We start from the raw sequence: 124,110 nt of genomic DNA on the forward strand, positions 1-124,110 counted from the left end.
ACATCTGGTCTACACATCCAGTCTACACATCTGGTCTACACATCCGGTCTACACATCCAGGCTACACATCCGGTCTACACATCCAGGCTACCATCCAGGCTACACATGCGGCACTGTCTGTCTTTGTAAGAGACGAGACCGGTCTGTAGGAGAGAGTCAGCTGGTTCTCCAGGGAGGACAGGGCTAGCCTAATTTGATACACATTTTAAGATGGAGTGGGTGTCTGGCTGGCTGGCGGACTGGCTGACTGGTGTCTGGTAGACTGCAGCCCTGGGACTGCAGGTTTAGTCTGAGCAGCCAATGATGGGGCCACGGGCTGAACCGGGTTGGGGAACATGATGGAGGAACTACTGTTCAGTAGCTTTACACAGAGTTGTCCGCTCCATCAAACCAAGCTCTGACATTCAATACTATGCTGGGTCCATCATTGTCCATCAGAAGGATGCCTTGGAAGCTATAGCTGCTTTTCCACCGCTGGAACTTTCCCAGGAACTAAGGACTTTTGGAGGGATTTCGTTTTTTTTTTACGTTATTGTTGTTGTATAGTCTTCCACATTATCGCCCCCTACTGGACTGGAAGGAGCAGCTGCACGAAGTCATACATCACTGGAGAATTTGTCCAATCTTCAATTGACTTTAGACCGCAATGGAAATGCAGACAAGAAAGGTCTGGAGGAACCAAATGGTCCCTTTGAAAAAGTTCCTGGGACTAATTGTTACCGCTTAATTTTGGTGGAAACGCGGCTCGTGTTGGTAAAGAAAGAAAGTAAAGTGAAATGGTCTGAGCTACTAGTTGAGTGAGCTACTAAAAGCCAACCATTAACAAAACTATCCACCAAAAAATGGGGGTGATAGGCGCACCAGGATAACGGCAGGAAGTTATATAGTATGTACTTAAATAATGAAGAAAAGATCAGTCGTGCAGCGGATGTGAAACCCAGCCCCAGTGTGTTCACAGTGGAAGCCAACAGGCTGCTCACGTGGACTGAAAGTGAAGTGTTCTATCAAGTCTATCTCCCCGTACACTGTAACTACAACCCTTCTTGACATAAATATGACCTGAGATTCAAAGGGATTTTTTTTTCTTCTTCTCAGTCATTCTTTCTCTTTCTTTCTTTCTTTCTCTTCCTTTCTTTCTTTCTTTCTTTTTTTTCTGTGTCTCGGTTAACTTTTTGACCCTGAAATAAAAGACAGCTGCAGAACCCTCTGATCGGCACCCCCCCCCCTCCTCTGCCTAAGGTAAGTCAATGTAGGTTGGGCGGAAAGGAGAGGGTGGGCGCATCCAGACCCCATCTGGTCCTTCCTCTCCAAACTTGAGCTTGCCTCGGAGATATGGAAGTCTGCTTATGAACGTATAAGAGGAAACATCCTGTTCCTCAGCTCAGAGTAGCAAACTCCAGAATCTGTTTCTGAATTGTGAAAAGCGAAAAGGCATCGCATGCAGACGGACTTTGTGTCAGACGGGGTCAAGAATCGACATGCGTCTCGAATTGTGCTCGGTTTTACGAGCCTTTCTTCTCGAGTGAAAGGGCGGCAAGTGAGAGAAACCCGGGTGCTTTGTCGGAAAATTGAGCAAAATGCAGCCTGTGAGTTTGATGTAGCTGCTGCCGTTGGTCTTTTGTCTGCAGCATCAGGCAGGATATTCCACATGGAGGCTTTAGTACAGTGCAGTAAACTGAGCTGGCCACTCTTAGCAGGAAAAATAAACATTCGCCTGGGCCCTGGAGAAGGGCTGAGTACAGTGGAGTGTGTGTTCCTCAGATAGCTCACATAAACTGTTTGAGAAGGCCACTCGGTGCGCACGCACGCACGCACACACACACACGCTCATTCTTTCTCTCTCTGTCTCTTCCCCTCGTCTCTCACCCTCCCTTTCTTTCTCTCTAATCTCACTCCACTCTCTCGCACACACCCAAATTCTAATATCCCCAGTGTTCTCCTCTGCTATGGTATGATAACATTGTGAATGGAAATGAAATGGAATAATCCCCCCTCCACCCCCTTCTTCTTCCCTTCCTCTCGTCTCCACTCCTCTTTCGTTACCCCCGTCCCGCGCCCTGTCTCACTCCTGTCCGGAGGACTATTTTTAGCGGCCGTGCTGCTATTCTGGAATTTGGTGCTGACTGGCTGCTGCTGGATGTCTGGGCGGCGATCTCTTCAGGAATGTCTGGCCTGCTCTCAAAGCCACAACAGAGCCCCATGCAGGGCCCTCGGCTCTGGGTTCTGATTACAGTCACTCACTGGGCCAGCCTGCCCTCCCAGCCAGAGATCCAGGCCCAGAGGACCAGCACAAGCTGCACGTGTCCGTTTTCTTGGGTCCCAGTTTGTGTGCGTGTGTGGCTTGCGTGTGTGAGTGCGTGTAGGAACCATGTACATTGTCATGTGTGTGTGCGCACTAAGTGTATTTGCGCACAGGCATCTGTGTACGTGTGTGTATCTGCGTGCGAGTTTGCTCGTGTGTGTGGTCCAGGAAATAAAAATAACCAGCAATAACAAGGACGTTTTTCCTGTCTTGAGTCGGCTTTTCACTTTCAAAGCAAGCTGTTTGCAGAGGAAGGACGGACATCCAGCCCACCTGTTACTGCTGACTGAGAGCTGTTGGGGCGATGCTTGGTCCGGAGACATGCATGCCATGTAATGCATGCATTACATATACAGAAGTGTGCATACAACAATGATATCATGTGTTTTGTAATGTAAAGTGCATTTAGCAAACGCTTTTATCCAAAGCAACATACACAGGGGACTTTGATCCTGTGACCTCTTGATCTGCAGTCACGTGCTTTATCACAGAGCTATGCCCACACCGACTTAGGGAGATGTTACCCAATAGGCAACCATGCAGACATCTTTCTTGGTAGCCCAAAAGTTATGCAGCACTGGATTGTTAAAATGGTTTGACACCTGAACTTGAGGCATTTGCTTTTAAAATGTTTTGGTGCTCAGTGATTTATCCCCAAATCATTCACACGTGTCAGGGCCTCATTGAGCGTGACAGCTATGTCATTCTGTTTGTTAAACATGGTAGTTTGACTGACTGCCTCAAGCTAAATCTGAATTCAAAGGGGTGTGCACACAACATAGTTCATCATATTTACTGGAAATTAACCACCCACTTTCACGTGGCATTGAAAGTTCATCCGGTTTGGGAAGAGTCTGCCTTAGGGTGAGTGATTAGGGCATGCACAGGAGGTTTCCAAAATAACATAGTGGTACACGGCCAAAACTGTTTTACCTGCTCCTGTGTTTACTTCACCAGGAGCTAAATTGGGAACACCCTTCTTGCATTCAATAAACCCATCTTAGTGGAAACATCCATTGAATCTGTTTCAATGTATAAGATCTTCACAGATGCATCGTATACATGATCAGAGCAGACTCTCTTCTCCAAAAATCTATCTTCATTTACTGTAACATACATCCATTAGCCTACAAAAGAAAATGAGCTAACTGGGGCTTGCTTAGAGGGAGGGAATGTGGCCTAGCACTTAGCTGAGGCTAAGGATGGTGAGAAGGAGAGAGGAGAGGAGATGGGGAGTAGGTCGAGAGAAAGAGAAGAGTGGAGAGGAGGCAGAGAAGGGAGAGAATGAGAGGAGAGAATGAGAGGAGAGGAAAGGGGGAGATCATGAGAGAAGAGAAAGCCATTCAGACGCTGTGGTCTCTCCTGCTGGCCAGTCAGCTAATTAAACAGTCCTTAGCCGTCTGTTGTCCTTTCCTCCCCCCTGAGTGTCAGGACAGAGGGGAGTGCTGGGAAACGGAGTCTACTTGGCCAGGGCTCAGGGTTGTGTGGCCTACAGATCTGGGACCAAGTCCCAGCCACAGAGTTTCAGCATTGCTGGTTTTAGGTCATCCTTCAATTTGAATTTTGTTTCGGGCCCTTTACTCTCCTCCCTCCACCCCCATCCCCCATCGTCTGAAAGTGAACTCAGCCCTGCCTCGACGTTTAAGTAAAAATGCAGCAGAAAAGGCTAGATGGATCTCCCAGCTGGCTGGAATTCCACAGGTTTCCACTTGTGTCTGCCTCTCCTTTTCTGGGTCAGTGTTTCTGTGATTAAAGTTTCTTTTGCTTTTCCTCCCCCTTTGCCTCCCTCTTTCCTTCTTTCTTTCTTTCCTTCGCTCCATCCCTCTTTCTTTCCCTTTCTTTTTCCATTCACTGCTATTTTCCTCTCTTACTTAATTTTTCATATAAAGTTAAATACTCCCAACTCTGATCAGGGGGAAACACCCCAGCTACAGTCACCAAAGTCCCAAACAGAATGGGCTCCGTCAATTTGAACCTGAGGTACTGTTCATCTGAAAGTTAAAGAGCATCAACTGTAAAATGTATAGTTTTTCAATCCTATCACACGATATTCCAATACTATATTATGATACAGTATACTGTATATACATACAGCATATACACTCAGTTTATATTATACCATAATACGTCATTTAAATGTGTAATTATTCCAAGGCCACCATGTCTTAGTTCCATGTCTTACTGCAGTGACATGACTGGCCTTTGGTGGCTGATGTGACCCACTTCTCCTGCCACTGCCACCCTTTCTCAGTCTTCAGCCATGCCAGCATCATGACGCCGTCAAGTGGGCTTAGCTCCCTGGGCCACCCATCGGACATCTTTTAACTGACACCATGATGATGGATGTGACCAGGGGGCGTGTCCTCCTGGTTTCACTTCCTGCTTCTCCTCTGTTATCTGCTGGAGCTCCCTCTTAACATGGAGGGGATGGGGGTGGGGGTCTGTGTGTGTGTGTGTGTGGGGGGGGGGAGTCTGGCTCTGGCCAGAGATCAGTGGTACCCCCTTTCCACCAAAGTGAACCGTCACATTTGAATTCAGATGCTGTTTTACACGTAGCCTGGCTCTGCCCTCCTATGTACTTCCGCTCAATTTTGATTTGGCTTCTGTACTCCTTCTGGGCTTGAGGTACGTAAGTCAGATGTCTCAGTTTAACTTTAGACCTGTGCAATCAGCAAACAGAGAGAGTGGCTGAGAACGATGACGTTGATGTTGTGCGCTAGTTTGTGTTTCTAGTTCCGTAATGGCGGTGGAGAAAAATGCGAGCGAAGCCATTTGGTCCGTTGTGGCAACGGTGCCAAATATCCATAAGCTAAAGCCGGAGCAAGAACAAGTTTTGCTGGTGGCCATGATGTTGTGGCCCTCCTCCCCACGGGGTTCGTGAACAGTTCGATTTTCCAGCTACGGCAGCTAGCTCTGTTACAGTAGTGGTGAAGGAATTGGCTAAGGCGAACGCTAGCGATTGGTTATGGCAGATCAGAGTGGCTCTAGGCAGATCCAATAATTTTAAACTTCAACAGAGTACCCGCCTACAAGGAAGTCAACGCTTGTCAATGGAGTGAGCCCAGACTCTCTGTACAAATGAAATGTACAAGAGTCTGGTTAGGACCAGGCAAATTTACATGTACTGTTTAGCTGAAATATGAATTGTAAAAATTTACAGCAATGGAGGTCAAAGGATTCTGTTTGTCTGGTTGGTCACGGTAACCCCACCCCTGACGCAAGCAGTTCTTACTTGGTTCCCACTCTAGCCAAGCTCCAATGTGGTGCTACTTGCGAACCACTTTCCCTGGTTCGGAGCCGGTTCTCTGGCTGTTGAAAGAGAAAGAACTAGTTCGAGATTAAGCACCGGCTCCGAACCAGCACCCAAAACGCGTCAGTGGAAAAGGGGTAAGTACTAGATAGTACTGTATGGAAGGACAGGAGGAGGAAATACTCTATCAGAAGAGACAACAGGTAAGTAGTAAACATGTTCTGTTTGCTAACCTGCAATAGCGTTAGCTTTAGAACTGACAATGTTACCCAATTGGAACACAAACTTAGGTTTCATAGGTCTCAAATGGAAAGGCCAAACAAAAAAAAGAGATGAAAATATGAGTTGTAGTGTCACGCTTATCTTAGAGCATCCATTGTTATAACGGTTGTCTCTCTACGAAATGAACCATGCTCGTGCAGCTCTCGTGCAAGCCCACCAACTGACAGCAACACTTCTAGGAATCCACTTTTCCTGTCATCACTTTTCAGCACATTCCATTTTTCTAGGAACTACCAATCCCCCCCCCTCCCTCACCACCCCCCCTACTTCCAAGAAAACAATTCTAACCTGTCTGATAATGCTGTTCAGCTTCTGCAATGTTTGGAGAAGAAAAGGCACCATAGAACCGTCTGGGGAGAGGACTGAGTGCTGCTGATAACACCTGGATGTTACTGGGGACTTCCAGCACTATCTGACCCCAGTGACCCCCTCACACAGGCTGAGAGATGGATTGTAAACCCCCCCTGACCCCCGGTGTCCTGGTAGCCACTCCAAGGTGGTCTCCATTGTCTCTGGAAAAGCAGAGAGGTAAAAAAGGGAGTTAGTCACTGGGGTTTGACATGCAGTATCCCATTACAGCCCACCAAAGACACGGCCGCCGTTCACATAAAACAACATGAGACACAAGGTAATGAAGTGCTAACCACTGAGGTAATCTCCTTCCTCCTCTCCAAACGGTGACCCTTCCACTCCTCTTTTTTCGCCATGTTACCTTCCCTCACTCAATCCCAGCCCTCCTCTCCATCCGCCTCTCCCTTTCTCCATCTCTCCCTCTCCCTCTCTCCAACTCTCCCTCCCACCTCCACCCGAGTTCATGCCTTTTTGCTGTCAGTGCAGTCTGTCAATGACAGGGAGATTCCTCCGGACAAATGGGAATGTCCTTTTGTCCCCCCAGCAGGATTGTGGGAACTGTAGGAACGATAAGGGGGTTTGTGGTTGCTCTGATGAAGGGGGGTGGGGGTGGGGTTCAAGTCAGCCTCAGGGGAATGTGTGTACACTCTCCCTGGGCTGATTTAAACAGAAGGGACCATTCCAGACAGATATCCCCCCCCCCTCCTCAATGTAAGCCAAGTCAGGGCTGGAAGAATTGAGTTTCAAACAAAAGCAAGCACTCGATCGGCAACTTCAGGTGATTTGCGTTTGATGCTCACTTAAAGTGACGTGTTGGATGGGAGGATTGCTTCATGTCAAGGTGGTGATGGGATCTTTTCCTTGGCAGAAAGGGGGGAATATCTTAAAGGGAGCGGGTGAGATGTCCATGAAAGATTCCCTTTATGAGTGACGACCATCTGGATGGTTTCTCAGTGTGTGTGCGTGTGTCTGGGTGTGTGTCTGCGTGTGTAAGGGTGTGTTTTTCCCTTTTTTCTTCTCCATTTTTCGTCCTCATAAATAGCAGTGAAATGTTGAAGGAAAACAAATGAAAAGATAGCCGCTTTGAAATGGATCTGCCCAAGCAGCAGTCCCCCCACCCCACCATCCCCCCCTCTCATCCCTCCCTCCATCTCTTCACTCTTCCATCCATCCCTTCCCCTCTTCTCCCCTGTTCCACCCCCCACCCCCGCCCCCCCTTCTTTCACTTGTGCGGGCTTGACAAAAGACTATAGTTCTCCCCCGTCGCACGCAACGCTCCCAACCTGTCTGCGGACTGGTGGTGGGGGTTGAGTGAAAATGAAAGAAAGAATTGGCATGGAAGACGAGGGAGAGAATAGCGAGGGGGAGGGTGTCGAAGGAGGGAGGAAGATTCTTCAGGGTGAAGGTCGGAAGAATTTTCTTTTTGAGTGATCTGGAGAGGAACAGTGAAAAACAGAAGGGTTGGGGGTGTGGAGGAAGAGAGCAGGAGAGTGGTCTTTGTTGTGGCCAGCTGAAGGATATTAGGGGGTTCAAACGTTTGGAGTGCCAGGGGCTGTGGATGCTGGAGGGGGAGGCAGGCAGTGTGGAGAACACCAGAGGCTGGCTGGAGATTAAGACCAGGGAGAAGAGGATCAGTGTGGTGTCCCGACATGGGAAGAAGAGGAAGAGAGGGAGAAAGAGAGAGAGGGAGGGAGAAAGAGAGAGAGACAAAGAGAAAGTGAGAGACAGAGGGAGAAAGACAAAAGAGGTAGAGAGATAAAGACTTAGTCAGAGCAAGGGGGTGAAATGAGTGAGAGGGAAGTACCGAATGAAAGAGTCAGAAAGAGACAGAGAGACAGACGGTGTGCGCACCTCTTCCTATCCATTTCGATTGGCTGTTGTGTTGCTTTCCATCCCACCTTTGCGTTTGAAAGGAACCCATCAACGCTTGCAAAACCATTACTCTGCTCTCTAGCTGGGAGTTGACATGTCTTGTTTCTTCTACTGACTGCTGTAGCAATTAATGCAGAGGTATTCAAGACCTGCCAGCATCAAAGAGCTGTAACACACACCTCCCTCACGTCCTCCTCTCAAAACAGAAATCTTTCATACACTAATAATACGCTAAAGCCCAACTATGCTGTGCTGAGCAGGGTGAGAGAGATCAGAGCATTGACAGACATTCCTCACGGCTGATGTCAACGGTATCACGAATGCGCTCAATATGGTGCAAACCAAAATATGAACTCTCTGAACAACGTGAGACCTGAGATGTTTGGGGCGAAAACAGGGTGGTCTCCCTCAGTCTCCAGAGACAGAAACAGAACTCCTGACAGAGACATTCCTCCATTTTGGACCAAGGAGAACCCTCTCAAGGTGTGAGTCCTGACCTAACATGCCTCTTTGGCCCAATGGACTCCCTGAACTGGTCGACTGACCGACTGACCAAGGAGGAACCGACATTCCAGGCATTTCATGCCCACAGACGGTGAGGTCTTTCTGGGCTGCTGTGGACGGATGTCTGGATGTCTGCCTTACACCCCTTGAGCTCCATGAAACTGGTTCCCAGGGCAGGCCGGACGTGGGAGAGTGAGCAGGGGAACAATCGTCTGTCTGTGCTGCGACGCAGCGACTCGGCTCCTCAGGAATGGGCCTTCGCAGCATTGTTCCCCTTCCACATCAAGCTTGCTCAGATGTGGACTCACAACACTGAGCTTCTCCATGGAGGTCTGGTCTGTACAGAGACTGGTGTTGTTTCACCATAAGCCTGGAGGTTTCCCTAGCCAGGAAAAACATCTGGCTGCAGATAAATGCCGTTTTCCTGGTTAGGGGAATCTGAAGAACAAGCGGGAACGTCCTGTAGACAAACATGACACGCGTTTACATTTGACGTTTGATTCATTCAGCAGATGCTGCTATGAAAAAAGACATAAAACAGGTCAAGGATCAGAAGTGCATGGTTCTACAACCTTTCAGTAGTGAGAGTCAAGGAACTGTCTGTATTTACCAGCCATTTCGCAAAGCAGCCACATCTCAGCTACCAGACAGGGAGGCCAAAAAAGAACTACAGTGTCAGTTTAAATGACAATTACATTGACATCTCGAGCTGCATATATGTTGCTAATCTTCCTTACACGGTATGGATAAACTCAAGGTCTTCGACAGATCACCCAAATGACACGTCCTTATCTCAGTGTGTCATAGGGATGTCCGTGCTGAGTCATCGTGTCAGGGAAGTGTCAGAGCTCAGTAGCACCTGGTGCAGCTACACTGTGCAGTCCTGTGTTTACATCTCCTCCCTGTCATTGTGGAGAGAAAGTTGTTTTCTCTGGAAATCCCTCAAAATACAGTAGAACAGCTGCATAAACAGGAAGGGCAATTTGCGTGCATGTGAAGCCAAACGCAAACTCTGAATGTTTCCTCTCAAACATTTGTGCCCCTTCAGAAATGTTCGTGGCAGTTTAACTGATCTCTGTTTGGTCAGTTCCCCTCCCCCTCACCTATGGAGTTGACCCTTCAAAGACCAGGGCTGACAATAGCAACATGACCCCACTCTCTTTAACACCGGCCTGGTGCTTGTAGAGATAAGAGCCTTCATGTTGAAGCGTGGTCAGGCCCAACACTCCTGTTCTCTCTGTGTAAACACAACAGCCCTTGGCTTTCATCAGACAAGCCATTGACACACCACAAAGGGATTTCTTTTTCTGTTGTCACCATGTGTTTGGCTTCTCTTCCTGCACACAAGACTCATCTTTCAGTCAGTCATGACTGTAGCCTGGACGGGTCACATCCTGATCTGTGGAGAGCTGGGGGTGAAAGGGTTGAGAGGGTTAAAGAGACGCCGACTGACCCACATAAACACAGCCTCCACTCATTCATATATGGCCCTCTCTCTCTCTCTCCCTCTCTCCGTACTCCCTCATTACTGAAGGCTGAGTCACAGACGCTCACTACAGAGCAGTCACCCCCCCCGACACCCCCACCCCCCACACCTTGTCTACCAACCGCCCCCACACATATCATTCACACGCATATAGTCACAGTCTGCAAATACATAAACACACACTCACATGGATGCACATACACAAACAGACACACAAGCACACACACCCACAGAGACGCACACACAGGCACACACACACACAGTCACAGACACACACAAGCACACACTTCAAACGGCTGTCTGAGATGGAGAGAGGTCAACATAACTCTTCTTCCCAGAATGCAGTGGAAGTTTATATTGCCATTGGAAGGGAGAGAGGCATCTTGGGTGAGCTTGGATGAGCAATTATCCTTTTCAACAAACAAAATAGACACAAGACCTTTTTTCTAGGAATGTGCCTCCCACGAATAGCACAGCCTGGGGCGTACAGCAACATTTGGACTGAACGTCCATACTTCAGTCTGTCACGGACTAGAAAATGTGCTATTTTAACGATAACTATTTTTACCTTCGCTTCTTTTTATGGCTCTCCTTTCCCATTTTCATTTGGAAACAAGTGATGTGTTGAAAATGATTTTCTGGGTAGTTGTTATTAAATCAGAGTGTATGATTTTGTGATTGAGAGTTAGTGTGAGGACAGATGGCTAGAGGACAGATGGCTGACCGGTGAGGGAGTCGGGCTTGTAATCAGAAGGTTGCCAGATCGATTCCCCGCCGTGCCAAATGACGTTGTGTCCTTGGGCAAGGCACTTCACCCTACTTGCCTCGGGGGCGAATGTCCCTGTACTTACTGTAAGTCGCTCTGGATAAGAGCGTCTGCTAAATGTAATGTAAATGTAGTGTAGCCATGTCTTGTGGGTGCTTCATTTTGACATATGGAAAATGGTTTACGTTTAGTTTACGATTCCAAGTTAGTATCAAGGTGTGGTGAAACAATCCAACAGTGTTGTGACTCTTAAAACACCCAATAAAAAACATAATCTGTTATGATGTAAAAACAAGCATGACCATAGCAACCAAGACAGGCTTCTTCTTGCATAGTAGTATGATATTGTATTTGGTTAACTTGCCAACATGGAAGCAGACGGTTTCTGAAAAAGGTGTTTGAGTTTAAGCTTATGCTCACGTTTTGAAACACACTTCTAAAGAAAACATTTGCACTGTCTAATTACCTACAACATGAAGCATTAGATGTAAACACAGCCGTCCAGCTTATTGATGCATGCATGCTACAGATCACAGAGTTGCGGTCACAGGAGGCGTTTGTAGCCATGCAGAACACGGCCAGAGATTTGGCGACACTGTGGAACGACTGTGTCTGCAAGACAGGGTGAGCAAGAAAAAACGTTATCCGGACGAGAACGAGGATGAAATTATAGAGGATAGTAGAGACCGTTTCAGATTGGATGTCTTCTACTACATAGCCTACTTGATGTATTTGTTTCGCAGTTTGAGCATCGCTTTGCTGATTTCAGGAGAATGGCTGAGCAATTTGCTGTGATGAACCCGAAACATTGTTGTCACCCTGATGCTGCTCAGAAAGTCGGCGCTTGCGGAGTTCTATTTGGAAGATCTGTCAAAGGCCGATGATGTGGTTGACGAATTTGTTACATTTTGTCGGCCTACTATGTAGGCCTACCGTGAGCTGAGCATGGAAAATCATGAACTAAACACACACAGCAGCCTACCATTTCTAATTGACAACGGCATGGAACGTGCTTTCCCCAACCTTTCGATTCTTTATCGCATTTACTTGACAATTCCGATAAGCAGTGTTAAGACTTTCAGCCGTCAGAAATTGATCAAGAGTTTCTTGCGATCAAGCATGGGAGATCAGGAGCGGCTATCCAATTTAGCGCTGCTGTGCATCGAGAGGGACATCGAGATTGACATTGACAAAGTAATCGCCAGATTTGCTAAAGATCAGAACAGACATATGATTATTTAAATAGGGCATTTGTTGTGGTCTATGTTTTATGTCTGCAATGCTCGTTTTTTTCATGGGAGCTTGGTTCGCGTCTAGCTCGACCAAAATATTTGCTGAAATAATTGTTATAGGTTTGTTTATTACAAGTTGTCACTGTTAGGATGACTATAGGCTACTGTCTTTAACTTAATTGTGAAGAGCTTATGACCTCTTAATTGAATTTGGATTTAATGTATTTGGTAAATGGATAGATTATTAAACCCATTTTATGCATGGATTTGTGTATAGGCCTCCTGTGTGTGAGAGATTCTAATGAATGTTGAATGAGAGGTTGAATGACTGGCCTACATTTTCTTCGCACATTAGGGGCTCTGATGACTGGACACATTTATTATAGGCTAATACGTGCTGTTCACAATAGAGGGTTCCATTGGTTAGCTACTTTTTATTGTTATATTTTATTACACTGCAATATATTAATAACAGGGGGCCCTGTTGCTCCGCCCTGAATCAAATGTATTGTGCTTTGGCACTCGTGCTCTCAGAAAATAGGCCTACATCATTAGCATTAATCCCTGACCTATGCATTTCAACCTGATCGGGTTAGGGTTAGTCGACCTACTTACCACAGGCGACTTGTATAGTCGATGCATGGGGGGAGAATTTGTACCGTTCTCAACACTGAATTAAATATGGATAACTCCTTATTGAAGTGTGGTTGGCTCTTAAAAGTGCCTTTGGGTTAAGTGTCAAAACAGTAGGTCAAAATAGAAGTTTAACCGCCGAAGCCGTACAGGTTGCATCCCTGGCGCTTGAGAGCATAGACGATGTCCATGGCGGTCACGGTCTTTCTCTTAGCATGCTCGGTATAGGTAACAGCGTCACGAATGACATTCGCAAGAAACACTTTGAGAACTGTACGAGTCTCTTCGTAGATCAAACCCGCGATACGTTTCACGCCGCCACGACGAGCAAGGCGACGGATGGAGGGCTTGATGATGTCCTGGAGGTTGTCTCTCAAAACACAACGGTGACGCTTACCGCCTACCATGCCGACCACATTTCCTCCTTTGCCTTTTCTTGACATGATTACAAATATAACTGTTACAAACAATAATGTCTTTCACCCCGACTCACAGGCTTTATGTCTTGACGGTACGGACGTGAAGGAAAACTACAAGCGCCATTCTTTTGTAATTACCGTCTCCCAACATCGCCTCCTGTAGCCTACACTTATGCTGACACTATTTTGTCACTTGTTAACATTTACATTTATTCATTTAGCGGACGCTTTTATCCAAATCGACTTCCAAGAGAGAGCTTTACAAAGTGCATGTCACTGATAATAACAACAAGATAGCCCCAAGCATTGTGGGTAGCCAAAACAAGAAGTACACATTGTGAACAACCAAAAAATAAGTGCTAAAGGGAAGAAACCATAAGAGCATGAAGTTAAGCAAGTTACAATTACACAACATGAATCTCTAAGTGTAAGTGTACCTGTAGGAAAGCAATAAAAATAGGATTAACTAAAATAGAATACAACAGTTTAAATCAGCTACCACTAACCAACAAGAGCAACAGTCTAAGCAAGAGTCATTGTGATCCTTGAGGAAACTAGCGTTGGGTTCAGCAAAGGGGAGAGCGGGGGCGAAAAGTACAATTTTTCAGAAAAACTTAATTTTAAAAGTCAATGTTTTAGACATATATATATTTTTGCTTGGGTCTATAACTTATAAGTGTGGTCTATCAATACCAGATGGTAATTTGTACAAATGTCAAACAACTTCATTATGATTTCATTTTGAACACAAGTTGCACATTGTTACTTTCGACCCCATCAGTTGGGACGAAAGTAACACAGGGGTGGGTCAAAAGTAACACAACGATACAAGCTAGATTTTTTGTGTTACTCTGGTTTTTATTACATATACCTGACTATGACCTTGTTAATATGTAACTGCAAAGATATTTTGTCCATTAGTCTTGCAAAAAAACTATGAATTTTACATTTCAGTTGCATCAAATATTTATTATACACACAGACCTCTAAGGCACCACCCGCACCTTTTCACTCAGCTCGACAGCTGGATGAATGCTTGCATCTTCCCCTTCCCCCCCCCTCCCCTCCCCTCGCATCCTCTTCCCTTTCCCTCTCCTTTCCTCTCCTCTCATCTCCTCTTCTTCCCTCTACTCTGTTTCCCTCCCTTCCTTTATCTGAATGTTTTGCATGTGCTCTGTGTGCCCCTCCAGCAAAGATGAATTGAATTGTTTTATGGCATCTCCACATTCAACGTGAAGAAATGGGAAGTATGCTAGTGTTTACTCTTCATTTCTCCAGTTGGCAACTTAAACAGTCTCTGTTTTGCTTTGCCTTTGCAGCCCTGGTTGGAAAACAAAGGAGCAGACATGGCAGTCTAGGAGCTATGAAAAGCTCCTTCATAACAAATAAATCAGAGAGTCCCAAACTCTCACACTTGTGGCATTGGCAGTCTGCAGTGTATGTCAGCTGAAAAGCGTGTGAACATGGTAACCTACTTCCTGAGGTGACGACTACCCTCAATGTACACACACATTTTTACATGTCCATTTTTTCTCCCCGTCGCAGATGTTACTATACAAATAGACGTACAAATGGTGCATGCAGAATGTCCAGGAGAAGATCAAGGACCTGGGTTCGAATACGGCCTGGGCGCTTTGCTGATAATATTACGCTCTCTCTCTCCCATTTTCTGTATTTCTTTATCACTGCCAAAATAAAACCAAATGGCTTAACAAAAGGTTATAAAAAAGTAAAGTACATCATTCTAACAGTATTTGGTGGTCAGAATCGAGAAAGGGTTTGCATTTACGAACCACTGTGCAAGGTATCATCATCTCAGCTGCAAGGCACGGTGGTCCAAAAAAAATCCTACAAGCACAATGTTTGAGAGGAAGACAGAGAAACATAAACCAGCTAGAGATGTAGTGACCCTAACCCTCGCTCACTGGGTTGGGATTTGAATGTTTTATTATTGTAAAACATGATTAGATTCTTATCAGCGGTTGACAGTACACCTACAGCAGTGGCGTCTACTTTTGTGTGTCCTTCTTCCCAAGATGCTTTGCAGAAGCATGACGAGCCTGCTCATTAAGACAGGGATGCCTTATTTTGGTGCAGATAAGGATTGTGTTGGAGGCATGCTGGCACACCAGGCTGGTTTTCGGGAAGCCTCCTGGATGAGGCCTGATAAGGACATCATGTGGGAGGGATTTCATCTCTATTAAACTGGCTGGGTGCTCAGAGCCCCTGTGAGCTCTGTGGTTTCAGTGATACTGGATGAAAGTGATACACAGTTTTCAAGTTTATTTGCTATTTGGAACAAGTACATGTACAGCATGTTCTTTGGTCCTGGTCCTCCCGCGGGTTTCCTAGCAACCTATCTAAGCCTGTAATAAACAGTCTAAACCAAAGTCCTGATCCTGTATGAGCTATTCTAAAATCACAACATCAAGAATAATTTCACTGCTCAGTGTGTGTATGCTGTTGCTGTGGACAGATCAGCACATGCTGGTATCATACACTTGGATTGCTTCCACTGAACATATTTTTGTGTTTTCTTTTTTTTAAGCACGGCATAGTACAGACATGCAACACCAAATATACTTAAACTCTCTCTCTCTCACACACACACACACACACAAACACACAAACACACGCACACAAACTCACACACAAGACACCAAGTCCACACACAAACGCACGCAGGATCCTTATAAAAACATGCTCTTTATTCTTTCAAGGGGGGAGTGGAGGAATGCATTTTTTTCAGTGTGGCGTGTCTACGCCAGCCCTTGGAGGTGAGATGGGGCGTTAAGTGTGTCAGATGAGAATTACAGTGCTGTGTCATCAGTGTGATTATAGAGTGGGGAGTAGCCTGCACTGTACTCATCGCTCCCCAACACTTCACATTTGTCTCCCAAGGTTAACACAGATACGGCTTTCGGTGTGTTGTGTGTCGGTGTGTGTTGGTGAGTGCTCAAAATCCCAGTCCTCAAGCAGAGTGTCAGACAAACACACTTCTCTCCATGAACTTGCACAAGTCAGTTCAGCGTCTTTCTGAAAACCCTCTTGCCTGACAGGCACCGAAGCGCAAAGGTGTTTGACATCCTCAAGCGAACCATTGTCAATCTTGATCCTTCTTCCCATCCCGTCCTCCAATCTGATCCCCCTGGGAGATACCGGCTCTTGGAGATCCAGGCATGACTGACTCCCGGAATGTTCCGTTCGCTACGCCTATTCCCATTGGTTCACTCTCATCCTCCCTGCGCCGATGCCCACTTGCGTCTACTGCGGACATCCTTTAGCTGCAATGCATGTTGGGTCAGAACTCAGGGAGAGAACGGGGGTGAAAACGAGCCTTCAAGCGTTCACAAACATCCTGGCTTAGCCCTGCTCTACAGAAAGACCCAGCCCCTCACTTATCTGTGTGTGGACAGATGTGATGGGAGGGAGGTTGGAGACACCTGCACTGGGAGTGTCCTCAAGGCTTTACCAGTGCTTTCACCATTTGCCGGGAGCTAGAATGTTCTCGGAATTTGAGAAGGTGAAGGTAGAAAAAAAAATCATTTGTCTGTTGAAAGGGTGAGCATAAAATTTGAGTTCAAATAAAATGCATTTGAAGGTAGTTCATTCTCAATTAATTTACAAAATGTTTGTTGAATTTACCCCAAAAACGATGTCACGAACAAAATACAACAACCTGCATTGACAAACATCACAAAACAGTTTTGAAGCCAAGTGAACCACAGGTCTAGAAACAATACTACACGTGCTGCTAATTAAACTGAGGTAATCCTGCTAGCCTGGCATCCTCTCTGCTCCAGGATCTGTGACATAACAGCACACACCACATAATGCTTTATCTGGACACATTTGCAGGTGCATGTTGGGGAAACTGGCCTTACGTAACAGTTTTGCAGTCTTGTTTACCCTCTTGTTTGTGCAGGAGGATGTTACAGTTACTCACCGGATCTCCTTGTCACACGATAATAACTTACACCATTCACATCTTTGAAGTCTGTGTCCCGGAGTATCAATCCTCAGCCTGTTTTGGAAGTGTGTTTGTCAGAACTCGTTTCAAAATAGCAGCTTTGCTTGAATGACACGTTTATCATCCGACACAATTTTCCTCAAAACAATTTAAGTTGTTATAGCCTTCCCCCATCAAATTATGCGTGTGATTATGATTTTAACGGGCTGCATAAGATGAAGGAATGTCCAAAGGCATCATTTCAGATAATAGGCTACTCAGTGTGGATCTCTGTAATCAAACGATTCAATTCATTATAGGGGGACAGATGTTCATCTAGCTGACACTGTAAATTACTAGTCTCACTCACGCTCAAGTGTGTGTGTGTTCACGAGTGTGTGTTTGTTCACAGACATATACACACAAGCATAAACCCCCAAAAAGCCCTTCCTGATACAATTGAACTCCAGCCCATCTGGATCTGCCACCACCAGAGATGATACAGTACTGTCAGCAGGCAGAAAGGATTTCTCCGTTTGTGATCAAGGGGGACGGGGGGGACGGGGACGGGGGGGACGACGTTCTTCTTCTCCCACAAACACATGTGACCCTCCTAAACGCTGTCTTCCTCCCCTCTCTGACTGGTCTGTTTCATCTCCGTCCAAACTCACCAGTTCCTCACCCATTCTTCCACTGCGGTTTTGTCTGTCAGCTGGGGTGTGCGCGTGTGCGAGTGTGCGTGTCTGTGTGTGTAAGCATGTGCTTTGTGTGTGTGTGTCTGATTCAAGCTGTCCTGGGAGGGGACGGGGGGACGACGACAATGCGTCTTATGGTAAGCAGATGGGGGTGACAGGGAACATGAGCAGGGCCCCATCCCCGAACAGGACCATGTGATGGTGTGACACCCAAGGAAACGGTGATGTCACCCCACCGACCAGAAGAAGAAGTCACCTCCCTTGTTTACGTTGCGTACGTTCGGGACAAACAAATGCTGAACTAATCACTTTGAGTTGTTCAGAGTGGAAAATCTCAACATAAGACTAACAAAAAGAGAAAGTCAAACACACACACACACACACATCCCCAGGTTTTTTTTATGGGACTGTACATAAATACCTGTGCCAGTGGTTAAGAGGGAGAGATGCATGGAGCAGCAGCTGTGTGCCAGCTGTGATAAGCAGAGTTATTAGGAGGGCTGGAGAGTAGGGATATTTTAGTGGGCTACCTGGCCTTCATACACACACACACGCATACACACGCACACACACACACACACATCCCCTGCTACCTGGCCACGGGGCAGTCTCCATCTACCCTGGCATGCTTGGAATCCCTTTGTACACAAGCACTTCATCTCATCTTCAGCCAATAAAATGGACCTATTCTATCTCTTCTCCTCTCTCTCCATTTCTGGCTGAAACTTCCTTTCCTTCAATTCCCTCTCCTCCCTATCTCCCTTTCACCTTTTTCTTTTTTCCTTTTCTGTCATTTCTCTACTTATTTCTCTGTCCTTCCTTCCTTCTTTCTTTCCTTCTTTCCTTCTTTCCTTCTTTCCTTCTTTCCTTCTTTCCTTCTTTCCTTCTTTCCTTCCTTCCTTCCTTCCTTCCTTCCTTCCTTCCTTCCTTCCTTCCTTCCTTCCTTCCTTCCTTCCTTCCTACCTTCCTTCTTTCATGGCAGCATATCTATCACAGTAGGACTCTCTCGTTTTGAGGACCTCCTCTGCGAGGTCCTGCTAGTGACAAGCAGAGCTCGTGTTGGCTAGCCCAGCGCTGTTTGTCTCTATCCCGAGCAGCCAGTGAGAATCACGGAGCGCCCTTACAAGCCCACTGGCTGCTGTTGTTGCAGCACGATCACCACCATCTGTGAGCTGAATACGCCTGCTCAAATCTAAACACACACGAGCCCAGCCCACGGCCAATCAAGGTTCACGTCGTGTGCCAATTTTCTCCGTAAAACAAGGGGCCCGACGTGAACTAAGGGCTACCAGCCTCTTTTGATTTATTATTCTGAGCGCGTTCCGGGCTTTATGTATGCACGCATACACACACACGGGCATGTACACACAAGCACACACACGCAACCATGAATCGTGCTCCCGACTGCAGCTTCTCAGACACAATGTTAAACGAGGTCTCAAATGAATTGGTCAATTGATGGTAATTATGAGATCTATATTTCCCCCAGAGCAGAGACCATCTGGCTCACATTAAGCTATCCCGAGGCGTAGTTGAGGCCTCGCGAACACGGACTGACAGCCCTCCTGGAGGAAAATGGCCGCCCTCTCTCCACGTACAGAAGGTTTGCCCGAGAGCCGTTTGGACTGCAAGACAAAGGGGCTCTCTGTTGCCATTTCCAATATGGGGCGGTTCTCGAACACCCCCAGAGTTTGAACGTTTCTGTGAGCCCTCCAGATGTTTGCGGAGACGCAGAACATTGGCACGTCCGTCACACGGTAATACTCGACCGTGGCCACTAAGTCGCTTCGGAAATAGTTGTGTTATTGAAAGCTGGGGGAAGCTGGAGGGTTATTTTTGGCTTCGCCCGATTCCCATGTCTTGGCCACAACAGAGATTGTGTGCGTGAGAGGGCAAATACAGTACTGTACATCAAAAGAACAATGAAATGGAGCCTCAGCTGGATTAACAGTGGAAGCCATCGTGAGTAAAGCAGTGTGGGTTTCACTGAGGAGAAACAATACAATATTTACATGGAAATGGACTACATAGAGCTCCCATTGTGTCCTGTGCTGTGCAAAATCCACTCATTGGAGTAGTACATGACATGGTTCTTTCTAAACCTTCTCTGTAGATGTGGTCGGGATTATGACACGAGTGACAGGATTGCGTCCAGTTCTACGTGACCCCTACTCTCCTCTGTGGCTCAGCGCTGGCTCTGTCCCAAGGGAATCCACTAGGGTCATTAATTGTGTCTAAATTAGTTTAATTGGTGTAGTGTTCAGGTTTAACGAGGCGTGTACCCAATCACCAGACAGAGGAGGGGGGCGGGAGACAGGAGAATCTCATTTACATTCTAACTTGTTTACTAAACACACTGTTATCTCACCTGCCATGGGATCTGTGGACTGGTTGTTTAGTTTAACACTTTCAACTTGAGGAAACCAATGTTACCAATAGTGGCCAATGGACAAGGTACATAAGTGGTTTGCCATGTCTTGTCATGAATTTCTGAATATTTTTGCAGATAATGTCATAATAAAAGTGTATTTGTATAGCCTTTATCCAAAGCAATGTACAGGAAAGGATTAAAACCTGTCACCTCTTGATCTTCAGTCAAATGCTCTACCACTGAACTACACCCATTCCGATCATTTCATTTAATCACTTGATATCCCTCCACATCAACCACACAGAAGTTGAGCCTGAGGTGATAGACAGGTAGGTAATGTATAAAGAATAATGCACGTGTCTTAGTTCTGTCTGAATGCTAGGAACCGATATATGTAAAGTTGCCCCCGTCTGATCTTTGATCTATCCATCCTGGGTCTCTGAAGTCTTCACCAGCATTGTGTACTAAACTTTAAATCCAAACAAATGTTAAGACTTTATTCTATTTTGACATTGAGGCTAGCCACCATGAATGGACATTAACATCATGACAGTTTTTGGGGTCGGAAATACCATTCAAAATCAATACCAATTTACCCAAAAAGTTCCTTTGACCTCACTGCATTAAACCCAGCTGTTTAGAAGCTATGGCATGGACATTTATTTATTTGACATCAAGTCTGACATGATGCATGAGCGTCGAATTAGAGCACACCCTCCTCAAAGTGGACCCGACCGTAAAGTCTTCACTCTTACTCTGTCTCCAGTCACCTCAGGCTAGATCCTCACCTCTCATCAATAGAGCCCTCCCCACAGGCCTCACCCAGCCTCCTGGTCCACACTGCCCAGCCATCACTCAGCACATATCAACTTTACCCCTCTTCAATTTGACTTTATTGCTAACTTGGAATGCCTGGTATGTCCAAAGGCACACCTTGCCATTCAGATGGTCACACACACACACACACACAAATACACAATTCAACACACATATGCATACATTCACATTCACACTCACACACACACACAAGCTCGCCCTCAGGCTTCTCTTTTTACAGGAGATGGGACGCAGGCTTGCATTCAGTCAGTTGGCAGGGCGACAGGCAGACATGGTCAGATAGGGTTGTACCAAACAACCGTCACGGCCCCAACCACAAATGGGGCCCAGCTTGTCAAGTCAAGCAGGTGGCGTAGCCTGGAGGCTAAACTCTAATCTTAGATCTCATCTATAGTCTCACAGCTTTGCCCTCCCTCACCCTCCCTGTCTCTCTCCCCTCTGGTCTCCTCACCCACATACCTCTCCCTTTGTGAAAGGTTGGCACGTCGGAATCATGTTGCCTGTTTGAAATATCAGTCCTGATGAAAAGGCACATTCTTCCTCCTCCCCACAGGAAATACTTGGGGAGGGGGCGGTGCTATCTAGCTAGCCACAGGGTGAGAACCGGAAATCTCCACATTGAGGAACCCTGTGTCAGGATCTGTCAGCCCACACCCCCACCCCCACCCCCACCCCCACCCCCACCCCCACTCCCACCTCTTCTCCTCCTATGGGAAGTCCAGCACCCTCCAACACTGCTATGCTGGCCGAGAGCTGAAATGATGGATGCTGGTCTCCGCTGAACACCTTCAACCCTGAATCATCTCATGGTGGGACCAGGCCGGGGTCCACTTACACTTTAGCTGTCCCACGGGGGAGGTAAAAGCCACCAACATGTGGTCCACATTCCGGCTCAGCCTCGGAAGTTTACTATCCTAATAACGATGCCATTCGGCCAAACAAATGAATCCAAGTCAAACAAAACCCTGTCCGTCCTCCCCCGTGTTTTCAGAAACTCTTGCTGTTCTTTGTTTATTGTCTAGCAGAGTGTGCAGACCACAGTCAGGCGGACTTCATGCCAGCAGACAAACCTCCCAGGACACGATCCTCATTTCAACCTACTTCCAGACAGACAGATTCTACATGAGATCTGGAGGGTTGTGGGTGAGGGTTCATTTATAGTCACTTGGGCTGGTCTTAAAAGTCCAGAAAAGAGGGGTTGAAATGTTCTTTCCAATAGATGTGTCATATGGAGCTAGCATCAGCGTGAAACCCCGTTCGCCTGCGAAATGAGAAGCGACAGCCATGTGAAAGTCTCCTGAGGTCTCTGGAGGCCACAACATGGTGACTGTGTTCCCTCCAGACAACAAGCTGGAGTCAATCTTCTGGATCTTGTGTCAAATAGGAGCCGATTCCAAGCTGGAAGGAGATACCCCTATCAGCACTATCACCAGATCTGTGGAGGAACTATTGAATGAAAACTGGTAAAAACAAACCCAAGTCGGTTGCTGGATTAGTGCGTGTGTGTGTGTGCGCTGCACGTGTACACGCTCTCCGCGCACTGTGTGTCTACAACATGCGAGTGTTGGAACCATGCACACACACATACTGGGCGTGTGTGTATGGGCGTACGTGACCCTCTCCAGTGTGTGTAGACTCTGTCCTCACACACCCTCTGTGCTCAGGATTAGGGTTAGCTACGAGGCCTCTTCTGTCTCCCGGCTGAATCTGAAAACTGCCATTTCAGTGGAATAACCCCAGCCTGTCATTAACTAGCATGAGCATGCTGTTTAACCATTATAGAGACGAGCCGGGGGCACTGCCAAGAGAGGAGCGGCCTGAACGCACAGACAACTGAAGGAGAGATAGAGGCCTACTTAATGCGTGTGTGTGTTTGTGTGTGTGTGCATGCGGTTAAACGTCTGTGTGTTTGCGTGACAGAGAAAAGAGTGAAGGTGGAGGGGAAGAGGAAGCAGGGAGAATGAGTCATGGGAATGCTCTCTTGATGCTGGACTCCTGATGAAAAACCATTCATTTCCTCTCAGGCATTTTCATGCATTTTCTTTAAACCACACACTTCCACTTTGAGTGACAGCCCACCGGACGGACTCTCTGTGCTGAAAACTGTCAACATGTTTCCCAGAGCTGCGGGCTGTGGCACTGGTGTGGACCGACGCAGTCGTGACGCAAGCTGGCCCGGGGAGCGGGACCGAGCGGCATCTGAATTACAGGCTAGGCTGAGAGTGTGTGTGTTGCACGCTGATCGTGTGTGTGTGTTGCAGGCTAGGCTGAGAGTGTGTGTGTGTGTTGCAGGCTGGGCTGAGGGTGTGTGTGTGTATTACAGGATAGGGCTAGCTGCTGGAGTGAAACCACCTCGTTAGATGGTGGTGACTGCATTTATCCTTCATTTCCCCCTCACACGTCCACAGTGGCCGCATCAGACCTGCTGATCAGCTCTACAGTAAACATGTCCAAATCCACTCGGTCCAAATCCACACCACAGGTATTGTGGGTAACGTAGTTTACTGTAGTGACCTCACAGAAACATCCAGGTGGCTGTTCGGTCCAGGTTCCAATCAGTGTTCAATGTGCAGTACGAGAGTTTGTTTACGTTGACTTGCCAGAAAAATGATCTAAATTCACGTTTTGAACATTGTCTTGTTGACGGCACACGTCCAAGTATGCATTCTTGAAGCACAAGGAATGTTGTTTTTGCTTTACCTTGAAAACGACGTTGGAATTTCAACAAAAACAGCAGCTGACAGCTAAGAAAACTTTCTGTAAGATGGCTTTTCTCATAAGTGTAATTTGAGTCGCTTTCCATCCTGAACATCTACACCTCGATCATCCTGAGAGTCTGGGAGGGAGAGAGGAGAGACAAGAGACAGAGACGGAAGAGGAAAGAAGCGAGTCGGGAGAAGAATTCAAGTCCTCTCATCTGAGATGGTCTTTGGCCAGCTGAGTGGTATACCATGGCAGAGAAGCGTGCAAGGGCTGGATTAATTATTGCAATATCTGCTGCAAAGCAGGACAAGATTGCCGCACACTTCATTTGACTTTATTACCCATTCTCTCGAGGGGTGTATAACCCAGTTTATCATCGTCAAGGGAAATTTTTACACATTTACTGAATGTCTGTAGTCAGTGGTTTTACTCGGGGCGATGGTTTAACTCTGCCAAGATTTCACTGTTGCTGGGTGGAGAATTCCTCTGCTTTTTGCATGTGTTTGAGTGTGTGTGCGTGTGTGTGTGTGTGTGGGAGAGAGAACCAAGAAAGGGAAAAAGAGAGAGACAGAAATGAGAGAGAGAAAGAAAGAACTGAAAGAGACAGAAAGAGAAAAAGAGAAAAAGAGAAAGAGAGATAGAGAGAGAGAGGTAGAGAGAGAGAGAGAGAGAGAGAGAGAGAGAGAGAGAGAGAGAGAGAGAGAGAGAGAGAGAGAGAGAGAGAGAGAGAAAGAAGGTTGAGAGAGGTTTCTGTACACTTCATACCACCATGTAGTGTGTGTCCAGTTCATGTAAGATTCTTCTTTTACACTTCCACATGCATTTTGCGTTTACACACTGTTAACAGCCCCACCAAAGCAGCACCTGCATGCAGCTCACCTGGCTGTGTATCCACCAGGTCCTCCATGTTAGTCATGGATAGCGTGAAGAACAGCATGGGGGGGAAGGGGGTTGTGTGAAGGTCATCCATGCTGCGCTAAGTGGAGACAGAAGTGTCGGCAGAGAAGTTCCTCCCCTTGAGGCCATGGCTGCATCTACAGAGGCGAGACCTCCCATCTGGTCAAACTGCTGATGAGATGTCCGGGAGGGGACAGAGAGAGAGAGAGACGGAGAGAGGTAGACCAAGATTGAGAGAGAGAGAGAGAGAGACAGAGAGAGAGAGAGAGAGAGAGAGAGAGAGAGAGAGAGAGAGAGAGACAGACAGACAGACAGAGAGACAGAGAGACAGAGAGACAGAGAGAGAGAGAGAGAAAACCATCTCTCCTCTGGCTCCAGAGACTGGTCTCTCTAGCCTGGAGGGGACAGAGGGCCATAAATCTTTCAGAGGTCAACCCTGGCCCACACAGGTTTGTTCAGGTGGCCATCTCCATCAACCTCCCTCCCCCTCCCCCTGCCACCTCCGCACCCTGCAGCCCTCCCGATGAAACACCCTTTCGAACGAAAACGTGTCAGACGAGAGGAAAGACACGCTTGTTTTACTGCTTCCCATCTGTCTGCAGGGGGCCCTGGGAAAGGGACATGTGCTTGGAAAGATCCGCTTGAGGAAAACAGTGGTGGGGATGGTTGTTGGAATAGTTAGGGCTTTTCATTGATGAAAGTGGGGGCCTTTTGAGTTCATGTGGGGATTTTTTGTCCAGAGACAGCATGCATGAGCCTTTTTATGGTGGCCTTCCACAGGGGCTGAGAGTCTGATTTAATGGAGAGAAGGAGAGTGAGAGAGAGAGAGGGAGAGAGGAGAGAGAGAGAGAGAGAGAGAGAGAGAGAGAGAGAGAGAGAGAGAGAGAGGGAGGGAGAGGGAGAGAGAGAGAGAGAGAGAGGGGGAGAGAGAGAGAGAGGGAGAGGGAGAGGGAGAGAGAGAGAGAGAGAGAGAGAGAGAGAGAGAGAGAGAGAGAGAGAGAGAGAGAGAGAGAGAGGGAGAGAGAGAGAGTGAGAGGGAGAGAGGAGAGAGAGAGAGAGAGAGAGAGAGAGAGAGAGAGAGAGGGAGAGAACAAGAGAGGTATGAAGGACATAGAGGGCCATGAAGGATGTAAAATGAAGGTAATGGATTAAACAGATGTTTGCTTCAACTGTACACACATGTATGTCATACAATAAGGCTCTATGTAGGATCTAGGTTACAACACACAAAGGAAATGCTAGCATACTTGTACACACACACACACACACACACAGGGAAACACTCACCTAGACACCCAGTCTCATGAAGCATACACTCACTATACAGATACATACATCAGCATGTACTCCCTCTCAAACAAACACACACACACACACTAAGACAAGCATACCGGCACAGAACATGGAACCTAACCCCAGCAGTGCTGTACACTTTTTGACCTCACCTCACGTGTTGGTGATAGAGAGCACCGAGGAGACACGCTCCATTATTCTTCCTGTGGTTGGAGTGTGTGACTGGGGATTTATTTTCGAAAACCTCCAGAGAGGGTTGGAGGGGATGAATGGGGGGAGGGGGGATGGGGGGGGGGGGGGGGGGGGGGGGGTCACTATTTCTCTGAATTTGAAACATTTGAAGTATCCGAGGCCCTTGCCTCTGTTCCGTATTAGAGAAACAGCCCATTCATATCGACCTGTCAGAATGTATAATGGCTTTCAGATCCATGTCTGTCTACTTCTTCTAAAACTAGGTCATGCAAACACACTGGCCCTTGATCTCATTATGTAATTGACCTCTTCGTCCACCAAGGTAGATGTTCACAGGCTCTCTTCAAAACTGGCCGGTGTCACTCACCTCTCCAGAAGATGCCCATTTGCAGATGTGGAATTTTAAAAAAAAGAGACACTTGCATGTGGGAATAGTTTCACTGACAAAGAAGCTTTTCTGAAATGGATTGTTCCTGTCTTGGCGGATGGACAGGACGTTACCCTGGGCTGTGGTACATGAACAGCCTTGACTTCCCATGTCTTTCTCAATCCAATCTAGATGTTTCTGAAGCCTTAAAACAAGTTTAAGTGCATACTATTGCAGCACAGAGAGAATCACAAACAGTAGCCTCTGTTCTATAGGATGTACTGCACATACACAAGCTACTTCAGGAACTTTTGACCTTCAGAAAGTGGGTAATTGACAAATGGTGATAATTTGCCATATACTGTAACATCCAACCATGGCTGTGTTGAGTTACATATATCACGTTAGCTCTTTTGTCTGTGGAAGTTTTAATCACAGTGCCACAGCGATTGAGCTCATATTACGTTTAGCTCAGTTAAATGGGTGTTTTTGTGAGCTGAAAATGGGACCAATTTGAAACAGACCCACTCATTTTCAGTCTGGTCCACTTGAGGTAATTGAATTTGACTCCAGCATTTTTCTACCATATTAGTTCCCTAGCCGCTACATCATGCCCTGTGCATTCCACCTGAGTTCGGAAATAATGTGGCCTCCTGCCTTCTGGTTTGGCCAATAAATATAGATTTAATTGCTCCTGAAATAAACACATGGAAACCACAAAAAAACATATCATACTGCTCCTATCTCTCAAGAATGCTGCTGCATTTTGTTCAGCGCATGCAAGGCTCTATACATGCATGTGAAAAGTTTAGGCTGGGAACCAAATTAATTTCTCCTTTTATTTGCCCTTGCAGATGGGTCCCCACCCCAGTCATAAATTGTATTGATTTCTTTGGTACATTTTGAGATAGTGTAGGCCACCAGCCTCACACTCCCGAACAGGGAGTGGTGGTGATGCACCTCATAAACGTTGGTTACAGTCTGCCATCAACTCAACAGAAGTAAACCAACTGACGCTCCAGAATCCAGACTTCATAAGCTAGCTACCAACAAGCCTATTTTGGTGTGTCATCCTTCTCCAATCACTTTCCAATAATGGAGAACACTATTCTTTTAAGAAGTGGCAACTCCAACAACACAAGGTACATATTGTAGACAGACACAGACCATTATCACAGCCAGCTCTCTAGATATCCATCTAATGAATGGCTCGTTGCCCTTGATAGATCTTAAGCCAATCTTGAGCCAAGTGAGTCCTCTTCCAGAGAAGAAGGTTGACACCTTCCCATCAGGCTCTCAGGCCTTGTTTATTTACTGTAGAATGTAGATCACTTGAGAAAGATGGATTGTGTGGGCGCTATTACAGCTGAAAACCCAGACATTGTCGTACATTCCTAGACACTCTCTAGCTTGATGTTTGAGAATTCCAGTCACCACATCCAGTCCTTGATTTCAAGTAGGGAGAGAAAGTTTTTTAATGGTAGGCCAAGGATTCACCCAATATTTAGTTTAGTGGTCAAACCTTACCCAAATAAAAGGTAAAGAGTTGAGTCATTTTTTAGTTCCTCCATACAAAACTCTTTTTATCAGAATTTTGGTCCATAACATCATCCCTCATTGGAAGGAGTCCATTACGGTGAGTTAACAGGGGTTTACACTTCACTTGAAAAGGAGTAATTAACAACCCACTGAGTGCATTGGCCCTTTTTATAGAGTTATGGCTAAGTGGGAACCCCTTTTACAGGAGTCAATGGTTCATCCCAAAAGCATTTGAAGAGGAACAACTGAGGGAGGCCAGTATGGCCAGACAACAAAGAGCTACTGACAATGACAAATGGAGGTTTTGCACGCAAAGCCTCTTGCATCTTGAACATAGCATCCAGGCTTGTGTACTTCTCTGTGAGGTCTCAACAGATAGGCATCTCACTATGTGTTTTAGCACCTATTCAGAGGTTATAATGGTACGGGCGATCACTGGGAGTTTGGTGGAAAGTCCATGGGGCAAGAATGCAGGTGTGCTCTTGACCTTTCAACCCTTGAAGCAAAAAACTGGCTCCATAACTGGAAAATGTGTCAGCACGTGAGCTTTCTGAGTCACCTATGTTCCTATACAGTCCTCTGTGTGTGTGTGTGTGTGCGTTTTCAGTCTGTGTGATTTTCCACCAACAGCTGGTAGTTGTCAGGCACCCAGTCCTGTGAGGCTGTTTCATGTGTCCCCTACCCGGACAAGGGCTTGTTTAACTCATTAACACAACATTACGGCACATGAAAGTCCCACTTGTCATTGCATATGTATGTTTTCATGTCCCCACATGTAAACACAGCTCTCTGACAGGCTGTAAAGAAGAAAGCCTATCTTTGCTCCCGCTCTAATGAATTCAACCCAGTCAAACAACCTGTAGGGTGGAATGGCCCATTTCATTATAGGTGGAGTCAATTCACCATAGGGGCTGTTGATAGGGGTGGTGACTGATACCCATTCAAGACATGTGGACTACAGCACACTAAGCCTCCTGACCATAAGGTGTGGTTAGCCATGAGTGACCTAGTTCAGTTAATGCAGTTAACCTGCAGGCTCCGTGGCAATGTTTGAACTAGTTGTCAGAGTTAAACGGGTAGCCACGGGGGGTCTGGCTGGCCAGCTGCAAGGGGGTAAGAGCGAGGCTAGGGGAGGGTGGAGGAGAGGGGAGGGGGAGGTAGCTACCACATAAACCCCATTCCATCAGTTACGCTTACCAGAGAAGGCCCAGGCGTGGATCAAAGAAAGCTGCAGGCAAGCCAACACCCAAGCCAACGGTCAACGGCCCCACATCAAAGACTGAGAGGAGATGCTCACATGGGCACCACCCACGCCAGAGCGGGCTGACCAGGCCAGGGCATCAAGGGTCAACAAGAGGAGGGCTGAAGGACATGAAGAGCTGGAGGGGGAGTGTTTGCTAGGTGGGTGTGGGGTGGGGGTGGACGTACATGTGTCTGTGAAGTGGGGGGTGGAGGTGGGGGGTTATTCACATGTGTGGGTTTCTGTGTGTGCGTGTGGATGCGTGTGTGTGTGTGTGCGTGCGTGTTTGTGTGTGACCTGGCATAAGATGAGAGGCCGCTGGTGTGACGATGAATCTAGCTCGCATCTGTCTCTCTGTCAGTATCTGACAGTCAACTGGCACTCCATACTCTCATTCAGGAGGGCCTTTGGCCAGAGGTAATGTCACTGTAAGTTGAACATTTTTTCTTGCTGCATACATTTTCTATTTCACATGAACATAAAAAGGCATTTAAAAGAATTGTAGTTTGCATTCCATTAGATCAATTCCAAACAATAAAGCAATGCATCATGTGTTTTATGAAAACATGAAAGCTGTAAAAATTATTTATGGTACAAATATCATTTTGGCAGTGGCAATCTGGCTAACTTTGAGTTTTTACATATTCCAAAGGAATAAGTAAATTAAGTAGATCAATTTCCCCACTACTGAATTATTTAATGAATTATTTGATTGCTGGTGTTCTGTCCTGTTCCACCTTCCTTGCGCATGCGAGAAATCATGACATTTTCTCATTTTGTGTTGCATGGTTGGTTGAGCTGAATGTGATTTATATGATCGCGTGTGTTATCTTATAGTGTACTCTACCTACTTTCCATGACCATAAGGTACATTTCTTCATGTAGGTTAGTTAATTTGCACTCAATTACAGGCTTTAAAGTATAGTATAGTAAGTTGAAATGCTCAATCGTTAGTCCCTGTTTTCAGAGTCTGTAGCTGATAGCGCTAATCTGTCTAGTAGCCTAGAGTAATGGTGCTACTGTAATTTACAGTACTACGGTATCCCAATTTGAACTGAAAATGCTTAGTTCTTTGTGAGCATTGTCGTTTGTGTCGTTTTTAACACACAACCTTAAGTTTTGTTGTAGGCACAAATAAACTATTATAGCCTAATCAAATCAAATGTATTTGTATAGCCCTTTTTAGAAGGGCTTCACATACGCCCATAGAACTGCCCGTCAACCAACCTCAACCCTCAAGGAAGACCCCCCAAGGAAAAACTCCCAGACTCCCTACTGTACAATAAGTAGGCAAGTCGGTGTTATTTTTAGGATACTCTTTCATTAATTATTTTACAGTGATCACGTGTAATACAGTGTAATACAGTGTAATACACATAAAGCAATACAGTGATGCTGGTGGTGTATCTTATTGTGATCATTATGTATAACAAGTTTCATCTATACATCAGTGTTTTACACTAAGAACACAGGGGGAACAGATTTCCATGGAGGCCTGACGAAAGTGGTTCCGCCCCTGTATATTACAGTCTGGCCATTTATAAAGAAATACGGTGATGCTGGTGGTGTATGTTACTTTTATCATTATGTATAACAAGTAAAAACACTTTTAACACATAATTTGTATAAATATTCACATTGAGTATCCTGAAAATACTCCATGTGACATTGGACAATATCCATATTCAAGCCATTGTGAAACTAGATATTTTCTGACACAAGAAAGTATATGTTTATAACAGCAACATGTGTATGATTGGATGCACTGTATTTCCTAAGTTATAACAACTACAGTACTGATATTTATGGTATAATTACAGCTGCTCTGTTATTTCCTGGACTGTTAGTACCTGTACTGCATGGTGTTAGAATCACCTCAGTTAAACAGAGCCAAGGTGGGCATTGTAACTGCGTCTGCTTGCGTGCGATAGCTTGATCCGGCTGAAACGTGAGGCCGCTGTAGCCTCTGGACCGCATGGGGAGTGAGGTGTTGTGAGGTGCGGTGTTTTGATGGAGAGACGGGCGCCTAATGCATTCCAGACTGTGGGCTGCACACCGCTTCTACCTATAGCCATCAAGCCTCTCCCCTTTCCCTACAACAATAAACCTACTGCCACTCAGGAAGAGCTCATTTCGGACGGAAAACACAACCCTTTCTCTCTCCTCCCGCTTCCTGAGGCCCAGGGAGATGGAGGGAGGCACACTCGGGAGCAGAGGCACAATGGTGGACCCCTGACGTCAACCTTCACCCTTGAACTGACCCCTCAGACCCAGACCTAGCACCCTATAGCCAAGACTGGAACGCTGGACTCACGGCTCCAGAAACAAAACCACAGGCCCAACCTCATCCCAGATTGTACCACAACATCTCCACACGCCGTGCCCTGTTCATGCACACCCTTGACAACATGCACTTCCCCCACAACTACCGGCCAATCACGGCACACGTCAACCAGTGGATAAACAACATTGAGTTCTTCCAGAGGTGAGACCCCAAAAAACGACCCCGGACAATGCTCTCTCGGCAAATTAGTATACACTCGCGACTCAACATAACACACACCTTCACCTTTAACCTTCCGCTCCTCCTACATGTTTCAAGCTTACCTAACCCAATCATTTTCAGATACCCTTCCGTTTTATGCTGAGACCATAGACTTAGTGACCCTTGACTCTGGATTCTCATCCTTCTCAGGCCTCCCCTTTTTTCTCAGGTCCCTCAGTTGCGTAACAGAGACGGTATTTGTATTTCCCAGGCCGGTGAAGCCCACATGGTAGTCATGTACTGTGCTGCAGGTATGTTTGTGAACGGGGTCCTAAGGGCCTGAGTCTCTCCCGCCCCTCCTCGTCTGTCCTCCACACCACATTAGGGAGTGCCAATCAGGTACAGGCCTAAAACAACAAAGATGGCGTTTACAAAAACATGTCTTGTCACTGCTTCAACACCCGTGGGAGGAGCAAGGCGATATATGTCCGTGAAACTCAATGAGCATGGGGGACGTCGACCATTTATTCAGCCTTCAAAAAGTGAAAGAATAATACGAAGCATATAACGTTTGGTTGTTGTGTAGTCTACACATCCCGATTCCCACAGATTGTGGGATGTACAGGAAGGTTTCCATTAGGGATGTTCGAATGTGATGCATCAGCTATTGGTTCTTGTTTTGACTCTTTTTCTTTCTCCTCGTTGTTCTCTCTCACTTTTTTTCAACGTGTAGCAGTTCTTGTTTCACTCCACTTCTCTTTCGGTCCTTCCCTCTTCTCTCCCCCCCCCCCCCCCCCCCCCCCCCCCCCCCCCCGTTGTTCAGGCTCGTTGGGGGCATTGGGTTCGGACACAGCTGAAGGGGTAACAGGAGCGGGTGGAAGGGGGGGGAATGTTCATTGAAGCAGTCCCATGTTCTGTGCTTCAAGGTGCCGTCGGAGTGACCAGATTGACGTCTCACACGTTTGAGATGGTCACCCTTTCATGACTTCATTAAATAGGAATGTATACATGTATATGTTTGAACTCAGCTCCGCAGCTCTGACCTTTGACTGGACTGGACTAGATTGGACTACATGTAGACTAGACTTGACTGGATTTCATCATGCTGCAGCCTTGACCAGACTGTGCTAGACTCCGTGGACCACATGTGACTGGGTTAGACAGGCCAACTTGAGTCAGTCCTTGCAGACCATGCTGAACGAGGCTGTAGTCGACTTGGCGAGACAAAGCTCACATGCCTTCTGAATAATGATTCTATTGGGCCTGTCTTCCAGTGTCTAAGAACCACATTTACCCACTCTCCCCGAAACGCCCCTTGAAAAAAAGAACGGTTTATTGACCTACTTTTGAGGTGGTGCATGTATGATATATGGAGGGGCCTTTTTGGCGAGGGAGCCGGGGCGAGCGAGGGCTGGGAGCTGCATACCTCTGTGTGTGTACACAGAACAGCCTTTCACCTCCTGGTCTACACAGACAGAAACCAACAGGAATAGAAGCATACGGGAACAACGATGGATGTGTGTGTGTGTGTACACGTGAACATAGTGTGCTTGTGTGTGTGTGAGTAAAGGGTGGGATGGTATGTCTGTGTGTGTGTGTGTGTGTGTGTATGTGTGTTTGAGTGAGGGGTGAGCGAGAAGGTATTGAATGTATGTCTGGGTGTGTGTGTGCTTTGAATGAGCTGCTGAATAGAGATATTCTTTCTCCCTTGCTTTTGGGGAACGTCTCAGCTCATGTTGAATAAGTGTCAAATCTGCACCATGTTTAATGTACAAGTCTTGCATGTCTGACAGAGAGAGAGAGAGTGGTTATAAGAGAGAGAGAGAGTGAGGGGAGAGAGAGGGAGTGGGAGAGAGACAGACAGACATTTTCCTTTGCTTCCCTTCTGTCAGATTAGGCTTTTTGAAGAGAAAGGAATGACAGTGAGTCCTCCACCACAGAAGAAGAAAGAACTTCCAGAAGCAGCCGTGTCGCTGTCACACACATAAGTGCCGTATGTGAGTTTGGAAAAGTCAGTCTGTCAAAAGCTTGACCTCTCACCTTTATCACCTCTGTGTTATAAATGGCGGCAGACCAGTACTCATAATTAACAGTCAGTGTGCTTGTCAACATGAAACAGGAGAGCATTGTCTGTTAACAGAGTACATGAACTGACTTGTGTTAACTGAAATGGGCTCGAGGCGATAGACTAGACAAATGCAAGCAGGATATTGTATGACAAAGGGCTCTATTCAATCAAAAGAAATGTCAAAAGGTTTGGGGTTAGATAGAATTACACCATAAAAGTGCACAATCAGTGATTCACACACTTTAAGACACTTTAGGACATTTACAAACCATAAGAGTATTACATTGTAGCCACAAGATGATAACTTCTACAAACGTGTATGATATATAAGTAAACTAAATAGGGTACAATTGCTGGGGAATTTATGAGGTGTGCTTTGCATCGGTTGCAGATGGGTCCGTTATTATTACTGACATTTTACAACTGTTATTTCTGTATATTTTATATAAAAATGCATACTTATTATTTATGAATATTGCATAGATTTAAAAGCATACATTTGTTGCTGCTCATTTACAATTCAAACAGTACCATCTGCAAACTGAAAATAGGCCTCCAAAAATTTTGGAGACCACATACCGCTGTTGTATGTATCGGGAAACAGGGCTAACACCATAATGCTAACACCTCAGCCGCAGACTACTGTGTCCGAAAGTACAGTAGATGTACTATCTATACATTACATTTCACAATTGTGTTTCATATCACAATGTTAAATGAGTAAATGCGTAAATTAACCCTGGCCTCTCTGCCTGTGACGTTTCTGCAGCTGTCTTGCCGTTTTAGGTAGAGCTAGTTAGCCTAGCTATCTCCCAGAAGTTAACGAGCTGCTAAACTGATGTTCTACTACAGGTAGTCATACATGTGTTTGTGACATTAGTGACTGTGGCTAGGTAGTTAATCACCGCTTCACTTTCACCACAAAAACGTAATTCAAGCCTAAACCGTGCAATGGAACGTAAAATTGAATACAAGCAACACAATTGCTACCAAGACTAACCTTTTGACACCGACATTGGCCGAGTTTCCCAGATTCATTAAGAAGCGCTAAGAGCATCTTTAGAACGTTCTAAGGGCGCTCTAGAATGCTCTTAGAACGTTCTTAAGAAGATCTTAGCGTTAAGAGCTTCTTAACTAATCTGGGAAACCCTCCCATTGTCTATGTAGTCCAAATATTGAGGGATCCGTAGGGGTGGGAAAACAAATAATAATAATAAATAATATACAGTATATGTGAGAGAACAAAGGTTGTGCTCTTTCCAGAGGCAAGCACACCTAATGAGTTTATCTATCACACACAATAATATCTATATTTACTGGTATTAGACAATACTTGTATCTATCCTTTGTGATTCCACTTATTTTCAGCCGTACAGTGATACAACCAGGTACAGCCTCACTCTCTCCATGGTCTAAGACAGTCCCTGAGCAGTCTCTTGCAGCTCCCCGCCTGCTGCCCAAAGCACTCACCTTGACGTCTCCACAAAACCCCACTCTCCGTCTCTTATCTAACCATGACATCACCACTGTGCTGTGGATTCCCATTGTTCTGCGGCTGGTTCTATTTTAGGCTCTTCTCTGTCTGGATGCATCCTTTTTACAGGCCGGTGTTTGACCCAGAGGTCAGTTGTGTCATGTAAAGAGAGCCGTGTGTAATGTTACACCCTACTAACATGTAATCGCTCATCCTGCATGGCCAGTCCCACTCTAGACTCCAGACAAGAAGTGATGATGGTTAAAAGCCATTAGAAAACACACACACACAGTCAGACACAGAGATGCAAAGTGAGGCATTCTTTCTCTCACGCATACACACACACACGCACACACTCAGCCACAGAGATGCAAAGTGAGACTTTCACACTCCCTGTCTCACGCACACATACAAATGCAAATAACACACACACACGAAAGGACATTAGTGTTACCCAGCAGGTGTGGATCCTCCATGCTGGGTGGTATTACTCTCCCTCCAGACTTACACAAGGGTTCTCATACTGCTAAAACACATTCTTACTGTCTGATTCACGAGTGTGAAAACATCATAGGGCACTGCAGGGGCAGTCGTCTGAACGCAGCACAGACAGGACTGACACAGTCCACACCTTCGATCAGCTGGAGTTGAGCAGGGCCTGGGCAGGTGTGAGCTGCCAGCCAGGTGCAGCCCCACAGGCCAGGTAACCAGGCTAATCACTGGGGACACACATTTACACACGCACCCGTGGAGAGTAATGACAGGGTAACTATGGTGGAGAGGACAAAGTTACACGCACGCTCATACACAGACACTTGAAAACACACACACTTACATGTATTCAAAAAATAGTTTGCACACACACTCACATTTTTCACTTCTCTGATCCAATTCGGGACCCGCTTGTTTCATTTTGGAGGAACAATGTGAACGGTCTGTCATTACATAAACCACAAGATGTTTTTCTTACCTAACCAATCTCCCTTACAAGCAATGTACAAACACACACACACACACACCTCTGTCACACACCCACCTCCCCTTTTCACTCTACCAGCTCCCCCTCACAGGGGTAACTTAAACAGCAGCTGAGCGGTTACATAAACAGCTCCCAAACTGTCTGTTAACCTCTCAAGACTTCAGATCAAAGGTCAAATCAAGACAAAACTAACACTCTTATCTCAGCCACAACCAACCAACAAATCAAATGAACCGTAACCATTCAATGTCCTAACCACAGCATTCGAAAACGTGTACAAAAACTATCAACAGCCCATTTTTATGGTACTGGTTTGCTCCATCACATTGAAACGGCATATTCACATTTGCGGTGTGGTGTGTGTCCCAATCTTTGAGCAGAACATCTTCTTGCATTCCATCCAGGAGAAGATCGATGCAGGACATATGCTCAGACTGTTTGAACAAAAGTACACCTGGAGGGGACCACAGTCCTTCTGACAGCCAGCTGTGTGCTGTCTCTCTTGAGCCACAGCTAATCCGCTAAAGGCTAGCTTCTCTGTCACAGAGCCCTGTACGTCGGGAGTGGTGGCGGCTGGGGCCTGTCTCGCTTGCTGGGGAGCGGTGCGGTATCGGTGCTCGGACACGGTGGGACGAAGGCCCTCCGTCGTCCTACCCAGGGGTCGGATCTGATTCCCAGCTGGACCACTGCTGAGCAAGCCTTGACAGCCCCTTTAATCAGTCGGCACATCTGAGACGTGTTTGAGACGAGGGTTTGATTGAGACCCAGACGAAACCAGTCCAAGGAGGGGAGCATAGGCTGTCTGGGTGAGACTGTGGTTGGTCCAGGAGGAGATGGGGTTAAAAATAGCGTGCGGTGACGCTGGTCTCCAGTAATGACATCCAGGTTATATTAGCCAACCTGATATAGGTGGCTTGCTGCCCAAACCCGAGCCTTTACCTGCCAGAGGAGGGGTGATGGGCTGCCCATGCAGAACAGGCTGTACGTGGGAGGGGAACAGACATGACATGAAGCTAACTTATGTAACAGTCAATTAACCATAGATAATTGCACCCAGTCCTTGGATGAAGGACAAGCTGAAAATTGAGCTACTTTCTGGTTTCTCGTATGTGGGCATTCCATGTTGAGGTCATTGGCACGTGGATGGATGCCCACCACGCCTGCAGTAGAGTAGGCCGGCCTCCATGGGCATTGCCCCTGACGAACTCTAGACTCTATGTCTGTCTGGCACCTGCACCCTCTGTCTCTCTGGCATCAGACAAGCCCTCAGTTCACTCAGCACCCCTCAGGGCAGAGACAGCAGGTATGCCAGACTTGCATCTTTGATGTTACGTAACCCCCCCCCCCCCAATCTGGGACTGTCTCTAGCAGGGCATGCGAGGGGAAAGCTTGTAGGCAAGGCTGGTGGGGAAAGGAGGGAGGGGAGAGTCGCGGAGAAGACAGGAGAGGGGAAGAAATGACAAGATTGGAGAGGAGGTGAGAAGAGGGATGTGGGAAGGACAGCAGTGGCTTGGCAGTGCGCAGACTTTGGTTCAGTGTTGCTGTGTTCACAAGCTCCCTAGGGGGGGGAGCAATCTATCAGTGGATGTTTTTATGGAGTAAGAGCGAGAGAGAGAGAGAGAGAGATCATTATATGCCCTTAGAATAGCATAATTAAAGACTGGGGCCTTGGTGCTTCTGTGTGTGTGCAGGAGTGTTGTCCTGTGTCCGGGCTCATTGGAGAGACCCAGGTACATTCCCACGAGTCCGTTTATCACCAGTGCATCACATCACATGAATGACCTCGGGTTAGGGTTAGGAGGGATTAGGATTGGGAGTTTCGTCATGGATGAGATTGCAGTTGGTGGTCACACTGTTCGGATGCTTTGCATTCACATTTATTCTAGTCAATTAGTGCTTATGTTATTTTAAATGATGGGTTTCGAGTCTTCTTTTATATCCCACTTTTCTTTATTGGAGCGTGGGCCAACGCTTCAACATTACATTAACTAGCATGGTACGGCTTAGCATGGTAACAGCATTGCAGTTACATAGGAACTGCGATTTAGTTGCAATTTGACACTAGTTGTATTTAGTGTTAGCGGTATAGGTTATTACGAAAGAGTAAGAAGGCTGTTATGGGGGCTGCTATGGGGGGAGGGGGTGTAATTGAATGTTGAAAAGGCACAGTTGAGGGTTGTTAAAAAAACTAAACAGGATCAATGTTAACATCCACTTACCACGGTTAAGCCTAACCTCTCCCATTCCAAGTTTCACTTGTGTAATAAAATACTAAACTATAATGAACTACACGGAAGTTCCTATGAATCTATAAAGTTGCTACAATAGGTATTGCTATGCAGTGATGTGATAGTTAATGTAACCTTAATGCAAAGTTTTCTGCTCACCCCAGCTAATGGGCAGCAACTTCTCTGAGAGGAACTAAGATTTCGTTTTGTATTTTTCAGTTGAATTTATGAAGTTCCTGCTGGATTTTTCTCAAAACACAAAACAGTTGCGACATGAGATTCAACCACATGTGAAAGCAACTATTTGTTGTACCCAAGACAACAGTAACTCAATTTCGACCAAACGGCCAGTTACTGGACATCCCTTGGTTTGATTTGACATCGAAGAGGTCAAGAGAGAGACGTATGTCTCAACATCACGATAGCATAAGCACCTTGTTAGAGTTCACTTCATACACTAAATGTACCAAAAGTTGGCCACCGATCTCTGGGCCCCGCGATCTGCTCTACATTAGAGAGCTTTATTAAAGCGTGCGTGCAACCAGAGGAAACATCTCATCAACAAGTCTGGAAAAAAATCCGTCAGGCGCTGATTGAAATTAGTTCATTAACTCTACATCAAAGTGATTGAATGGCTCAATCATTGCAATCTCAACAGAAGGAAAGAGATGTGATAGCGATACTCCACACATCAAGGCAAGATTCAGGAAATGAGAGATGAAAAGAACAAACATTTAATGGCTGAATTGATTGGAGGTTCATATACACAATTGTGTAATGAAGCTGTGTCAAAATATCCGGATGGTTAATCTCCTTCAGAACACTATACGGAGACAGTTCACACACACACACACTCACACACGCACGCACACACACACACACCTACTGTGGGACCTTGCCTAGATTAGCTGTAGAACGATGCAGCCAGCTAGTCTCCTGATGAAATACTAGGAGCTGAATCTGTCACAACAGGGCACGTGTTTAATCCTTGACGGTTTACAAAACACAGGCCCGACGTTGCTCTTCATTAGGGGGATTAGAACTCTTATCTAAAACATTGTTCAAGTCTCTCATCTCAAACCCCATAAACACACTCTCCATGGGGCCCCAGGCCAGGCACCTTGTGTAAGTCTCCTACTTCAAACACCACATCTGTAACCCCAAACTCTTGCCGTTCTCCCTCTCTCATCGACCCATATCCAGAGAGGGAGCGGGTGGGGGGGGCTATGGGGATCGGTGGTGGTGGTGGTGGTGGGGGGAGGGGGCGTTCCATGTGATGGAGCTGCATAAATCACCCTGCAGCTGCAGGGTGATTTATGGCAGGGGTTAATTGTCGGGTTAGAGGGAACAGAGCTGAAAGGCAGTGGAGCTCTGATTAGGCCTGAGCTGCTATCAGATTCTAGGATGCAGTTCATTAGGTCCTTAATGGGGCTCTGTCTCCCTCTGGACAACACAGGGCCTGGTGGGGAGAGACTGGGAGAGCAGGGAGAGGCAGGCCTGGGCCAGTTGCGGAGGGGGGGGGGGGTGGGCAGGTCTGGGCCAGGGGCAGGTCTGGGCCAGGGGCACGTCTGGGCCAAGGGCAGGGGCAGGTCTGGGCCAGGGGCACGTCTGGGCCAGGGGCAGGTCTGGGCCAGGGGTAGGTCTGGGCCAGGGGTAGGTCTGGGCCAGGGGCACGTCTGGGCCAGGGGCAGGTCTGGGCCAGGGGTAGGTCTAGGCCAGGGGCAGGTCTGGGCCAGGGGTAGGTCTGGGCCAGGGGCAGGTCTAGGCCAGGGGCAGAACTGAGCCAGGGGCAGAACTGAGCCAGGGGTAGGGAGAGGCTGAGGCAGAGAGAACAGACAAGCTGAACTGTTTCAGATCTGATTACTCAGGAAGCACTCACAAGTAAGGTGGGAGGGGCTTACAAGGGGTTTGAACCCAGGTCACACGTTGTGGTACTGTTAGCTTTATAGCTCAGAGACAAGGCCCTAGACATTAGTTCAAGCAGTTGAGCTGGGTCCATGTTAGAGTTTGGTCCCTGAGCCTCCAGTTACACATGGACTGGACTGATCAGACACACTGTGTATGTTCCACATGGACTGGACTGATCAGACACACTGTGTCTGTTCCACACATATCTACCGAAACTGTGCTCCACAGCTGCAAATAAAAGCTTAGTGTACCAGGAAAGATTATAGCATTCAGGTCAAAAAAGGAAGCAGGGGAGACAGGCAGTTGAAGAGAGAGAGAAAAGAGAGAGAGAGAGAGAGAGAGAGAGAGAGAGAGAGAGGAGAGAGAGAGAGAGAGAGAGAGAGAGAGAGAGAGAGAAAGAGAGAGAGAGAGAGAGAGAGAGAGAGAGAGAGAGAGAGAGAGAGAGAGAGAGAGAGAGAGAGGGAGAAAAAAAGAAAGAGAGAGAGAAAGAAAGAGAGAGGGGGCGGGGGTAGGGAGAGAGAGAGTTGGTATAATCAACCCTGGGACATATGCCTAATGGGCTATAATGTTCTGTTTCCTGATATTAACTACAATCAGCAATCAAAGTGCGCTGCAATTCATGAGCTTATAGACACACATTTAGAGACCTAAAGATCTAATTCAGTTCATTTTCTGAACTCCAGCCCATTTCAAAAATAAAATGTAACTGTCTCAAAAACATCCTGGAGCCAGGTAAAAGAACCCCCCTCCCCCCACCCCACCCCAACCCCCCCACAACCAACACACCAACCCCCCCCTTCCCCCAGTTTTTGGGAGGTGGAAACGGAACATTCCTTGCGCTCATTAGCTTAAAACAAAAATGGACCGCAGAACAAATTAGTGTTAACATTAATTTCAACATAAATATTAAGGACTGGAAATGCCCTACAAATATCAAGATAGGGTGGGGGTGTGGGGTGTGGGAGGGAAATATGGGAGGTGGGGGAGTGCGGGGGGGGTGTGGAAGAGAAGTAGAGGAGGTGGGGGGGTGGGAGGGAAAAAGGGGAGGTGGGGTTGTGGGAGATGGGAAAGAGGTGAGCTGGGGGCTGAGAGGGTGGGACACTGCACATGCCTCAGCAGACCAATGGAAACTGAAGCCGCCACGGTTTGTCACGACAAGATTCGGTTCGTTTTCAAAGAATGGCTCTTTAGAAGATGACCTTGGACCAACAACCTCTTTGGTGGACACAGACGTGAAAGCTCACAACCACCTCAAACAATGTTGGAGGTGCAAAAACAACAAGGCCCTTCGACACAGTCCACTGCCCTATGTGAGCAGTCAATGGGCGTTAGCTCTTGCGGCTAAAAATACAGCCTCTAGTCACACACGCTCTTTCTCTCTCTCGCTTTCATCTCCCCTACTTTTCATTCTGCACGTGAGAGCTTTACTGGGTGCTGGTGAGCGGTCTGGCTGTCTGGGGTCCACACAGCTTCTCCCATAAAGAAGTGGGAGGCTGAACATCGAGTGATTTACGGGCTGGAAGCCACGCTAGGCTATGCGCTCCTCTGGAGTGCTAAAGCAAAATGAGAGCAGGACGCCGAGGGGTCCCCGTGTGCTGTGTTAACCTACATTTATGGATGCGTGAACTGACTCCAACCACATGCAGACAGCAAGGATCCTTCTGCCCCGCCAAGTGTTCACGTGAGGGGGAGCTGCTGTGGATGTCCACAGGTCAAAACATCCCTCTACCCTTCGAAGAAAATATGAAATGAGATATTTCCTGTGAAGTTTTGAGCAGGAACACCTGGGGGTCAGGGAGGTCATAGCTGGTAGAGGTCCTGGCCTTAACCACAACACAGCGCTTCAGAGACAGATGGAGGGGGAATGGAAAACGATAACAACCAAAACTATACATGGAGTGAGAGGGCGGGGTGGAGAGACGGAGAGAGAGAGATGGAGAGAGAGAGAAGGGTAAAAGGAGGGGGTGGAGGGAGTGCTATCAAGACCCCTGTGGAGCTTTGAAGAAGCCGCTCTGCAGCCATTGGTGGCAACTTGTAAGAGAAGCTCGTCTCTCTCTCTCTCTCTCTCTCTCTCTCTCTCTCTCTCTCTCTCTCTCTCTCTCTCTCTCTCTCTCTCTCTCTTTCTCTCCCTAACCATCCTTCCATCCTCTCCTCTCAGGATTAGCTTTGCTATGATTTAGCGGCGCTCTCAGCAGCCTCCGGAATGCGACGGATGACGGATCTATTTTCCTACATTGTTTCACCTGCTCTAAACGGAACCACATGCTGAACACACAGGGACCCGCCTCTCCCTTTGTCTGTAATTGGAAGCACATGCAGAGTCTGAGAGCCGCAGGAGAGAAAGAGAGAGAGACGGAGAGAGAGAGAGACAGGGAGAGAGAGAGACAGGGAGAGAGAGAGAGAGAGAGAGAGAGAGAGGGAGAAGAGAGAGAGAGAGAGAGAGAGAGAGAGAGAGAGAGAGAGAGAGAGAGAGAGAGAGAGAGAGAGAGAGAGAGGTGACAGAACGAGAGACAAACAGAGAAAGAGAAATAGGGAGAGAGAGGGGTGGAGAGAGACAGAGGGAGCAATAGAGAGAAAAAGAGAGAAGGAGAGAGAGTGAGCAAGGGGAGAAAGGAGTGAGAGAAGGGGTAGAGTATTGGAAAAGCGCAGAGCATAGAGAGAGTAGGGGAGAGAGTCGGAGAGAGGGAGAGAGAGAGAAAGAGAGGAAGAGTATATCAGAGCTACAGATTTAGCAGGGCCTCCCCTGGTCTGCAAATCCCAGGGTTGCAGGTCTGAGGTCCCTCCTGTCCTGCATGTCACTTTGGACATGAACGTGTCTGCCAAATGAGCGCATGGTTAACACGATCACCCTGTTCTCTCGCACCCCCCCCCCCCCCCCCCCACACACACACACTTCAAACAGACCCAGCGAGGCTGGAAGTGAGGAGTCACTCGAGGCCTTGACACCAGGGTCTGACATGCTGTGAGAACACAGGGCCTAGACGTCCGACACACCCTGACGTCACTGGTCCTCTGCTCCGTCCGTCTGCACCACGGGGACATTACATAAGAGCTGCGCCGGTTCGCATGGGTTCTGCGAACATCATTGGTCTCGTTCATTTGGCCCCATCCTCCCAGGATACGGAGCAGGAACGTTCTGTCGTCTGGTGGCGATATGGGGCCGTGCATTCTGCACCACACCGTCAAAGCAATCCTCACGCCTTGACACAAGCTCACTGAACCTGTGTCACTAGGGAAGGAGAGGCATTGTTATAAGACGATCACAAATCGAACACAGAATCCTCCTTCACGACTGGGTTCCACAGCACGCGGATGGAGTCCGACCACATTCATCAGGACGTTTCGCCGGGTACCCAAACATCAACCCGTTTTTAGCTCTCTGACTCATTATTTTGGAAAGAATAAAACGCTGTCCCTGATTGTGTCTGACACCAGTCAGAAAGTGATTGGGCCGAGCTCTCTCAGGCATAGGGCCTCTAAGTGGCTTTGATTGCAGTGGAAAAGCTTGAGGGCTGCACTCCCAACCAAACAGTGATTAGCACCCTGTTAGAGTCATTGGGCTGCGTTCGTTTCTCCTCGGCAGCCAAGAGGAGAAGGCTGTGCTGGAGCAGGGCTGGCCTGGGTCACCGGGCAGATCGGAAAGATTCCGGAGGTCTCTGGGGGCCGGAGAGGACCAGGCATCTCATTCTCCATGGATGACACGGTCAAAATGTTGAGATGGATTAAACCGTGCCGTTTTATGGATGGTGACGGGAGCGCCTGTGTTTGGTGGGCAACACTCTTTGGTTGTGCTGCAGCGACATCTGCTGGCAAGAAACTGAAAATGCAGGCGATGCGTAACTCACGGAGACGCAATGTGACTCGGACTATTCAAGATTATAGGGCTCGGGTTATAGGCCGAAGCCTATCTATCTCATTGTGTGGCGATGTGGAACGGATGTGTTTGATGTCATTGAGATGTACAGGCCACAGTGTCTTTGTCCCTTCTCGTCCTTCTCCAACAGCCAGCCTCGTCGGGTGCAGAGAGCAGAGGGGGAGACGGGCCAGTGTTGATTGGAGATCTCAGCGGGATGCAGAGCAGCTGGGATGCTGGGGGGAACAGATGCACCGATGATGTGATTAAGGACGTGTAGTCCATCACGTAGGCTTCACACACACTCACACACACACACACACACACACACTCACGTGCACATTTGCGCACCGGCACACAGACACACACACGCACACACACGGATCCTTATCGCTGACCCCTTATCACAAACACCACCAGCAGAGCAGCAAGAGCCATCTATGAGATACGGTATCTTGTTGTTTTACGTAATGCAACTCACACACACACACTCACATGCACATTTCCACATGGACACACACACACGTGCAAATCCCTATCACTGACCACCACGAACACCGACAATAAGAGCATAGCCATCTTTGAGGTACAGTAACTCTGTTTTGCTTTACACAGACAAACACATATATCAACAAACACACACATGCACACACACCTACACGTATACACATAGACACACACATACACCAAACCCACATGACACAATCCTTGATCAGGCTCTTTCCAAGAGCTGAACCAGGCCCTTTCATTAATTCCAAGAGGCCAAACAAACACTTTATCCTTCATGAAGACAATAAAGTACAGTACAGTATTCGAAAAACTGTAATGTGATATTTTAAGACGTTTGCCAGAGGAAAATATTTGTCCTATCAGTAAAGTCAAGCCAGGACTTTGCCTTCATATTGAATGGTAGATCATGGGGCAAAACCTTTCCATTGTGTTTATTTTTAAACGTAGTAAATCATTTTACTATGTGTGTGTGTGTGTGTGTGTGTGTGCATTTCCTCATCCTTTCACTTAAGGCATAGAGATCAATCATTCTATGTCATTAGAAGGTATTCATACCTTCATTCTTGTCGTTATTCTTTCCTCGTTTCAGCAGGTTCATCTCTGCTCATCATCATCCTCCTCAGACCCAGGAAGTACTTGACATCCCCTGTGTTGGATTCTGCGTTTGGGCCGGTACCTTTGCCAACATACTGCAATTTGTATTCATTTATTTTCTTCAATTGAGAGGACATACAGGGCTTTCTACAGATGCGTCAATTTTGAACAACCTTCAGAATAGCAATATAATTTCAGTTTGTCAATAAAGTAACAGATGCATAACTCTAAGAAATAATAAAACTGTGTGATTACTTTTATCTGACTTAAAATATGATCATTACAACCACTCTCTCATGTTATGTCAAATGTGAACATTAAAACATTTTAAAAATCTCAAGAGGATAACAACAAATGAGGGGAACAACAGAGTGAAGAATTTAAAAAATACAAATAAAATTGTTCAATCCTCTCCTCCTCCAGCTCTTCTTTCCCATCCCCAATTATTCACACAATCAAACCGCCATTGATAGGTGTGTGTTTTGTCAATGGATTGTGGGACGTGGATCCACATGGACCAAGGAAACTCACTACTGTTTCTCACTCTCCTACAGTTTAGGAATACACAGAGTCCCACAGGCCAGCTTTCTATTGATTACAGTAAGATGACCAGATACCACAATCAATACCCCCACTATGCACAGACGACATAAAACAGAGAACAAGCTGCTCAGGACAGTTAAGGTTCTTACCAGTCACCTTGTAATTATTTCATTGATTGCACGTGTGTGTGTTTCACAGTCTCAATGGGGACTGCTATTTGTAGAAATACCCTGGTTATCAATGGCACACGTGATGTGAACTTGTGTGAATGGTCATAGTACAAAGTGTTCATGGTGATGGAAGAGACCATCAACTGAGAACTTTAATCAAATCCCCCTCTGGTTCCATTCCTCATGTTGTGCAGCTACTGTATGTAAAGATAGCACAAGCATAAGTTTGTTGCTCTGACATCTAACAACACATTGTTGTCAATGTGCAATGTTCTCACTTTGACAGCCCATAATAGCCTAACCACAGGCAGCACTTTGAACGCAGGCTAACAATGCTGACATTCATCAGAGTCTCATAGTCAGAATGCATTATAAGGGCAGCAGGGTCGGAGCAGAGAGGAAAAGAGAGAACACAGACTAGAGAGAGAGAGAGAGAGAGAGAGAGAGAGAGAGAGAGAGAGAGAGAGAGAGAAAGCAGGAAAGACAGAGAGAGAGAGAGCGGGAGAGACAGAGAGAGGGGAGTAAAGAGAGAGGAGAGATAGAAAGAGAGGTTGAGATAGGCAGAAGAGAGTGACAGAGAGGCCAGAGAGCTGACACAATGAAAGCAGAGAAGGCAGGGCTTGTACAGAACAGACATCAACCAGAGACAGCGTGAGCTGTACCAACAAAGGGTTGTGCTGGAGACCATCTGAGGGGCGTTCACCAATCACGTTCTTAAGGCTCATTCTCTTTGACATACATCAGCGCCACCGCATTCATATTCCAATCCTTATTCCCTGTTGTTTAACAATCCATGAGTTATTCCACATCCCATATTCCATACACTATATGACTATTCATGTTTCCACGTTTCTCATTCACATCTTACACACACTCCACAGTGTGTTACCGCAAGTAAGTATTGTGTCATTGAATGTATTTCATCCATACATAAAGTCAGACCAGGTTCAAGTTGGTAGAACGCTTCCCAGCAGCTTCCAGGAGAAAGGAACAGCACTTGAATCTCAAGTGTGTCAGCCTGGCCTACTTCCATCGTCCTCCAAGCTCCCTCTCTCCTGCCGCACGGTCACTTAAGGAGAAAGCTGACAGGAGGCGTGACCAATGACCTTGGACCCCCCCCTCCCCCCCGAGCCCTCCCACTAAACCTATGGATGGCTTTGAGTCACGAGTATAAAAAGCACACCAACAACTGATTGTGTTTTGTAGTTTTACTAGAAGGAATAACACTGAATGAAAGGATTACAAACGGAAAATATGAGAGTGATCCAGGCAGAAGGCTCTGGGAGTGTGGGGGGGGGGGGGGGGGTGGGGTGCTGGGGTGTCAGCTGGGCTTCCTGCAGGCTGACAGATCCCCCTCGAGGTGCCTGAATAGCAGGACCAGAAGGAGGAGGAGAGGAGGAGATGGGGAGGTGACTGGCTGATTCACAGCAGCATCTTTTCTAGCCTTAGCAGTGATTCGCCAACGGGAATCAGATGTCGTTCCCATGATTGGCTGATGATCCCCAGGTGTGTGGACGAGGTAGCAGAGGGGAGTTGTGGTGTGGTCATCTCCTCCTGAACTATTGGGGGGCAACACTTGACATTACGGTGACATTAATGACCATGTAACTACATAGAAAAGCCTAATGTGACAACATTGTAGGGACATGGAACTGCTATATTACACTTCAACATGGTTTAGCATCAGTTATCACACAAGTCAAACATAGTAAGGGGAAGTCTGTGCTTTCCACGGGTAATTGGTAATCTTTCATCCTGACCAGAACAACACCCAAAACACTCCCCAGCTTCTTTTGCAAAAAGGCCCATTATGAGTCATTACAGATGATTACCATATCAAACTGAACAGGATGACACACATTTGAGCATAGCTAATGAGGGAGGCCGTGAGATAAAAATCTGGTACATGTACTGCAATACAATTTCAGACATGCATAGACCCCAGACAGTCAGATCTCACTGGTACACGTAGAGCATAGGGTCGAGTATATCTCAGTGGTAGAGAATCGGGAGGGGTATAGCTCAGTGGAAGAGCATTTGAATGCCGATCAAGAGGTTGCAGGTTTGAAATCCCCGCCTTTCCTGCGCGTCGCTTTGAAAGAGCGTCAGACAAACGAACACGTTACAATCTCAGATCCCATCCGGACTCTTCCGCCACACGCGCGTTTGGTCATGTGGTTCGGGGTTGGGGTTACAGCTGAGACACACAATACTGTCCACTGAGAGAGTGATGCTAGTTCATGTTGAACCAGACAACAGTGCTTCATTGAACAGTGAAGAAACACACAGACAATAATATCTGAATATCTCTTCAATAACTGTGTTTGTCTGAGGGGTCTCTGCACGCCTCTGAACGAGGTTCTCCCTTGTGGATTAAACCGTGTGACTTTCCTTGGCTTTTCCTCCCCCTCCGCCCCTCCCCCTCTTCTCTCCTCATTTGCTCGCTCCCTCGCTCTACATTCAACATCGAAACCAGACAACTCATGAATCCTTAAATTCCAGCTTGAAAGTAGATGCTTTGATTATTATTGCAGGGGCTGCAGAGTCCCGGTGGGGTTCCAGTCGTGCATCCACCTCCCCCAGCTCATCCTCAGTCAGAGTCCCACAGACTGGTGGTGCCCTACAGAGAGCTGGTGCTCCCAGACAAAGGCTTCCGCTGCGGGTCCCTGTGCCAGCCGGAGACAGGTTCAGCAAGCCCCCAGCAGGCAGATGCCTCATTCCCCTTCATGGCCCGGCAGATGGACACAGCCTCATTCCAGACGGTGGTGACTGGTGAGTCAGTGTGGGAGCAAGCGTTGCCCTCTCTCTGGGAAGGTCTGTTGGTGGGTGAATATGTACAATCCTGGCGAAAGGGACAAAAGAGGGAGGTCGGTGCCGTGAGGCAAGGTCATGTGATCTCTTCTCAGCTAGAGAACAAATTCAGTACACAATTCTGTCTTATTGTACTTTGTATAGAAACATGTAAGGTTATTGTACAGTACCTGTGTTGTTTGCGATTATGTTCCTTTAGTCACGTCTAGTCTGAAGAACAGAGAGAGGGAAAACGGCAAAGCTCTGCTTGAGTGTTCAACACTACAATAGTCAACATGAAAAATAGTTGAGTAGACGAAGACTCGGAGCATTACTGGCTTGATACTGAACACACACATACACACAAGCCCTAACACAAGCACACACACGTGAAAGCACACACACACACACACACACACACACACACACACACACACACACACACACACACACACACACACACACACACACACACAAATGAAAGCACCCACACACACACCGGCACACACAAATGAAAGCACACACACACCAACAGATCAACAGATGGCCCCACCTCCCCCTGCCTGCTCTGGGATATCCCACATGTGCAGCATCGAACTGTTGGTCCTGAATAGGGATGGGGATCGATACCCGGTTCTGTAAGGACCGGTTCCAAATTTCTCAAAACCGAAGACCAATAAGGTCCGAGCTTCTCGATACCGCTATTGAGACTAGGTAGGCTAATATAACTTGTTGTCTCGAGAGATAGGCCTAAGTCATATCATTTAAATCAAATCACTGCAGTGGCCACTGTGACCATGATGCACAAACGTACATCGATTGTCTAATATAATTACTAAATTCAATTGAATGGCCTGCCAACCGCCTTTGAACTTAAAGAAGAAGAACGTAATTGGCTCAGGCCCTTTGCTTCATTTTCTCATTTTGTTGCTAGCTACGATGGCTGAACGTACTAAGCGGTCAAAGGCATGGCTACATTTTAATAAAGCCGAAGATAAAGCCGAAGCAACGTGTAATATACGTTAGAAGATAATTTATTGTAAGGTGGGGATCATTACTCCTCAACGTTGTGCGTCAGTTAAAAGTAAAATGCATTCGACTGTCTTCGTGAAACAACGGTGCCAACTCCAGCTGCGGGGCAATCCTCCTCCACCCAAGGTATGCATCGGTGAGCGCAGTCAGCGCACCACAATTTCGTAGCAGGTATCCATCGTTGACAGTAATAAGCCTCAATAATAAGAGGTAGGGCTCTACAGTGCAACTGTTTCACTCAAATATGCACCAAAAATGTTATGCGTGCGCGAACCGGATTTATTTTTTACGAGCACAGTCAAAGACTAGCCTCCCCCGCCCCGTTGCTGATCATTCAAAACATATTCACCGGGAGCATGGCTCGGTGGGCTGCTTAAACATCTTGTGAAACAATAACAGAGACAGAACAAAATAGGGATGAGATAAGGAAGATTTGGGTTTGGTTAACTTAGCTGGTCATTTAGCTATATCAGGTGCCTTTTGTTGAAACGTGTTAAACTTTTCATTAAGTCTTGAACAATGACGGCTTGTCAATGTCACTTTTTGTCAACCAACCAATCCCAGTCATCGATACTAGTTATTCATCCAGGTTGTGGATAGTCCATCTGTAGTGGACAATTGTAGATTTAGCCAGAGCCAGGATCCATTGTGCCAATATTTGCTCCTTTTATCCAGCATCCTCCTGAGAGCAACACATTCCCCTTGTTCTATTTGACATATCTGTTTTACTTATATCTGTTCTGTCTTAATTCTGATGATCTGTTTTACTTTTACGTAAGTTATTGTTATAAATGTTGTTTAGTAATCTTGTTTACATAAAGTGTGGCGTGGGTTGTGTGGGTGCTGCTATATGTTTAACATTTGCCAAATTCATTCATTTAGATGGTGGTTAGCTCAAGCTCACCCCAGAAAAGTATCGATAGTGGTATCGAGAAAAACTCGGATCGTTAAGCAGTCTCAAAAATGGTATCGATATCGATACAAATTAACGATCCCCATCCCTAGTCTTGAACGTGATCGTATTAAGCCCTGTACCAGCTCTACATCATCCTAACAGACAATAACAAGGTGTGTAGGAGTTCAGTACCACACACGCACACACACACACACACACACACATATACACATACTTAAAGAACCAAGAGAATAACAGTTTTTTTTCAGGGGTTGACTGCAGAAGGACACAGACTGTACTGTACAAAACCAAAAGTTTAAGTCATTCAAGTTGGAAGAATGACTCAAGGACGATACAAACCTGCAATCTAACCTCTTCTGAATACAGTAGTTGATGAATAGTTAAGGTTTTAGTGAATATCAATTGTTTGGTAAAAACATTTTCTGGAGACTGATTTGGTCCACTGTTCTGAGGTGGAATTAAGGTCTTTACATACATACATACGTTGTGGCTGTTCGCTGTTTACGCGTGTGCATACTAGGGATGGGCATAATTAATCGACGATCGATTATCGATCGTTAAGAATTTAGTCGATAACATTATTTGTTCATCGATAAAACTAATGCGTGTTCTGTTGCGTAGTGTGAGTCTTGAAGGATTGCAATGGATTTCGCTATGTGGCAGCAATTAAACATTTTACCAAATGAAGCCAATGTTTGGAAAAAAAAGCCACAGGCCTACTCAATTACCGGCGAGTTTCCATGTAGCTATTTCAAAAGTAAATATGAAGAGGTCACGGCGAAGTATAGCGTGAGACCATATTGACTAAAAAATTACTTTGTTCACTGCCAACACTGCAAAGCTGAGTATAAATACAACTCCTCCACGACTCAAATGATGTACCACTTGAAGAACGTACATCCGACCCTGGTTAGTGGCGGTGCATCCTGCTCCTGGTGCTAGCACTGAGGAGCTGCGATGCTCAACGAGCAGAGAAAATTACCCAACGGATCTGTAAGTCCATCGAGATGGATATGCTACCCTTAAGTATTGTTGAGGGCGAAGGTTTTTATGAAGCTTTGTTAATTAGCCGGAAAAAAACGAGGGTCAGTTGAGTTTGAACACAGCTTCTAGCTGTCGGCTCCGCTTCTAGGAGTTACAGAAATAGTTGTTTTTGTTGCAATACCTAGGGGTCCCATTATCGTCCACCTAGTTCTCGACGCTCGTTAGCAATGTTACCAAAATGTCATTATAATACAAATTAAAAACGTTAGGCCTATGTCACAGCATTATACTTTAATATATAGATACACACCTATATTATAACATTCCGGTATTGAAAAATCCAATCCGGATATGCCTAGAAATGTTACTTTCCTGATTTTAGCAGTTAGCCAGGGGGTCCCATTATCGTCCACCCAACCACTTTCAATGGAGAATTGTCAGTTAGACGCTGCGGAAGGCATATGCTACACATACGGTTTGAGAGCGTATTTACATACTCAAATCTCGAATGAAGAAGCTGTAATTTGGTGTGCAGCAATATAAGATGTGTACATATCGATGAGTTACTTTCTTTCGTTGCTGCTGCATATCTTCTTTAAGAAATTAACGGAAGAAACGGTTGTGGACGATAATGGGGCCCCGAACGTTGGAGATTTAGAGTGGACGATAATAGGGCCCTTTACACTACAGATCTCAATGCGGAAAAACGCTGTGTTTTCTCTATTTTCACTGCATTTTAATATAGCCTATAAATTGTGAATTTTAATATAAAAATGTTAATGATTAATCGAAAATCGATCGTTAATTCTCCCGACGATCGATTAAGACAATTTAGTCGAATGCCCATCCCTAGTGCATACAGTGCAACTATTTCAGTGTATAGTGCAACTATTTCACTCGCAAATGCACCTGAAATTTGATGCGTACGCAAACCAGATTTTTTTTTTACGAGCACAGTCAGTGTGTGATAAAGACTAGCCTCCCCCGCCCCGCTGCTGATCATTCAAAACATAGTCACCAGGAGCATGGCTCTGTGGGCTGCTTAAACATCTTGTGAAACAATAACAGAGACATAACAAAATAGGGATGAGACAAGGAAGATTTGGGTTTGGTTAGCTGGTCATTAAGCTATATCAGGTGCCTTTTGTTGAAACGTGTTAAACTTTTCATTAAGTCTTGAACAATGACGGCTAGTCAATGTCACTTTTTGTCCACCAACCAATCCCAGTCATTTATATTAGTTACTCATCCAGGTTGTGGATGGTACATCTGTAGTGGACATTTGTAGATTTAGCCAGAGCCAGGATCCATTGTGCCAATATGTGCTCCTTTTATCCAACCTCCTCCTGAGAGCAACACATTCTCCTTGTTCTATTTGACATCTGTTTTACTTAAGTCTGATCTGTCTCAATTCTGATTATCTGTTTGACTTTTACTTAAGTTATTGTTATAAATGTTGTTCAGTAATCTTGTTTACATAAAGTGTGGCATGGGTTGTGTGGGTGCTGCTAACATTTGCCAAATTCATTCATTTAGATGGTGGTTAGCTTAAGCTCACCCCAGAAAAGTATCGATAGTGGTATCGATAAAGACTCGGATCGTTAAGCAGGCTCGAAAATGGTATCGATATCGATACAAATTAACAATCCCCATCCCTAGTCTTGAACGTGATCGTATTAAGCCCTGGACCAGCTCTACATCATCCTAAAAGACAATAACAAGATGAGTAGGAGTTCAGTACCACACACACACACACACACACACATACAGTGCCCTCCAAAGGTATTGGAACAGTGAGGCCAATTCCTTTATTTTTGCTGTAGACTGAAAACATTTGGGCTTGACATCAAACGATGAATGTGAAACCAGAGATCAACGTTTCAGCTTTTATTTCCAGGTATTTACATCAGGATCTGATGCACAAATTAGAAAATATCACCTTTTTGTTCGAACCCACCCATTTGTCACGTGAGCAAAAGTATTGGAACATATGACTGACAGGTGTGTTTTGTTGCCCAGGTGTGTCCTATTACATACATTATTCAATCAATAAATACCACTGAATGTCTACACTCAGGTTCAGATTGGGTAAGATAGGTTTTGTCTATGCAGACTGTATTCAGAGGTGAAAACAACATGAAAACCGGAGCGCTGTCTTTGGGTGAAAAACAAGCAATTGTGAGTCTTAGAGAAGATGGAAAATCAATCAGAGCCATTGCAGAAACATTGGCCATAGCCAGTACAACCATTTGGAATGTCCTGAAGAAGAAGAAAACTACTGGTGTACTAAGTAACAGACGTCGAACAGGTAGACCAAGGAAAACATCAGCAGTTGATGACAGAAACATTGTGAGAGCTGTAAAGAAAGACCCTAAAACAACTGTTAGTGAGATCAGCAACAACCTCCAGATGCCAGGAGTGAAGGTATCACTATCTACTGTTCGCAGAAGACTTCATGAACAAAAGTACAAGGGCTACACCAGAAGATGCAAACCACTCATTAGCAAGAAGAATAGGAAGGCCAGGCTGGAATTTGCCAAAAAGTACAGAGATGAACCTCAAAAATTCTGGGACAAAGTTTTATGGACTGATGAGACAAAGATTAACTTTTACCAAAGTGATGGAAAGGCTAAAGTTTGGAGAAAGAAAGGAACTGCTCATGATCCCAAACACACAAGCTCATCTGTGAAACACGGTGGAGGTAATGTCATGGCTTGGGCTTGCATGGCTTCTTCTAGGACGGGCTCATTAATCTTCATTGAGGATGTAACACATGATGGCAGCAGCAAAATGAACTCGGAAGTCTACAGAAACATTTTGTCTGCCAATTTAAGGAAAGATGCAACCAAACTGATTGGCAGAGCCTTCATCATGCAGCAAGATAACGACCCAAAACACACTGCCAAAACAACAAAGGAGTTCATCAGGGGCAAGAAATGGAAGGTATTAGACTGGCCAAGTCAATCTCCAGACTTAAACCCTATAGAGCATGCATTTTACCTGCTTAAGAGGAGACTGAAGGGAGGAACCCCACAAAACAAACAACAACTGAAAGAGGCTGCAGTGAAAGCCTGGGAAAGCATCAAAAAGGAAGAATGCAAAAGTTTGGTGACGTCAATGGGTCACAGACTTGCTGCAGTTATTGAAAGCAAAGGATTTGCAACTAAATATTAAGTCTTATTCACTTAAATATGTTTTAAGTATATCTGTTCCAATACTTTTGCTCACATGACAAATGGGTGGATTCAAACAAAATGTGATATTTTCTTAGTTGTGCATCAGATCCTGATGTAAATACCTGGAAATAAAAGCTGAAACGTTGATCTCTGGTCTCACGTTCATTATTTGATGTCAAGCCCAAATGTTTTCAGTCTACAGCAAAAATAAAGGAATTCGCCTCACTGTTCCAATACTTTTGGAGGGCACTGTATACACATACTTAAAGAACCAAGAACCAAGAGAAAAACTGTTTTTTTTTCAGGGGTTTGACTGCAGAAGGACACAGACAGACAGTACAAAAACAAAAGTTTAAGTCATTCAAGTTGGAAGAATGACTCAAGGACGATACAAACCTGCATTCTTACCTCTTCTGAATACAGTAGTTGATAAATAGTTATGGTTTTAGTGAATATCAATTGTTTGGTAAAACCTTTTCTTGAGGCTTATTTGGTCCACTGTTCTGAGGTGGAATGAAGGTCTTACACATACATACATACAAACATACATACATACATGCATACATACAAACATACATACATGCATACATACTTTGTGGTTGTTTGCTGTTCACGCGCGTGTGATTATTTACCTTTGCGTGTGGACTTTGACTGGCTGGAGGCTACGGCAGTCATGTCAGTAGGCAGGCCGACATACACTCCTCCATAGTTCCTGAGAGGAGATACAAAGGTCAACGTTGGGCCCAGATACAAGAACTGCCTCTCAAAAGTGTCTCCTTTACTGTAATTTATGAATCTAACAAATATTACAGTCAGTGCCAATGTCATCTTTTAGCATGGGGGGGGGGGGGCTCGGCTATACCCGTCTCAACTATGTTTTTTTTTTTTACATTTCATGTTACTGAACTAGACATTTCTGAAAGGTGAGACCACAGTAAATACTGATTGCTATCCTGGAATTTGCCTCCTTCATTAAAGCTCTGATTTCTCACTGTTCAAACTCCTGTACGGTTCTGCTTTTTTTCAAGCTGTGAGAGAAGAGGAATAATAAGGAAAAGCTATATTTACTGTGAAGGACACCGACAATACTACGTCCTCTAAAGCTCCCAGTTGAATTATAAACAATGAATCTCTTACCTTCTTTTCTCCTCATCTGGAGAGGACTCCTCTGTCCTGGTGGAGAGAAAAACCTCTCGTTAGATCCAACCGCAGAGTTTAAACGATACATGATATCTGGTACTCTACCTCAGACATACTGAGACAGGGAGTTGAACTCGAATTCGGAGCTAAACATGGCATACTCAAGACGATGAAGCATGTTTGATGCTAACTAGAATCGTGACAGATCCGATTGCTAAACAGGGTACCCTGAACAGAGGTTTTTCTCTGGATGTTGTGGATGATCGACCATGAACCATGGTTTCTAAACACAGGTAGAACACTCTGGCCAGCAATCAGGCCGACTGTATTGTCTACTTTCCTTTTACTCTCTCTAAACATGCTGGATGCATGGAGAGAGAGGTAATGCTTAATGTCAACAACAGAACCAGTCAGATGAAGTTAAGCTTCACATGAGACAGGTAGTCTGTTAGCATGTTTGTGAGTGTATGTGTGAGGTTGGAGGGGGGGAGGTTTGTGCATTTGTGTGTGTGTGTGTGTACACTGAATGGGAGTGGGAAAGTGTTTAAGGTCTATATGTGTGTGTGTGTGTACTGTATGTAAGTGGGAAGATGTCATGGGTGTGTCGGTATGTGTGTGTGTGTGTGTGTGTGAGAAAGTATGTGTACTGTGTGTCAGTGGGAAGATGTCCTGGGTGTGTCTGTATGTTTGTGTGAGTGTCTGTGAGTGTGTATGTGTACTGTGTGTGAGTGGGAAGATGTTATGGGTGTGTCTGTATGTGAGTGTGTGTGTGTGGGAATGTGTGTGGGGGTGCAAGAGCTTCTCAGATGTTTATCAGAGACAGCACAGCACAAACCTCATTCCAACATACACACACACTCACTGACTTAAACACTCACACACTCATACACACACATAGATATACAGAGACACATGCCACATTCACAAGCGCTTGCTTGAATGGTGCTCATGCAAACAAAGTCAGAGACAGGGAGACACATGTACACTAAAACAGATCAGTTCAGGTCATTGTGGTTTTTCAGAAATTGTTGCCACTTCTGCCTTTGACAGAAATATAAAAAAAAACATGGCAAGACAGTCTGGAGTGTGTGTAGTGAATTACTTGTCTGTCTATTCTCAAATGCATAAATGTTTGAATACGGATCATTTGAAGGCCTGAAAAAAGCATCATATTTTCTTTTATTTATTTTTTAGCAAAATCTTCCCACCTAGAAAAGCAGCAACACAATGTGCATACTTACACATCTTTGGAGACGTCTGCTGGACCTGTAAGCACAGGGAAGCAAAGCACATACACAGTCAATGCACGAATGAAGGGGTATTTTTCCCTTGCTGTCTGAGTTACTTCACCATCAGCATTGCTCATCCATTCCCTTGAGTTTGTGGGGGACGGTTTAAATATGATTTCTAGAATGTACCGAATGTTACAAATGTATGGTAAAAACATCAAACCATCTGCAACACAACAGCCGATAAAAGCCAAGGAATTAAGATGACAGTGAAAGTGTCTGGGACCAAACCCAAAACACAGAAAAACTTGATTGTTTAATATTTTCTTGTGTCAAATTCTGAGTCAAAAAGAAACACAGAATGGTTCAGGTTGAAGGAATCCCTCTTAACTCTTCTCCTCTCTTCTCATGCGGGTAATAGAAATCAATGAGGCTTTATTAATTTGCTTTCATGCATGTCTCCACAGTAAATGTTACTTTAATTATACGGAGGCAAAACGAGGAAAAGAATATGCTGGACAGACACTACACACACACTTTCACAAATGTTTTGCACCCAGACACACAAACACACACTCACAAAACACACACACACAGAAATACAAATGCACACACGGATACACAACCACATACAAACACACTCACAAGCACGCACACTCTTGGCTGAGCTGGCAATTATTTGCCAGAGGAGCAGAGAGTTACTCCAGAGAGTTACTCCAGAGAGTTACTCCAGAGAGTTACTCCAGACAGTTACTCCAGAGAGTTACTCCAGAGAGTCAGACAGTTACTCTAAAGCTCTCGCGAGGAGTCAACCAGCTTCCTGTCCTAAATCCTCGGTTCTTGGCACAGGAATATAGGACAAGGACAAGCAGTCCAAAACACAAGGAGATCAATACCCTACCAGGGCTGCCCTAATGGCAGCAAGGAGATAGAAGTTGGACAATGGACTGGTTTGGGTGTCTACAAAGGATAAGGTTGTAATCATCAGCCGTTAGATGAACAACTGTCTCCTTTGCGCCGCAGGCAACCTAATATCTGGATTTGTGATTCTACCCTCGATTCCTCAGACAAATACAGAAAGAAAACTTTTGAGTCTGACCTCCTCCACTTTCTCCAACCAGACAGTCCATTCACTTGCCTTTGTATTGGAGGAACAGGTTGAGTGGAACTGAAATCGTTTTTTTTTACGTAAGAGACGAGCAATCTTTATATTTTTTGTTTTATTTGAAAGTTGCAAGAACAAAATAATAGTGATCGAACATAATCATTATAGTATTTTATTCTTGTGGAGGATGTGGTGGGTGTTAAATAAATGTGTATGCTTGGGGATGCACAGAGATCTATTCACAGTCCTTACAAAAGCATATTCATTCGGGTGTCGATTGGCCTGCACAAGATGGGACGGTGGAGAGAGGGAAGGAGGGATGAGTAAAGCTTTTTGTATGTTTAGAGGGTTACTGCCCTCCAGACTGAGATATCTGCCAAAAACTAAAAAGGAAAAGCAAACGGAGAACGAGAAACTGAACAAATAAAGACTTTCTTCAAAATATTTTTTTTCTCCGGTAGCACTTCCGCTTGTTTGAGCACTGTAGAAAGGATATGCTCATTAACATGTCCACCCACATTACCATTCAACACATCACCTAACGTTTCTTTCTACAGACAGTCAGAACACTGTCAGCTAAATCTATAAAGATTTTCACGCGCAAACAGAAGTGGTTGACCCAAATCTGTGTGACTAAAGCAGGGCGATGTCCTTCAGTTTGATGTCACTGCCACTAGGTGCACACAGTAGACAGACAAATGACTCCTAACACTGGCCCTTATTATTCAAAATGACAGGCTTTTCAGTGTCCTTGTCCCTATGCAGGGGGGTGACCTAGAACAGACAGAAACAAAATGAACGAAAGCTCTTTCCCTCACACTCTCACTCCTGGACCCACACAACCACTGACCTCACTAAGGACTGTTCCTGACTGTGAACTGGAGTCAAATCAAAGAGAAGACCTCATGGATCCTCTAGTCCCATTAGCTGCCTGCAGTTCTGTTGAACAGGGTGCCTGTCTGGTGGCAGCTGATTAGCGACACGCAAACAGACACATGCACATGCACACAGCCATGTATGCACAGACACACAAGATCACACACGCCAGATCCCACACCAAGACACACACCAGATCCCACATCAAGACACACACACCCTTGTATGACAGCAACCCATCTGCAGGCGTTCCTTTTCATTGACCTTCTATATTGAAATAGCCACTGTCTTGACCAGGTCTCCCTCGAAAAAGAGATTTTTAACCTCAATTTGACTTTCTGGTTAAATAAAGGTTAAATCAAAATATGCAGAGCAAAAATACACATTTGTATTTCATCCATTCCAGGCACGCACATCAAGAATGTCATTGATCTAGTGAAGTAAGCTCCAGTAGAGTATGGTGTGGGGAAGAAATAGGACTGAAGGGCATCGGCCGGAAACACATTTAAATATGTGTGTGAGAGCTTGCTGTGTTGGTCCAGAAAGAGGCAGCTTCTGACTGAATGAAAGAAGGCAATAGAATGAGAATCAAAGACGTTGACGGCCGGTATCAATCACCTGGAGAAAAAGCAAGAGACAGCTGCTGTCTAGATGTCTTTTCTTTCACCTACCAACCCCACGGAGACTAAAGCTTAGCTGAACCTAAAACACACACACATTCACACACGTTATATAGACTCTTCTTTGGAAACCTAACAACCATTAAGTCCTTAAATTCCTCCAGACACTCTGCTGTCTCCCGGCTACCAGAGCTCAAAGTCTACAATGTGGGTCTGGACACCCCAAGGCACCTGTCTCTTACATGCTAGACCACCTTAAACACGCACACACACTCACCATACAGCTCAGCACACCACAGAGCACACATACGTTAGACTAACGTTGTTCGCCATGAAACACCTTCAATCTAAACACACACACGCTCACGCTTCCAGACACACGCTCATGCTTCCACACACGGGCAGGCATTGCCAAGCCAACAGATGTTCTGGAACACTCACCCCCTCCTGACGTGCTGGTGGCAGAGGAATTGCCACAACCCATCGATGCAGCCACTGTCCAGGCACACAGGAAACGTTCAGAGAAAACAGGTGGAAAAACCGTGAAAAGCAAAAACCATGATTAGAAATTAAATAGAAAGAGAGTGAGAAAGAGAGAAAGAGAGAGAGTAAGAGAGAGAGAGACGGAAGGTAACAGGGAGCGTTTCTATCTTTCTTAGTCACACTGGTTTCTCTGTTGATGGTATACTTTAGATCCCTTTGCAACAGAGAACTGATTGGTGTGGTAGCATGGAGAAAGACTGTTTTATACAGAGGAGAGAGAGAGAGAGAGAGATGCTCTGCCCTCACATGATTTGCTCTTTTCCTCCACCCTGACATGGTTGCCCGGGAAACGGGGGAATGGGGAGGAGGGTGGGGTGGATTTCAGCCAATAGCGAGATTCCAATTTTTCATGTGAGAAAACATGAACAATTGTGTTCGAGGGACAGCAATATGTCAGCTAACAGCCCTTCAAGTTCCTCCTCTCACAACAAGCATTTCCAGTTGTGACTGAAGTCAGCTTTGTGTTGCTTCTACACGGCATCTTCCTTCCCCTCCCCCTGGCCTTGTGAACTGCTGAAAGTTCTTAGTCTGTATGGTCATATGACTTGAGTTGAGACTGGTAGCTGTAAACTTAAACTAGGTCATGAAATAACATCATTCAATAATGAATAGTGTTCTAAAAGAGCAGAGACATTTTTGCATTTTAGAGAAGGAAATGTACGTCTCAGTTACTGTGATTATTTTTTAATCCAACCACAAGACTCTAATTCACTAAACATTTTAAGAAAGTAAGTTCATTTAATTTGGTCACATGTTGTACTTCAGGCGCTTGGTCATGTAGGGTTCATTGAGGTTGCAGTCTTTTGTATACATACTAAATTATCACCTCAATATCACCTCCTACCCTAGTCCAATTATAAATAGTTAAACTTCTCCAGTTACAAAATAGTTGTACAACCAACAACACATTTTAGGCCCTGTGTGGTAGAAGGAATTGATGCTCCTTAAGCACAATTACACACACATGCATACATGCATCTACATTCATGCATACATGCATCTACATTTATGCAGACACTTAAACATACAGTACATACACACACACACACACACACACACACACACACTGACAAAAACTGAATTTGATTAATACTTTGCAGTAAACATTATACATCAGTGGTGTTCTAGATCAGTCTGTCCAGTAAACAGCTTTGTCAGTGACCATTTACAGTAATATAAAAATAATCCTTAAAAGCTTTTTCTCCCTGTTAAGTTCTTGAATCCATAGACATAGTTTCAGGGAAACATTTCCCACAGAAGTAAACAAGAACGGTAATTACATTTCCGGTGAGAAATTAGTATTTAATGACTCATTTCCAAATGTTTTCGTTTTTTCATTGGAAAACGAATGTAACTTAATGGTGATGTTTTTGTATGCCTAAAAACTTTAGTGAATACCTTTATTAAATGTACCATGATCTTGATATAGTGTAACTGATTCCTCGTCAAAAAAAAAACTAACAGGCCGAGAACCGTCATGTTCAAATCCTTCTCTGATTCAACAAATCGACATGTTTATCTTGACGTTAAACTTTTATCCAGCAGGGGACGCTGTTGTCTCAGAGATGTGTCCTGCTTAAAACTGTCTGAAAGACCATGGTGAACTGAATATATTTACCATTCTAAACAATAATTGCCTTCATTGTATTCAAGTCAATATGGCTGATGATCCGTAGTTTGTTTGACTAAGCTACTGTTTGCTGATGATAAGGGATGGTCAGGAAAGGACCGCCTGCATCTTTTACGTGTCACCCACATCCGCACAAAGCTCTCTGGGAAAGAGAGTCCACTCCCTAAATAATTCAAGCCTATTCTCCTATTCTCACTGTTACTAACACGATGCCGGCCGTCCATAAATTGCTCTTAGAAGATTCTTTGCAGGACAGTCCCCAGGTAAGGCAATGCTATGTTTGATACAGCCTGTGCTGTGAAGAGATAAACGATAACGCAAAATATCATTGTCGTTCTTCGTAGCCTGTTTACGCAGCACGACAGTGACAGCTCTAAATTGCTTCATTGTTGTGGGAATGTTGCAAGGTCTCAGGCTCTGTATCCTCATGGAAGTAGATCCAAAATAATTGCAATTGTTATATAGTTACATGTCTACATCTCGTATGCATATTGCTCGAAAATGTGCTTTCCCCTGGTTGGGTGACGTGATTCTCGCTTCCTACCGAAGCTCGACTGTTGACAAAAAGTGGGCATTCTAACAAGAATCCCTTGATTAGTGCCAGTCAAAGTGTGTGTGAAACCTTACAGCAGATTACATCAACCTTACATAAACGCAGTCCCCCTATTATTTGGTTTTAGATTGGGCCTATTTTATGGTCTGTAGTGGGAGGGGTTTGAATGTTAGACTCCATTGGCCTTGACCAATAGTGGTCAATAAGACAACGTTTCAAGTCTGATACGACATATCTGTAGTCACGCAGCTCAAACGAAGCTTTTACTGTCAGAGCTACAAGTCAAATGCATTTTACTAAATTAATAAACAAATAAGCATGCCACTGCTCACGAATTGTCGTTTTGTATAGAATAACATTGCATTTGCAGTTGAATATTCCAGTTGCATTTAACTGTAACAGACTATAGACACACATTAAGCTCATTACACTGTAAAACGAAGTCAAATTAAATGTAATGTAGGCCACATAATAGGCTGGAGGTATAGGCCAATGTGCTTGTGAATTATCACCACTTTGGAATTTCAGTTTTACTGAACAATTAGGACATGAAGTCTAAAGCTTTGATTAAATTGCACTTTAAATTAAGGCACATATTTAGCTGAATTGGGATAGTAAATGTGAATTTTAAGCCATATGTTGTTGTACGTCATTTTATGTTAAATTTGTCGTGCACGATTGCTAGGTGTGTGATTTTATTCAGTATCAACAGGTTTCCACACCCGTCTATATACATATACAAACCCTTACCTGTTTGTTTACCAGGCCTTTAAGTAGTCAAGACTCTGTGTCCGTGCAAACACCTGCTGCTTAGCTGTCTAATAAAGTCTGTTAGTCAGTGTGGGTTCAGGTTGTTGAATATTAGGTCTGCCAACAGCAAGGTTGCCAACCAGTTGTGTTGTGTGTGTGCCTGCCTCACTCTGCGTGGCTTTGTGTGCCTTTCTGCACATGCTTGTCTGTCTGTGAAACAGTCAACTCCCCGACTCACTTCCTGTTTGCTCCACAGACGCGCTCCTTGCTCAGTGTGTTTGAGGAGGATGCTGGGACTCTCACAGACTATACCAACCAGCTGCTGCAGTCCATGCAGAGGGTGTATGGAGCCCAGGTAACACACACATACAATGCACACACACATACATGCACACGTCATGTACATCTTGAACACTCACACAGACACGCACACACACACAGCCCAATTACCGGTATGTGTTGTTTTGGTTGATGTATAGTAAGCTAGCTTTCTGGGGGTCTCAGGGAATAAACTGATAAGTCCACTAACACAACATCCTCCCTTTGCCCCCCCCCCCCCTTCTGCCCCTCCCCACCTCTGCCCCTCCCCCCCCTTCTTCCCCTCCCCACCTCTGCCCCTCCCTCCCCCACATCTCCCCCCCACTGCCCCTCCCCCCGCTGCCCCTCCCCTCCCCTGTCTGCCACCCCCCCCCCCCCCTCCTGTCTGCCCCCCCCCCTCTGCCCCTCATCCCAGAGTGAGATGGGACTGGCCACCGAACAGCTTTCCAAGCAGCTCCTGGAATATGAGAAGAAAGTAAGAATCACAGAGATTGTAGACTTTATGAATCGCTGGTTTGGAATGTGACTACATAAAGTTGTATATACTCGATTGGTGTTGGGACTGCGTCAATATATTATGAAGGATTTGATTTGCATGTTGGACCAGAAGTTTTCCACATAACATTTTACTTATATTTCAATGTATTTAGCAGACACTTTTATCCAAAGCAACCTACAGATATCCCACATGTAGAAAGTACAGCAGAAGATCAAGGATCAGAAGTGATAGTTCTAACAGTATTGTGGTCGTCAGAGTGAGGGAACGGTCAAACATGACAACATCTAGGAATAAGTCTGTATTTCTATCTTCACAGCCCTAGTGCTAACTATTATGTCCTGTAGGTGTGTTGGATTCTGGGTATTTTGTGGTTCAACCTAAAACTCCTTCTGTCTTCATCAGAACTTTGCTCTTGGAAAAGGTGACGAGGAGGTGATCAACACACTACAGCATTTTGCCAAAACTGTGGAGGAGGTGGGAACTCTTTTTTTATTCAGCGTTTATGAAATGTTGAGCGTGCAAGTATTTGTGTGTACCTGCTTGTATGTGGTGACAAAGAAAGTGAAAAGGGGAGGAGTGAAACATTTGAAAAGGAAAGAGTTCTCTGCCAGCACTGCCATCCCTACAGTGTCAAGACGGTACAGGAATTAGAGCTCAGGGATTGAGATTTGACCGCGGATCATGAGGTCACAGGTTCAAAATTCTCCTCCGTATGTCACATTGCATAAAAGTGTCTGCTAAAGTAACAATACTGGGACCACCAGCATGACATTAAACAGCGCTGTCACTGATCCTAGATTGTCACCCTGCCACAGACCGGGCCGGATGTCTGCGGAGGAGGAGTAGGTGAAGGATCACAATGGTGGAGGTAGAGAGGAAGAGAGTTAGAGGGGTAGAAAGAGAAGGAACAGATGGACTAGTCTTCCTCAGCTGAAGGGGGGGCATAGCCTGTCCGACCACACAGGCTCTGGAGCAGAAACAAACACGGTGCTTGTGGGCTTGCCCATGTGGACTAACAACTCGGAGCAGACATCAATCAGATGGCAGGATATAGGCTAAGCCTGAGCAGGTGGACTTTGTCCTACACTGAACTGGAAGGGGTGGCAAGATGATCGTGTTCATTAAGGGTTTGACACAGTTTGTTTCTGAATGTTAGTGTTGCATTAAACCGTCTTACTAATTCAAATATCTGTGTAATCACCAAGGGACCTTTCTTCTTTTAAACCTATAGCACCGTGAGAGTGCCTTGCCAATCAAGGGCACACTATAAATAACATGCAGTATTATTATTTGTATTATTATTAAGGGTCAGCCAGTCAAAGATAATTGGTGCGTTCGGCTTCATGCAGCGCCGGCGTCGCCTGCAGCCCGGCTGACTTGAAGTAGCCAATGGCATTCTCAGCTTCAAGGCAGCCGACTGCAGCCGTCTGTCGGCGCCGCCGTCGCTGCATTAAGTCGAACACACCTAATGGCTGACATAAACAGGAAATGTATGTGGTACTTCTGGTTATTGTAGTTTTCTTTATGATGTCCTAATGCAGAGCTATGACTGAACATCTCATGTGTTATCCCTCCTTCACAGCTAAATGCTTTGCACTCTGAGCTGGCCACACAAATGGCCGACAAGATGGTGTTTCCCATGATTCAGTTCAGAGAAAAGGACCTCACAGGTAAACATCTGTTCATCACAGACAACATAGCTTGTGATGTAGCTTTGCTGCTCTGCTGTGTGGCTGTGGTGAGTGATCAGGTTTGGTGTCTGTTATGTACATTTTTTGGAATCTCTTACCTTTGAATTTGTCTTTTTCAGAGATAAGCACTCTGAGAGAGATATTTGGCATTGCCACTGATGGTATGTAGAAAGCGACAAAACAATTAGATTTTACTTTGAGTTTGTTCCATTCGCAACCAGTGTTCAAATTGTCTTCTCGACGTGTCTCCGTGGGCAGAGCATGAAGCAGCTATGGTCAGGTACAGCAGACTGCCCAAGAAAAAGGAGAATGAGAAGGTAAGGAGGGAGGGCAATGGAGTACTTTCTAGACTGCATTGATCCACAGTTTTCTTATGGATTGAAATATACAACAGACTGTACCACAATAATGCTGGGAGAGTGCTCTTTAAGGATGGCACTTAACTCAACAGCCCAGGAACAACCTGGTCACACAAAGAGCTATTTTCAGTCGAGTGGTGTGTGTGAGTATGGTATGCGTGGGAATCACTAACCCTCTCCGGTTCTCCAGGTGAAGTCCGAGTTAGTGGGCGAGGTGGCCTACACTCGCAGGAAGCAGCACCAAGCGTCCATGCAGTATTACTGCGCCCTCAACGCCCTGCAGTACCGCAAGAGAGTGGCCATGCTGGAGCCCATGCTGGGATACACACAGGCCCAGGTGCTTCTGCCATGCACCCACTACACTGCACACATAGCCTTACCACTCTGCAAAACCCCCAGTATTTAGACCTAGCCCATGGACCCCCCCAACCCATACACACACACACACACACTGTGCTTTCATAGTCAGTCGGTCATGGTACTGGATTGTTCCTGGAAAAGAGAAAGGGCTGAATTTGGTCCTGTTCCTTCTCTCTCAGATCAGCTTCTTTAAGAAAGGCATTGATCTGGTCTCCAAGAAAATGGACACTTTCCTAGCCTCAGTATCTACCATGACACAAAGGTATGGAGATTTCTCCCCAAAACATTTATGGAATGTTATTTTTTTGGTACAATGGTACATTACCATGACCCCTTAACTGTTCTTAACTTCCTTCTGTATGTGCATGTGTTTGTGTGTGTGTGTATGCGTGTGTGTGTTAGCATCCAGGGCCAGCTGGATTCCGAGGCAGAGGCCATGCGTGCGTCCCAGCGAGAGCTGCTGTCTGTGGAGGACACAGTGTACATGCCCGACCGCGACCCCGAGCCGGTCAACCGCACGCTCATACAGAGGGCTGGCTACCTCAACATCAGGAAGTAAGCAGAACCTTAACAACACGCACACGTATATACGTGCGTACCGACAGACACATACGCACACTGTCGATCAAATCTACGCTTTTGCTTTTCGAATTTTCCTGTCTTTCGACCCCGGCGAGAAGTTTCAGATTTGCTGTCATTCAATTTCAGCCACTGACGTATTCTTATTTCAGTCACTCATACTTTCAAAACAGGTCATGGCTTATCTTTGAAGCGTGATGAGCTGAAGATAGGAATTTGAGTGACGGAAGTAATTGAGGGTTAACATTACAGTTTAAAAACACTAGATGGAAAAACAAACAAATATCTGTTAGGTAACCAGTTCCAGAGGGGCAATCGAATGTGTCGACAGTTTGTTGAGATGGTTACTGTCAGCTTGTGTTTCTGTGGGGAAGCATGAGGAGAGAACGCCCCTTGACAGCTGGGGTTAGAATATCGGCGCCATTGACACTGTGATTTAGTAAAATGCCAGTGCTGTCAGATGTCTTTTCATCTTTCTAGAAGCAATCTTTCTATCCGTCTTTATCAAATATCTGAAACACACAGGGAAGACAATTTCAGCAGAATGCCATTCATTTGAATACCTTCCCTTCAAGTGCTTGTTAAAGTCATCAGCAGCCATTTTGTTCTCCCTTTGGTGGCATGACTCACAACAACTCCTACATCATGGCCATGAATACAATCATATTTTTGATTGAGGAGAAGCCTACTGCAGTGCAGAAGGAAATGCCTTAGCTGAGTCATGAACTCTTTCATTTCCCAACACAAGCTCTTCTCGTGTCTGGCCCCTCAATGGTGGAATCACCTCCCCACCTCTATCAGGGACACTGACTGTCTCCCCACCTTCAAGAAAAGGCTCAAGACGCACTTGTTCCGGGGGTACACCGGCACTTAAGAATGCTTGGCTGGACGTGATGTTAGTTTCCTGCAGGATCACAATGACTCTTATTGAGAGACTTGTTGCTCTTGTTGGTTAGTTGTAACGGTTTGAAATTCTTGTACTCGCTGTGAACTTTTTACTGTTGATTGTTTTTCTACAGGTACACCCTTGCACCTTTTGAGTTTCATGTTGTTTAATTGTAACTTGTTTAACTGCATGCTCTTATGGTTCTTCCCTTTGGCACTTATTTGGTTTTTCACAATGTATGCTTCATGTTTTGGCTGCTCTCAACGTTTGGGGCTATCTCGTTGTTATGATCAGTGACCTATGCTCTTTTGTGAAGCTCTCTCTTGGAAGTCGCTTTGGTTAAAAGCGTCTGCTAAATGCATACATGTAAATGTAATGTCAATGTAATTTACAGTTCACACTGTAACAAATTATTTTTCGCTCCACAGTAAAACGGGCCTTGTCACCACAGCCTGGGATCGGCTGTACTTCTTTACCCAGGGAGGGAATCTCATGTGCCAGCCACGCGGAGCAGTGGCAGGGGGTATGGTCCTGGACCTGGATAACAGCTCAGTCATGGCTGTGGAGTGCGAGGACAGACGATACTGTTTTCAAATCACCTCACCCACTGGTAAAACGTACGCCCCACCCACCTTTTATCTCATCTGAAGATACTTGAGGCCGGCACGCACGTTATGGAGGCAAAGATGTCTTCTCGCTGTTCCTTGTGTTTGATTCATTAACTTTGTATTTGTCGTATTTGCTCCAGATCAATGATTCTACAAGCAGAGAGCAAGAGGGAATATGAGGAAGTACGTATAATACCTGACATTTAGTTTATCTGGCGTCAACCACATCATTTCAGCTCCAACATTCCCATTTGGTGTTCACATTTTGTCACAAAAGGACACAGGAGATGTGCTTTTAAGATCTTGCAGCTTCTCATCACTAGCCACACATCGGCCTCATGTAGACCTGTGTTAAAAGGCTTTACTGGAACAACATTCATGCAACAAGTGATGAGCCATTGTAAATCAACCGCACGTGTGTGTGTCTCCTCCACAGTGGATCTGCACCCTAAACAACATCTCCAGACAAATCTACCTGACTGACAATCCCGAGGTAGATTCACCGGACTTGCTTTCTGTCTTCCTTTTTCTCTTTTGTTCGTTCTCTCGATTGTTCGTTTCTTTCTTGTGGCACCTTCTCTCTCCCTACCACTCTTTAACCCCACACACACACACACCCTTTGATATACCTCTGTCCCTCACCTCCTCGCTCTACAGCCTTCTCCAACACCACACCCTCACAGACAGTTTCCCACAGTGGTTTTTATCATACAGCAGTTATCACGACTTGATCAAAAGTCGGAGTTTTACACCCCAGACTCTGTGCACAAGAAGCCTGGTCTGTGTTGCAATGATACCGTTGCTGAGCCTGACGCAAACAGGCTGCCTAAAGGTTTGACGACACTATGTCAGGCTTTGTGTCGAATTACTGCTTGTCTGCTGAAGGACTTTACACATCCGACATTGAAGTGGTTCCAGCTTTTATTGCCCAGACAGCATCTTATCTTATTGCACTGAGCGGGCCTCCGTGATAGTTCCACCGCCTTCATTCTTCAAGGATTCTTTAAGGGTGTGTGTGTGTGTGTGTGTGTGTGTGTGTGTGTGTGTGTGTGTGTGTATATATCGGGTCTTGTTTAACTACCCTTGGAGGACTAATAATAAACTAAGAAGAAAACATTTGGGGACATTTTCATGTTGTGAGTGCATGTGGGTTTAGAAGAGAGAAGGAAAGCGTGTTTGAGAAAAGCAATAGAAGGTGTGTATGTGTGTTTAAGAAAAAGTGAGTGTTGAAAGAAAGAAGGTGTGTGTATACACAAGTGTTTGGTCATCCTATTTGTATATAAACAAATACACTGTATGTGCCTATGTGGACTATGAACCGTATTTGTACCTCTGTAGTTCTCCTCTATTGTGTTATTTAACTGAATAATTCATCGATAACATTAATAATTCGCTTGCCTTCTTTAAACTTGAAAATTGTTTTTTTTTTATTAGTTTTATGGCAATACTGGTTATTATGGCCAACACACACTAACTAAAGCAGTTCCTCCAAAGTTAGTTTACCTATTCCTGAAAGACCTTTGCCCTCTAGGAATTGACAGTGAGTAAATGTCACGACTGTCATGACAGCTATTGCACCTTGCCTCCCTCGCTAGGCAGTGGCCATAAGACTGAACCAGACAGCCATCCAGGCTGTCACCCCCATCACCAGCTTTGAGAAGAGACAGGAAGGCTCTCCCAACCCAGACAGGTTAGACTGGAGAGAGGAAGACTTCCTTCTGTCTTGGCTGGCAGACTCCTCTCTTAGATAGTGTGATTGCTCTATTCATTTATTTCCACTGTCTCTCCTTCTCTATTCACTCTCACTCTTCTTCCCCCCTACAGAGCTAAGCCTGGTGGGGTGCAGTCCTCCAGCAGCGCGTCCCAGAATCCCCCTGGGGGCGCCGAACCGGAAGACCTCATCGCCCCGGGCACACCCATCCAGTTTGACATCATGCTGCCGGCCTCTGAGTTCCTGGACCAGAATAGGGCTGGGGGCAGGTACTGCAGCTAGGGGGTTACTGGAGGAGGGGGGAGGGTACTGGAGCAGGGAAGAGGTGGAGGTCAAGGGGCTGGTGTACGATGGCATTCTCTCAAAACTCCCCGTAAAGTATAGATGAAAAGGAACACATTTTCGGGCCACTGTCTGCCTCCAGAAAATTCAGCAGGGATACATTGTGTGTGTGCACGCGTGTGCGTACGTTCGTGTGTGTGTCCTTCACAGGCGCACAAACCCATTTGGCGAAACGGATGATGACTGCTCCTCAGAAAGTGATGGTGAGGGTTTTGCTAAAGAGTTCAGTCAAAATGATTTAACACTGATGTCGTCTCTGTTTTATCATTCAATGCATATCCTGTGGTGTTCAACCATTGTGTGTGTGTGCGTAGACACCTTGCTACAGCAGGTGTTTGCAGTGCGTTTCCTGGGCTCCATGGCAGTGCGATCGGGCCACAACCAGGAAGTGATCTATGAGGCCATGAGGCAGGTGCTGGCTGCACGGGCCATCCACAACATCTTCAAGACCACCGAGTCCCACCTCATGGTCACCAGTAGCTGCCTCAGGTCAGACACCCCACATGGGGACACAACGTGGCCATGGGTTTATCTCTGAACCCCAATCTCGAAAAGAACCAGATGAACCTTGATAACGTCATAATGTGACGTCTTTGATTTTTGGAACGACGCTAGAAGGTGGACTAACGTTTTGTTTTTTCTCGACAGGTTAATTGACCCTCAAACACAGGTCACACGGATAAGTGTAAGTCTGGTCAACTTTCTGCTCGTTTCATTTGTATCACGATACGACACATCCAGAAAACGATGTCTCTTGGAACTTTTCACAACCAGTTCTCTACCAATGAGATGCAATTACAGTCCAGGATCTGGCCTATCCAGACAAACTCAAATTTCAAGTTGATTTGAACCATTTGTAACAAGTTGACGTACATTGGAATGAATTGGTCCTGCTCCGCTTGACAGTTTCCTAGAAGTCATTCGAAACCTAGAAGAGATCAATCCTAACCCTAGATCTCATAGTATCCACAATATAGTCAGATGGAGTCAGATGACTGAGCGGTGAGGGAGTCGGGCTAGTAATCAGAAGGTTGCCGGATCGATGCCCCGCCGTGCCAAATTACGTTGTGTCCTTGGGCAAGGCACTTCACCCTACTTGCCTCGGGGGAAATGTCCCTGTACTTACTGTAAGTCGCTCTGGATAAGAGCGTCTGCTAAATGACTAAATGTAAATACAGCCAATGTAAACCCAGTGTGTGTGGTGTACCCAGTTCCAGCTGCAGGACGTCAGCGTGTTTGCAGCCCACCAGGAGAACGGCCGGCTCATGGGCTTCGTGGTGGAGGGGCGGGACTGGAGCGAGGGGGAGGAGGAGGGCCAGGCCTCCTTCAGCTCCTTCATCTTCGAGAGTAACACCGAGGGAGAGAAGGTACCCTCCCTCGTCTTCATGTCTTGAACATGATGGCTCATGATGAAACGTCTTTTATAACCCCCCAAAAATACGACTTATGGAACAATGTGAATGACTTTATATTTCCCTATTCGCAGATATGTTACACGATAAGTCTGGGGAAGGATATCATAGAGGCCAAGAAGGTAAATATGATATTTAAGAAAACATGCTTGACGTGCAAGACATACATTTACCATCATGGAGTAAATCAACAGCTTGTCATTCCTGTTCAAGTGCCTTTGTGCCCTTTGTAGCAAGTACAGGTAGGCCTGCAGGTACACTGGAATTTGTTGGTGCTGCTCCTCTTGACAGGTGCCTAGCGGCCAATCAAAACCTAGAATAAATAATCTCACCCTCTGCTTGTTAACCTGTCTCCTAGGACCCAGCCGCCCTGGCCCAGCTGATGAAATCGATGCCCCTGACCAATGATGGCAAGTTCCTCCTCCTGGATGCAGAGACCGGAGACACGGCAGCCGAGGCAAGCCAGGAGGACCTGGAGTCTGAGGCCTAGCCCTGCCACCCAGGACCAGAACCAGGAACCAGGAGCCAGGGCTGTGGGGAAAGGTGTCTCTTCTCCACTCTTAACCTCAGACTATGGTCTGGTTCCCTGGCACCCAGATTGAGTTTTTTAGAAGCATGTTTTATGACTCCTCCATGAGTATGCTTACTTACGTCAAAGAAGGCTTAACTTGGTGCACTGTGTCCTTATCAAGAGCAGTAGTGAGGTACTTAAAAAAAGGGACACCCATTAGGTACTGTAAAAGAAAATCCATTCCCTTGTTCGAACTTAGATACAGTAATGGTTTACCTGTGGACTGTTGAACCGTCAAGACTAATAGTCATACATTTCATAATTTGTACTTCAGTGTTAGGCTACCGTTGTTTCTTTATGATTTATTCTCAAGTCTGGTTGAGACCAAAACAGGACTGTATGTAGGCCTTTGACAGCCCATTTTACCTGTAGGTCTTTTCATCATTTAAATACATATTCTTTGTTTTGTTCATCATTCCTGTAGGACAACGTTGCACTTCCAGGGTTTCTAGCTATGTAATCCAAACCTTGCTGTCTTTAGAATGCACTAACTTCAGCTAGAGTACGGCTGTATTGTGTGGAAAAACTCTAATCTGAGTGAAGGATGGACAAATATACTTTGTTTAAATTAAGTCATAGTTAGGTGTGTTCTTTTGACTTAATCCTTACATTCCTTGTGTCGGGTGTGATTTATGGAACTGGAAAAAACGAAGCTTGGATCTTTTATCCATGGGAATGGTTGGGACATCATGCAACCTTTCTGAAGCGATGTGTGCGTGTGAATGACTCGGAAGAAGCCAAGACCAAATTCACATGTGAAAATATTGTTTCTTAAAGATTCTCGTTAGGAAAGTACATTAAGAATACCCTCCATTGGTACTTTGACTCTTCCTGATTGATTATAGGAATGATAGACATTTGATTTATTTCCGATAGAAGCCTTTGTAAATACTGTACCGCATAAACGTGTCTTTAAGATGCTGAGACAGATAGCTCCAAATCATATCTGATTCTGATCTGATAACTATGCTAGAGGTGACACAAAGCATGATTATGTTGTACTGTGCTCTGCACAGATCCCGTCGTGCCCCGTCGGTTAGAATTGAACTGAAACGGAGGCAATCGACGACCCTTGAAACGATTCCATAAATTGCATGTAAATAGACAGACAGATTGTGGAGGATTTAATGAACCTATTTACTCTCCTTATGCCAGTAGAATAATTGATTCAACAATTACGGAAGGGCAGAAAACGAGTGGTGGCTCGAATACGTCTCCCTCTGAGAGCTGACAACATGCAGTCCTTACAGTTCCAATGGTGGCCACTTGAGGTCGCTACTAGTTTCATGTTTTTGTACAGTGTACTGGTAATACAGGTGAAAGCCATTGACTTAGCGTTGAACGTGAGGTTATTTTGTGCTGACCAGTGTGTGCTTGCCTGCTTGCTTTGGCCCTTGTTTAACAGCTGTGACATGGTTTTCAAGTTAACTGCAGCATGTTCTCAGAATGGGTGTTGTTTTGTCTGGGAAGGCCTCTCCATTGTGGTCAATGGAGGTGGATTATCAATGACACTGCATATTGTGATTCAAGGATGTGTGCCGTTCAATGGTGAAAAACGCTTTCATTTGTAAACGATTTCTGTCCTTTTGCCAGACCCTTGAACTAACAGATCTGAGTCATCAAATCATTCCCCTCCTCCTCTTTCATCCCTCCCTCCAACCTCCACCGCACCTCCCATCCCCTCCCTCCTACTTCCAACACCACCCCTCCCCCCTCCCATTCCCCCACCTCCCCCCCCCCCCCATTCCCCCACCTCCTCCCCCCCCCCATCCCCTCACCTCCTCCCCCCCCCCCCCATCCCCTCCTCAAGGGCTCCCTCTTTGCAGTTTAGCAAAGACACATTCCTTATATAGTTTACTATGATGTCTTAAAGAAGATGAAGGTACAGACATTCTCATAATAACAGATTCATATTCTACTTTCGTATTCAGTTTGTCAGTACAATGCACTCTCAGGAGTAATCTGTTATCAGACGGGTGCATGGCAAGTATCGCTCCTCATTTTAGAACGTCCGTTTGGAAATCACCTTGGTTGTATTTGACAGTGTCCAGCTACTATAAGGCTTTGCACCCATTGTTTGACCTATATAGTTTTTCTAAATAAAACATTAACATGCATTATTTAATAATAATGAGACTTTGTCCTTAATTTTCTTTTCAGATTTTTATTTACACAAAGTTACATGTTTTATTTAATAAATGGGCATACTTTATGAAGATGCGCAGGCAGGCACGCTTCAGATTTGGAATAACGTTACATTTGGCGACATCATTTGTAAAACAGGATGTTTCAAGTACCCTTTTACAGGTTACAGCCCTGCAGCAGCTATCAATGCATGTTTGAACAACACTATCGCAAACGTGGTCGTATATTTTCTGCGTGGCAAAAACCATGCCTTAAATATGCAGTCGTTCGACTAAACACTATTTACATCAGAATGGGTATAGAGTCAAGTTTGGACTCGCTATGGCATCAAGACAGATGTTGTAGAACACACACACACACACACACAAACACACTCAGGAGTCTTTGTAGTAGTTGTTGAAGTTGATGCGGAGCAGGAAGTCCTCTAGGTGAGGCTGGTAGCCCCTGTTAACCAGTTTAGTCACCACTGGAGACACAAAGAAAAGCTCTTTCATCATAATAATAATAACAACAACATCAACAACAACATCATCATGTATTCACTTAGCAGATGCTCTTAACCACAGCGACATACAGTGGGAGATTTGAACCCTGTCACCTCTTGATTGACAGTCATACCCTCTCCCACTGAGCTATATCTATCCCCTGTGAGGCCATCTATCCAAATGACAGCACATTCAGATGACAGAACACTTGGTACTCAAATATAGCTCATTTGTCACTAGAACTGCACTGCAGATACGCACAGTTTATCATACGTATATTTCTCCAAAAAGTTCCACTCGTTTCGAAATGCGTGCGCTCACCTTTGAACAGGAAGTGGGAGTAGTATTTGAAGGTGTTGTAGGACTGCTGCATGGCTATGAAGCTGGGGTGCTCTGCCTCCCCCTGCTGGCTGGCCCAGGGCTGTGCGATGAGCTGGGCCCGGAACTTGAGGATGAGGCTGAAAATGCTGTGGATGATGTTCATGACCGGAGCCGCCTTCTCCGTCAGCAAACCCCTGGGGATGGAGGGACGGTGGGGGTGAGAGAGAGGACAGGAGGGGGCGGAGAACGAGAGGAGAGGAGAAAAGAGGACAAGAAGTGGAGGAAAACGAGAGGAGAGGAAGGGGAGGATAAAGAGAGGAGAGGAGAACGAGAAGAGAGGAAGGGGAGGAGAACGAGAGGAGAGGAGGGGGAGGAAAACGAGAGGAGAGGAGGGGGATGAGAACGAGAGGACAGGAAGGGGAGGAGAAAGAGAGGACAGGAAGGGAGGAGAAAGAGAGGACAGGAAGGAAGGAGAAAGAGAGGACAGGAAGGGGATGGGAGGTAAAAGAGAGGAAAGGAAGGGGAGGAGAAAGAGAGGACATGGAGATTCCTCCATGAATCTGACCCTGTACAGGTAATCTGTGCGTCCCTCCTGTCTAAAAGACCTCTGTTAAAGCACGCCGTGGGCCACGTGTGCATACTCTCCCTGTACCTGAAGATGGCTCTGTTGAGGTAGTCTGCGTGCGTGCGGTGGATGGCATCCAGGTCGTTGACGGTGGCCATCTTGGTCTTGAATTCGCTCCAGGAGACCTGCAGGATCTGGTTCGCGATGTAGCCCTGGATCACCTTCACAAAGTGCTGCATCTCGTGTCTGTACAGCTGCAGCTGGCGGAACTGCACCGAGCGGCCCGCACCCTTCACTAGAGCTGGGACACACACACACATGTATATATATACACATACATACAAGGATGGAACCCTACTCTTCATCCAGGTCACACACACAGTCTTACTTGCACACACACACAGGGATCAAAGTTACACTTACGGTCTCTCTCACACATACACACACCTGACACACACACTTCGACACACACACAGACAAAGTCATCTCTTAGAACTGGTATATTGACATATTTGGAATTTTCCGGAACCCAGATTCATTCCGGGTTTCCCCGGATCCAGATTCAAATGTGCATTTAAAATGGCCGACGGTACAGCACAGCAGCCTGCTGTCACACACTCGTCAGTGTCTCTCTGTTACAACGGGACCCACAGCTACAGAGCAAGAAGACAAATCCTCATCCCTACATACTAGACAGACGAGGACCTGAAAAGTGTAATGGTTTTAGGATAATCATGTGTTCATCTTTGCTTTTATCTAAAGCAGCACAAAAGGAGGCTGAGGGGGGGTGGGGGGTTTGGGGGGGAATCATGAACCTGCGACCTCTGTAACCCCTGAGCTCCGCCCATCCCCCGGGGTTCCTGTGCGCGTGAGCTCACCGGTTCTCTTGAGGTGGAACCACACGTCGCGCAGGCTCCACACCATGTGCTTCAGCTGCAGCAGGAAGGAGAACAGGCGGTTGTACTTGTTCATACAGCTGTCGGTGACGATGATGTTCAGCGGCCAGTCCACCTGGAGAGAGGGAGAGAGACAGAGACAGAGAGACAGAGACAGAGAGACAGAGAGAAAATAAAGACAGAGAAAGAAGGGTTTCCCGCCTTAGGTGACAGGGGCTGGCGTCTCACATGTGGTTCAAGATATTTTGCACAGAAGAAGAGAAAGACAGAGACAGAGAGAGGGAGGGAGAGAGGCAGACAGTGCAGGCCTCGTGGGCTTGTTACTGTCTCCCATTGAGCGTCTTCAAAAAGCTCCTTATTTACTGATCAAAGACTCGGGCAGTAATCTAATTTTCCAGATGCAGAACAGAGTTCCGGAAACTAATCTCACACACGCTCTCGCTCAAACACACACACACACACACCTTGTAGCGCAGCTCCAGACAGTTGAGTGAATCGGGGGCGTGCGGGTGGAAGGTCTCGGGCAGGAAGCGCAGGGCGAAGGTGAAGTTGGGAGCCAGGGCGTTGTCGCCATGGAGACTGTACTGGAGGGCCTTGCTTAGGATGGAGTTTAGGACCAGAGGGGTCAGCAGCTCTCCTGGAGTCTGACCACTGGCCAGCTGAGAAGGAAGCCACACAAAGGGGTTCACGGCAGCAGACTAGACAAAACACAGCGCGCTGACACGCACACGCGCACAGACAGACACGCATTGGCTGTCTCACCTTCTCAAACAGTAGGTCACTGAGAGACTGGGCGAACTCGCCGTCCTCCATCAGCAGGAAGTGCCGCAGGGCCTCAAAGTGGCGCTCCACCCCCAGCTCCACGAAGAAGTAGTCCACCACGGCCTTGTTTACCAGGGACACACTGGGGGGAGAGCGAGGGGAGGGGCGGAGAGAGGAGGGGATATCAATGAGGGGACGGGTAAGACACCAACCTGGCTCCGATAGATATGAACCACATCCCTGCCTCCCTTCCCCTCTCCCTCTCTCTGTGTCTCTCTCTGTGTCTCTCTCTCTCTCTGTGTCTCTGTCTCTGTGTCTGTCTCTCTCTGTGTCTGTGTCTCTCTGTCTCTGTGTCTCTCTCTGTCTCTGTGTCTCTCTCTGTCTCTGTGTGTCTCTCTGTCTCTGTGTCTGTGTCTCTCTCTGTCTCTGTGTCTGTGTCTCTGTGTCTGTGTCTCTCTCTGCGTGTCTCTCTGCGTGTCTCTCTGCGTGTCTCTCTCTCTGTGTCTCTCTCTCTGTGTCTCTCTCTGTGTCTCTCTCTCTGTGTGTGTGTGTCCAGGGGACTCACTGTGTGATGAGTGGGGTGGTGACGGAGTGCTTCATGAGGACGGGCAGGGACACCATCTCACTGAGCTGCACGGGCGTGGTGTCGGTGGCCCTGCGGAGGGAGGGGTCCATGGGGAGCCCCCAGGGGCCCCGCGTCACCTGCTGCAGCAGCTGGCACTCTGGGGACAACACTGCGCGCGCACACACGGATGGACACACACAGGATGATACTGTCAGAGATCTTATAAATACATCAGTCTACTGAACTGACTCAATAGATGACGTTCCTCCATTTGTACATCACGTTCTCCCTCACACTTTGCTTCGTCAGTGTAACTGTATCTGACCTAGGGTATGCGTTAGGGGTGCGGGGACTCACTCATGAGGTTAGAGCAGTCCTCGTATGGCTCTACCTCGTACTGGGACGCCAGGGACAGCAGGTAGTCCTGCTCAGCACCCGCTCCATGGGGCCGGCCGAAGCTCGCTGCCCAGGAGGAGATGCCCTCGTCCAGCAGCTGCTGCTCACTCGAGGCCCAGGCTTTAGGCCCTGCGGGACGTCACAACAAGGATGTTAGATCTTTTTGTCGTTGTATTGTGCCAACCAGGAAAGCAGACAGGATGTCAACAGATAGGAGTTATTGATGTACGGCGATCCAGTACCTTGGGTGTCCTGTCTGCCAGGGTCCTTCACCACACAGCCTGAACCAAGAGCGGAGTCTGAGGAGTGGCCATATTGACTTCCTGGTAGTGGTAAGAGAAGGGGTACGCTTCCTGACACCACACACCCTGTACCTAATGTTGAGTCTGAGGAGTGGCCATATTGACTTCCTGGTAGTGGTGAGGGAAGGGGTACGTTTCCTGACATCACACACCCTGCACCTAATGTTGAGTCTGAGGAGTGTCCATATTGACTCCCTGGTAGGGCTGAGGGAAGGGGTACGCTTCCTGACATCACACACCCTGCACCTAATGTTGAGTCTGAGGAGTGGCCATATTGACTCCCTGGTAGGGCTGAGGGAAGGGGTACGCTTCCTGACATCACACACCCCGCACCTAATGTTGAGTCTGAGGAGTGGCCATATTGACTCCCTGGTAGGGTTGAGGGAAGGGGTACGCTTCCTGACATCACACACCCTGCACCCAGAGCGGAGTCGGAGGAGTGTCCATATTGACTTCCTGGTAGTGGTGAGGGAAGGGGTACGTTTCCTGACATCACACACCCTGCACCCAGAGCGGAGTCGGAGGAGTGTCCGAACGTTCTGCCGGGTAGAGATGACGCGGCTACTTCCGAACCCGCCATCACACAGCCCGCTTGGAGGGTGCTGTCGGAGGCGTGACCGTGCTCGCTCCAGCGCGGCCTCTGGGTCTCCACGTCAAACACGAACCCCCCGACCTTGACGTGAGCGTCGGACGCGTGGCCGTGGGCGCCGGGGGAGGGCAGCGGAAGGCTCACGTCAGAGACGTGCTCCCCGGCCCGGAAGTGAGAGTCCGAGGCGTGGCCGTGGACGTTGGGGGCGGGGAGAGCGACCGCCGCGTCCGAAACGTTCTCCCCTACCGCGATGTGGCCGTCGGACGCGTGACCGTGGACGTTGGCGGACGGTCGAGGCGCCGCCGCGTCGGAGACGTACCCTCCGATCTCGACGTGCGCGTCCGAGACATGACCGTGAGCGCTCGGGGGCGGTCGAGGGGCGGAGGCCGCCTCCGCAAACTCCCCCGCCTTCAGGTGAGCGTCAGACGGGTGGCCGCGCGTGTTCAGCGACGGCTGAGAGTTGATCACCTCGGGAACGCCTTCGCCCTCCTCGGCGTGGCCACGTGACGCGTGGACGGACCGCGTGTAAAGGTAGTCTGCCACTGATGCGTTCTCCCTGACCGGAGCAGTGTCGGACGCGTGAGCTGGGACGGTTGTGACGGGGATCGCCAGAGAAGGGGGGGACCGGCGTCGGAGATCCCCACTTCCGAGCCTCTTTTCTGGGGAGATCGGAGCACCGGCTGTCTGGCTCTCCAGCTGACCCTGTTCTCTCTCTTCCCCAGCCTTGTTCCCTGGGCCCTGGCCAGCCTTCTCCACGCTCCCCGCGGCCCCCGTCACTGCTGCCAATTCCTGTTCTGCTGCTGGTAGAAAACAGGAGACGCAGCTCTCTATCATCTTGGTCTCAGTACCGTCTGCTAGCTGGACAGAGGCCTGGGAGGGGTGTCCATGAAGGCCGGGCTTGTGGGGGGCGGCGATGGGGACGTCGGGGGCGTACTGGCCCAGAGGGAAACTGGACTGGGAGGCCTGGCCGTGGGGACTGGGCCTGGGGAGATGCTCCAGGACGTCGGACACGTTTTCCCCTATGGGGATGTGGGAGTCTGAGGGGTGGGAGAGGGGGATGTCTGGCTGAATCATGGGGCCCCAGAGAGCCCTGTTCTGGGGCTGGTCAGGAGCCACGGCTGGGGGCTGGTCTGGCTCCAACATTCCCCCCAGAGGACTGAAGGGGGCGCTGAAGTCATAGTCTACATCTGACTGTGGTTGGGATTGAGGTTGGGGTTGGGTTGGGCCTTCGGGAAGGTCAGATCCAATCTCCTGCAGTGCCTGCTCCACCTGCTGGCTGTCCCGGGGACAGGGCAGGAGCTGGGAGGGCTTGGTGTCCTGGGAGATGAGGGCAGGGTCTTCAGTGGCAGGGGGGGGCTTGTGGGGAGGCGTTGGTGCCCCCAGGGGGAACCCAGACCCCTCCGGATCCACTGACCCCTGCCCAGGAAGAGAGCAAAGGTTAGGCGACAACCGATCACACATTCAACTGGCAAAGCTTCAAGATGACACATTTACTCATGCTAACGACCAACGATCCGTTTTAACAAACGTGCCAACTAGCTGACGCTAATTGCTAACAGCCAAAGACGCATCGAATTTACACTCGCAAAATGACATAACTAGCAGATGCTAACAGCTAACAACAGAAGATACATTCAACAAAAGGCTGAAACATGAAAATGGCTAGCCAGCAAATGCTAACTGTGGCCAGCCTGCGTGCAGGAGCATTCCACACCAGTGCTGGTTCAGGCTTGGGCTCCTGCTGAGCGGTGGAAGCGGGCATTAGAGATTCAGGAGGAGGTCTCGTCTGTCCCAGAGGATATCTCTTGAGCAGGGCCTGCAGAAGAAGGACATGAGAGGCAACACGTATCCGTCTTTATCGATTTCATATATACATATAACTTCTCAACCAAACATGCATCATTCAATCATCCTCCAGTGGTGTGCGTGTGTGTTTATGTGTGTGTTTCTCTCTGTAGGAATACCTCAGTGTGCAGCTGGTCCTGCAGAAGGAACTGGGCCCGGTTCTCGTCCAGTCTCATTCGCTGCACCCTCCATAAGGCCCGCCTCTCCCTCCTGGTAGCCTCCTCCGATAGGTGGCTGTACTGAGCAATCAGCTCTTTCCTGATCCAACACAGAACAGGCTGGTGTCAGATGTCTAGACCAAACAATTGCCAGTGGCTCATTTGAGCTTTTGTGGAGTTAATAAAGCATAGGACTATCGATAATCTGAATTCGAAATACCGCAGTCTAACAGTCCTCAAGGGACATGACTGTGTCTGTGCGTGTCGACAGACACAGTCATGATTTGATCCCTGTACGTGTGAGTAAGACTGCCTGCCTGTGTGTGTGTGTGTGTGTATGTGTGTGTGTGTGTGGTTCAGACCTGGCTCGTATCTCCAGCTGTTCCTCCAGAGCCTGCAGCCTCCTCTCTCGGTCTCTCAGCTCCCGGGCAAAGCTGTAGTCGTCCTCCTGTTCCTTCTTCTTGGCTGCGCTGTGCCACTGGAAAACACACACACACAGAAACACACACACACACAGAAACACACACACACACACAGAAACACACACATACACAGAAACACACACACACACAGAAACACACACACACACAGAAACACACACATACACAGAAACACACACACACACAGAAACACACACACACACACGTCATGTAGGTTTAACGTTCCTGCAGGTTTCGGCTGTAGAGGCTCGTACACTACTAGGAGGAAGCACGCGCTTCTCCTTCTCTGTGAGCAGAATGAGAAGGTCGGCACCTCTATTCTCTCCTCTCTCACTCAGACGGATATAGAAATGGGAGGTCAGGAAGGCTACTTGTTGAACAGTGCCATATGTGAATGCTATTTCCAGAGGAGCTCCAGTATCGCCCTGTCTATCACCGTCTCCTCCTGCTGATAATGGAATACCAGGTCAGACGAGACACAGGGGAGAGGGGAAACCTGGACTCATTTTCTCAGCTGCAACATTCATCTCCCTCCATCTCTCGCCGCCGCGGGTCAGAGAGGACACACACTCACCGGTGTTTCTCTCACGCTTCTTCTCTCGCTCACGCACGTTCGCTCCCCTCTTTCTTTACGTCGCCACGGTCATCTTTTCAATCTGTCTGCCTCCCTCTCACTCACTGCGTCTTTGTCTCGGTCGGCCTCGGTTTCTCTCTCCTCTCCTCTCCCCCCCTTCCCGCTCACCTCTAGTTCCTGCTCCAGGTGCTGTCTCAGTTCCTCGAAGCGCTCCCTTTTCTTCGCCTCCTCCACCAGACGCTGGGACACCTGTCGCCCTGCAGGGAGGGAGGGAGGGAGGGAGCGAGGGAGTGAGGGAGGGACTGGTTACAACCTATGCAGTGCACACTTGCAAGGCACACACACACACGTGGGTCTGTCTGGCTCACTTCCCTTCCTCCCATCTATTCCAGTAATAAGTTGATATGAGGAGTTAGGGAAACTATGTGAGCGATGATTCGATTTCACACCCTGCAGAGCTGGAAGCCGTTCAAAGGCTTCTTCTCCGCTATTCTCGTCTCCCCCCCTATCCGCCGCCCTGTGAAGGATGCTCCGGGTTAGCGGGGAGCACTCCGAGGGGTACTCGAAAGCTCTGCCAGGTTCTAATCACTGTTCTGTGTGATGATTTAGAAGTGTTATAAGAGGGTATAAAGAGAGTGTGGGAGTCCGGGAGAGTTTGTGCACATGGTGCAATGTCTACTTGAGTTCTGTGCTACAGTGTGTGAGTATAATCTATATTTGTGTGTGTGTGTCCTATAAGTGTGTGTGTGTGTGTATCACTCACCACGGATGCTCTCCAGGGTCTTGGCTGCTGAATCTCTGACTTGATTGATCAGCTCCTGGCGTGCCCGCTCTGTGCGTAGGGCCTAAGACACACACACAAGCAGAGCATACCGTTTCTGCTGTCCTCTGGCTTGCCTCTCCACAGCCCTCTCAGCTACTCTGGAAACGCATCCATCAAGCTCCATGCTCGACGGGTGATAATATTAATGTTTCTAAATCAAATCTTTTTTTTCCCCCTTTTCCTTTTTTTTTTACAAGCAACGTTACTAAATGGAAAAGGCCTACTTATATTCACAACCTGCACAGATTGATTGGGAAATAACAGCTTGACGGGTGATGGGTCGATTTCCCAAACCGTTTAGACCCAGGCGTGGACAGAAAAAACGGTTTGACAGAATATCTGTTTAGAAACAGGTGCTTCATCCGTGTGCTGGTGAAGCGGGTCACGGGCTGGTGTGTACACGGCCGGTCAGAGCATCCTGCAGTACCTGCTCCTCCCTGCTGATGGCACTATGCTGGGCGATCCTCTCCACGCGTCCACGGTACACGGCACAGTCCCTCTCGATCTCCTCCACTTCCTGCAGGGAGAAGGTGACGGAGATACGAGGCACGGGCAGCTCCGACCCGCAGATGTAGTGCTGCAGACAGGCAGGCAGACAGACAGACAGTTTAGTTTAAAGCTTATGAGTGTAGTCTATGGTCTGGGGGTTACGGAGCAACTGCTTCTACAACATACAAGTTAAGTGTTACTATATATTGTAGAGTAGAGTATAAAATCCATGTGTATATACAGTCAGGGTCACGCTGTTACGACACTAACCGAGCCTATGTTGACGTACGTGCGCGCGTTGGTGGTTGCCTGGATACTGACCTGGGGACAGCAGATCTTGAGCAGGTTGATGGTCTTGCCGCAGACGTAGACGTCGTTAGCGATGTGTCGGAGGAAGACGGGGACGCAGGCCTCGGCCTCCCTGGAGATGAGGGTGTAGCCCTGCACCCAGAAGTGCTTGTCTGGGGGAGGGGGACACGCAGACAGCTGTTGTTTCAAGTATACAAACGAGTGTACCTGGAGAGGGTATAGACCGGTGGTTCTCAATCCTGCCCTGCATGTTGTAGATATTTCCCTGCTCCAACACACCTGATTCAAATAAACGAGCCTGATAACGACCCATTCATTTGAATCAGGTGTGTTTGAGGAGGGAAACGTCTAAAACATGCAGGGCAGGGGGTCCCGAGGATCAGGATTGAGAACCACTAGACTACAGCGCTACAGAGGCGCAACTTCATTTCTGGGCCTGGCAGTCTATGTGTGCGTGCGTGTTTTGAATGATTTAATCATCGTCGAATCAGGCCAGGTAGACCTTGGAACACGCCTACGGTACACGAGCTCAAACGGATCTCTGATATTCGCGGAGGAGGAGAGAGCCGTGTCATGTTTTCTAATTTCGACCATACCTGCCACAGGAAAAAAAAAACGAAACAACGGCTGAGCAAACCCCCTCCCCGACGACCTCCGCGTTGGAAACCCGAGGAGCCCAGGAGGGGCGCACAACACGCGAGTCTCACGGCTCCGTTCGTCGTTCAGAGTTTTCTGGGGGTTGTTGCTGCCAGGACAGCTTTGCTACTGATTGCCTCCCTGGCTAACTGTCTTGGAGAGGAACGCTGACATTTGCGCGTCCTCCAAAAACAGGAGGGAGAACAGCCGAGTGGGGTTCACTGGCAGAGTTGATGAGGTGTAGCTGATGAGGAAATGAACCTCTACACTGAGCGAAGCAAGGCTAGGGTGATACGAGGGCGTCCTTGACTCCTGGAATAGGGTGTACTAGAAAAAACCCTAAATTTAAACAGGATGTAATTATACCGGCTGATCTCATTAAATCAACCACGGGACTGTTATCTTGCCATAAACAGACAGTGTGTTTAAGTGTGTTGCATTCTAAACGCGGGTTTTTAACCGTGTGTGTTGTTGAAAGCCCTGCTGCACACGCCCGAGACAACATACAAATTGAAATGGAGTGTTGGTGCAGCAACCCGTCTCCTCATGCAGGACGCGCAGTGGAGCGTGTGGGGGACCGAGATGAGAACTGGCTCACCTCTGCAGCCCAGGTAGTCCTCGTTGACCTGAATCATAAACTCCCCATAGACATCTCTGAACACACCGCTGTATACCCAGTCAGACACAAACCTGTAAAAGCAGAGAGAGAGAGAGAGAGAGACAGAGAGACAGAGAGACAGAGAGAGAGAGACTTACCAGGTTATTTGATTCTCCGAACTGCACACACAAGATCTCAATCACAAACGGTCACCCAATTCGTCATGATTTAAATCGCCTTGGACGGGTAAGTCAACGACGGGAAACAGACATCCGCTCCAGGGTCGAAGGCACCTCGTCGTGACAGACCACTCAAAGAGACAGCCATGGAAGACTGCACATGTAGGTCCACGTTGTCGCAAACTTCAGGGAGGGTGGAATTGTTACCAGAGTACCTGCTCGCCTCCGGGGCTTAACGGGGGAGGGGAAAGGAGCTCGACGGCGGGACGCGCAGTGTGTGAGCGCTGTCTGGAGAGCGTGGTGACTGACCGTGTGTAGGGCTCACAGCTGCTCTTCAGCAGGGACAGCAGGACCAGGTAGTTCTCGTTACTGCAGTTGCTCTGGGCCTCGTTGTACAGGCAGGACAGCAGCTTCACTCCCTGGGCAGACAGCAGACACGGGACTTATTCAGGGTGTAGCTCAGGCGGTCGAGCATTTGATGGAAAATCAAGAGGTTTCCAGGTTTAACCCCCCCCCCCCATACGTCATTTTGGATAAAAGCACCTGCTCAAGGATTACATGATTTCTTCTAATCCATTTTTGTCCTTTAACACAAACACATCGAGCTTGATTCACAGGACATAATATATTACATGAAATACTGTGTGGGGCCACAAACTGTGCAGGTAAACAAACAGAAAGCTATGAGGCCACTCACCACAGGGAACGTAGCCTGGCCAACTCCACAAGCTCCATCCACACAACACAGCTCTGAGAGGTACCTGGAACGCAAACAGCACACAGCCATGAGTGGCCGATGATTCTGATAGCAGTGCATTAGGCATCTCTTGGCCAAGGTGGAACGACAAGGGCTACGGTATGTGGCGATTACTTCTCACTTCAGAGTGCAGACTAACCGCTCTGTTTGGTCCTCGTTACAGAATCGGGGCACATTTCCTAGCGCCAGGCGGCAAGGTGCGTGTGTGTGTGTGTCTGGGGTCTCACCTGAGTTGCCTGCCCACTTTGCGGAACAGGAACCCAAAGGTGAGCAGGCTGAGCGTGGACGGTGTGCTGAGCACACAGGCCCGGTAGTAATGCAGGTACTTCCTCAGTCCGCCTGTGAAGGCCTGGCGGGGGGGGAGAAGGAACACAGCCGTCAGGAATCACCCCTGTCTAGCGGGACCGCTCGGATAGCGACCCTAGCCGGCGGCAGTTTGCGGTTTAACGCGAGGAGGACACCCACCTGGAAGACCAGGCCTTTCTTGTGGGCGCTCTGCAGGGAGAAGCGACTCAGCCTCAGGTAGTAGGTGCCGTACTGCGCCAGATCTGCCAGGAGACGGGACACGCTCTCCGGAGACGCACCCGACACACACACTCCCGGACGCACGTCAAACTGCACACACACCTGGAGGGGGGCGGGGGTGAAGGTGAGTCATTGCTACTATCATAACTAACACATTGACCCCCTCCCCCCCCCCCGCCAAAAATGGTACCGCATTCCATAAAATAAATCTATACACGTCTACTTCAGAATAGATAAAACTGTATTTCAGCGCAGTCGGCTTACTCGGGGCATGGGTCTGAGAGATGCCGGGGTGGGGTCGTACCTGGTTGAGGGGGAAGGTCGTGGACGCCACGCCGATCAGAACGTTCAGGAGGTCACCGACCAGCTGGGTCTGAGAGTCCAAGGGTGGGGGTAGGAGTGGAGAGGGGGTGGCACAACCGACCACCCTCATCTCCCCCTCCCACAGTCTGTAGAGCTGGTCAAAGGCCTCACGACCCCCCTCGGAGAGGTAGGGGGCCTCCCTCTTACCTGGGGGGCTGTGGCCATTTGCAACATGAGGAGAGCAAGGGGAGAGACCCCTGTAGTTATACGTTGTAGAGCATTGAGGACAAAAAAAATGTTGGGGGGTGAAAACTGAAATGTCACCTGCTACCTGTGACATTTCGCAATGCTAGCTCTGACTGCCGGGTCTTAGATGAAGCCTGCCTTACCAGCCGATGCGTTCCCAGCAGCGACGTCTTCCAGGCTCAAAGGTCCTTATGGCCTCCCAGACGTCGAGCTCGGGGCTGGGGCTCGGTTCCGACTGGGAGTCAGGGGTCAGGTTTGAGGCCGACTGGAAACCCTCGTCCTCAGACTGGTCCAAATAAGGTGGCACCTGGACGGAGACGCGATAGCATTTAGCCAACACTTTGCAACAAAAGCAGGGTACAAATCGTGCATATAGATACCACAGCAGAAGATCAAGGATCAGAAGTGCAGTGTGAAGCACTATACTTTTAGCGCTTAAACGGATAGGGACAGATAGGAGGGACAGATAGGAGAATCAGTCTCTTACCCGTATGGCCAGCCCAGTGACATCAGCATTGCTGGGCACAGGCGGCAGGTCCAGTCTGATGTCCAGATCGGAGGTTCGGGTGTGCAGGAGCGCCCCAAACAGCGACATCCTGGTCTCTCTCTCAAACTTCTCTTCCAACTCGGCCCTCCTCCCAAGAGCCAGCAGGCCTGTTCCCGGAAGAGCCTCCATCAGCCCCAGAGTCCCACACATCCCTCCCAAGGAGCCCCACTCCTCCCCGCACACCAGAGCCCAGGCCCGAGCCTCCAGCCTCTGGAGCTCCTCACTCTGGTAGCCCCCCAGGGGAGGCCTACGGAGCACGGGCCTTTCCCTACGCATGTAGTCTCTGCTGAAGGAGGTGGGAGGTGGGGGGGCCGAGCCAGCTAGCTGCACCAGGAGTTCCAACACCGAGTTGAGTTCCCCGAGTCCTGACGCGGGTCCCTCTGCCAGCGTGTCAAGCTGATCCTCCAGCCTCTCTGCTTCGTCCTGGCAGCCAGCCACCCGCAAATCGAAGGAGATCATCAGAACTTTATTTCTGGGCGGCGTGGTGGAGGTTACATTGGATGCTGACGAGGAGGGCCTTTTCAGGGGTCCTTCCAGGAAGAGTTTGGAGAGTAGTGTCCCGTAGGCTTGCTTTCTGAGGGAACGTCGGACTGCATCTCGGGAGATGCCCCCCAGGGCGCGCCGTTTCCATGACACCCCCGAAAGACTGCTGTCACACAATGCACCCAGCAATTCGGTAATGCTGGTGCTGCTGCTATTATCATTAGATGGGAGGGAGACGTTGGAGTAGGAGTCCATGGTGACTTTCTTCTTACGGCCTGTGGATGTCAAAGGCGTATCATGTAAGGCACCGCACCACTAAGGATAGATAAGCACCTGACTTTCGTAGCTAGTTATGAAAAATATGAAAGCTAACTGTTGCATTTAACTAGCTACCTTGCTAACATGTTAGCTCTAAAACACGTTTATTTTTTAAGGCCAGTTAAATTAGCTAGCTAGTTAGTTACCACTGCATGTTTACAACAAGCAAGTCGTCAGCCTACTAGTATTCAATGGGCTTGGCCCATGTTAACTAGCGGCCTAATATTAATATGGTAATATTCACTGAGCTTGTGACATTATTGTATATTATAATATGCTCGTGTGGTTTCTTTGCAAACGTTACCTTCAATTCAGCACAGCCAGTGGTGGTTTAATGTTGACAGGTCAGCTTGCACCACCTTCCATGTTAGCTAGCATATTCTAGTGAGCTGTTCTGTAGCTAGCTAACTGAGCAGCCAATACTAGTCGGGCAATAGTGAACATACTGCACCGTTTTGGAGTAAACAAGTAGCTATACACTTTACGAGCTGTAGGCTATCTATATTCGCTGCAATCTGCCCTGCTTCGCGCAGGTGGATATAAAAGGTGTAGAACAGACTGCAGTTTACAGTTGATATCTGTCTTCCATTGTGCTAGGGCTAGTTGCACGAAATATGGCCCGCCCACGTGAAATACGATTGGACAATTTAACAGGATTTGTGATCTATTGGACAAACTTCTATGACAAACTTCCGGCAACACCGTTACCGCGCGGCACAAAAGCACAGTGACCGTCGACACAAACCTCTTGCGTACATGTTGAGTAACTGTCATGTAAGGTAGTTAAACAACGGTAATGTTCCAAGTATATCCACACTGCAAAAAACAACACGTCTTGGTAAGAGCAGCAGCACTATCTAATAAAATGAGCAGTAGCTTATCATGCCTGTACGAAAAACCAGCACAACATTTTTTTTCTGTGAACTGAGGTTTTTTTCTGTGAGTGAGGTTACGTATTTTCAGATGCCTTTCTTCAATTTCCCATAATGCTTTGCTTACGACATCAAAGCATTGGTGGTTCAGTGGTAGAATTCTCGCCTGCCACGCGGGAGGCCCGGGTTCGATTCCCGGCCAATGCATGATACTTTTTTAATTTGCAGATTTCTTTCAGTTAGATGAGGTTGATCAGCAACACTTTTACTAGTATGACTCAACGATTTTAATTGTTGTATCTTTCTCACCTTTTCTGTTTCAGCTGTGCTAAGTGTGTCAGAGAGGTCTGCGAATTGTATTATTGTTGCTTGCTTTCCTACAGGTACACTCTAGCACTTTTTGAGGTTCATGTTGTTTAATTGTAATTTGTTTAAATGCATGCTCTTATATTTCTTCCCATTGGCACTTATTTGCTTTTGCAATGGATGCTTCATGTTTTGGCCGCCCGCAATGTTTTTGAGGCGATCGTTAAACTCGTTGTTTATGATCTCTGAACCATATGTACTTTTGTAAAGCTCTCTCTTGGAAGTTGCTTTGGATAAAAGCGTCTGCTTAATGAATAAACATAATATAAATATATATATGCTTGAGCGAACCAAGACGTGGGTAATGGTACAATTTCTTTTGCATATAGCACTTATATTCATCATCTAGAATTAATTGACATTCTTTGTACTAGGCAGCTATTGTGCAACAAAATAGCAATTGTCACTGTGTGACCATGCAGAAATTCCATGTTAACCACAATTACATATAATATAGGCTACACGACGTTGAATTGAACAACTAAAATAAAATATCTATTCACATCACCCCCCACCCCCCCACCAACAATCAATTCCTTATCATCTGGTCACGCCCTGATGCGTCATTCATCTGGATATTTTTCTAAAAAAGAAATTGATTACGGTATCGCTATTTGTATTCATTTCCACCAAGGTTTTCTCCACATAGCATGGGTTGAAGCCCCCTCTCCTCCCACAGGTTGCAGAAATCAAAGCCAAATTTAATTACATCCTATGTAACACTGCTGGTAGACAATCTCCGTGCCGTGCAGTGAGAGTGTTTGGCTCAGTGTTGTGCTCTGTGTGGGAGCCAGGATAACAGGGGACGGGAGCATGCAGATTTTAACCCAATTCCTGATCCGCCAAAGACACTGTACAAAAATGCAAATAGAAAAGTTTATGTTTTGGAAACCTATGCGTGGCGTTTTGGGTGCTATGGGTGGAGGAGGTGAATGCTCTTTTTTATATCTCACATTAACCAGGCCAATCTTAAAGCACCCTGACATCCAAAAGAGAATTATGTAGATATTTAATCATCTATCTCAAATACAGTACATACATCTAAAAGTGGGAGTTATCAGTGATGGTACAAGAGCGTGTTCAACATGGGGGCTGGTGATAATGAAGGGTAATCAGTCTAGCGTTGGCAGCAGCTCTTGGAAGTGGTTCTCTGTGTTGATATCTGCAGATGAATCTCAGAGCAGTTACAGCCAGGCCTCCATGGAGACAGAGCTCTCTTTGATATCCCCACCCCTGCTTCGAGGTTTGTTAAGCAACCAGATGAGGCAATTTTGTCTTTCATCTTTCTCTCCCCAAACTCATTCTTAGCTGTCAGGGTTTTAATTAATGTTTTCACAGCAAATTTTAGTTTTCACTGGAGGGTCTCTGAACACTCTGGGGCAGTTTATATGACCATCTCATGTATCCAGAACTTAGTCTTGTTTGTGTCTGCAGATTGGTTTTGGTTCAGACGGCCTGTTCCCAGCCTACGTTGATAACATCTGTAGATTCTCAAGATTGGTGGAGCAAGAATATGACTTATGGCTGTGTAAAATACATCAAGAATGTTTATGAAAAATATCACCAAGCATATCCCCTAGAAATATGACCGGTCTGGAGTCTCTTCATACAGAATATACATGAAATGTACTTTATTAGTGTTTAAAATGGCCATAAAATGTACCTGTAGTCTGCAGTATTTATCTTATTCAATTGTACACCATTATTAAGCATAATAGCAAAGCAAGTCTACCTTATCTTGAGTACCCAACGGATGCTTCCAGTTGTGCTATATATAGTAACCATTCACATATGAAATCCATTGGTTAGTTATACCAATACATCACCTTATCCAAACATAAGAAGGTCAGGTATAATCAGACACACAGACCGAGGGCATGGATGTCTCTGAGAAGTTTATTCATGGGGGAGTGTGTGATGCAATCTGTGTGTAACTGCCCCATACACACGCAACCTCTGAGAAAGAAGTAATCCAGTTCAAACATGAAGGCAGGGTCAATTTCTAGCCAGCTGTCTCACACAGAGAAAAACGTTGGCATCCATTAATGTCCTGCTCTGGATTCCACTGTCCCAGTTTCTTGCTTAGTCACGGCACATTCACAAGGAAATGAAATGATCTCGACAACAGCACAACAAACAGGATATTTTTTTTCCCCAGGACTCGATGCATAGGAGTATACGGATAGAATACAGTATTTCAACATATCTTTACAAAGGTATATGTTATAGGAAACCAAAAAATACAAATAATAACTGCACAGCAGTAAGAAAGATAATTGTCGAGTATAGATACAGTCGTTTTCCATACACACAGTGGAACATCAGAGAAACACAGGCAAAAAAAAAACACCACCAGAACAATTTTGCTCTATACTCAATACTCTACTTGTGTTACCTTTTTAGCCTAGACCAATTTAAGGGATGCCGGAGAAATGTAGGGAGGAAAACCTTTTAGGTTGGCCATACTGCTTGACATTTATACTCATTTGGGCTGCCACCATAGTCCTACTAAACACACACCACAGACACCCTAAATTGAATGCACACATCAAAACTGCGACCATAAAAACTCATACTGAAATGTGTTCAGCCTGCTGGCAGAGCAAGGCTGCAGCAAAGTCCTAGCATTTTTCGACAGCACACAATTATCACAAGAATCGCAAATACATTGCTGTGTCTCTATCGACTATAAATTGCCTCTAATCACGAAATAACTCAAAAAAGATATTCTCATTGCTAAGGCACATTTTGGTTAAAGAAAGGCTTGAAAGAAGCTTGCGCGCTCCTGTCAGCAGGTCGGCGTTTGCGGTGCACAGCTGAGGCCGTGACGAGGATGGAGCCCCGCAAAGTCTGCATGCAATGAAGATCAAAAGCATCCCCCGCTGGTGCCATTATGCAGAGTGCCACTCCGGTCTGTGCTGAGTGGGCAGCGCCAAGTGCCGCTTGGTCAGGGTACCATGATGCCGCGATGCCATGCTGTGCAGGCAGGCATGTGGGCAGGCGGGCAGGCAGGCTCTGTGCAAACCTCACTCCAATCCAAGGCAGGAATCACTAACATTCTGGGGTCAGGGACTCTCCTCTATCTGTCAGTAGGACAGAGCCAGATACAGGGAGCCTATGCCCTTGGGTAAATATCTGTGGTCAAGACATTTGCGGTTTGACACCGACACCCACTATGGAATGATGTGCAGTGTACCTAAGTGTGATAGAATGGCCAATATTAATAATAATTCACAAAGCATTTCAGTCACCATCCATCCATATGAACTTAAAAGTATGACATCTTAAAAGTATGACATAGTGTATTGATTCTGTAACTAAGGACTCATACCTCCATAGTACCAGAAGAATCATCACTTAGTGAGAAACAGAACAGCCATATATGCTTGTTAAGCTAATATTGAGATAGTTCCAACTCACAGAATATGGCACTACAATAATAAGCAAAACACTACTAACAAAACCATGGTACTATTACGATGATGCTAGTTGTATACTGTGAGAATGCGTGGATTCTCTCAGTCATACAGTCCAATATTGCTGCCTGGCTACCATAGATGACATGACATTTTATTCTATATAAAATCCACTAAAATATAGCTCATGCTATTCTGATATCTTATTGCAGGGCTGTTACAAGATTTGCTTGTGTCAGTTCCACAAACAGTGACTAACATTAAAGCTTTGAAACATAATAAAACATTTGACTAAAGGGGAGCAAAACTGTATAACTGGTCAAAAGTGCCATAGCCAGCTGTCTTAACCCCCTGTTTTAAACATCATTTCTGTGCTTTACTTATGAGTGGAATGTATGGCAATGTAACACTTGCGGGGGCAAGTGCTGTGCTATTAGCTTCTGCAGCCATTAAGCTCAAAGCAAAACGAATTAAGAGGAAAAAAATAATACAATTAAAACATTAGGAAACGTCAGTAATCGATGCTCCTGTCATTTCCAAGAGCCTGTGCATTGTTAGTTAGCCAAAGTCTGAGTCATGACCCTTTGGTCTCTGTCAAAGAGCTTGGAGAGAGTGTGGACTCCTAGGAGAGTGAAAGAGATTAAAATGACAGATAGGGTCTCCATGTGCCCTCTAGCCTGACAGCAGGCATCCACGTACACACACCAACACACACGCACAAGCCACACACACACACCCACACCCACACGCAGGCAGGCGGGCTAATAGAAACACTATGCACACCACAAGGCGGTCCATTTCAAAAGATAATTTCCTTATAAAGCTTTCCGCGTAAAGACTGCACGATAAAAAAAATATATAATACAATTCTTAGAACCTTTCTACACGAGAAGAAAAACGCAACATCTGATTATCTCTCTGGCCAGTGTTACCACAGGGGCTTCTTTCTCCGTGATTTACGTTGTCGCACTTTGAGAACAGCGGGGGCAAGGCTGAGCAGGGAAAACCCACTTCAGTTTGGCAAGTGAGCTTTAAGGCATTCCGTACCATGGATGGGCGTAGCCCACCAATTTTTCTCCTCTCCCTTTCCCTTCTCCCGACTCCCTTTCTCTCTGCTTATTTCGGTGTCGCACACTGCTCCACTTTGCAGACTGGCTCTCCCTCGGCTGTACTTGTCCACGTGCGTGCTCTCAGGTGTCCCTATAACCCTCCCTCCCCCCTCTTCCTCTGTGTACCGAGAGAACGTAGCCCCTGTGGACACTGGTGCACCGTACCATCGCTGTCCATCCCTCCCTCCAACCGTCCGTCCATCCCTCCCTCCGTCCCCTGGCCCTCCCGTCCATTGGGTTAGAGATCTGTCACTTTGTGCTCGAGGGCGGCTGCTATCTGCTGTAGCCGCAGGGTCAGCTGTTTGCTCTGCGCTGCCGGGTCCTCGTCCAGGGAGGCGATGATCTGGAGGGAGAGGACAAGGTCATTCCATGGTCACGCCACAGGTTCATGCCACGGTGTCTGTGTTTTGTGCGTGTTTAAAAAATAATTGTTTAAAAAAATGATATGCTTCCTGTCATGTCACTGTCATATTAATGTGTCAAAGTAACGTTCAAGACAACACCTGGGCCATACAGGAAGCCCACTAGGAGACTGACAACCCCTTGTCACACTGTCATTAGATCAACCGTTCCAGCATATTGTTTCTGTCAGTGTTTTAGTGCCCCCTCTGAGAGAATGACAGGATATTTGTTCATCTAACTCATTCATTAGTGTTTGTTTACCCTATTTTGTGGCATGGGGTGCTACGAGATGGATGGACCATAAAAATATAAATAAATCTATTCCCCGGGCAATTTCTGGTTGCAGGCACCACAGAGCTACTTTCAATTAAAGTTCTTCATAATCACTCCAGCGGAGATATCTAACTTGAAAAGCTGTGTCTGAAATGATGTTCTCCCTCGTGTATAATACGGAGAGACAAGAAAGAGAGCGAAAGAGAGCGAGAGAATGTCTTACTCCGTCGTAGTACTTGCTGGCGTACTGGTAGAGCTGATGCAGGGCCACTTGTGTGTTGAGCTTGTCTGTGTGTGACTGCAGAGGACACAAAGGAGAGTTTACACTTTCTCCTCACAGCCTCTCTCCGACAGAATTAATATTCCTCCTGAACAGAGGCCACGTTTCTAGTACGGAGATATCAGCTGGGTGAAAGAAGCCGATAATGGCGGTGGGCAGAGAGAAAGGATGTGGAGGAGGTTGACTTACCCGAGATACCTCTGCCAGATGAGTATTCATGTCCTGGTCACTTACTGATACCATCTGCCTGACGCCCTTATAGTAACTACACACACACAGACAGACACACACACACACACAAGCTGGTTATCACTGTACACTGAATATTGACAAGGCTGTAACAAGGTATCAGCATTGTAAGCAGGGCAAATGTGACAAGACGCTTACTCATCCACCATCTTCTTGTATGTGGAGATCTCCTTTGCATAGAGTAGTTTGTTACTTGGGGAGTCCTGAGTAGAACAAAAACAAAAAGTGGATTCTGATAAATTGATGTTCTTATATATATATATATATATATATATATATATATGTATATTATACACAGTATATGGTGCAGGTCCAACATTCCTACCACACACTGCATAAGGCACACCCCACCCGTTCACTCACCCACAAAAAATAAAACAAGAAAACACAGACACACCTACACCTCATGCCCGCCCTCCCTCCCTCCCTCCTCACCCGGCTCAGCTTGTGCTCGCTCTTGGTGCAGGCATCCATGAAGGTCTGAGCGATGACGGACAGCGAGGCGTCCACCACTTCTGTCACGTGGACGTCGAAGATGAAGTGGGGGTTCTTCAGAATGTTCACCCAGAACCTCAACGGCAGGCTGCAGCAAGACAGGAGACACAACTGGATGTTGAACACTACATCGACTCTTATCCAAAGCAACTTACAAATAGTGCATACAGGAAGTACAGCAGAAGATCAAGGATCAGAAGTGCATAGTTCGAACAGTATTTTGGTGGTCAGAGCCAAGGAATGGTCTGTATTTACGACACACATTGCAAAGTTGCATTCCTTACGATATCCCTGACATCGGTATGCCACTGAAACTATTTGGTATGTCTAGATTAATTAATCGTAAACACGAAACAGAGCGGATGTGGGTTGTCTTTAGATCTTCAGGAGTTACTTTAAAGTAGTATTGAAACTTAAGAGAATTGATTTTATATTAGCAGCTATTCCCACGTCCCATGTAGTAGTGTAGACGTGTTGTGGTGGATGGCTGAATTTCCACATTTCTTGCAGATACAGAAGTTGTCCACAGAACTGAACACAGATTAGACATGCTATACAAAGCACAAAAACATTCACTTTTCAAAAGCTGCCTAGCCTCGCAACACAACTACAGCCTTGTTAATGAACATTTAAGGCAACAAGCGGGCTCATTCTCATTCAAAGCATACACACACACTTCCACCGCAACTCCATTGCAATTCTTCCGATACGACCCGATGTTGGTGGCTCGGAATATCAAGCAAGCCGAAAATAGATCCTGACTGATGTGTCTGGTGATCAGTTTAAAAAGAACTAACACGAGCATTCTTCCTGCATGCACCTGTCACCTCATGGGAAAACAACAGGCAAAAGGGGGGGGGGGGGGACAACACCAAACCAGGCAAAACAATGAGATGTAATGTTACATTTATATTATCTTGGGACATTTTTGTTCCTCGTTATGGCTCATACACACATTGATCTTTCCTTATGCGATCTCAGTCGTGCTGGGTAAACACAGCAAACATATGCAGATCGCAGCGCAGAGTCATTCATTTGCTCACTTTGTGTCCCGTTTGCTAGGGTATCCTCTCCAGTGTATTCTTTAGCCCGTTTGCCAATCCGTGCCATCTATATGCAGCGCATTGTGTCGATAGCTCCGCTCTCAGTCTCAGCAGAGTTGACGTTAATATATGCACTTAAATGTCACACGGGAGCACAGAGATTGCCGATGCAAACGATGTGGGTGGGCTCATTTGTATTCAGCCTTCAGTCAACTTCTTAAGTTTCTTTGTTTATAGGAGTTCTCTCCTTTCAAGCAGCGTGTGCGTCTGTGTTTGCCCATGAGTGGGCTTGTTTCTAAATGTATGTGTGGGTTCTGTATCCAATGTGTTCAACAGTATGAATTTATGCATGCCAGTGAGTATGTACTGGATGTCAAGCGTTTGTGCGAGCGTGTGCGTGTGCGTGCGTGCGTGTATGCGGAAAGTACCTGTTGGTCTTCCAGATGTGGATGGTCTCTTCGTCCACGTTGTCGTGCTTCAGCGCCTGCTCATCCAGGAAGTCAAAGAAGTACTTGACGGCTGGCGGCACCACGGCCCCGGAGCACAGAACGCTCCGGAAGAAATCGTCCACAAACTGCTGCAACGTTCCCTGGGAGGAGTCAAACACGGATGGACAAGCACACACCCAGGCACACGCACAGACCGCCATACACGCACACGACAGAGGAGGGGAGAGAAGACCATGAAATGGCATTAAGACACTCTGAAGAGAAGTCAGAAGAAATGATGAGAGGAAAGATAAAGGGGCAACACAAAAAACAACAGAACAAACCCCAAAAAATCTATCAAAGAGACTGTGGAGAGAAGCGGGAGAGAAAGCCGAGCACGGGATAAGCGTGGTACCTTGACAGAGAGCAGTCTGGTCAGGTAGATCTCCGTGATGGCTTTGGTCATGGACTTGTCCTTCATGCTGCCTCGCTTAGACTTGATCTCATCCAGCTCATCTGCTGGTCGCACCAGGTGGAACACCTTGTCATCCTCCAGCAGAGCGTTCCCTAGGGCGAGGACAAAGTTAACCCCCTTATACAGCCAGCTAGGGAGATAACTTAGCCCCATAGATACCTTATACAGCAAGCTAGGGAGATAACTTAGCCTCATAGATAGCTCATACAGCAAGCTGGGGAGATAACTTAGCAGTCCCATAAAATAAAAAAAGTCAAGTATACCATATTGTGTATGACATATCAAACAGGTGAGCTAGTAGAAAGAGTACAGTTTGTATTGCTGAGATGAGAACAGCTCAAAATGCCTCCTAGTCCAGCCCTGCCTGCATACCCGACCCCTGAGTGAGTCTCATGTCTGGGCATGGTGGTGCAGCATACATACTCTCCTCGTGGTTGTCCTGGTTCTGGTCGTAGTTTTGTTGAGTGTGAAGGACTCTAGACAGGACCAGGGTAGCGTTGTCTCGCACCTGAAACACACACACCAAGGCGTGAGACCCTGCACGCACACGCGTGTTGATTGATAACAGCTGCAGACACAGGACTCACGTTGTAGTGGGCCAGCGTGTTGATGCGCTTCCACCTTCCCTCCTTCTGGGACGTCAGGTCCAGGTCAGACAGGATTTGCCCTGTGGAGCCAGGGCGCCACTCTGTGGTGGAGGCAGGAACAGCAGGCTCCAGTCATCAGTGTGTTTGCATGTGTACTACATGTGTAGGTGTACTGTGTGTGTGTGTGTGTATACAGTATGCACGTGTGTGTGTGTCCAGTCTTACCAAGCGTGACACTGTCCACCTTGGGTCTCTGTGAGTGAGTCAAATTCTTGTAGACCTGCTCGATGATCTTCTCCTTCACCTGGGAGATGGTATCACAGTTCAACACCTTGACGGGTGTCACATCAGGTCCCTCTCCATGGACCAGCACCTGCAGGGTCTGATGGACGCAGACACACACACAAAACAAACACAAACCGGCATCCAGACACACATACACACACACAGATGGACAGATCAGAGGACAGATAGCGACGAGAGAAAGAGACAGCCGAGATCCGGAAGGGGGGGTTGCGCTGCTATGGCAACCCCGGCAGCACAGACTGACAAAATCACAAGAGCGCGTGCGTAATGTCCGTGACACCTGACAGTGAGTTGTCACCTCCACTGGCTAATGAGCAGGGCACAGCAGGGGACTCCTGTGACCTGGTGACACCACTGACAACACTCTCCCCACCTATAAGAGCCTCCCTCTGCCAAACCCTGACCACCGATACCATTCCTGCTGCACCTGCTTCCTCCACTTGATCCACTTCCTGACTGAATGAAGAAGCTTTCACTGGGGTGGGGTGGGGGGATGGTGTAATTTCTGTGTTATCCCCATATAATTCAATCACAGGGTGCAATCCATCGCAGAGGAATCTGTAACTCCCTTTCATTTGATAATTGTCCTTGACCAAACGGCATTACCCATGGGCTTCTCGGTCTGCTTGCCATTTCTACATTTCCTTCTTTAACCAATGCTCTCAGATCCTGCAGGAAGACTAACCCTAACCCAGCTAGGGAAATACAAGTATGGCTTTCTAATGAACATTCAATTCAAGTGACTGAGACCAGGGCGGGGTTTTAACCTGAGACTTCTTGATCTGCAGACACACCCTAACCACTGAGCTTTCCTCTCCCTGATGGGAACAGTAGCAGAGGAGTAAAGTTCCTGGGCAGAGCGGTGTGTAAGAAGCGTAAACATCCAGACAGATTTATCGGCTGGGTTTTTTTCGCTAGTTTTCTAATTGAGCATTGAACGCTGGAAAAGGCTGGCGAGACCAACAATAGCAGCTCAGACAGAACACATGGGCTGGTGGCACTGGAAACCATGGTAACGGCAATGTGTGTGTGTGAGAACGTGTCTGTGTGTGTGTGCATATCTGTCTGTGTGCATTGCATGTTTGCATGCGTGTGTGCATTGCATGTTTGCATGCATGTGTGCGTGTGTGCATTGCATGTCTGCATGCATGTGTGCATGTGTCTGGACTTCTGCATGCATGCGCGTGTGCATTGCATGTTTGCACAAATGTGTGTGTGTCTGTGGACGTCTGCATGCATGCGTGTGTGCATTGCATGTTTGCATGCAAGCGTGCGTGCGTTTGTGGATGTCTGCATGCATGCGTGCGTGCATGGTTGCGTGCGTGCATGGTTGCATGCATGCGTGCCTGCGTGTGTATGACCAGCTCACCAGGACGCAGTACTCCACGTCGTCCCCCAGCAGGCCCGTGTCGTTGAGGGTGTACTTGGCCTTCTTCGCACACGCATCAACAGGACCCTTCTCTATCTGGTGCTTGAGTGCACGGAACAGTTTGTACAAGGGTTCCCCTGCTGAGTCCTACAGATGGAACACAGAGAGAGAACTGTTCCTTCACAATCTTTTCAGAATGCCGTTTCATTTGGAGGGAACTGTGGCATCCATCTCTTTCTACCAAACTCTCTTTGCTCACAAAGACAAACAATAGTATGTTTGATGCAGTTCATGCAATTAGATCACAAGTATACTTTCAGTTATAGGGTGCTAAGTTTAGAAAACTCCATTTGTACTGAACACAGTGAACATACTGTGGCATCCAAATTCCCAGCCAAAACAATATCTAATATCAGGCTTTGCTTACCAATACAGGCATATCAAACCATTGTTCAGACTTACCTTAAGGAACTGGTAGAGACAGATGGACATCCAGTTGCACAGCATCCTCTCCACCACAGTCTCTGATCTAAGCAAGACAACACAGCAACACCAAACCTCAGGGCTAAACTTAGCCTTGCTACATTGCAACACCCATTGTTAGCCATTAGCACATCTAATTGCCAGTCATGTGTATGGAGGTTGATGTTAGCACAATGGAGTAATCAGCATAATTGGCCTCGCCATTGGGGAATAATTACAGCCGTGTACTTGCATAACACCCACTCAGAGATCGGTGCTGAACAGAGTTGACAGTTGAGATGAGCTAACCTCAAGACGTGCTAAACAATAAGAAAGCAACTTTTTGGACAGCCAACTGGACTGAAGACAATCACAGGAAATTGGAAAGGGGATCGTCCAAAGCAACGCATTCCAATGACAAATGTTGCTGGAATGTTTCATAACATTCCCAGCAGAAAAAAAAAACTAATTAGCAATATTATTCCATGACTATAGTGTGTAAATATTGACACCCCCCCAAAAAACCTCAAATGATGTCTCGAAAAACGGCCTCGGGTATTTCTTTCATCGTTTGCAGGAGGAGGCTAGGAGTGGGGCTTGTGTCGTGTAGTTATGTATGTGCGCGAGTGTGTGCAAACTCACCTGCGCAGCATCAGCTTGGGGTTCTTGCTCTGCACATACCCCTCCATCATCTCCAGCAGCAGGGTCCTCATGATGTCGGTGTAGTACTCCAGCTTGCCGTGGAGGGCCACCGTGAGCAGCGAGGCAAAGTACACCTTGGCCCTGGCGTTGAAGTCGGGACGGCCCTCCAGCGTGCGGATGAACTGGGGAGGGGGAACGCGGAGCGTGAGCGAAGCGCCGTCAAACACGGAGAGAGAGCGGACGGAAGACAGCCAAGGTCATCGCAAGCCGACTCTGCATTCGCAGATATCCACAGGATTCGTCATTACATCACGACTGCCAGACAACAAGGCACTCAAGGTATACACTTCCTGTCGGTCACCTGACACGGTCAGGTGACGGTGATGACAGTCTTGTCTGGCAGTTGTAACGTGATGATGATGTCAAATGGGGATAGCTGGGAATATGGGGTGGTGAGGTGATGACTGAGGAGGTTGTCCTACAGCAACAATCGTTAACACAAAAGTAATAACAAAAGATGTGCGGCTATTCTCTGAACAATTTTTTTCCCCCCACTGGGACTAAACCGAATGGGTTGTTAAGCAAGAACAATGTTCATCTCAGTCAGTGTCAGGATCATGGTTAGGGTCAGGGTTAGGGTCCTCACATTGATGAGGAAGGTCTTGCTGTTGAGCAGGTTGGAGAACTGGTTGAGGGCCTGGGCCACGATGGCCTTGCGGTTCTCAGGGATGTCTAGCTTGCCCGTGATCATGACGTCGTTGGCGCCGTCCTTGGAGGGCAGGAAGAAGACGCGGTCGGTGTAGGTCTTGTAGTCCAGGAACGGGATGCGACCCTCGCTCAGCTCGTTGGTGTGGTCCTCCATCTCAATCATCAGGTCTAGGTGGGATCAGGAATGGCACCAGGCCTCAGAAAACGCGCTTTCGTAGAGACGTCGACCAAATACACCACCTACACTACTATATTCTCTAATGAAATGAATTGCTTGACCTCTTAATCATTGCAAATGTATGTATATTTGTCTTTGTGACAATTTGCTTTGTGTCCCAATGAAAACAGAGGGTTTGTCTGTATGTCATTAGCATGACAAAAGCGCTGCCCGTGCCTGCCAATTACCATTTGTTTTTCTTGTTGTGGCGTGTGTTTGTGCGCGTGTGTGTGTGTCAGTCCGCGAAACAGCGGCAGACCTGTGAACTCCTTCTTGCAGCGGTCCCGGACACTCTCCTCCAAGTTCTCCAGTTGGTGTTTGACTTTCTCATACTCCCTCTCTGCCTGCTGACTCTTCCTCCTGCACACAAACACACACAATTCCAAAAGAATAGATAGGCAGCTGGGCAAGAACAGCATGAGGAACTTGACATGCATTCACGCGCAGAGCAAATCGCCCACATTTCCCCAGCTGACTCTGAGAGGACAATGAACACCGGCTCCTGTCAATATGTGTCAATTACTGGCGCTCAAAATGGCAATCTCTGAAGACGACCCCCAAGTGAACAGCAGGGCGCAGACAAACTGTCTATACTGTACATCAATTATACATACTCCCCACAGGAAAAGAGTGTATGTGTGAGCGTGTGTACCTGTAGCAGTAGACTGAGATGGCTATAATGAGCAGCATGGGGATGATGACGGCAGGGATGATGACCAGGAAGGGGACCTCGTACTTCCTCTCGTAGTGGACCGATCCCACCACCCACTCTCCGTTCCCAAACTTGATCTAGACCGGCACAGGAGGCAGCGACACATGACCACAGACTTCACAACATGCCCGCTACTCTCACGACCGACACATTGTTTGCTCGGAGAGAAAACTGTAACATGAAAGGAGTTCTACTGCAATGTATTTGCCACGTACCGGTACCAAGGGCCTCATTTAGACAGATGATACACAAAGAAAATTAAACAATAGTTGACAGACATTAAAAGGAAATCAACTAATTGTGTTGCTAACTAATCATAATTAAGCCTACAGGCTGCATAGCTAATGTGTAATTAAATGTAATTATACAGAGTAAAGAAGCTACTCCCAATGCATTCCAAATGTGCTCTCGTTAGCCAAAACCAACAATTATAAAGGCAATTTCTTCAAATAAGACAACACCAAACTGTGAGGGTGGTGCATGTGTGTGCATCTGTGTGCTGACCAGCAGGTCCAGTGGGTCAGAGCTGGTGTCCCGGCGTTGTCGTTTGGAGCGGGCCATTGGCTGGGTGGTAGGAGGTTCTAGAAACATCTTGTCGTCCTTCAGGGTGTTGACCACACAGGGCACGTCCCCGACAAAGGCCTGGGCCTCTTTCTCCGTCATGGCCTTGGAGAACCCTTGTCCCTGGGGGTGGAGGTGGAGGCATCAGCACTCAAACACACATCTCCTGCTCGATTACAGAGATGCTGTTGTTTTACAGTCACTTAGTCACTTAGATGAGTACTTGTCAAACAGCATGTCAAAACATAAAACATACCCAACATCTTTTTTATTCACAGAACATTTCAAACATACCTTACATAATTTTTTTTACACAGTCAATTTCAAATATCCCAGCACCCACTGATCAGCCTGCACAGTTGTATTCCTATTTCAGCCTACAGTGACAGGGCAACAACATACGCAAGCTCGTAAATCCCCGCTCCCTCTCCTCGACCGCACCGCGGTAAGCAGTAGCGTTGTTGTTTCAACGTGAGGTTGCTGGGGAGCAGGGGGATGGGATCTGGATACTCACGGTGACAATGATCATGCTGCTGGGAGTGATGACCTTCTTGGTCAGCTCGTCGAAGGTGGGGTCCTGGTGGTAGTCGAAGGGTTTGAGCTCCCTCTCCCAGTTGTCCAGCAGGATGAAAGTCCTGTAGTCCTGGATCTGGTAGGAGCTGTTCACCCACGGGGACTGGAACTTAAGCATGGTGTCATTCTTACTGTGGCACTCCTGGATGAACTGGAGGGAGGAAGTGGGGGGAGGGGTGGAGAGAGATACAGAGAGAGAGAGAGACAGAGAGGAGAGAGAGAGAGAGAGAGAGAGAGAGAGAGAGAGAGAGAGAGAGAGAGAGGGAGATACAGAGAGATGCAAAAGGAGATGGAGAAATTGAAAAAGTGGGAGATGGTGAGAGAGAAATGAAAACAAGAGAGAGGAAGAGGGTGAAGGAGAGTGAAAAGCCAGAAGGAAAAGAAAAAAAAAGAGAAAAGGAGAGGAAGAGTAAACGTTAGACTGACTGTTCACTGACTGAATCCCAGATAAAATAGCTTATTCCCATGGATAAGAGATAACCTCATAGTGGCAATCAAATATCTAAGGGGAGCCCACAGCACATATGGAATGGCTTTCCCTTGCAATTGTAACTATCCCCAACATAGACTGGAAATATACCGCAACTGGAACTGGAGTCCGGTCACTCGAGTCTGACTGCCCCAGCAACCCTGCAGCCCTCAATCTTTAGATTGGTTTAGTCAACAGAATAGAAGCCACTGGGAGATTAGGAATGTGACACAGACGACGACTCTATCATCCAGCAGTTTTGCGGGAACCCCAGCCCCCTCTACGGCCCCTGCTTGCCACCCAGAGAGTGAGCAGCCGGACCACATAATCCCCAGTAACCTTAATGCCTGTATTAAATTTAGCCTGGAAATGAAATGGAATCAAATCGCTGCTTATCCCGCTGGAAGGCATGAGGGGGTCGTAGCAGCGGCCGTCCATGCCCTGCCCGGGACCAGCCAGCGTTTCAGTCCAACCCCTCCATTCGATTATTCAGGGGATGAATCTGCTTATTTTTTTGGAGTCGGGCGGAGAGGATGAGAGGATGAATGTGAGCTTCTTTGAGCAGTCTCACAGGTTTATGGATTTACGGATGATAAGTGAGCAGAACAGGATGGACAGTAATGCTGGCTTATAGGCTGGGCTCGTCCTGAGCACTGGAAGTTAATTCACGAGGGGAGGGGTGCCAGTGAGGAGCAGACAAAGACAGGGTTCTGGGACGGTTCTGGATGAACCCTAGTGGTGGTAGGAGAAGAGGGGTGTGTGTGTGTGTGTGTGTGTGCGTGTGTATACTCACCTCAGATTCCTTATGGGCGATTCCAGACCAGTCCTCCCCCATAGCTTGGACTTTTATGACGGCACTCTGGATGATGTCGAACCCTGAGCCTGTTACTACAATCGTCCTCCCGCCACTGGAAACACACACATACGCACACACACACACAATTAGAACTGCGCACATCCGGTTCTTGATTGTCTACTGCACTTGCTACGTGTGCTGTCTGTATGTGGCTTTGGATAAAAGCATCTGTTAAATGAATACATGTAAATGCAAAACACACGGTTTACAAGACGGCAATCAAGATTGATTATTCTAAATGTGTTCATTTAAAACGGGAAAAGGTCTACACACCAGACAAAGCTGCTTTTGGGGTCATGCTCCAGGATGTTGGGGTTCTCCAAGAACTGGAAGGCAGTGGGGATGGTTGTGGTCGTCTTCCGACCGTACTTGACCGTCATGGTCAACGGGCCCGACGGCACCTTCTCAGCATTGTACTCTCCTGTTTTGCAGATGATCTCGGGGCCGAAGTGCATTCTGCAGACACAAACACACACACACAGGGCCACGTTTCAATACTGTCAAAGCGCCCCCTCAGAGGAATGGCTGACCGGACGCGTCTCGTTCTGCTACCGCTGCAGAGTGGAGCACAGGCTTTCCCCTCGCCGGCTGGGTGGGGGATCAGGGAACGCTCACAGGAAGGTAGGAGGACATGTTGGAGAATTCAAACACGGCCAAGGACACAGGTGATGGCGGAGGCTTGTTTTGCGGATAAGGTCACAGGGGTCGCGGTGTAGGGGAAGGAACATGACAAGGCCCAGACAACCTGTTAGTTCCAGCCAGGCACGTGGCAGGCCGTTTATTTCACGTCTCCTGCGCTCCAAATGTCACCTCAGGTGGCCTTGTACAAAAACAAGCTCTACCCTCATACTCTGGACGTTGTGTGAATGTGGAATTTGGGCAAAGTTGTACCTTGAAAACCAAGGACAATCAGGTTGAAGTAATACAATATAAACTATGCATTGAAATGCTGACATTAAAGTCCACACTGAACATGGCCCTTGAATGAGTTCATATCAATGTATCCACCCGTCTCGAATCGAACCCCTTCAGTTAAAATATCCGTTCTCCGCTCATTTCAAATTTAATAGAAATTTAACTCACCGAAGTGCAGTGTGAAACGATAAAAAACCCCTTCAGTTCATATGTCTTATCTCCCCGCCCTAATTACGTTCCCAGAGGTGAACTTACATGGCGCACTCCACCGCTCCGACGGTCACTTGAATGTCGTTCTTGGTGGCAGTGTCCAGGTTGGAGCCCGATATGGTGATGAGTGTCCCCCCGGCTTTGGGCCCCTTGGAGGGTTGAACCACCTGGGGGACGGGGTCCTGGGGGGGGTGAGGGGGGAGTCAAAGTCAAGAGAAACACTCAAACACTCATCTAAAGCCTGCACAAAGAGACACACATGCACGCACACGCGCCCACGCGGTCAAGAACAGCTAAGCAGGCAGTTAGTCACAGCTGAGGCAGTGAGAGATATGGGAAAGCTAGTTAAGTGGTTACAATGTAACCTGTTTGAGAGCAAGATACCACGTGGGCGTCAGCACTTGGCTATAGGGAAGTAATGACTCCATTCATCCTTATCACATAGTGAATCCTCTCCTAATCCAACAGGACCATGCTGGAAGGGTTTACACTCAAGAGAACATCTTATGAATGTGCAACAATAAGGGTACTTCTACAACTGAACAGCAAAAAAGTCTTAAAGGAGTTCAAAATAGGCTTGGATAGTACAACCAAACTAGCTGGCCAAGGTTACCCTGTATGTGAAGTAGACAGAGGAGGTTCCTCTCTTCCCTCCGGCCACCTCCACTTCTACTTGGCCCCAGCTGGTACTCAGGGGGTCCAGGGGGCCAATCTCACACACCACACTAGGAGGAAAACCGGAGAGAGAGGGAGGGAGACAGAGAGAGACAGACAGAGAAACAGTGAGAGAGTGAGAGAGTGTGAGAGTGTGAGAGTGTGAGAGTGTGAGAGTGAGAGAGTGAAAGAGAGAGAGAGAGAGAGAGAGAGAGAGAGAGAGAGCGAGAGCGAGAGAGCGAGAGAGAGAGAGTGAAAGAGAGCAGACATGAGTGTTTGTGTGTGTTATGTGTGGGATGTGTGTGTGTGTGTATTCTGTGAGTGTTACTAGACAGGAGACATGCCCAGCGTGATGCTGGTGTCTGACCTGGTGGAGACGGTGTACTTGTCATCCAGGTGTGAGCAGGGGACCCCCACCACAGTGATGCTCTTGATATCCTCCTTGTGGATGCCTAGGTTGGAGCCCCTGATGGTGACGGAGATGCCACCCCCCATGGGCCCGAAGCGAGGGATGATCTGAGGGGGGGGGGGGGGGAGCGGGGCGGGGGGCTGATTTAGGACGTTCTGAATTTATTCAAGAAACTCCACATGCACAGAGATCATGAATCATAAATCACAAGATCATAAATCATTAAACACACAAGTTAGCTAGCTGGCTGTCTGCAGTTTGTATCTGTGCCTGGTATATTTCATGGTCTTGCCATGGGCTTAGGTCCTGCTTGGGTCACGGAATCTCACAATAATTTAGTATAAAGAAATTCAAATAAAAGACTTATGTGGCGAGATCTGCTTCGAGAAAAAGCCCCAAAAAAGGAAGTAAATTCAAATGATTTAAACAATTCAAACTCAACCAATGCAACATAGCTAGAGCGATGTAACGCTCTGTAAGTATAATAGCAGTGTGCTGGAAGAAACCTAGTTTGTGCATGGGTGTATTTACAAAGTGAGGGTTTGGCGATCAGATGTGATTTGGTGTCAAATATTAGCAATGCTTTTGGAAGCGCCGACACAACTATGGACATGAATAACTTAGCTGGAAAACTCGATTTGCAGTTAATGAACACAGAATAAATGCAGTACTGTCACATCAGCAGAAAACACCCTTCAAATGAATTCCATCCACAGTTGGCGTACCAAAAAGAAAAAAAAGAAAAAAAAGAAGCCCATTCAATGAACCGATCGTCAAAGCCAACATGCCAACGATGAGAAGCCATTGGGCCAACACGCCCTCTAGGTCAAAGGGTCACCAAGGTAGGTAGTGGAGGACGGCGGTGAGACTCACGTCGGAGATCTGGGGGTCAGGGCACTCCGTGTCCTGGGGGTTCTCGGAGCACAGCTTCTCGTACACGCACGACTTCCTGCTGGTGCACCACACACACCTGTACTTGGGGTCGGCGTTCTTGCACAGGCTGCAGTCTTCTCGCCCCATGGAGCAGTTGTACAGAGTCACTAAGGAGCGTGGAGGAGGAGAGAGAGAGAACAGACACCCGTCACTTGAGACGGTCTGCGCGCTCATTTGCCGCAGGGTCAATCCTAACGCTACTGATGAGGAATTCAGCTGGATGCTTTGACCAGCGCAATGCTTCAAATCGGTATGGTGCCGAGAATTGTAACCAATGTGAAAAAAAATATATATCTGAAGGACTGTGTACTGAAACACACACACACACCGGGGGCACTATCTGAATCCCTAATTAAAATGTAAGCCTTACCATTCAGTGTGCTGTCTATCTTTTTGCCCGAGTCTCTGTCCTTCACATAGAAGAGCACGTTGGTCTCCGGTGACTTGTCGAAAGAAAACTAGAAATGGGAACAATATGAATTATTAATACGGTGTGTGAATATATCTAGTGATTAATGACACTTCAAGACTCAATGCGTGGGCTAGGCCATGCTAAAAAGAAAAAAAGTTTCACTCCATACAGAGTCTGGCAGACGTTCAAAACAACCAAAGAAATCAATGTTGGAAAAGAACATTGCTAGGGGCTAGGTGCTGTTTGAGTTCTCCAATCCCAGCGAACGGAGAACTTCGAGGAGGTGAGACAGGAAGTAAGCCGTTTGTCCATGAGAGGGTGCTGTTACATCGATGAGCCTCTTGTGGCATACCAGGTCAAGAGGACGAGTTTTCCACAAAACCAAGAAACACCATTTCAACAATTTGCACACACCTTTTCACTTTGGGTATGCTATGTGAGAGCTGTCAGACAAGTAAGCAGATGGACTGAACTGGAGTCGGAGGAGGACAGACGTGTGAGAAAGGAGCGCGCGATGGACGAGAGGAGAGAGAGACGAGAGGAGAGAAAAGTGTGGTACGCACAGTGAAGCCACTGAAACTGTAGAAGGGTCCAGTCTCAGTCCTGACGTCCTCCTCCGCGTTCCTCATCAACTCGGTACCGATGGAGAACGTCCGATCCTTAGAACACAGGAGCAGAGGGGGGGGGGGGGGTCAGGTGTCAAGTGGCTGAGCGGTGAGGGAATCGGGCTAGTAATCAGAAGGTTGCCAGTTCGATTCCCGCCTATGCCAAATGACGTTGTGTCCTTGGGCAAGGCACTTCATCCTACTTGCCTCAGGGGGAATTTCCCTGTACTTCTTGTAAGTCGCTCTGGATAAGAGTGTCTGCTTAATGACTAAATGTAATGTAAATGTCAACCCTGACCCTGCTATATACCACACAGGTCAAGATATGTTGCTACACTGTGCTCATAGTTAAGGTACATTATTTACATCTTGGTCATGGTTAAGGTACGTTATTAAATTGTGGTCATGGTTAAGGTACGATGCTACACTGTGGTCATGGTTAAGGTACGTTATTACATGGTGGTCATGGTTAACAGATGTTGCTAAACTGTGCTCCTGGTTAAGATATGTTGCTACACTGTGGTCATGGTTAAGGTACGTTATTACATTGTGTTCATGGTTAAGACGTTTTGCTACACTGTGGTCATTGTTAAGGTATGCTATTACATCGTGGTCATGGTTAAGGTACGGTGTTGTATTGTGGTCATGGGTAAGAGATGGTTTGGTGGTTAACACATAGGATTCAAAAACCCATGAGAAAGTAGAAACACGGATGAACGACAAAGAAAACGTGAGAAACTTAGAAACAAAACACATGGGCACCTTGTAGAGGTCCAGGTTGATGCCCTCAAAGCTGATGGTGGTTTTGAAGCCAACGGGGATGAGGACGGGGTCAGGGTTCTCAAACTGAGGACACTTTGTCATCTAAACCGAAAACAAACATATATATACACCCCGGTTTCAGTCATCGGCATCGCACAACATTTGCATTTACATTTGAGAGCCACTTAGCAGACGCTCTCATGCGGAGAGACAAGATACGGTATCAGCTGAACATCTGTCTCTTCATAAAGTAATGTCCAATCCCCAAAGACGTCAGGTGCAGGAGATGAGATGTTGGGATACGACGCTTGGAAAGCTGTGGACCGGTTAACGCTTTGGGACAGGCAGAGGGGGGGTGGGGTCGGGGGTCAGGGGTGAGGGGTCGAGGTTGGGGCCGGCTTACCTGTTTGTGTCTGATGATGTGGCCTGTGACCGTGTCGTCCATGTCACTGCAGGTGTGGTCCTGGGTGCTCCACTGGCAGCCCCATGGACTGGCCACACAGGACATGCACCTGCCATGAAACAGCCCACGCATTTATGCACACGCACGAGCAACCACACATGCACATCCATCGTGCAAACACACAAACCTTGGGAGCAACAAACGGAAATCTAATTTGTGACCCCCCCCAAAAAAAAATATCAACGAAAGAAAACACGCAAACTCATCATGAATCCACACAAAGAATCCATGTTGTTGACAGTAAAATATATCTCTGTAACATGAAATAAACAAAGCTCATTTATCAGATATTTCGCGGGATGAAAAACCACACAGAGTACAAAAAGAGGTAGAAAAAAAAGAACGTAGAAGATCGACCTTCATTTTTTGATTAATGAAAAGGAAACTAAAGTAATTTCCTCCAGGTTGGTTATGGAATTGGGGAAAATGCAGTAAGTGCATTCAATCCTGGGACCAGTCATGCATCACAATTTACACAGGAGGGCTTTCTCTCATCGGTTGGCGTGCTGCAATTCATTTCCATCAAGGTTGTCATCAAGACTCATCGGCAACAGCTTGGTCGCGCACAGAGAGTTAACAAACGAGCGGGCGAGCTAGGGAGCCCGCTAGCCCTAGAGCTAACTCACGGTGTGTTTTCCGCCTTCTTCACTGTGGCAGAGCAGTTGTAAAACTTAAACTCCCTGGTCGCCAGCTCCACTGTCTCGTTCACGTAGATCTTCACTGGCACGGCTACAAAGTCTGTGAGGAAGACGAAAAGGGGGGAGGAGAAGGCAGAGGGTTGGTCGAGAGGGGATCAGATGGGGGGGGGGGGGGGGGGCTGTGTCACCTTAGTTCACCATGACAACATAAGGTCAAGCTCTAGACACTGTTGTGGAGGAGGTGCGTCGGGGTCATACCCTGGTCGTCCGGTGTTGGGGGGGAGAGCGGCAGGGTGGGGGAGCAAGCAGGTCACCTGACCGGAGTCGGACATGGTGCCGTCGCTTTGGAAGGAGCGGAAGACACAGCGCAGGCGGTCCGAACCACCGATGGACGGGAGGGAGGGAACGTTGATCTCAACCTGAGAGAGGCATGGAGGGAAGGAGACGGAAGGAGACCGAATGAGGGAGAGAGACAGAGCAAAAAGAGGAAGTGGTGTGTGTGAATCAAAGAAAGAAAAAGAGAAAGAAAGTGTGTGTGTGTGTGTGAGAGAGACAGAGAGAGAGAGAGAGAGAGAGAGAGAGAGAGAGAGAGAGAGAGAGAGAGAGAGAGAGAGAGAGAGAGAGAGAGAGAGAGAGAGAGAGAGAGAGAGAGAGAGAGAGAGAGAGAGAGAGAGCAAAAAAGGGGAAGTGGTGTGTGCGAATCAAAGAAAGACAGAAAGAAAGTGTGAGAGAGAGAGAGGAGAGAGAGTCAGACAGCCCTGTGAGAGTGCCAGCCTGAATACGTCCCAGGTATAATAAGCTGGCTTTCGAGACAGCTCCCCCAATGGATCAATGAACAGCCGACCACTGCACACTGTTCGACAAGTCACACCGGAGACCATTTTCATTAGCAAACCCAAGAGCTAAAAAGTGCTCCTAATGGTGTCTAGTACCTGCTGGGTCTTTGTACAGCTGAGGTTGGGTGGGTGGAAGGACACAATCTTCACACACTGCTGCCGGGGGCTCCACAGCCAGCCATTCTTCTCCTCTGCTCGCCTGCAATCAGATCTCCTAGTACACCTGGAGAGAGAAAAAACACCAACTCCCATCAGGCACTGCTCCCGCAATGCACACTCACACCACTTATCCCTTGCAGAGTGCCCTTCCTCCCAGAACAGCGATCATTAGAGTCGCCTTTGAGGGTTCTGTTCAACCACCTCAAACTCAAGTTCAGTAGTATATTAAGTCGAGTCCGTTCAACAGCACAGCCTGTGTATGACCCAGTTCAAAAGTGACCTTCGACCTAACAAGCGGATTATCTAGCACAGCTTCACCGTAAGAATCCAGACCCTGGCTGGCAGATCTAACTGCCCCGGAGCTTTGCAGACATGGTAAGCAGAGCAGGAGCACAATGGGGGTGCAGAGTTCTGGGAGAGTCAGCAATAAAACAGTGAACAAACACAGTGCTGCTCTGGACAGATAGAGAGGAGCCAGGGCCAAAAAGGGAGGGGGTGAGAAAGTAAAAGGACAGGAAAGGAGGCTCTTTATGTGGTGTGTGTATGTGAGTGTATATATATATACACATATATATACAAAAAAAAAAATATATATATATATATATATAAAAAAATATATACATATATATATATATATTTTTTTTTATGTGAGTGTGTATGTATTTCCTGTATACATACCGATACGTATGTGCGTGTATGTGCAAAGTTGTTTGTGCGCATTCGATTAGTTACTGTGGCGTGTGAGTGTAGGTGCGTGTGTAAGGGAGCGAGAGAGAGAAATGCTCACCTGCCCTCCAAGACACACCAGCCGCAGTACGGATCCTTCAGAGCCGCACAGGACTGGCAGTCCTTCTTCAGATGACAGGCCTGCACTGGCACCTTGGTGATCTGTGGTGGCACACAGTCAACACCACACACACACACACACACACACACACACACACAAAAATAAACACCACTAGCTCCCTTGCGGTAGAGAGAGAGAGATTCACAGTGAAACAGACAGCTTTTTTTGATTTACGGCATGCCCCTTATCATTTCAAGTAACACACAAGGCACTCCAGAACAAACACGCTGGATTTAATTCATTTATGGTAATGCTCTTGGAGTGCAGAGTGGTACACGGGAAGTTCTATATATAACAAATATATAGTACTTCCTAGGATAGCGTGGCATTTAGTCGGGATAAACAACGACACACTCGACGTCTTGGGACTACTAATGAAAACAACTGAAAGGTTTGCGCGCGTGTCGGAACAGCGGAGGACGACACAGCAATGGTCAGACGACGAAGCGGACCTTTGTCTCAGTGGTGATGTACAGGTGGCTTTGGCTGCGGTCAAAGAGGAGGTTCTTGTTGACCTTCTCGCCCGTGGTGTCTCCAGGCCCTCTGCTGTAGACCTCTGGGCTGCGTGTGAGGTGGGCCTGAGAAGAACGACACAGTCACACCTCACAGGGGGGTACAATGGGGATACTTGCTCCACTGTCCTATGCACTATTTGAGGTGTAGCTGTCACGGTTGCACTGTGGTTGAGATGAGGTTTTTTTGGTTCACTGTGCCCAGTAGTTTCGCGCTGTGCCTAGTGAAAACCGACCGTTCCTTTGACCATTCCTCAGACCACCCAAAATACTGGTAAACCTATGCCCTTCTGATTCTTGATCTGCATTACTTTCTACATGCACTCTTTGTATGCAACTTTGGATCTGGTAAAAAAAGTATTTTGTTTCGTATACTCCTCTGACTCTTTCTTTCCTAGCTTCTTACCTTATACACTTCACCCTGGCTGTTGCCCAGGAAGGCGATGGTGTGTTCGTTCTCCACGGCAACGGCCACCGCAGTCAGAAGGCCCTTCCTGGTCACCGTAGCCTCCGCCGTCAGGGCAAAGTTGGGCTTACTGGCCAGTGGAGCAGGAAGGAAGTCCGCACCGCATTTGAAGCTGTTCACCATATCCTTCTACAGAAGACAGCAAGACACAGAGAGGACAAAGACAGGAAAACAAGAAAATAAAATCGTGAATCCAGGTGTCGAAACCTCAAAAGGCCAGGAAATAAAACAAAAGGGTGTCATATCTTTGCATTATTGATTCAAAGGAACATCTCTTTGAATCCCACGTCTCCGTTTCATTTCCGACGTGTCCTTTGAAGAGAGAGGGGGTGCGCATACTCACGCTGATCTTGGAGGAGCAGAACTCCTCCGTCTTGGACGAGTAAGGGATATCCACGACGGGCTTGCCGGCGATCTTGCCCGAGTCGCTGTAGCAGGCGCTGATGATGTCCACCAGGCGCTCGTTGACGGCATTCAGCGGGTACATGCAGAGGGCAGAGTCGACGGGGTCTTCGTCCGGGCTGGCCACCATGAACAGGATCTTGTGCCAGGGAAGCACGGTCCCGTAAAGGCCCGTCTCGGTTATGCTCCGCGCCAGCTCTTTACCAGGCGCCGCTACGTAGGCAGCCTGCACCTTGTTGTAGCGGTTCCCCTGACCGCAGTTCAACTGCAGCTCGGTGTGGGAATAGTAATGGTCGTCGTTCTCGCAGAGCCGCGACACGAACGTGTGGTTCTTGTTGTCCGTGCCGTCCAGCGTCCGCGAGAACAGGAAGTAGGTGAAGCCGTCGTCCTTGAACGCGTGGCGGAAGTCGTGCATGTACTTGGGCACGAAGGGCGTGGTCTGCACCGTGGACGCCTCGATGATGCTCTCAAACACCACCCAGTCGCGGTAGTCCTGGAGGATGCGCGTGCTGATGAGCTTGGTGCTGTCCAAGCTGCCGTAGCCCTTCGCCACGAGGAACACGTCGACGTCCTGGCCGTACTTGGCGAAGGTGGACATGACGCCCACCACGTTCACGCCCTCCTCGATGCTCGCCACGTACGTCTTCTCCCCCTTCCTGTCGCTGTAGTACAGCAGCTGGTCCACCTTGGTGAGGTTGAGCAGGGAACAGATGCCTCGGTAGAGGCTCCCGCACACGATGAGGGAGCCGTTGGCCTGGTGCACCAGCAGGAGCTTGTTCATGTTGGCCATGTCGCTGATGCCCTGGCAGTCGGAGGCCGGGGGGGTGCAGCCTCGGGAGTCTTTCAGAGGCCCGGTCCTGGCCCGGGCCTCCAGCTGCAGAGAAGCTCCCAGCTGGAAGATGCTGTTGACCGCCCCGAGGTAGATGCGTCCGCTCTGGGGGTCCTGGGCCACGTTGTTGATGGGGGTCTCAGAGGTGAAGTCCAGGATGGAGACCTTCTCCTGACCGTCGGTCGAGGAGAGGCAGAGGAGGAGGAGGAGGAGGAGGAGGGGGAGGGGAGGAACCCAGCTCGCCATTTCTGAGGAAAAGACGGAGAGAGAGAGAGGGGGTTAGAAGGTTTCTGAATCTCACAGGCAAGCGTGCGGTTAGGCATATCAGATGGAGTGGCCTCACTGCAGGTCAGTCGTTAGTTACGTCCACGAGGCATAGACTGGGATGCAAGCAAAAGAACATGGACATATCGAGGCTGTAAGGCAGATTTTCTGTGTACATGCGCAGCCTGAGTCTCTGTAAGGTCAAGAGGTCCTGCAGCGAGGCCTCTCTCTGAGCAGAATATAGTACACAGCCCAGACAGTTAGGAGACAGTAAGGCAAAACATGTACAAACTGGGACTCATGTAATTAACGACCAGTTCACCTGCTGAACGTTCTAGTGCAGGGGTGTCAAACTCCGGTCCTCGATGGCCGCTGTCATGCATGTTTTAGATGTTTCCCTGATCCAGCTCACCTGATTCTAATGAATGGTCGTTATAACAACCCATTTAATTAAATCAGGTGTGTTGGAGCAGGGAAACATCTAAAACATGCAGGACAGCGGCCCTCGAGGACCGGAGTTTGACACCCCTGTTCTAGTGTATCAGTGTACTGACCACTGAAGACCCATCAAGGAAGCGATTCTGTGCATTCTGTATCTGTACTGTCCAACTCGTGTATTTAAGCATGGCTGAGAGACAGTTTTTACTCATGCAATCAGTTTGTCTTGAACTGATTGATCCGGGTGCTCGACTAATAAACCAAAGTCAAACTCCTTTCCTTTGTCCTTGACTCCTTCCGGCATGGCTTCCTCAGAATAACCTCCTTATCAGAGGCTCTCCACATCCACAGTCTAACTGATCATGTGATTTAAATCCTTGTTCCAGATTTACCAAGGATGCGTTATTTTAGATCTTAATTGACTTAATATCTTGAGGAAGGAAAAGATTAAGGCCAAGAACTAGATCTGAAACCAAAACACAATAAAACCTAAGCTTGGCGCCATTCCAACGCGTCTTTTCTTTGCTTATTACGTAAAGTCAGAAGCAGTATGTTCCGGAAGAATGGCGCTTTGTTTGGGAAAACGGGATCACACCACACAGCGTCCTTTGATACACGGAAGCAGGCACACTCGCAAACAGCAGGTGGAAAATACTTCCTCACTCTCTGCTGATTGCCCACGCTGTGGTTAATGTGAATCTGCAGGTGGCTGAAGATGCAATGGCACGCACACACGCACGCACACAGTTAGCTGTGTACACGCACACACACACACACACACACACAAACACATCACGATTGTGCACAACTGTGCACACACCCTGCAGACAACTGTACATGCATGCAAACCCGCACACCGGCACACATTGCAGACAGCTGTACATTTGAGCGCGTACGCGCACGACTCAGACACATTCACACGCCTGAATAATAGCATCCACAAACGCGGCATTAATCAAACACACAGACACACACGCGCGCGCGACACACACACAAAACCTCCTCACGCTTATTGCACCTAGGCATTTCAGCAGGCCACATCCACTGACTGTCAGACTGAAACCCCCTTGATGAGCCCAGCCCGTGAAGCTGTGTTTTATTATGTTAACCTGCCTTCCCTCACACCACTAAGTGGGGGAGAGGACTGATTAGACATTCGCCCTCAGGGCCCAGTTAATTTCAGCTCCCTACCTCCATTTGCATTAAAAAAGTGTCCAACTCTCTACACCCCCCCCCCCCCCCCCCCCCCCGCCCGCCCCTCCCCAACCTCATTCCCCTGATTTTATTTTTCTTTTCATTTCGCAAACCCCTAGTTGCTTTCCTCGCCGAACCCATATCTCACCTGGGGGCTAAACCTGTCTCCCCTTTTTAATACGTTCCCTTAAACAATCGTATTCAAAGTGAAGCCGAGTTGTAAAGCAGACTGGCTTTGCTTACACCCTGAAGGAGGGCTAGCACAGCGCTCGCTTCCTCCATGACTAAGGAAAGATGGGGCAATGGCTTTTATCGAAAGGTCGTCTCGTGACCGTCCTGGACCGGTCCTATCTGAGATGAGGACGTTTGAATGCGCCAACCCATGTTTCCAAGATTAGTGACACTGGCTGGCTGAAATGATATTTAACAGGGACACGCTGCTATGGCCCCTGGACCCTCTCTAGACATGATTCAGTGTTTGACGACGAAAGCCAATGAGGCGCTACGGTATAATGGTCATTGATGGGATTCACTCTAGAAGACGATTAACAGGAAGACAGTTCACACAGATGCTGCCAAATTACCTGTGGTATTGTTGCAAGGCAGTATTTCGTTTATTCAGAGTGCCTGGTATCTGGAATGTGGCTACGTTGATCTGAGGCTGGTAAATATAAAACGTTCCTTGACTCTGACCAACGAGATACTGTAGAACTATGCACTTCTGATCCTTGATCTTCTGCTGTTGTACATTGCTTTGAATAGTCTGTCTGCTAAATGAATCAAATTTTAAATGTAATGTAGTTAGGTGGCTGAGCAGTTAGGGAATTGGGCTGGTAATCAGAACATTGCTGGTTCGATTCCCGGCCATGCCAAATAATGTTGTGTCCTTGGGCAAGGCACTTCACCCTACTTGCCTCGGGTGATTGTCCCTGTACTTACTGTAAGTCGCTATGGATAAGCACGTCTGCTAAATAACTAAATGTAAATGTAATGCTGAGTCTATAGTAGTAGACTAAACACTAGCCAAGGACTAGCTTCCCTGACTTGCATGGATATACTCTCCTTCAGTTGCTTCAATGTAAAGGCTGTAGGTCTCATTTTTCAATCAAGTCATATGTCCATAATCCAGTGACAGTGACAGTGACAAATTGCTGAAGCACAAATTTCAAATGAAAAGATGGGATTTAAAAAATGGAAAACAAATGAACGCTACCGTTTTTTTCCAGCTCAGGAAACCTTTCAGTTCCTCCGTGACTACCCAACACACTGTGTCTGAGCACTTCCTACAGCTGAGATGTACAGTACTGGATGAATTGTCTCGGAGCGCTCATTTGGTTGACAGAAAAATTCAGCTTGACTTACTTCCACGACTTCAAAGACTCTTTCGCCTATTCATGCAAATCTCGAACTCACGTGGGCCAAAAAGAAAAAAAGGAAATCTGCTGTTATACAAATTTCTCTCAGATGTTGCGTTGTGGGTCACTGCGGAAAAATCCGGAGCATTTCTCAAAGACGTATTTTCTCTCCCAGGATGGCTCCTTCTCTCTCTATCGCTTTTCATCCTTTTTTCATGGGCTTAATCCAGAACACTGGAGTTAAGAAGGCTTCAAAGAGGCTTCCGGAGGAATAGACATCCCTCAGCAGTGACACAGGTAGAACCCAACCCTCCAGTCTCCCCAGGTCCCAAGCTCCCTTCCCTGCTCGATAAATATCTCCGCACCTTGTTGTGGGATTCTGGAAGCACCAACACTGGGGCCATGCTGAATAAATAAAAATATGCTAAAATTAGCGTTTGTGCGCCATGTTAGCTTGAGCTAATGAACCCTCCAAGGTCCGGGAGAACTAGTGACGACACAAGGATGGATATATTGGGGCGCGAAGGAGAGACAGAGAAAGGCTTGTTACTTTAATAATGTCTGACTGGGTGAAATGGGTAGTTTTCTTGGAGGAGAGACAACAGGAGACAGTGTTACAGGTAGTGCTGTGATGTGGCTTTGCAACCGGCTGTCTGGATTTCACCGTTTCATATCGGTGTTAGGAGGTAGGCTGTCTGTGGTATAGAGATGCAGATTTCTCGACGGCATACGACGTGTACAGGCCTGAAGGGTAAGGTAAGCCTGGGTGTGACTTCTCTTCTCCTCACTTCTCTGTCCGTCTCTGTTCTTCCTCTAACTAGCAGGAACCAGCCGGGCATGTCTGAACAAGAACAGCTCATCTCAGCAGAGGAAGTGAAAGATAATTGAAAACTGGCGGTCATGCAAGCTGTACTAGGACATACACACACAGGCAAACACACCAGGACACACGATTACAAACACACACGCACACAAGGATGCACAATGGCACAAACGCGATGGCACACAGTTTCAAACACACACAGACACACACGGTCACAAACGCGCGCACACACACACACCTTGAAGTGCTGACAAGATAATCCCCTCCCACCAAGACCCACTTTTCTTCCAGACTAGCACACAGCGCCACTCTCACACACGGTGGAGAACCCAGCATGGAAGACTTGCGCTCCTTAACCCACGACCCCCCCCCCCCCATCCCCGTCCTCCACACCTCCTTCCAGGACAACCGCTCTGACCGCGTTTCTTCAGAGCGCATCTCCGCCACGCCAAACAGACACTCGCGGGCGCTATGCTGCTGATCCAGCATGTCTGACGCCAGCATGAAACATCCTCTTCCTCATTAACTAGATATAGAAAAACAGACAGCAAATAAATAACCAGACACCCCACTGCAAACATAATAGGATATCACCCCACACGGCGACAGCCCGCACACACGTTTAGATTCAGCACTTTCATATCGGACACCGCTTCGACAGATGCCCACCCCGACAGTGACGGGTGAACTCTTCATAACAAAGCCTCGTTTTTTCCCCCTCAGAGCTACACGCTGATAAAAGGGATTGGCCATTAAATGAGTTGCCCCTCTCCCCCCCGAGGGCTGGACTGAGGGGGAGACGGGGGTTAACGCTCGATTGCCCATCGGGCCCCGTCTCTCTGTGGCGCTGCGTGAGGTTCTACTGAGGGCAACGATAAAGCGAATACCGGAGAAACGACAAAGTAGGTTAACGCCCGCACACGCTCCCATGCCCGGAAAACAAATGTTTCCGTCAGGTGAGCTTTCCGGCGAAGGCTTCTAGTTCTTTCTTTTCTCCGGCGAAAGGAGTGAGGGGGCACATTGTTGAGATGAAAAACGGAGTGGAGAGCACTAACGGCCTCTTTCTCTCCTCATATGAGCTCCCTCACGCCACCCTCGCGCGGCGAAACGGTTTTAGAAGTGCTTAGGAAAGCGTGTGTGATGACGGCAATCCAATTTCCATATGAACAATTACCCCGGCGTCGGGTCTGGCAGTTCATTTATTTCAATTTGACTGACTTTGAGAGCCACTCGGCCAGGCAGTCAAGCCGGCCATTGTCTTCCAAGGCCCTGAGCACACCGGCTTTATACCACAGGAGATCTCAGCTGACCAGGGTTGAAAGACCAACGACCCAGGAGTGCCCAGAACACATATGGGTCTCCAATCAGAACACTATTTGTGTGTGTGTGTGTGTGTGTGTGACGTATGGTGCCTGGAGCGGGATCAAAGGTCACCGCAGCCCCCACTCTCTACCCGTTCAGGTACGGCACTTTTTCCTCATTAGGACTGATAGCCTGTTTGTCTGTCTGTTTACCTCTCTGTCGCTGGTCTCCAGGCTCCAGCTATCTGTTCCCTGCCAGCTGGACACTGGAGCGGGGGAGCCCAGCCCGCTAGCAGACACATCGCGGCCACACAAACAATACAGCAATCACATGCACTGTAGCAGAAGGTTTGGGTTAATAACACACCCACGTGCACACACACACACACACACACGGCGCAGGTTTGGGCTAATCTCCCAGAGCCTGCAGCTCTCCAGTGGGACAGAGGGTCTATTTGCTGTGGACACAGCTGGTGGACAGGGGACCTGATTAAACTCCAACCTCACAGGAGGAGTGACACCTCCACCTGCCAAAACTATTCCAGCCAGCCTCCTCGCTCCATGCCACACTCTTATCAACACGCGCAATGCCACACACACACACACACACAAACACACATCCACCCCACACACAGCTCCAGACACGCTCCATCACCAAGTCTCCACACGTTCATCAAGACACACGATGGAAACATTAACCAACTCCGAGCACACACGTCTTGAAATGAAGAAGTCAGGGCGGATCCTGGGGAGGGGAAGGACTCTATTACACACCTTGTTGGATCTAATGATTTAACTTGCCGGCATCAACGTCAATGACGGTATCTTGAAATACAGTTTACTCTCCTCATCTGTGGCTTCAAGGGGTATACTGATTTAGTCCTGATCAAACACGCCCCCTCTACACCCTCACCAGCCAATCACATCACAAAAAGGATCATGCAGGTCACATTGTGTGGGTGGCACCACAACTGGATTCAAAGTCATTTACCAGACATTTCTATCCAAAGCGACATGAAGTATAACGGGGATTTGAACCAGCGCCCTCTCGATCTGCAGTTAAAAGCCCTCACTGCTGAGCTTTCCCCTCGCCAGTTACAACCAAACCTGCCTTTCTTTAACCCCCCCCCCCATTCATCTAGCTTCGTGGCGACTCAAACCCCAAACACAGGTAGACTCTTACAATGACTGCTGTGTTCCTTCCACAATGCGGTGCTGTGAAAGGCTCCATTATCATTATAAAGAGAGGGGAAGTGAGAGGAGAGAGAGAATCTGTGTTCTGCCCAGACTTGTGGAAGTGCCTACTGGGAGGGAGGGGGAGCGACAGAGAGGAACTGCGTTACAGTAGAGAGAGAGGTAGAGAGAGAGAGAGGTAGAGAGAGAGAGAGGTAGAGAGAGAGAGAGGTAGAGAGAGAGAGGTAGAGAGGTAGAGAGAGAGAGGTCGAGAGAGAGAGAGAGATAGAGAGAGAGATAGAGAGAGAGATAGAGAGAGAGATAGAGAGAGAGATAGAGAGGTAGAGCGGTAGAGAGGTAGAGAGAGAGCTAGAGGTAGAGAGAGGTAGAGAGAGAGAGAGAGAGAGAGAGAGAGAGAGACGGAGTTGAAGAGCTGCTTTGTGTGGGCTTGGAGCTGTCTGTCACAATCTTCGCATGAGTCAAGTATATGACTGAGCATTGTGTGTGTGTGTGGGTGTCACTGGATTTGACCGAGCATTGTGTGTTTGTGTGTGTGTGCATGTGTGTTACTGGATCTGACTGAGCATTTTAGGGAGCAAGAAAGAGATATTGTATCAACACTGGCTTTCTCAACACGCCAGCTTAACATTCCAACAAGCAGACACTTTTTATCCAGGATAAACACTGCAATATATTTCACAACTTTCCTTGTGCCCAAGTCCATGACAGGCATTCACAAAAAAATACATTTAACAAAAATATTCTTATGTATTCATTTAGCAGATGTTTTGATCCAGTGAGATGTATGGGAGATTTGAACCTACAACCTTCTGATCTGTAGCCAAATTGCTGTACCACAGGGTGCCCTATCACTGCCCTAAAATGATAAGAATTATGAGTGTAAATCGTTTATATTAATTAATTGCCTTAGTCTGATCCGCTAGCAGAAACCAGGCCTTGTGGGTTACTGGTTGTTCAACAAAAAGCTAACAGCTTGTTTAACAGCCAAAGCCAACGACTGAGGAAGGTGACTCGGCCCTATCACAATGCATGGTACTGTTTGTTTGATTTGATGAGGCCATTACCACACTACTTAGGTGTTTTGTCCCAGAGTACAAAGTGCTTAAGGCCTACTCTGCCTACAGTTACACCTACCATGCTACCATGATCCTTGATGTCCTGCATAACTGCATCATGCCTCCTCCTCCTACTCTCAGTAATCCATCATCTGTCACGTCCCCCCCTCCTCACTCTCTGAAGCCCCCAGAGCATAGCAGCTTAACAGGGCCTGACTAATGGCTAAACAAACACTGTTATTTGGCCTTGATGGCCCCTGACAGACAACAATCCAGCCAGACAACCAGCCAGCCAGCCATCCATCCATCCACCCAGCTAGCTGACCAGACAACCAGTCAGACAGCCATGCAGCCAGCCAACCAGTCACGTAGCCACCCAGACAACCAGCCAGCCAGCCATCCATCCATCCACCCAGCTAGCTGACCAGACAACCAGTCAGACAGCCATGCAGCCAGCCAACCAGTCACGTAGCCACCCAGATAACCAGTCAGTCAGAGATCAACGGAGCGAGGCAGACAGCCAGCCATCCAGGCAGCAGAGAGAGGAACACCCTCCTGCTGGGTTTAGCTTCATGAATGCCTCGGTCTTCCTCCTCCTCCTCCTCCTCACAGTGCACCATCACCTACTGTGAAACC

The 124,110-nt window shown here is 47.3% G+C and overlaps 5 protein-coding genes and 1 non-coding gene across 6 annotated transcripts; 2 read left to right on the forward strand and 4 right to left on the reverse strand.

The window, feature by feature from the left end:
* Positions 1–12,809: 12,809 nt before the first annotated feature.
* LOC124476754 (histone H4-like) lies at positions 12,810–13,121 on the reverse strand. The gene has a single exon (XM_047034080.1). It carries the CDS (start codon positions 13,119–13,121, stop codon positions 12,810–12,812), a length of 312 nt encoding a protein of 103 aa, XP_046890036.1.
* Positions 13,122–47,318: 34,197 nt separating this feature from the next.
* Positions 47,319–60,573, reverse strand: LOC124476908 (overexpressed in colon carcinoma 1 protein). Its single transcript, XM_047034352.1, has 6 exons — positions 60,302–60,573; positions 57,272–57,296; positions 56,028–56,063; positions 55,523–55,602; positions 48,974–49,013; positions 47,319–48,834 (listed from the first exon to the last, which is right to left on the reverse strand). Exons 1-5 carry the CDS (start codon positions 60,342–60,344, stop codon positions 49,009–49,011), a joined length of 189 nt encoding a protein of 62 aa, XP_046890308.1. The 5' UTR covers positions 60,345–60,573; the 3' UTR covers positions 47,319–48,834; positions 48,974–49,008.
* Positions 60,574–62,129: 1,556 nt separating this feature from the next.
* On the forward strand, positions 62,130–74,373 carry appl2 (adaptor protein, phosphotyrosine interaction, PH domain and leucine zipper containing 2). Its single transcript, XM_047034581.1, has 21 exons — positions 62,130–62,296; positions 63,593–63,691; positions 64,070–64,129; positions 64,556–64,627; positions 65,736–65,823; positions 65,964–66,005; positions 66,103–66,161; positions 66,394–66,540; positions 66,743–66,825; positions 66,966–67,118; positions 68,457–68,645; positions 68,777–68,819; positions 69,073–69,129; positions 70,232–70,326; positions 70,461–70,616; positions 70,840–70,892; positions 71,004–71,178; positions 71,338–71,374; positions 71,901–72,056; positions 72,176–72,223; positions 72,460–74,373. Exons 1-21 carry the CDS (start codon positions 62,243–62,245, stop codon positions 72,589–72,591), a joined length of 1,998 nt encoding a protein of 665 aa, XP_046890537.1. The 5' UTR covers positions 62,130–62,242; the 3' UTR covers positions 72,592–74,373.
* An 86-nt stretch (positions 74,374–74,459) lies between these two features.
* Positions 74,460–89,541, reverse strand: tubgcp6 (tubulin, gamma complex associated protein 6). The gene is made up of 25 exons (XM_047034357.1): positions 89,233–89,541; positions 88,068–88,885; positions 87,724–87,887; positions 87,336–87,549; positions 86,972–87,133; positions 86,734–86,855; positions 86,447–86,510; positions 86,059–86,168; positions 85,571–85,662; positions 84,349–84,488; positions 83,966–84,115; positions 83,479–83,560; positions 82,884–82,972; positions 82,064–82,179; positions 81,663–81,801; positions 81,413–81,514; positions 79,050–81,114; positions 78,769–78,936; positions 78,412–78,580; positions 77,847–77,988; positions 77,549–77,743; positions 77,067–77,199; positions 76,276–76,489; positions 75,624–75,817; positions 74,460–75,283 (listed from the first exon to the last, which is right to left on the reverse strand). Exons 2-25 carry the CDS (start codon positions 88,863–88,865, stop codon positions 75,192–75,194), a joined length of 5,916 nt encoding a protein of 1,971 aa, XP_046890313.1. The 5' UTR covers positions 88,866–88,885; positions 89,233–89,541; the 3' UTR covers positions 74,460–75,191.
* Positions 89,542–89,936: 395 nt separating this feature from the next.
* trnag-gcc lies at positions 89,937–90,007 on the forward strand. Its single transcript has one exon. It is a non-coding gene; the product is annotated as a tRNA-Gly (tRNA).
* A 2,037-nt stretch (positions 90,008–92,044) lies between these two features.
* Positions 92,045–116,139, reverse strand: plxnb2b (plexin b2b). Its single transcript, XM_047033335.1, is given in 36 exon segments — positions 92,045–95,034; positions 95,590–95,664; positions 95,836–95,911; positions 96,034–96,098; positions 96,331–96,478; positions 97,862–98,022; positions 98,277–98,428; positions 98,760–98,844; positions 98,924–99,024; positions 99,149–99,305; positions 100,599–100,745; positions 101,061–101,127; positions 101,703–101,884; positions 102,349–102,578; positions 102,887–102,987; positions 103,280–103,416; positions 103,844–104,023; positions 104,415–104,624; positions 105,736–105,850; positions 106,072–106,254; positions 106,969–107,105; positions 107,537–107,648; positions 107,945–108,093; positions 108,860–109,026; positions 109,290–109,377; positions 109,895–109,990; positions 110,699–110,800; positions 111,102–111,210; positions 111,788–111,899; positions 112,058–112,088; positions 112,090–112,218; positions 112,732–112,858; positions 113,582–113,682; positions 114,094–114,219; positions 114,560–114,748; positions 114,963–116,139. Coding segments are annotated over 36 exon segments (5,586 nt in total). The 5' UTR covers positions 116,097–116,139; the 3' UTR covers positions 92,045–94,929.
* Between the last annotated feature and the right edge of the window lie 7,971 nt (positions 116,140–124,110).

Source organism: Hypomesus transpacificus, chromosome 14 (genome assembly GCF_021917145.1).
Source record: "Hypomesus transpacificus isolate Combined female chromosome 14, fHypTra1, whole genome shotgun sequence".
NCBI classification, from domain to species: Eukaryota; Metazoa; Chordata; class Actinopteri; order Osmeriformes; family Osmeridae; genus Hypomesus; species Hypomesus transpacificus.

Bases quoted from the DNA above. Each gene is read 5' to 3' on its own strand.
- tubgcp6 (XM_047034357.1), bottom strand. From the start codon at position 88,865: ATGGACTCCTACTCCAACGTCTCCCTCCCATCTAATGATAATAGCAGC. The intron at 81,515-81,662 runs GTATTCCTACAG...CTTCTTCTGCAG, and splicing joins AGGACCAGCTGCACACTGAG to GCCCTGCTCAAGAGATATCC. The intron at 75,284-75,623 runs GTGAGCGCACGC...TTGTGTCTCCAG, and splicing joins CTCCCACTTCCTGTTCAAAG to TGGTGACTAAACTGGTTAAC.
- LOC124476908 (XM_047034352.1), bottom strand. From the start codon at position 60,344: ATGGGTTGTGGCAATTCCTCTGCCACCAGCACGTCAGGAGGGG. The intron at 57,297-60,301 runs GTGAGTGTTCCA...CTGTGCTTACAG, and splicing joins CACCAGCACGTCAGGAGGGG to GTCCAGCAGACGTCTCCAAA. The intron at 55,603-56,027 runs GTAAGAGATTCA...ATCTCCTCTCAG, and splicing joins CCAGATGAGGAGAAAAGAAG to GAACTATGGAGGAGTGTATG.
- appl2 (XM_047034581.1), top strand. From the start codon at position 62,243: ATGCCGGCCGTCCATAAATTGCTCTTAGAAGATTCTTTGCAGGACAGT. The intron at 70,893-71,003 runs GTGAGGGTTTTG...GTGTGTGCGTAG, and splicing joins CTGCTCCTCAGAAAGTGATG to ACACCTTGCTACAGCAGGTG. The intron at 71,375-71,900 runs GTAAGTCTGGTC...TGGTGTACCCAG, and splicing joins CACAGGTCACACGGATAAGT to TTCCAGCTGCAGGACGTCAG.
- LOC124476754 (XM_047034080.1), bottom strand. From the start codon at position 13,121: ATGTCAAGAAAAGGCAAAGGAGGAAATGTGGTCGGCATGGTAGGCGGT.